Source organism: Melospiza georgiana, chromosome 6 (assembly GCF_028018845.1).
Source record: "Melospiza georgiana isolate bMelGeo1 chromosome 6, bMelGeo1.pri, whole genome shotgun sequence".
In the NCBI taxonomy this organism is placed as follows: domain Eukaryota; kingdom Metazoa; phylum Chordata; class Aves; order Passeriformes; family Passerellidae; genus Melospiza; species Melospiza georgiana.
The window spans coordinates 18,418,774-18,562,952 of NC_080435.1; the positions used below are offsets into that span (position 1 = coordinate 18,418,774).

Below are 144,179 nucleotides of genomic sequence, written 5' to 3' on the forward strand. Positions count from 1 at the left end.
GTAACAAGTGCATGAGTTAGTAGGACCTGCTCCTCTGTTACAGATGCCCAGAGGCTATGGTCAGACATCCAGGATATGAAAATGGATACACCATATAATCAAGACCATAATGCCCACAGCATTCACTTCCATTTAGCCTGCAGGCTTCTGAAAGTACAGGGAAAAGTCTGGTCCATTATGGGAACTGGCATTATGCATGTATTGCCAAAGAGAGCAAAATTCTCTAATATGATCACACCACTTTTCATTTTTCATGAGTTTCCTGATTTACAGTGCATAACACACTGGTTTGAGCAGATGGATTTAGGAATCAATTGGCTTGTGCACAAACTTGTCCATTATTAAAAAAAAAAACAAAACAGCATAATTTTCATGTGTGGATCTACACAAAGGCTCAAAATGGAATGTCACCAACTTTGCAGGCTGAACTTTAACAACCTTAATAAAGATTCTGTCCATGTACCTCTGCCACCAGAGGTGAGGACTGGGTCTCACATGAAAAGTTCTTAAAAAAACCTAATTAAATCTGCTTGACTACTACCACTTACTGTCTAGAGTTACTATGTGACTGCATATAAAATAGCAACTGCTAATGACAAAAACCCAGAAATCTTAGCAAAGGAGGTTTCCAATTTCTGAATGCAAGATGAGCTGTAGCCTCATAATGATTGCTATGACATTTATTATTAATCGCATATTTTTGGAAATAAATTACTATTTTGAGGGGGTTTTTGGGCAACATTCAGTCTAACCCTCACCTGTCTACAGTTCATACTCAAGTTTGCAGTTTAACATGGGAAAATAAGCAAAATATGGTCGTTTTCTGTTCAGTTCCAAGCTAGACACACGATAACCATATGCACAAACCTCCTGCAGAAACACAGAATGTGAGAGTGCTACCTGGACTATCAGCTCCTGCCCTCACAGGTGTACACTCCACAAAATCCTTCCAGAAGGGGCTAAATCTCCATCTTGGAAACTGCACCTTTGGTCCACAGGGCTCGTGGGAGGAGGTTCTAATTTCCCACTGCTCTGATGGTTTAGTTCCTGATTTTAAACCTGAATTCACTCATGGCCAACTCATCCCATTTGTTCCCAAGTGTTCAGTGTTCTTGTAGCTTCACTTCCTCTGCTGTTAAATTTTTCTCCCTCTTCTTTCCTTCCTGTTTCCCTGCTGTCCCTGAGAGTTTCTTGGGTAAATTACTGTTTGCAAGGACCTACTTGACAACAAATTATTCATTTCCATATTGCACAATTATGCAAGTAATTTATTTAAGGATCCTGTTGAATATGTGTACATATAACACACACAATTGTTACTAGTTACTGAATTATCAAACAGCTCAACATGACACAAGCCAAAATAGAGACTTTATTTTTGTGTCAGTAAGAACACTTACGCTCACTAAAATGAGAAATATTTTTTTTGGTCTTTGTTCTGTTTATGGCAAAGTCTGACTTCGGGGTGGTTTCCTACCACAGTGGAGTCACAGAAACAAAGACTCTTCTCTGAATTATCTCTGCTTCTGGCAATTGTCAAAGAAAATACTCTGAAATAACACACTATTCATTTGCCCCAGCAAGTGTCATGCAGGCAGCTCTTACTGCAGTGTCAGTCCTGGGCCAATGCTCAGATCTGTGCATAAGTTCCTGACACAAGTGTCAGTCCCACACCATCCTTCATTTTGAGAAATACCTTTAATAAAATTAGCAGAGACTGACTGCATATTCTTCTCTCTCTAAATACTGAAAAATCATTACAAGGAAACAAGAACATCCATAAAGTGGCAAAGGTTCAAAGAAGCATCTATAACAGGATGTAACCATTTCTCTATTATGGTCCCTGCTTGTAACCCTGGAAACTAACTGGTAGGACATGAAAGATGTACTAGAAAGTAAACTCAACTCTAAAACATCAGAAGCGAAGTTGAACTTCATTAGCCAATGTACAAGCCATCTTGAAAATATGGAAAAATTAAGCCCTGTGCATGGTTTGAGGCTTTATGAAATTTACACCCTTAATATTTAAAATTATGCAATTGCTGCAAGGCCTCCCTCTATCTGTTTTGGAAAGTCTAAAACAAAACTTTCATTAAAGGAGACTGCAAGCTTGCCTGTGGAGCCAATTTCCTCATATCCCATTTGAGAAAGCTCTTGTTTTACAGGTCAGCTCTGCTTACCACACAAGCCCATTTTGTAAGGGATACAACTCATGCCAGCTGGACTAGCAGATGGGATGCAACAGAATAAAGAGATTATCCTGGTAATTTGGGAGAAAGGAGTTAATCTGACAGCTCCATCTGATTAGAAAAATGTATATTTTACATTTTAGAAGGGCTTCAATTCTCCCATTACAGTTGCTTTTCCTTTTTTTGTTCTTTCTTCTGTTTCCCTTCCTCTCTTCTAATGCAATACTCTTTTCCTGACTCTGTGCACTCTGTATAGTCCCCCTTCCTCCCTGCCACGTGCTGTCTCACTGGAGACACTCATTTTCCTGCCCTTCTCTCTCTTTCAAGTGATTCCCACACAAGTGAGTCCTCCTTCCAGGAGCATTTCCTTCCCACCTTGCAGGGAAGGGCTTCGAGCCCAATAGCCACCTTTCATGACACACACAGCACAAAGAACCCTCTGGATTTCACTCTGACCTTGTCCATGCCAGGTCTCTGGATTCAACCAGCACTGGGGTGTCCCATGCAGTGTGAAAGTATCAGAAAGACATTTCTTCTACAGGCCAGGTCCTTCCCTGCCAGGATGGAGGGCAAGTAAGAGTACATGGTATTATATACATGATATTATGTCACTGCTGCTTTGATTCACCAGATTCCCCGGATATGGAGCCAGAAAAAAACCCCAATTGTGCTCTTCAACCAGAGGTCTTACAGCCCACAGAATGGGTCCCAAATCACCCTGCTCAGTAGGAGTTTTGGAGTGTATTTTCCAAATGTAGGAATTTTTCCACAGAGGGTCACCCAAGAAAGAGAAGGAAAACCCAACACCCTTCCATCAAACCTCAAATTCTGCTCCACTGAAGTGAGAACAGATTTCAGTCTCAGGCTATCATGTTTGATGCCCCTAGAGATATTGAGCAAACACAGACTAAACTGCTCATTCTCTCTTCTCATATCCCCACTTCTCAACAGGAGATGCTCTGTGCACTGGAGCTTACACAGAATAAAACCCCTCTATGCTCTCTCTGCATCTGCATCCAGATGGGGTGGCTTTCGTCCCTTTCTGCTGCTTGAAAACAAAGCAAAGAATCTTCCCCATTTATTGATTTCCAGAACCCTAAAGGTTTTGAAATAATGCCTTTGCCTTTCAAGCCAGAAGGGTTGGAAGCCACGGCATAGGAAACTGGCAACAAAGAAAACATTTTTTGAAAGCATTTGCTCAGCAATTCAGAATCGATCTGCAGAGTATGTTCCACTTGTGCTTGCTTTTCACAGCCATTAGAGCAAGAAAGCTCTTTTTGCACTCATGCCCTGCCCAAGGGCTGGGAGGCTGCAGGCTGTGGCCTCATGGACTGGACACACCCCAGCCCGTAGGGCAGAGTTGGTGCCTTTGCACAGAAAGGAGCCAAGGCCTGGGCCAGAAACCCACCCTGGTTAAAGTGGAAAAGCAAACAGAAAGGTCACATGTTAGGGAATTTCTGTAAATCAGGACCATGCTCTTTCAGATAAGAAAAAAAAGGAGTAAAAGGCAGATGAACCTTTTTTTTACATCACCTGTTGGTTTATACCTGGTACTTCAAACAAAAAATTGCAGCATGGAAACATACATCTGCCCCAAGGCAAGTAAGGGAATAACCAACTGTTTAACCTCTAATCAAGGCCAGCTCAAATTGCTCTATCACATCTACAACATGCAATCAACCACAAAAAATGAGTTGTTTATCTCAATGATCTCCTGCAAACTTCACATTTTCTGTTGAAATCTGAAAAGGCTGCCAAGATACTGTTTATTTATTTCCTAACACAGAGGCTGCTTCAATGGACCTTCCACAGGCAGAAGAAAAAACCAAGCAAGCAATCCTTTCCCTGGTCACAGAGCAGACAACTTCCTCACTTCTGGAATGCAGGACCCCAAACTTCCTTGACATATCTCCTGCACACTGAGACAAAACAGCACAGGAAGGAATAGCTGTTTGACCTCTCTCTCTACTGACAATAAGCACAACAAACATATGGGATGTATCTCCGTGGTGAGAAGAGCAGACAAATTCTTAATTTATTTAATGTTATCAGAGGCTGGAAGCATTCTGTGACTTAAAGGTCCCCAAAAAACTCAGGCTTTTGTTAAGAGATTATTTTATCACCATGGAAAGAAATGTATTCAGAGATCTGTTGCCCTGAGACTTAGGAGAAGTGTCAAGTTACAACCATCTTCAGGAAATTAGAATCAAATGGAACTCAAAAGTACAGTTTCTCAGAATCCATTTTCTTACTTGAAAATTTCTAGAGAAAAAGAAAAGAAGTGTGCAGGTTTCAATTTTTTAAAAAATAGATGTTTCTCTAACTAGCAGTCCAAGACTCCATGGCAGGAATATTGACAGCACTCTCTCATCTTTGCTCTGCAGTCTTTATACCATGCCCATTGCACATCAGAGACCTTAATCCTTCACAGCTGCCACTCTTTTTCAGTAACTATTACTGAAAATATAAGAATATTGTAATAAAAATAAAATAAAAGTATAGAATACAATATATGAATATTGTAATAAACAAAAATCAAACAATGCAATCACTGGAAAGACCCACTGAAGAGTTGGACATGTGAAATTCCATTGCAGCAATCAATTTGTAGGCACCTGGTCTTCAAGGTGGAATCCATAACCCTAAATTATACCTCTGGGCAGTGACTAAGGAAAGGCAATCTTATCAATAAGACAGCTTTCAAAACAACTGTCACTGTGCAGGGAGCTGCTAAAGCCATGGAAAGGGGTGTTTGCTCCCATTCTGCAGCTACTGCAGTGTAAGGTCCCAGGGGATGGGGAGAGGCTTCCATCCATGGGGATCCCCATTGTAGATGGGCTCATTACACATATATAAAATATTGAGTGTCACATCTATGTATTCTGCTGCATAATTTGTCACACAGAGTCAAGTCAAGTCTCTTATATCCTTTCTGACTATGCTGCAGAGGTTTTTGGCATCCCATTCACACTGTTACTTGGTATTTTTCTTTAAGTTTGTTCCCTCTGTTGGCCTAAGAAACATCAATGTGACAAGCAACAAACAAAAATTAATTTCAAGCAGGTAAATTTCTACATTTGCATCTACTCATAAAGCTTCCTATTTTTACAGAAAAAAAGGTCATCCATTAAAATTCCATTGAACAACCACTGTTGTCAACAACTGTAATGGAATTTCAGAAGATGTGCTGTTTCTCAGGAGAGTTGGTCTTAGGCCTAAACTTTGTTGTCAGCTCTAGGAGAACAAACCAAAAACCAGTTAAACCTGAATTTATGCTTTCTTCCTGACAAATTGTGACTGTGCAGAAAGATCTTTTTAATGCTTTGGTGCTACCACCATAATTAAACATCACAGATGTTCACTCAGATTTACAGCAACACAAATTTAATTTTCACCATATCAAAAATACAATATTTAACTTCCTACTCATCTTATGGCCACAGCATGACCACAAATGAAAAAGAAGAAAGGGAAAAAAGAAAAAAAAAAAGGAAAAAGAAGGAACAAAACCCCGTTGTGGGATCTGTCTCCTTGGGAAAAGGCTGGAATTTCAAGTCCTGGCACTATTTATGCATGCTGTGATTTCTTATGCACAGTATCTATAGCATGAAAAAGCCTACATCAAATATGACCATCTTCTGAAGATTCTGTGTGGGTTTCGAAAAATCACTTTGCACATTCCAGTGCTCGTAGGTACCCACACTGAGTTATGAATAACTCCCAACATGTCTCAAAGCCAGCAAGCCTCTGGCACTACTTCAGGATATTCCTGGCAAGAGAGAGTTTTCCTACAACCATCATATTAGACTCAGGTAACATTTTGTAAAAGGATATTCTACCTACTGAGCAATTTATGTTTTTTTTTAGGAAGGGGTCATCCAAAGCACTCTTCTTTGCATATAGAGATATGCAAATAGATTTTTAATCCTAGTTTCTCCAGAAAACAAGGCTGATGCAATCACATTTGTTTATCTGTTTTTCAGCAAAGCTTCCCACATCAGCACATTTGCAAGTAGAACTAGTATCAAAGATATGTTGAGTGAAAACAGGCTGTCAATAGAAGGAAAAGTTCCAGGCTGGGCTTGTGCACTGGTCCCTAGAAAAGTTTACACTCAGGAGACCAAAATAATTTTCTCCTGTTAAAAAAATATGGATGATAACCCTAGAGTAAAAACAGGGGATCCTTCCAAGCCATGGGAAAATGTCATATTTCACTGACAAGCACTTTTTGCAGTTCCACTGCAAACCATTTCACAATCATTCCTGTACTGAAATTATTTGATTTTAGCTTTCATGTTGCTCTTTTGTATCAGAGTAGCACAGCAATATTAGAGCTCAGGAACAGCCTGTTCTTGGTGTACTTGTGTATGTCTGTGCATTTGCAAAGCTACTTCATTGTTTTGATTTTTGGTTTTTTCCCCAATTTGGAAAGAGAATTTGCACCAGATCCACCAAGAAGCAATCTGGGCAGACAGGTCCTGTGCATCAACCTCATTTATTACACAGGCCTGAAGGAGACAGCCCACATCTAGTTCCTTTATGCATGAACATTTTCTGAAGATTTGTTTAGTGACACTACAGCTGGGCAACACTCCCAGGCATGGGATGAAATTTTTGGGGAGTCCTGTGCAGGGCCACAAGTTGGGTTCAAACACTGATAGATCCCTTCCAGCTCAGTATATTTTATGATTCTATGACCTTTTTTCTTTCTCAACGTGGTAAAATCAGTATGACTTGACTTCCAAAAAGCAAGGCCCAAAACCAGTGTTTTATAGCATAGAGGGGGAAAAATCAAGAGCCTTAATTCACTCTTAAATCCAGTTTAGAGCTCTGAAAATACATCTATATTTGCACTGAGTTCTGGTTTTGCAGATAAGTGATAAAAACTCAGTTTTCTTCATGCTTTCAGCTGATGGTAGGCAGATTTTACATGGTTTTCTTCATCTGATTCTTACTTTAACTATATATATATATCCAGAAATGAATGAGAGCATTAGCTTCCACACATTCTGTACTTTATGCTATTTACTACCGGATAGCCCTGGAATATTTGCAGCTGGCTGTACTGTGTTTTGTACAATGTAGCTCTTTATCATGTTTTTTATCAAAGAACTGTGGTTTAGCACAGAATGAGGCAGAGATGCATTGAAGCTGTAATGTGGTTCAGGTTACCAGATTGCATTTTTGATGATTTGGTTTTAAAGAGCTCAACATACACATACAAAAAAAAAATTAAAAAAAAAAATAAAAAAATAAAAAATCAACATTTAAGAAATGCAAGTGAGAAAAGCTCTAAAGGGAGACTGTATAAACTATACCATTATGGAGATTTTGCCTTACTTTCTATATTAAAACAAGTAGCTTTGAATCAATACAAGTGAATCTCCCTATTATTTTCTTTCTGAGGCAAATCTTACACTAAACTTTTGCTAGCAGAAAGTCAGGGGTGTGAGGACATGGGATTTGCAACCAGCACAGCTGTGCTGGCAAAAGGCCCTAACATAGATGTGGTTTTACTGGCAAAATTGAACTTTTGCCAGCACAGCTAATTTCTCTCTTGGGAGTTAGTTTTGCCAGTACAGCTGCGTCCAGACTCAGGATCACTGAGTTAGAGACATTTTCAGAGCTGCCTTCCAAGCATGGGCACGCTCTCAGTCTCAGCAGAACACTGGTTTGTCAACACCTTGGGCTGTCTAACAAGGAAACAACCAACCAAACAAAAGACTTACCTGGCTCCTCCAATGCTGCTTCCAGGGCCACGAAACTCACTCCTTTTGTCTCTCCTTTCTTTCTTGTCCTGACGTCTTGCTGTAGGGGCAACCCCAAATAACTAATTTAGAAGTTAAATTATCCTATTACCACCTCCCTCTCTGGCAACCTCAAGCACATCACCTTCTCCCCATTCCCTCAATCCTCCATGAACCCTTTGTGTTCCTCAGCTCAGCTCTGATTTCAGCTGATGCCTGTGATAAAAACTGCTATCAGCTGCAGTTCCATCACCTGTTATGGTCCTTGCACAGCTGCCCGTCTCTCATCCTAAAGGACTTCTGCAGCATGGCATTTCTTATGTGCTGCTGAAAGTGCTGATCTACTACCACCTACATGCCCTTATTCAGCTTTTCTGTCTTTCTCAAGCATTATTGCTACCAGCTTGTAGTCCTCTTTCAAACTGGGATCTCTCCTTTTTCTGTGGGAAACAATTGTGGCTCCTGCATCAGATATCAGGCAGGACTGCTCCCCCTGCACATTTAACACAGTTAAATTCTGGTCTAGTCAGAGGGCAACTTTTGTAGTTGGATGATACAGAATATAATTTCCCCTGGGCCTCTTCATCACTAAAATTCTGAAGAAGTTGCTCCACATCAGTGTCTGCAGAACAGTATTTTGATTTTTCAATTATTCCTCTGTCCTTAACCTTCAGTTAAAAAAAAAAAAAAAAAAACCACCATGGTACTATTCCTGCTGGTAAAGGAGAAAGAACAATTGTAAAGTAAGGGATTATTTTACACCAAAATAAGTCCAAAAAAGTGGGAATGTTCTGTTTTCTACCACTACTAAGGGCAGACTAGTGAAAACGGGAAGCTGTCTTAAAAAGAGATTTCAGCATCTTAAGCAGTTGGCAGCAGGAAAACAATTACACTGTTAAAATATTGAATGTTTTTCCTTGAAATACTGTTTTTAATGCTTCTATATTATTTATCTGATTTAAGCAACCACAAAATACACCACCTTTTAAAAACTGTTGTGCTCTTTCTTGTGATTTAAACTGACCGGTTTTAGATATGTCATTTAAGTTTTGATAATCAGAGAAGTGGGAAACTATAATTCCTAGCATCCTTTGAGGATGCCTGCTCTTGGGTTTGGTGTCATGCACAAACACACAGGCAACAATTAAATTCCAGCAGGGCACTTTGCTCTGTGTCAGCCACCACTGAGAGTGGCATAGCCAGCATCTCCAAAGAGCTCCCATATCAGCAGCTTTAGAGCTGCTCTGCAAACCTGCTCAAAGGTTGCTTTGTTGAAGTCCCTCAGCACAGCAAACAAATGCCTTGGTTGCTGATGTCCTCAAACAAACAAAATCAACAAGTTGCATCGATAAAGAATAAAAGTCTTGAGCAAGATTTGAAAATACATCAAGTAGTTAATAAAAGGCAATTCAGAAAAATATTTTTTCCCTCCTATCCCAGATACGTCATTGTAGGTAATTTACAAAATTGTTCCTTAAGAGACTAAACTAAACTTCAGAAATCTCATAAAGAATTTCATCAGAAATTATTTTCCTCAGAAATAAAGTATAAAAAACAACAAGAAGTTAAAGTATAAAACATAAAGAATTCAGCTCTGATGCCAAGCACCTTGCATCGGTTTTGGCACAGGGGTACAGAGATGACGGAATAGTGCTTGCCCTGACCTTTCAATTTTTATCACCATGACTGGGATAATCTCCCAGGAGATGAGCAATGTGTTTGCACATCATCTGGATGTGAACTGGCAAGGAGAGCCAGCCCCGATCCTGAAAGGCAGCTGGAGGCACCACTCTGCAATGGGGGTCCCCATGGATGGAAGATGGAAGCCTCTCCCCATCCCCTAGGACCTGGCACTGGAACAGCTGCAGAATGGGAGCAAACACCTTTCCCTGGCCTCAGCAGCTCCCTGCACAATGACAGTAATTTTGAAGACTGTATTTTTTTGAGAAAATTGACTTTCCTTAGTCATTACCCAGAGGTATAATTTAGGGTTACGGATTCCACCTTGAAGATCAGGTGCCTACAAATTGATTGCTGGAATGGAATTTCACATGTTCAACTCTTCAGTGGGTCTTTCCAGTGATTGCATTGTTTGATTTTTATTTATTACAATATTCATATATTACATCTGCCTCTTTCAAATTGCTGCCATATAATCTTGACCTTAGCTCTGCTGTTCTGCAGTGTTATTTTCAGAGAAGCCCCACAGTTATTTAACATCCAAACAAAAGCAGTAAACAAGCACAAGGAACAAGCTTGCAGTGCTTTCAGTTATTTGCTATTTAGTATTGGCACTGAAAAAATTTTATTAATTTTGGAGGTTATTAACTAATTTGCTAAACACACCAACAGCTAGTTGGTTATCGATAAGGCTTATAGCACTTTTAGATATTACAGCAAGCATATAAGACTACCACACTGCACAGGTAAATCTGGCCTTTAAAATGTAAATCTATTTTCTTCTTCCTTTTTTGCAAACAATGGAGTTTGTTCTAATGCCATTGTGCATGTGCTTTTCAGAGCACATGCACAATGGAGTTAGAACAAAGCCAGTTCCCCTATTTGATTTTTTTTTACCTTTTATTTTATTTTTTTTAATGCTACCAAGCAGTGATTATGTAGCCTTGAAGACTTAAAAACCGATGGAAACCATCCAAAAAAATCTACCAGGAAAAACACTGTGTGCTATGTGTATCTTGCCCTCCACACCCTGTAGCTCTCAGAGCACAATGTGGTGCTGTGTTTCCTTTAGCCCCAGGAAAAGGGCACTGGGAGAGTCACAGAGGCTCAGCTTGGGAATCCTCCACTCAGAGTTCTCCAGGCTACTGGCCTGGGCTGTGAACAGCTTGGCTTTATCACACTTTCTCTTCTCCAGATTTAGTGAAGATGCACAACTGCTACCAAGTAAGAGTTATTCAGTGTTTTAAATGCTTTCCATTACGCATTGTCAAAACCGTTTGAGGAAATTAAACATATTATAATGTTGTCTGATTTGGTTTGTTTTGTTGGTTTTTTTTTTCCTTAGGAAAGTTTTCATTTATATTAATTGCAAAGAAAAGAAGGCAATGTTTTATCAATTCTTAGATATTTATTTCTAGATTAAAGAAAAAAATACTGCATGTCCAGAGAGGATATTCTGCCTTTTTTGGGGGGTAAAATAAAAAGTTGAATTCTAGCCTAAAGTTCACCAATTCATCAATTTCTGTTTGTTTGGCCATGTGAAAATGCACACTTGATTACATATAGCTCATCACATGGGACAGGTAAGGACAGACCTGTAGTTCAGAGCAACAAATACCAAAAGATTTTTTTATAAATCTAGGACTTTTTACATGCATTTGTGAGAGAGTCTCACATGAGACACACTGGCAGTAGCAACCCTATATTCCCCAAGTATCTTAAAAGTACAGGCTGCAGATTCAATTTCTCCTGAGCTTTGCACTTCTCAGCTATTGTCAATTTGCATCACAAGCATAAAGTTATTTAATATACAAAAGCTTTAATGCTCTTTCCACATCATATAACAACACATGTTTATCTGAGTGCTAAATAAAAGCTTTCAGAACTTTAAAGTGACTTTATGAATTGTATGTACCATAAAATAAACATTAGAGTATAATAATATTCTGTAATTTGGAAAACAGCAACAAAAACCAGTAGAAAACAAAAGAACAAATGCTTGAATAATCTGCTGCATGTCAGAAACATTAAATTAATTTATGCAATAATGTAAGCACAGTGATGTTAAGGTAATATGGAGGACATAAATTATACATTATTATTGTCAGTTCTAGCACTTATCTTAGTGGTATGTCAAAATAAATCCTGATGTGTTAATATTTATAGAAATGAACAAGTGTTACAGCTCAGGGATTCATCTGTGATATTTTTATATATAATTTGCATTCGCATATATGGGTGTCATTGTCTTTTCTGTAATTTGAGAGGTAAGCATCATGCAATTCATTTCTAATGCATTTTACATTACCATGAAAGCACATTATGCTTCCTCCACTAACACTTTTCAAATAGATGGCCTGCAATGATTTAGAGATTGCACAAAACCACTCAGCAAATGGGTGACAATCTACCTGCGAAATCTGCAGTAACAATGGGTTACAGTGAGCAAAGTGCACAATTTGCTAACAACAGATTGTCTCTGTAGAATAAATACCTCCCAAACTTCTTGCAGCGGCACATTTGTTAGGGATTAATATCTCCAAAGGATGCATCTTTCCATTTTTCATACTTTCACACAAACTGGGGGAGTAATTCACCCTTCTCCACATAAAATATGAGAATCTGTATTTACCCCCTTTTATCGTGCCCATTTTCATCCAGCAGATCACTTTCTGGATGAAGATAACTGGACCCCACTTGGTATTTGAAGCTAACAGGAGAAGTTTCCATTAAAAAAAAATGAAGATTTCCCCCCTGGATTAAGTACAGTCACATTTGTTGCTACCTCAGAAGCAAGAGGCACACATTCTTCCCTCAGCACAAGACCTTGAGTAAGGGTGGTTGGGGGTTTTGGCCCTGGGCCACATCTTCTGGGTTCTGGGAACCATGCTTTGGACAGAAAGGTAGCTGTAGAGTTCATGCACTGCTGAGTCCACAAGTAAGGCTACTGTTTCTAATTACCCAAGATCGTTTTGGTGTTTTCCAGAAAAGAAGTGTGAAAATACTTATACTCCCTCGTTCAGCAGTAAAAGACTTATTCTGACCCTTGGGTTCATGTTCTGGTTATGCAAGGACTGCCATGTCAAAATGATTTGGCTAAGTCTGATGATCTTGCCTTTTCCCAATCGCCTCACACACAGCTGAAGTTTTTAGTTTTTTGCTCTGAAGTTTTCTGTCAAGATTTTCAGTACAGAAGAGTTTAAATTCAGTTTTTTGTATTTTTATTAGGGAGATGGCTATCTTTAAAAAACTCAAAAACTGTCCCCAGTACCAACCCTTATGCTTCATCCTATCATCCGAAAGAGCTTATCTGGAAAAACAGCTTAATGTCTTTCTTTTTGTTTCCCTCCAAAGGTATTTCTAGGGTCTATCTACAAACATCAGCCTAAAGAGTCATTTTGATGCCAGCATAGGCACAGAATCCAGAGGACTGGAGAAACTTAGAGAATAAGCCATAAAAAACCTGTAGGCTGCAGCACAATCAAGCTCCACTGTGTTGTCTTATATATTACAACAGTTCCATTATCATTACAGTGCAAGGATTCCATACCACCAGAATTTCATACCTCCTCAATGTTTCTCACAGGCAGCTCCTCTAAGCACTGACTATTCCTAGTCCTTGCAGGAACCATCTGATTCCAGATCCCATCATTCCACTTTTTTATACCACTTGCTCTTATTGGCTGCAGGTGTGACCTGTTAACATCAAGCCTGCTCCTAATCTCAGTAATTGGCCCAGCTGCAACTCATTGGGGAAAAAGATTACATTCTATACCACATTCATTGACCCATACTGTGTCCCCCTACACCACTGGGCACAGTATGAGCATACAAGATGCAAGAGAAAATATGGAGAAGTGTCAGAGGGCAGTTTCAGATCAACACACTCTAAAATCAGCCTGAGACTTGAATGAAGAGAAAGGGCAGCACAGCCATAAACCGAGAGCATGAATCGTCCCTGTAAGCCTTTTGTCAGACAGCATGGACAAAAAGTCCTGCTTGATTTCACATTTGAACAGGACACAAAAATAAAAGAATTCAATGACCACATTTTTGCAGAACCCATGTACAATTCAGGAGAGTGAAAAATGACACAAGTACAGTCTTTTCACATATGAAACCCATACCTGAATGAATGCCATGCCAGTACAGGCAGCAGACTGTATACACAGAAAATATATAAGTAAAGCATAGTGTGTGGGTCCAATTTATCACTTGCCTTTTGTTTATAACATTTTATGCTCCACAGAAGTATAGGATTCTCTTCCATCACTGAAATGGAACTTGTGTCAGCACTCCAGTGAAATGAAATACTATAAAAGGCTGCTTGAAGGTTCTGGGAACAGAGAGGAAATAGTCTTGGGGTAAATGTGGAAAAAGCTTCTAAGCATGCAACTTTACAATAGCATTCAGTCTCTATGGGATATGTCTTCAGCTAGAATAAATGTTATCACTTCACTGAAATCAGTGGAAGAGTAGCAATCGATATCCGCTGAGGATTTGTCCCACTGACTTCAAAGGACACACTTACAGTGCACACATTTAAAGGAAATGTATAAACCTTTCCAGCACTGGGGACTTCCATGTAAGCACACCAAATCCTGAAATCCTTACTTCATATTTTAAACTACTTTTATTCAGAAAACTCTCATTGGAGTCCATCAGGATAAGTAACAAACAGAGCACTTAAAGGTATTTTCAGACCAAGATAGTACATATAAGATTCTTGCATGTCAAAGATCTTTAGCAGAATAAGGTGCTTAGTCTCATGTAAATTTGTACTCTGGAAATAAAGTATTTTTTATTTCTTGGGCTTACAAAAGAAGGGGATTTTTTTATTATTATTTATTATCACTTTCTCAATGTAGATGAAGCAGAGAAGAGAGACTGAAAGCAGGAGAAAAGTTGGAAGTAAGCATGTGTAGATAGTATGGATTTTAATGGACTCAGTACAAAAAGGGAAAAATACGAGCAACAGGGAAAAAAATTTGATTTGTAAAACAGTGACTGTGTTTTGAAAACAGTATGCATTTTTCAACCTTATAAAACAGAAATTATGTCAAATATTTTTTAGTATTCCATAAACTGCTCTTCTACTTTCCAAACAGATCTTACACATATAACCATATAGATTTTATCTTTACTTTTAGTAAAACTTTAGGAAAACATAAGATAATGTTAAAGGTGTTTAGTGTGGGCCTTTCCTTCTTGAACACTCATAAATCCTGATAAGGAGAATGGGGGCTTTAAGTATAAGAGCATATTGTATATTCCCACTACTTTCTTTCTACCTTGGTTTCAGCCAGAGTTCTGCTTTATATGAATTGTGCACAGTTACTGGAAAATTCCAATAATGAGCCTACAGAAAAACAGAGTAACTGGCACTTGCCAGACAAAAGGGAGGGAAGGAAATGTGCAATTTATAGTGTGCCGTAGTGCTAGAACTGCTTCTCTGTCCTAAATCTAAAGGACCCTTTACAAAATGGTCACTACAGCATATTTCATCTTGCTCCCTAGTGGGGTTTAAGTGGCAGCCTGATGCTTGTTGTTTGTTTCTTAGCTTTCATTTGAGCTTGCTACCACTGCACTGCAATATATTTTTCACTCATTTTTTTTCCCCTCTGCAATGTCTCTAGTTTTTTTGTTTGTTTGTTTTCACTGCTGCTTAATATGGCTTCCTTGTTGCCTCTGGCTCTGTCCACCACACAGCTCCTCTATTTTGTCTTCCTTATAATCCTAAACTCCTTTTTTGTCACTTTCTCACATTAGACCTTTCTTCTTGCAAAGTGTGCATGCTAAAGTGTCCAGCAGCACTCTTACACAAAATCTAACAGGACACACTCTCAGCAGTGAAGAAACCATGAGGGCCTCCCAGGCAATGCTCCTGCATGGGGAAAAGCCTTAACTGGCATAAAGCTACTACATCAATACCTAAACACTGGGTTTCTTGACCATGGAATTCAGAATATGTTTAGTGTAAATGTCCTGACTGGATAATCCTGGTGCAGCATCACTCCTGGAAGAATCTGCAGGCAGCCAGCCAGCCATGAGTTAGAACAGTCTGATGTTATCCTAAATTATACTGGCCACCAGGAAAGGCCTGTGTGATTTGGGATGGGCAAACACACACAAACCCACTGCTGCTTCAGCACTGCCACCTTCTAAAAGCATTTACTTCTGCCTCCCCACATGCAGCCGCCACAAATCTGATTATTTAGTCTGATACACCACTCTCTCCCCAGAATTCTGTTCTTCTTTCTCTCCACAAAACAGATTGCCCTGGCTTTCTGTTCTCAAGCACAATTTTCACTAGATCATCTCTTAGATCTCTTCAGGGTCTCCTGACTGTTCTAGCTTGTCTAGACAAAAGCAGCTGAACACCACAGGACAGAGAAGCACGTGTGGCTAGAGAGGAGGATGAGAAGTCAGAAAAAAACAGAAAAGGTCTAATAACCCAGCTACAAAACAAGCTTTCCTCTAGACAGCACCTACTGTCATACCAAATCTCTATTTAGTGAGTTCTACAGTGACACATCCCTTTCTGAAGGAGAACAACATTTCTGAATTTCACATTTATTTATACTCTTCTACAATGCTCTCCACTCTCACCTTTGACTATGTTGAGACAAATCAGTTTGCTATACTGCTTCAGAATCTCACAATTATTTTTCTCCCCTTTTTTATTTTTTAATCTCTCATAAGCATGACATAAATATGGAGCAGTCCTAATACCACTGGAAAAAAAAAAAAAAAAAGAAAGAAATCAAAAATTAAAACAGAAATACAGGTTCACACTGAGATTATTTTATTCCAGCTAGAGAGCCAGCATGCTTAGTCATGCCATGTGCACCTGTAGCTCTCCCCTTTCCTGTCTTTCACAGGTATCAGGCTGTGGTTGTAAACCCACACTCCAGACTTTCCCAGGGTGGTAGGGATGGGGAGGGGGTGGTGACATAGCCTGTGGGTGCTGAGAGCAGCCAGGCAGGGTTGTGTGTGTCAGCACCAGCTGTTCTCTGCAAAGAATGCGTGTTATCATGCTAAACAGGATGCATCTTTTCTGCATTTGGCTGGTAAAGCTTTGCAACTTTGTCAACCTTTTTAGCATTCAACAAATTCTTTTAAACATATGACTTTTAGTAAGTTAATCCATTCATTGTCTGGAACTGTGCAAAGTGACATAAAAGCACAATGAAGCCTAATTAAACTTGTTCTGTGAAAGCTAATTTGTCAAACCCAGAAGCATAGTTCATAGATAAATGCTAATATTTGAAAGTCAAATTAAAGTTGAAAAGGTTTGTAATAACAGTTAATTAACTCTTGTTTTGTTTTCCTCTCACAAACTTGAACCAGCTGAAATATTGCTCAGTTCATCTTTAACATTTTGGACCACAAAGATAAAATTCAAAGCTTTGAGATAAGCCTTTGATGTTGGTATTCTCTACAGATTATATATTATTTTAAGATCTCTTTGTTTAAAAATTCATTTTTATTATCCCTGCATGAAATGCATGGCAATTCCCCAAATAACTAACCATCAGGGCAATTAACATCTTCGATCGACACCATATTCCTGATAATTAATACAGACTTTGTACCTCCCCTGTGATAGCTGCAAGGGTTTGATTTTTCAGAGCAACTGTTCATTTACAGAATCAGTTTCATCCTAATGAAAATGGATTGTGAAACTTTAATGAACAAGACTTTGCTGTCATAATAATAAAGACTTTGAAACAACACGAAGACCTACATAACAAGCATCTCTCTACCCTTGTGTTGCTATCCTATATCCAACCAATTAAGCCATACAATAAATATTAACACCAGTGTTTGTCTAAAGGATGTGACATCAGGTAAACTCACAAAAACATGCATTATTTTGCTCTGACAGCTTCTGGCATTGTGGCTTAATAATTTTAAAACATCTGTAGAGCAGGATGCTTTGGTCTGCTCTCCTCTCTTTGGTTTAACACAGGTTAGCCAAAGTCTGGAAAATCAATTTACACACAGTGCCATTGTGTGTTTGCTGTGACAGGCAGAGGATTGCCTCTCCTGCTTGCTTCCAGCACCCTAGGAAATACACACAAAAGCAAAACTGCTGTTTCTGGTACACATCTAAGCACCTTTACCAGCACCTTGCAGGATAAATAACTCAACTATTAACAGGTAGGCTCTTCTGAGGAAGGGGTTTGCTGTTCCAACACTAATCTTGGATGGCCTTGCCAAGGATTCCCTGTATGAACCTTGAAGGGTTTTCAGCTAGCTGCTGACCCCGCTGGAATGGGCCCATCAGCCTGTGGTTCATCTTGAAAACCAACCAACCAAGCAAGCACCTGCTGAAAAAATAAAACAACTGGGGGGCAGAGAGGATTAATATATTCATCTGCTGAACCAAGGCATCAGGGTTTCTCTCCAGCTCATCTGACCCCTATGCAGGGCTCCCTGGAAAGCTCAGAAAGCAGTTTTATGCAACCTCTATTATCTGGGCAAAAGGCCTTTCAAAGTTGTGATCTGAGCTATAATATGCTCATAGTTTTCCTTTGGCTAAATCCCCTCAAACATGGAAATGGCTGATAGTTCCCACTTTAAAAAAATGGTGCACAGGAGAGAAGGGATAGAGTCATTAGTAAATAAATGAATGGGATGATTTTAAAAAAGAATAATTTGCTCAATCAAGAATAATTTGAGGAGCATCTAAGTAGTCATGGAAAATCATAAACTATTACCCTATATAGTGCTCTGTTGACTATTAAATGCCTCCTTTTTCACACCACTGGCCTGAATGAATAACTTGGCAGCACAAAATTAGCCAGGTGGCAAAATGTGCTTGTGTCAGCTATTGGCCAAACAAAACAGCAAATAGCAAAGCTCATTTTGCAATGTCACATTAACTCCTTCAACACTGGGGGCACGTATTTTATATCTGCTGTTTGGAAGTACCTGGGAGCAGGCCAGCAGAGAGCTGCTCACTCCCTGCAGCACAGGTGGCCCTGCTCTTGCTCCGCTCGTTGCTGTTGCAGGTTGAGCTGATGTTCGTGGTTGTTTCCAGATGTGGCATCTGAGATTGCATGGAAAGGGCTCCTCTGTAACATCTGTGTCAGCTTAACATCCCAGCTTAGAAAAACTGTATTCTCAGATGCTCTCTAGTGGAGGGGATTTTATGCACAATTTCCTTTACCTTTATTAGAGCCATCTCTTCATGTTATCATAATATTTACCCATTTTTATGTTTTCATGTTTCCATTATCTCGTGTTTGTTTTCGGCTTCCAAGTGACCTTCAGGAAACTGATGTAAGCAGCATGAAGACAAGTGTTAGATGACCAAACTTAACTGTTATCAGGTTCCCAGTAGCTTCATTGGAATCACCTCAGGGATTAATCTGGAGTTTCACTTACACAGCATTACTAAAATATTATATATGACAAAAGCAGCTTATCTCATTGATGTCAGCAGGATTCTTTTGAGAGATTTCACAGAACTTATCAAGAGCAACAATGACCTTTTTCATTCTAGAGGTTAATACGGGGGAACAAAACATGTTATTTTATAATTAGCAGTCTTTCCCTGCTACAGAAACTCATCTTCCCATTGCACAGCTAATAGTAGATCCCTAAAGTTAAGACTGGGCCTGGTTTTTGTTAGCAGAGAATTTATTTAACCTTAGTATGTAATATTTCCCCGAAGTACCGTGGAATCCATTAAGAAAATAAAGGCAGTATTTCATAATTAAGTTGCTGGTTTAATATTTTTTTTACATGAGACATGCTTTATTGATAAAACTGCCCGTGTCATTCACTGTGAACCCAAAGCAGAGAAGGGTGGGATATTGGCAGCTGTACTTTTTACAAAGGATATTTATAGATTTTTCTTGGTCCACAACATATATATCTCATATTTCAGATCCACTTTATTTCCAAAAATTATAAACACATTGTACCTAGCCAAGGATGATGTCCTGTTCTTATCCAGGCAGTCTCTTTTCCACAGGGTCGTTTCACATGCCCTAGGAGAAAGACGTGTGAATATTTTCCATTAAAAACACCAGTGGTGGGAGGAGGGAATCACCAGTACTGTAAGTTAATGAGATGGGGGGCTTTAAATACACTTAATAAACAGTCACTTAGGCTGAGCATAATAAGTCATGGAAATTTATAAACTATTACCCACTATAGTACTTCATTGACTATTAAACATCTATTTTTCACACCACAAGCCTGAGTGAATAGCTTGGCAGGAAAAAAAATTGGCCAGGTGGCAAAACGTGCTCAGTACAACCCATGTCAGATATTGGCCAAACAAAATAGTCCAATAGAAGCTGATTTTCAAATGCTTTTTAACCCTTGATAGCCTACAATGAAAATTTCTAGTAGCAAGCACACTTATTTTCCTGGAAAGAGTAATCTGTATAAGAACTACACACTTCTTTTTCCAATATATTTTGGTTTTGCTTATCCTGGATACCTGTTGTCAGTACAGCCTCTCTGCGATCTCCAGTCCTGCTGATGGTCCCAGCCTGGGGACAGAGGCACTCTCTGTCACCCAAGGTGTGAGGGTGTACCTGACAAAGTTTTCATTGCAGGCCTTTAACGCTGGGGTTTGGACTGTGCTCTAATTTGGGTTTTCTCCTGTTTAATAACAAATTCCAAGGAGGACTGGGGAATTTCCAGGCTAGTTAAACACATGGCAATCCCTAATCACTCCCCCATGAGCAAATGGACTTTTTCTGGTGTAGAAGCAAGGGTCTACCTGTGGATTTAAGACTGTGATGTGCCTGGAGTCACACGGGACAAAGAATGTCTGAGGAAATCCCTGAGCTTGGTTGCATTACTGTATATTAGCTCTGCTGATCTCTGTGGAGAGACCATAACACCCATTTTTAGAAATTCATCAAACTTGAGCCACTCCCAGGCAGTTTAAGCATTCTGAGGTATCTCTTGCCTGGCTGAAGAGCCCCTTCATAAAGTAGGGTAGAAGGGCTAAAGCTGGTTCCATACAGCACACTGGAAACTATTCAGTGTAGATGAAAAATGAGAGGTTTACACAGTGTCTGACCTTTCTTCATCCTTTGTGACTTCAATTAGGCACAGCAGCAAAAAGGCAACAACCTTGTTTTCCGTTATGTCCTCATATCTGTCAGAGTATAAGATTTTGATTCAGCTTCTAATGCATTTCATGTGCCTTGTGTCTCTTCCTTTCTCCCACCTAACACTGTACCTTTTCATGTGCCTTGTGTCTCTTCCTTTCTCCCACCTAACACTGTACCTTTACCTTCAGTTTGCTTATCTCCTATCTCCTCTCTGATGAATTTTGGAAGTGTTTTACCAGATTACACAGAGAGACAGAATTATCTTTATTTCTTGCTGATACCACCCATCACTACAAGTCCAGCACACAGTGGGTTACACCTCCTGCCGAAGCTGACTTGAGAGTGTCTCTGTGTACAGGGCTAAAAATCAGTGTCAGAAGAATGGGTCCGCCACCCATGTCCAGTCCCTAATAGATAATCCATTCACCTTCTGAGTTCCTACTGAATATTGCCTTCTAGAAATGTCCCCCTATCAAATATTGCTGGAGAGGTGGTAGAGACACACTATTGAATGCACATCTGAAAAAACTTTTTTAAGCAGTAATTGGGCTCTTGTGACAAAGGGCTATATGGGAGAGGAAAGAGAGCTTAGAGTTGTCCTAGTGTCAGTTTGCATCAGTCTAGCTAAAAAAAAAAAAAGAGGGGGGCCAATGTGGCAGCACTGAACTGAGCCCAGCGCACAGAACTAAATGAAACTGCTGAAGGAATGTGTGTAAGTTAAAAAAAAAATTAAAAAAATCCAATTACTGGCACTGGAATTAGGCCAGAACACCTTCACTAACACCTCTATTCATGAAAAAGGAAAAAAAAAAGTTATCCTTAATGACCACAAATGATTACAGACTCTGTTTTACATCTCTTACAAAAGCCAGCATATTCAGCAGCATTACATTCCCCAGAGCTAGATGGATAAAGGTGGAAATATGTCATTGACTTTTTTCCCCCCCAAGAAACCCATGATACTGTTTGCAGTAATTTGAACAGTACAGAGATTTTCAAAAAGGGAATCAGTCTTGTTTAACCTGGAAGCTAACAGTATTGAAAACCTATGTTGTCTCACTGCTTTCATTTGCAGAGGCAATCAGGATCTGCTTCTTCTCAAGTTGTATTCATAAAAAGCCTCTCAACTCTTAGACTGTAACACTATTACCTGCAGCAGAAGAGAAACAGTCTCTCTGAAGGTTCCTTGTAGGCTCATTTCAACAGGGTGATGTCTGCACTGTCCCAAAGCCCACTGATGTAGATGGATGGGGTTCTGTGGGTCTCACTAGTAGATACATGTAGAAAAGAATTCATGTTTTTAATTTCTACTAATGAACTGTCAATTTATACCTATATCCTTCCTTTCTCCATATATCAATTCAGTTCCTTGCTGCCTGGATTTTGGGTACACAGGAGCAAGGACTAACTTCCTTTACTCACCCATCCTCTGCTCCACTGGCAAAGAGGAATGAAGAATTAGGGGATCACCTTTTCCCCTCACTCATTTGTCAGCCTTACTTGGATTCAATGTCTTGCAGGACATTTCTTGGCACAGTGTAATCTTTTTCCCAATAATTTGCTCATTCTATTGCCTACTAAAACCTCACCTTTGCTTTACATGAAAGTTACTGAATCGAAACTAAGAGAACAGCTCACAAGGTTCTACATAAATTCCTTGGACTACTTGTTCAAAGAGATTGATATAATTCTGCTGTCAAACTTACAATTGGCTTAACCCAACTTGGAGCCTATAGTGTTGTTCCAACATGTGCTACTGGGAAAGTTTTCTCTTTCTGAAATTTTATTTTCCACTGCCAAAGCACGCAATGATCCAGTGCTCAGCTATGGAAACTTAATGAATGAAAGGAGAACACTCCTGAAATCTGAAGAATTTATTTTATTTCATATGCCTTTTCAAATTGGCTACTCTGAAACACTTCTTCCAATTTAACGGGCAATAAAAAATGGCCAAAATCCTGCTGTCCATAGACCTGTGTTGGTTAAATAAAGCAAAGCAGTATTTCAGTCTACATGTTGAAAGGACACACAAGCCTTACTTCCAAAGCAGAGAAGTAATTTTGCTTACGTGCTTGCAAGGGAAGAGTGTTATGGTACCATCATCAGAAGGTTTGGTTTAAAGTTTGTTCAGCCTGTTCTCATTTTTAGGCTCATCATTCTTGGGAACAAAATCCTGGCAGGCAGGAGAAGTAAGCATGAGGACTTCTTGCTTAATTGTTGAGAGGAGTCATCTTGCTGCTGCTCTACCAGGGCTCCTGTGATGGATCTGACCAAAATACTGGTGAATTTTTAGAGTGAAGCCCCACTGAGCCCCTTCTAGGAAATGGTGCTCTAAAATGAAGTGTTTACTTTGTATTTAGCTTTTTTATTAGCTTTTTCATTTCATCCTTTGTCAAAGGAAAAATTAGTAGCACTGACCAGATATCATGGAATAATAACTGACCACGCTTTCCCGGTTCTGGAAATATTAATTTTTTCCTTCCCCTTTATTTACTGTTATCCTGGAACCCACTGCATTCTGGGTTTCATGTAACCAAAATTCAGAAGATTTATGCTCATCTATGATGCTTGTGGTATTCCTTTTTTCCCCCTTATTGTATGCCATTCGTGGCATCTACACAAACTTGCTGTTTCAGCCATGGAACAAATCCATAAGACACCACTGTAGATACAAACCATGTACCCAAATGAGTTGATTTTGGCACCCAACTTGCTGATGAAATTTATGCTTCATTAACAAATGCCTAATGTATATAATGCACATATTTTAGAATTGACCTCAGCCTGGCCAGGGAGGCTGGCTGACCCCATGAAAATACAATTACCTAATGAGAGATTAGAGTTTTGCTTATTGTATTTACTATTTATAGGAAATTACTTTTTGTCTCTGTAGCTGCGTCAGCCTCCTTGCTCAAAGTATGTCTTAATGTTATTAGAGCTTGCAAGCTAAACTAGTGGAAAGACAGGGAAAGGCAGCACAATTTCCTTTCAGATCAGAGCCAATGTTTCTCCAAAACCTTAGCAGGCTGGTTTTGCCACAAGATCAATGCAGCTGAACACTCCACCTGCAGAATGAGCTCACTGTCTGTGCATTACACCAGCCCTCTGCCAGTCCAAGTACTGAGACTCCTGGGGTTGGTCCTGAACCTGCTACTCCCCACACTGGAGTGCTAAGCTTTGCTGCCAAGACACCAGGCCAGGTATTAAATGCATTCTTGTTCCTATTACTTTCCAGCACTCCAGAGGACCACATTAGAAACACCAGGAAACTTAATTGGAAAGCAAGGAGAATGCAGAATGCTTAAGGACCTTTTACAGACAGAAATATGTTCTTAGAAAAAAACAAAACAAAAAACAAAAAAAAAAAAAAAAAAAAAAACAAAACAAAACAAAAAACAAAAACAAAAAAAAAAAAAAACAACCCAACCTATTTGAAGCAAACAAAAAAAAATTATCAGGACTAAGTTCATCTTCGAAACTGTATTAAATTTTATGTGGGCTGCTCATTTCAGCATTGTAAAGCCTCCATCTTTTGGAGAAGGGGACTTTGTGGACACTGTAGCTCAAATCCCCAGGTGCAGGAGCCCTGGGCTATGAACTCACCAAGGACCTCCAGTTTGGTCTCACTCAGGACTTTGGATGGAGCATGTGCACCTTGTGAATTCCTTGGAAACCACAGTGAAGGGCAGAAGTGCTGCTTTTAATTATTTGGAGTAAAACTAGTGAACAGGAAAGTGAGGTCCCTATAAAAGTGATTTGGCAGGATGGTTTACCTTGGTTTTTATAGTTCTTGCAAGGGAGAAATGAAAAGCCCATTTGTGGTTTTCTAGTTGTGAATATTGGAGGCAAAAACTCAAGCACCTCAGGTTTATCATTGTATTGACTGCAGGCATGGGAAATAATGCACAGTAGAGATTGAGCACTATGCTAAGTAAAGCTTCTTACAGGCTTTCCTAGGATCAAGCTACCAAAAAGAAGCAATTCAAAAATTGTGAGATGCCATGAGGCACATAGGCATGAGGATACATTCTTTCAATACAGCAGATTGTTTAAAAAACCATTAGTAATTTAGTGTTTCTGAATCAGAGCTAAATTTTAGTCTTCCATTTTTTCACAACAGAGTTGAAAGTAGCAGTTTGTTTGTTCCACTACAAGGAGTTTCTCTACTATCTGTGCTCCTCTCTCTCTACATTTCTCTAGCCAAAGAGGACAAAGAAGTAAAAAAACACAAAGAAAGAAAAAAAAAAAGAAAAAGACAAGGAAGAAAGTCCTTCCATTTCTAGTAAAAAGTCTTAAGAGAAATATTTTCATGCTACTTTAAGCTCTCCTAAACATGACAGTCCCTTCAAACAAGCCATACAAGTCAGGGGGAATGAAGAGGAAGCAATTATATAAATTTATATAGCTCCCCTCTTAATATGGGAACTGCATTGGTATATCCCTTTAACTGTGTTGTTGGGTATGGCAGGGAGACACTACACTAAAAATTATTTAGCATGTAAATAACAAACATTTGTGAAATCTATAAACCTTCTTCAAAATCCATGTCTACTGTTCTAAACAGCGATTTCAAGTTCTCTATGCCTTAGTTTGGAAAGGTTTTCCACCTTGAACAAGAAATGATGAATGAACAATAATTAATCTGATGGCTTTGACAGCTGCTGCTTATGTTGAAGTTTGATATACAGCCCAGGTCTCTTACTGGTGGGCTCCACAATAAGGTAATTGATGTGGATCCAGACTGAAAGGCAACGGTATCTCATCCCAGCCCTGCCGTGTCAGTCCTCAGTGCAGAGGGCAGCAGTAGCTCAGAGAGACTGTCAATATTTTTGAATAACTTACTTGAAGAGTAGGCTGATAAAGTTTTGCTATTAACCCTAATACATCAATCCATTTTCATCTGGAGGAGAATAATGACTCTGCTTTCTTCCTGAGTCAGCAAGGAACAATGCCAAAGCTTGGGGTGTTTCCACATTAGTGCAGGGAGAGGGGAGAGCATTGCAGCACAGCTGCTCTACACACTTGGAAGGACCATGGAGAGGAACATCTCTCAACAGGATTGATGCTCCTGTCTCCTTGGGTAAGTAGGAAATACCAAGAAAGAAGACCACTGGTGCTTTGTTCTCAGACCTGAAATTAGTGAGGTATTTAGATCTAAAAACAGCAAACAAAAAAACCCCACCAAAAAAAAAAAAATCCCCAAAAAATGCAGAGTGAAAATATTGAAATGGTTAGAAAGTTACAAAAAGGTGAAATCAAAAGCAAAAGACACACAATGAGAAACACCAGAAGCTTTATCTGTGTCATTCAAAGATTTCGATTACAGCCCAGTCACCCTTAGGGAAAGTTCTCCACTAATACAAGGTTCTCTGATGCAGCATGACAAGACCTCAAAGATGATTAACTCCAGCTTTTCGCTGAAAGAAAGTCACATTAGAAATACACAGGGTTTCTTTTTTTTTTTTTCTTTTTTTTTTTTTTTTTTTTTTGAGCATCGATCACCATCAATCAATGAACCAATTTAGGAAAGTAATCAATTTACTGTTAACCCTACTAGTTCAGACTATCTAGGAGGATCCCTCTCTAAACAGTTCAGGACATGATGTAGAATAGATGAAATTTATTGTCCTCAAGTGGCAAGACAGATCAAAACATTCTAAAATATTCCTCCAAAATCCCCGAAACCAAGAAAAACAAAATCAGTTTAAATCAGTGGAGTTATGTACATGAAGCCCCTTAAAACATGAGAATCATTAAAGAAAAAAAAAGAGAGCAACACAAAAACCTACATAGTCACTGTTTTTGTGTACTTGTGAAAAGAGACACTGAAAAATATTCATAGGGTTATGTGCTAGGCAAGGGACCTCCCATCCTATTCTGAGTATTGCAGTGTTTGGATGTTGACAAATAAATTACATTAATTGCATTCATTCTAGCAACCACTTAAACACCATTAGGGCTTATGCATACAATAACTGTGCCATTAGTCAAATCTGGATACCTCACTGCTGGTAATCAACATTCTGTCTTCTTCTAGTACAACTATCTTAATTTCTTTTTGCAAGCCTCCTTCAGAACCATTCAGCTTTTGAACATGAAATTAAGGACATTATCATTTTGCCTAATAACATTACATGGTGTTCTCTCAGAGTTACAGTCTAGTGAGCTACTTGTAATTACTTGCAGTGAAAAGCTGAGGTTTTCTGACTATTCTACTTTTTTTTTTTTTTTCCATGCTGCAAACACCTGCTGCAATACCATCCTCATATTACTGTTATAATTGTTGCTTTGCTTCTTTCTTAATCCGGGGGGAAGTAAGAATCTTTGTTTTCCTATCCCTCTCCCAGAGGACTGACAGCCTATGCCAGGAGGAACATGAGATACAGAGGACCAAATATTGGGATAATATTTGTCCCTTGTATACACTTTGAAATAAAAAAAGTGGACAGTGGAGTGGGTGATTTCTTAAAATCTGTTTTCCTTCTTTACCCTTCAGCTGGCTATAGGAACTGCCAACACAGTCCTGGGATTAGGAAGCTGATTCCTTGCCAAAGCTGCTGTGCATCCTCTCCCAAGGGCTGATCCAGGGACACGTGGTCCCAGCAGTCCCAGGGTACCATCTCCAGGAGTTCCCAACTTTGCCATCAGTACAGCTGCTTCTGCACACAATGACCAGGGAACTATGAGCCTTCTTTAAAGAGCAGGCTGAAACCACGTGGAAGTTCACCAGTCCTTTATCAGTCCATAATCACAAGACTAAGCTGATTTATTTTTAATACTGACACCAAAAATTCATCAATGCACCAGGGAGGAATTCCTTGATTACTTGAATTAGAGAGCTCCTTTGTATAAATGTGGGAAAAAATTAAAAGGCAGGGTAGGAAGTTATAAAAGTGATTATTCAGGTCACAGAGATCTCTATTTTTATCATTTCATTAGCATTTGTTTGTGTTTGATCAAGGCAATAAGAAAAGGGACAAGCACACTCAGCATAGCAAGAAACATTTCAGAGTGTGGTTTGCCCACAGCTTTCAGAGAAGCTCAGCATTAAATCAGCAGACCAGAAAAGATGAATCTTAGGGAGAACATCTCACTACTAGTTCAAACTCTTCATTCCACAGCCAACACCTGGCTGAGATTCCTAAATTAAGCATTGATACAGCATTGACATAAATGTAACAGTTGTTCACTAAAATCAAGTTCTTTCATTTATGTTCATTCTCCCCCCTCTTGTGGTTCATTATAAAATCACAATTGTTGCTTTCAGAAACCTTCCATAGTTGGGCTTTTGTGCAGGAAGCACAGAAAAGGATCCACAAAATCTAAACAGGCAGTACAACAAATAAACTCAATAAAGTACAAATATAGTAAATAATGAATATAGTAAATAACGAGCTTGTTATTCAGGGTACTTTTCACAGCTATTTTAAATGTTTTCTGTAATCTCCTATTGAAAGCAATTCTTGCCAGAAATTATATGGAGTACATTTCAGACAGATTTACCACAACTATTAATTGGATATTATGTGCTATTGTCTGGGGAAGATTTTAGTACTTGCATCCTCAATCACTTATTGTCTTACTAGCTTAACATATAAGTATTTTTACTTTAATGCCTTCAGCTTGTGTAAGTGCATGTATTACTAAAGTGTACTCTGAAAATGTGCCAGAAGTTTTGCCAGCACCATTGTGCAGGCAGCTTCTGGCATTTCTAACATACAGGTACATTTCCCTAGCAATGTCCTGATCCACTAAAGTGTAATTATGAAAAGTACTAATTGAAAATATACAAGAACTTTGTCCACAGATCCTGCATATTGGAGGGTCTGCAATAGGAGTTGGTTTAAGCCTCAAAAAGGTTAGAAATAGATGTGGATATGCATACAGACTCAGGGAATCTCTTTTCAATTAAAAACGTGTTATTTGGGATAAATTTAGAAAAACTTGGGAGCAGCAGGCCAACCAAATGAGACTGATATATTGAAAGAAATGTGTCAGTTTAGTAAATCAGAGGCACAGTGCAGGAAAGTTAGCACTTACTAACAAATCTGGAGGATTAAACTTATTATTAAAGTCAGAAAACAGTCATGTGAGCCTTTCTCACCATAATGCTGACACCCAAACTGTCCCCAATGAGCAGCAGGTGAGATTGTCACTTGTGATCTCCTTAAACAGACAGTCTCATAACCAGAGCACACTGCAAATAGTGTGCAAAACAAACTCCACTACTGAGAAAGCTGTGGTGACTGAGATCTCCTTTGATTCCCAGGACCCAACTGAAGGCTGAAAGAATAGAATATCAAGGGTAAGACTGGTGGTAAATGTATGTTTTGATGGGTAGCAAATGGTTCTCTTTTATCATTCCAGCAGAAAATCCTTAAGGACAGATTGGTGGAAAGCCTTACAGAAAGTTTCTCACAGATCTGACAATTTTTAACAAAAGATATAATGAGTAAAAAAACACAGCACAATAATGTGAAGCAGCTATGTTTAATATTTAAAGCAATTCTTAGTAAGAAAGAAAAATGGTGGTGGGACTTAGAGGAACAACATCCTCCATTTTGCACATGGCATTTCTTGTGCCCGTTACTCTAAATATTGCTGAGCAATCATTTCACATTACCCACCACAAATCACACAATTTATTTAGTCCATCATATGCAAAGGTTGAAAACACAGAGCCCAGTAAAATAGAGAGTTTGTGAAACTCTATGGACGAGTCTGTGAAGTACCAGTGTAGTTCAAACATTGGTAATTTGGCTTTTAGTTTAAGGTGAGTGGGGAAACTCCTGCTTCTCATTTTCAACAACTTTTAATTTCATGACACAATCACATCATACAATCAGGTCCTAAACTTTGTAAAGACATAAAAGGTCTTTGAACTTTAAAGGTTAAAATAAGGCATAGACTGAAGGGCATGGGACAGGCAAATTGCAGTGGCACACAGATAACACTGGAAAATATCCCTTCAGGCCAATTTCAGCTACACCTTCCTTGTCCAAGCAGGAATTATTTATTCTCTGGTCATAGCAATAAAATTTTGGGAAACCCTGACCTCCATCCAAACCAAGCAATCAGAATTTCTGTATCAAGAGGAACAGCTTCCCCTTCTGCAACCTTATTCCCCTTTCCCTCCCTTCCCCAGGCTTTCTCTGGTGAGAGGAAGGGAGCACATCCATAACACTGCTGCTCCTGCAGGCCCTGTCCCAAGGTCCAAGCAACTTACATCAGGATGCAGGAAGAGCCTTCACACTCTTATTGGGCATGCAGGACACATCTCAATCTAGGCCGAAGAAATTAGGAGATTAAAGTTAGAACATGCTTTAAATGGATCTGAGTGAATAATTTTTAATGAATGCATTTAATGATGGATGAGTTTCCTTTCTTCTTACCATGAAATGTGGGGAGTGGGTTGCAATTTCCTTCACATTATTCCTTCCTCATTGAATTCTTTTTTAATTCTTTTAAAGTAAGGAGTTGCTACTCCAAGCACAAACTCACTGTTCAATTGCAGTTAGTCCCATAAATCACTTAATATTGTTTCCATCCTCCAGTCTAATGAACATAACTCATGGAATCAGCTTTTTGGTACACAGGCTTACAGAAAGCACATTAGAAATTCACTTTTCATAGTATTCCTGTGTGAGCTTAACATTAATTTTCTGCGAACAGTTATGCGATTAAAGTTTAATAACTCTGAGTGTGTGCAGGAAATGACACCAAAAGCAACCCCAAGATGGCTGAAGATTTGCTTGCAAATTTGCACAAATATAAGTAGAAATTGTTTCTGCATTATTCATCCAACTTTAGACCTAAACCAAATATGTCTCACTAGCAGCCTTGGAAACATATGATGAAGTGTTTTAAAATTCCAGTAGATGTCCCCACTTCTCCCCCAGCAAGTCCTTAAGTACATCTAAAAGGAGCTTTTGAAAACTCAGTTTGCACTTCATCATGAGTTGTGAAAGCACAGAGACTCCTTTTGCTTTGGGTTACATTGTGTTTTGACAGAAAAAGAATATATCCATTTTTCTAATCTGTGCCAATGAATTAATGAGCTTCTAGAACTCCTGCCACTATTGCAAACCAAGGCACGTGCAGATCAGCTGCCAATGGTGATGTTGTTACTAATACAAAACTGCACCTAGTGCTGTATTAATTTTTTTCATTTTTCACTTGATACTTCATAAATACCAAAGTTTTAAATGATACTTTGATTGTAACGATACCTCTGATGGTGACTACAGTTAGTTTTCCAGCGCTCATAACCATTCCCTGCAACATTTCATTTGCTTTTGTTTCCCAAGTTTCAGCAAGCCCCAGTAGTGTCTCCTTCCTAAACATTTGGGTTCAATTCTTTTCAGCTTTTCCTTGCTGTTATCCTCTCCTCTCATGAAAAATGAGGCCTCATGCTTCAGTTCACCTGGTTTTTGCGGCTACATTTTTCTCCACTCCCACTGGGAACAAGACACCCATGAGGCCTGGAGTTCTGACATCATGGAAGAAGGCTCATGCTTCTGGTCAGTCACATCCAGACAGACATTCCCAGTAATTTTCCTTTTTCTTTGCACACTAAGTCTCTAGGGAAGAAAATATTTTTAAATTAATATCAGATGAAACTCAATTCCAGATAAAATCTGCATCTTTGAAAAACAACATCAATGGATATTCATTTGCTTACACTGACCTTGACTCCTCACATGTGAAAATTAATACATTTTCTTAATTAATTATTAAATAATAATTATTCAAAATTTAATTAATAAATTAACTAATAAATTAATAAATCCCTTTATGTTTCTCTGCATCATTAAATAAAACAAAACAAATTTACTCTGTTCTTTTTTAAAAGCAACTCAGACCCACAGGACATTGTAATGTGAAAAACCAAATTAAGAAAACCTTACTCTGCTACAGAAAAAAAAAATCTTTAGTCTACACTTCATTTTCTGAAGAGATTTTAATAATCTTTTTCTTTAGAGACAAATTTTACATTTTCTTAAGAATATTAGAGGACAAAATTAATTCTCCGCAGTTCCCAGGGCAAGGAAATGTTTTGTGTGACTTTGTTTTGTAACTTTAGCAGGTGGCCCCAAGGGAAGCTGACTTTCTGGCTACATTCGCCCCTTAAGACTTGGAAGAGAGTTTGGATGCATAACAGTGTATAATGATCATGTATTTCTGATGACTTCAGCAGTGGTTTAAAGATTTCAGAAAGGTTCATTTGCAGGTCTCTAGATTACTTGCTCTCATTCAGATTTCACCCAGATTAAAACAGGCAAACTGACTAAAGACATTCCAGATGTAAGGAAAATTGGTTCTTAAGTATTTTAGGAAGTGAGATAAGATTCAAATGCATCCCTTAGACTTTTTAAAATGTCTTTATTCATGGGATCAGGTCACCAGAACAAGTTAAAAAACTATCAAGTATTTTTAAGAACATTTAAAACGTTATTGTTGCAATTCCTTTCCCACCCAGCTGCAAAGGGGCCTCTAAATTACCCTATTGTCCCTGGGATTTGTAGAATAGCAGCCAGAACTAACATGAATCTGAACAATAGCAACACTGTACTCCTTCTCAAGAAAAAAGAAAAATGCAGTCTATGGCAAAACATTGGGCTGCTACATGACAATTGACTCTTTTAGAAGATTCTCTAATTGCTTTCTAATTTTAAAAGAAACAAGTTTTCATGTTAAGCATTTGAAATTTTTTTCCTTGTTTGAAAATAAGTTAAATTTGAAGAGAGATTTTTTTCTTGAACTGTTAAAAGCAGTTTATTGACAAGATTATGGAAATAGAGGAGAATAATAAGACCAACTGTTCCTGATAAAGTTGGTTAAGTTTTCCAGAAAATGCTTTAGTATTAACAAAATAATGCTGTCTTACACGGAGGAAAGGGTATTTTACTAATTATGTGGTTTATTTGATTGCAGTTTTGTTAGATTTCAGAAAAGCCTGTCATGAGTAAACAAATAGTAAGGAAGACGATTCTTCAGCAGGCAAGTGTTACAAATAAAGCAGAAAGAAAGAGGTATGCAGACAAAATCAGAATTATCCACAGGGTTGCAGCTCTCAGCTGTCATGATGGGAACAGAGAGAAGTTACCACTCAAGGTTTTTTGAAAAACTAAACAAGCCCAGAGGGTACTGAGTGAAGGCAGGGGACACCTGAACTCCACAGGGGCCATGGGGTAGTCTCCAAAGGACAAGGACCTTCTGAATCTTCAGCAGGAGGAGGCACTTTCAGCAAGATCTTTGCTTTTGCTTGTATTTCATACATTTCCTGTCCCTTCGCCTCTCACACATGGTGTTTGGTCATTTGCTTGGAAAGGTAGTCCCTGGGTGAAATTAGATTTTTTTTTTTTTTTTATGATAACACTGTCATTTCTGGATTCAAGGTAAAAAGGGACATTAAAACTTTGTGAAATGTCACAAAAGAAAACAAAATATAAGAACCTCTTTGGTAAAATCTTTTGCAGAAGTTTTTTATGGTGTTTTTAATAGAAACATTTCTAATTTTTAAAAAAATCCAACTGTTTAAGAAAAATTTTTTTCAATAAAAATATATCCATACTTCATAGTGAAAGACACTCTACTTTAAAAGTACCTTCAAAATACTTAAAGCCTGAGATCCCGGTGTCAATAAAACCTCTCTTCCAAAACCATATTTTAGTGATTTAATTTTCAGCAGCCTTTTTGATTATTGCTCACTACAACTGATTGCATTTAAATCTGAATTAAAACAGCTGCAATATTTTATTGATACAGATAACGAGAAAAGTGAACAAATTAAAAAGGTGATCAAAGGATAAATGAAGGCAGAACTTCCACTGAAGATGAGAAGCAACAAAAGTATTGCCCCATGAAATGGGCTCTCAGATGAGCTTGCAAGCAACAGAAGTGCTGAAACAATTTTCTATAAATTAAACAAAAAAGTTTGAAATCAGCTGTTTTTAGTGAATGAAAGCTGCAGCTGAACAGGTGCTGGACACAAAAGGCATTTCTATTACAGCCATGTCAGATCATTAACTGCAAAAAAGCTCCAAAGACATTTGCACACAAGGAATAACCAAGGGTCACAAACAAAAAGACCATACTGATACTGTCAAATTAATTGGTCTTTGTTTTCAATATTTTTTAATATTTTAATTTTTTTTTTCAAAATAAATTCTCTTTAAGTGGCCTCAATTGAAAGGAACAATTTTACAGACCTCAGTATCATACAAAAGGATGGAAAGGAACACTTCACTCCTGTAGTTTTCAGCTTATATAGGCAAGAGAAACAAAAAATGAGAATGGCAACAATTAATGAATATTCATCTGGTCTTTGCAGCAGAATCCCAAAATTCCATCTGAGTGCACTACCCAGCATGTTGGTAACTGTAAGTATGATGCTTTCAAAAAATAAAAATAGATAAAATTTGAGGACGAATAGTTGTGAGATGGTGATAATAGTGCAAGTTAGGAAACAGACAAAATTTTAGCCAAGATGTCAGACCCAGAGATTGCCTTGATGCAGATATAACAGAGCACTGGGACAGCACCTGCAAATACCCTGAAAAAAGGTCACAGTCCAGTTTCACAGGTGTTGGGTTTGAGCTCTCAGTAGCTTTCCCTTTTACTGAGCTAATCCTTCAGCTGCCATTCACTCTCAAGGGGAGCATTAATGTGTTGACATCAGGGGGAAAGACCTAAAGAAAACTAGAGAGGAATGAAGTTTTGAACTACCACGTATCTGTCATCTGCAACATTGACGGAAAGCATATTCTTGACTCAAGAAAGAGTTCCCAACCTTTGCTAGCTCAAAGATTAAGCTACAGTAAGAACAGCAACAGAGACTTCTATGGGTTTAGCAATGGTCCTGATGATAAGCAACTTCCAAGACAGCATGGGATGCTATAGGATAGGCTGGAGCACCTGGAAATAGTCCTCATTTATCTGTGTCTTACCTGTGATGTTTTGTTCCAGGCTCTGCCTCGTAATGAAGTATCCTTTCGTCTTCTTCCAGCTCAGCTGATTACTTTTGGGAAAGAAGGTGCTCTGGGTTTGAGGGAATTTGTGTTTGTTCTCTTGTTTTCTGGGGAGTAGTAGCTTTCCTGGCATGTGCAGTAGCTTTCCTGGCAGTAGTTTTCCTGGCATGTGCAATACCATTGATGAGCACAGTGGTATTTCACATATTGTCCAGGATAGCTCACTTTGGAGTTCTTACTTAGTGTCTGTTTTTCTTCTCCCTTTTTTTCAAATACAATATATTTTTCTGTAATAATAAACCTATAATATACTCTGGTACATTATCATGAGCTTTATCAATGAGTTGGTGCAGTTATTTCTTGTTTTAAAACACAGTGGCAAACAGAATTCATCACTTAGCACATACCACACAAGCAAATGATGTCTTTGTCATTTTAAAAGAAGAGTCTGATCTTGCAAAATTTTCTGGTTTGTGCTTGATATATAAACAGCATGTAAAACCCCAGCTGGAAAAGTGCCTCCCATTTGTCTCCAGACTGAGCCTGGAATTCATCTCTCATGATCTGAAGAAAGAGTTAGATGTCAAGGTGTTTAGACAGCTCCCTCAAAGGAATCATCAGGACTATTTTTCCATACTTCTCTCTGTGGTCTACAGAATGGAACTAAATTACTTGTCTGTCTATGCTTGCAGAACTGAACTTCTAACAGTTCACAATTCCCCCCTAGATAAGGCACACGATCATTTCTTCTACTGATAGGATAAACTTTTAAAATCATTGATTTGTGTTAATTGCTGCTCTGAAAAACAAAAAAAGTTTTTATTCTTAGTTTCATATTGTAAGATGTATTTATACTTATTTCATGTGTTAGACCTTTACTCATCTAACTCTAGCAAGAACCTGGAAACCTTGGGTTGCCTCTGGCTCTTCTTTACTTCAGTGTGAGCAAACTGATTTATAGAAGTCAGAAAAAGCAGCATCAAATAAGATTCCCCTAGATCATTTGGACCCATAATTATTCTTTTGATGCAAGTGAAAACATACTTGTCTGTTTCTGGATCCTTTTAGTTATACCTTCTTGATTTATCAAAATCTTTGTCTCACCTGAGGAGCATACATAAGAGACATAAATTGCTAGGTTTATCCTTTCAGAACTATTTTAAAAAAGACCTTTTTACAATATGGGGTATTAAAAATAAATCAGACTAAGTAGATCACTTAGAAGACATATGCATTATTAGAGTTTTTTATTATTTAGGCATTCTAAATGTTGTGAGAAATATGGACAAAAGCTGGTTAAAACCCAGAGGTAATCCAGAAAGCTTGAAGAAGAGGATATGATCAATGATTTGTAGCACAGGTGATGAAAGAGTGATAGGTGAGGCACTGCATTATACACACCTACTTCTTCACATCATTTAGGCCTTTAGATCTTTTTTAATTTCTTTTCATAGCAAATTAGCAGCATTACTTGCTACCTTTTTTCTTTGCCCCACTGGTTTCCCATATGTTTGTTTGGGTTCTAGGCCCACTTCAATTATTAAAATGAAAAAGTCAGCAACTGGCTGTTGAAAATGAGAGAGAAGAATCTTTGATTTTACAGTGTTTGGTCTGCAGGTCTAGTGGGTTACTTTTATTTCCCTGATTCAGTGATTATTTGGCTGAAAACTGATTAAACCATAAACTCTTAGCAGGTCTGCTTGTAAAGGTACAAAAAACATTAAAGTATAAGCTGATATCCCATGCTTTCTCTCAGGCTTTTTGGAGGATATGTTGTTCCTTCCCCTTGTAATAACAATAAATAATTCTTTCTGTTCTAGGTGATCCTAATTATATCTATTTAACAAGGTCTTTTTGTTCCTTAGTTTCTCAGCAAAAACCTTATCAATATAACAATTAGCAGGACTAGACCTTGGAATGCAACTCTGTTAGATAACTAGCAATTATACAAATACACTCCCAAGAGGAAGAAATTTGTCACAGCTGGAAAAAGAAACTCAGATCCCAGAGCAAGCCAGAAAATAGAGATAAGGGTCTCCACAAAGAACATAAGTATCTAGAATAGATGATCCTGTGTTTTTCTTGTTCCCAGTTAGCTTGTCAAAGGCCAAAAGTATTCACTCACCTTCCCACCAGTTCTGCACTTCCAACTCCAATTAACAAATTCACTCTGGACCTTTCTTTCAATGCTTAATGCCATCTTCCCTCCCCTCCCCTTGAAAATGAGAACATTGGTGAATAATTTACATTGTCTAGAGTGCTTCTTTAAATGCATTAAATTTAATATAAATTAAAAGTGAATATCAAAGAAGATTCCTCAAAATGCAAAAGCCAAGGTTATTTTGACTGTTCATTGCTGTTATCTAAAAGGAGATGGTCAACACAAAAATTTGGAACAAGCCATATAAGAGAACAAAGTCAGTCTTGTACAAAGGCAAAATCCTACAAATGAAGTAATCTTTTGGATACTAACAGGCAAACCCAAAAAATAGTTAAGATATGCAATTTACAAAGACATTATTTTATTCTTTGTAAATACAATTTTAAATTGAAAAGGTCAGACAAGTAAAATTCCACATAAGTGATTCATGTACCAAGTACACAATAAACAGAGAATAACCAAACTATTCTATGAATGAAACATCTGGGCCCTGAATATCTGTAAACAGTTTGAAACCAAAGCTGAAATTTGAAGACATTGTCCAAAGTTGCTGGAGTGTAAATCAAAATTACAAAGAATCCTGCAGCTCACTGCATGTTTGTTAAGTATTTCTAATCTCGTACAAAACTGAAAATGTTCAGAAGAATTTAAGTGAAACAACATTTCTAACAAGTTTGACATTCATTTTCCAGGAAGATGAAACCCATACCTAACTACATTCAGGCTCTACAGGGCAATGAGTCCACATAAATGAGCTGATTTGGGAATGTATTACACATACTCTCCACTCTTACTCCTACCTGTATATGGATATACACAGGGAGTCCAAGGATTAAGCCATCACAATACTTTAGTGAAAATTTCTTGATATTAAATACTGTATTTCATACTACATTTGAAAGCAAAAATGTTTATTCTGGCTTAAACTGTTGTTTTTTGTCCATTTTGTTTAAAAGCTGAAGAGCCACTTTCAAAGCAAACATTTAGAATCAAGAATTCATTCGGAATCCAGAATTCTCATTCAGAAGTAATGAGAAAAAAAAATTAATATTTTTAATGACTTATTATTTCCAAGTGAATCAAGAAGTAAAATTAGAGGTATGTTTATTTTCCCATAAACTTTAGCATATACCAAAATAAAGTGCACAGCTCTTGGTGAAAAAATCAAAGCCTAAAATGCTTTTGAGGACACTTAGGTGACAAGAGATCTGCTGAAATGGCTCTTTCAAGATATATTTTCTGCTGCAAATAGGAGTTTCACCTAAAAGTACTCTTCTTCTGTAATATAAACAGCCACATCTGTAATATGAACACATTTAAATGGAAAATATGGGCCTAGAATTATGGACCCATATTGCAGATTGAGAGTATCTGTAGTAAATTCAATCAATGTGGGTTCACATTCCTGTATTTAAGAGAAAATTAGTTGTTACCAACCTGCTAACTGAATATTTGATTGATCTGTTAGAAATTACATTAAAACATTATGAGCCATGATGGCATCTTCTTAATAGCTCTTTCAGTTCACTATGCATGTGTGGAAAATTTCTTTAAATGAGATTTTAAATTTACCTATTATGGGATAAACTCTACTCCATCTAGAAACTCCGATCTCTGCTGTTAGCTGAAGCTGACAGAATGAAGTTCTGTACAGAAATTTAGTACAGAATTTGATGTGTTTTATCAGGGACTGCCATGCTGTCAGAATGATAACAAGATTTTTTTTATTAGGTCTTTTTATGAAATTTATTAATTTATTGTTTCTACCAAGACAACCATGGCTCACACATGTATTTCCGCTTAGGAAGAAAAATGTTGAAGTCCATCAATAATACAATATTTTTAAAGCTTTACAGTACCATGCATTTTAACAATCTTGGAAACTTAAGAAGTTGTCTCAAAATAAGCAAAAAATCAGAATTCATCTCTGCGCTTACTAGAACATCTGATCCAACACTTTCCTTTGAATAGCTGCTCATGACAGAGGTTATTGTAAGTTTTGTAAGGTTTTAAAATTCAGTCAAGATAGAGCTGATTATACGGAGAGGTCACAAGAAAGACATTAAGGCAGAGACTTCTTAACTCATAAAATCAAGGGAGAAAAAAGTAACCACCTTTGTCTCACTGCTTGAAGGTTTCTTATATACAGAAGATGTGGAAGGCAATCACAGCTTCACAATTTCCTGGTGCTTTTCGTCCAAACACCACATAACACTAAAGAAACATTAATTAATTAAGCTGCTTAATATATCTACAAAATACAGCAAGAAAAGAATGTGGGGGGGTTTTGGCAGATATCCTAGAACCTTGATGTTGCTGCTCATAAAATGATCCAAAGCAATGTTTGGAAGCCATGAAAAAAAATTAAAACTTTTTTCATAATCTACAGAGTGCTTTGAGAAAAATCAAGGGAAAAAAAAAACACCACCAGATATTGTTGGTTGAGTAATTTTCAATAGATGTAGTTTTTCAATGAAAGAAAAAAGAAAGAATTAAGAAGAATGCTCATGGAAAAAAAAGTTGATTTCAAAATAACATCTGTTATTTAGGTTATCATCCGTTTCTCAACTCCCACAGCTCCTAAGAGTCCCATTTAAGTTTTAAAAATACAGAACTAGTTAGCAAGCCAGAAAAATGAAAATTCAAGTCACAATTAATTAAACTCCTCAGGTTATTTAGTATAGGTGTGAACAACTTTTCACAAAAACAGTAGCTTGAATGGTAAAAACATGTCTGGACATTAGCACTTCCAGTTCTTGTAAGGCTTGGAAAGGAGAGAAAATTGTCACTGTGTAATGGTTTTAAATCATAGGAGAAAAATTTTACATTATGAGATAAAACATACACCATCCAAGATTTTTCTAGAATTCTATGGATTTCTTTAGGAAATTTCAGTCAATGTAAATAAAGAGCTTTCTGTTATTGTGTATCCTCTGATGGAACAGATCTTTATACAGCATAAGAATGTATTCAAGCATCATTTGAAGCCAGTGTTTGAACATTTTTTGGTAATTTTTCCCTCAGTTACAAAATTCTATTAAAATATAACAGTTAAGAACTGGACTCAGACTGTAACATCCCTTTCATTTCAAAGTATATACTTGCAGCTTTTAGGATTATTTTTCTCCTAATACAGATGAGGCTAAAACATTTATTAAAAAACCTACAAAATGTCCTAACTATAGAAAAATATCAGTGAAAAAACATCATCAGAAGCATTTAACATCAGAGCAAAAAGTTCTTGGCTTCATTACCTTAATTCAACTATATTAAACAAAACATTTTGCTAGATGGCAATGATAAGGTATTGTGTGTCTTGGCAGGAAAATGAAATAAAAAATTACCTTTGCAAACCACAGTAACAAGTTTTCTGCCTTTGCTCTGACAAACCACATGTTCATGGGTTTAGAATAAATAAGTCATAAATAACAATAGGACTAAACCAAAATAAAATTGTACACGTGCTATCTTACTGTGTACCTATCACCTTCATCATTGTTCAAAGGTTTTTGGCTCCCATTTATACAAAGCTCTCTTCCATATTTGTGCACAGCAGAAAAGAATCCACGAGTCTGGGCTTTACCAGCTGCTGAAAATCTGAATCCTCCAGCCCATCAGGACTCATCACTGCCAGTCTCCTCAGGGCTGCCTAGAAAAACAAAACAGCATCATTGCAATGCAGTTTGGGAAAGGTTTCATTTCAGGTTTGGCAAAGCCTTCATTGCAGAAATTCATTATAACCATACCTAAATACCAGCCAGAACCCACAACTGAACTGTGCAGGTCTATGAGTTCTGCTACCTGGGTAATCTCTCCTCCCTGTCTTCATCTGTCAGATGAATCGGCTCTCATGCAAAGTTATTCAATATCAATTATTTTGGGGCACTTTGCTTTTAGACCTGAGTAACGTCTAAGTACAGTTCAAGCCCTCAGACACCAGTGGCAATACCTATCAGAGCTTGAAGCAGCTTACGTCTCAAGAATAATATTTTTGCCACATTTTTATCAGAAAACATCTTCAGGCAATTACTAAAATATCAGGAGAAGCAGAATTTCTGAGACAGGGAGGTAGGTAACGTCTCAAGCAATAGGCATGGATTCAAGGAATGTGCACCAACAACTTCAGTGAGACAGAAAAATCATAGTCTGGTTTGTTGCCATTGCTCTGTGGTCTCTGCTCTGACCACACAAGATTAACAAGTCTTCTTGGCATGTAGGAAGAATAATCACAGCATTTTCTATGCTCACATTTATACTTTCTTCATCCTGAGTGAGACCTGCTTAAATGAACAAGCTGCAATAACCAAGCATTACTATTATATTTAAAATAACATTAATATCATAAGGCACTGTCAGATGATATTCTTCAGTCTTCATTCACCAGAGTTTGCACTCCAGCCCTAGATCACCCATGTCCCCAGAGGCCTCTCACAGAAAGCTCAGTGAAATCATTCAGCTCTGGCATTTGGCTCACAGTGCATGCAGTGCAGGGCCAGCAGATGGGATCTTTCTCCTGAGCAGAGACAGTCTTAAGCTTCTGGTGCCCACTCCTTGCTGGGCACTGTATTGTCTTGGTGACACAAATAGAAAAAAATGGATTGGAGTGGAAGCAAGAAATATCTTTTCCTCTTTTTGGATGTTTTACATAAATATTTTCGTATATAGGCGTGAGTGCAGATAAAGGGCTGCTACCCCCATGACTCAAGGCTAATTTCAACAAACACAGAACCATCACAGGATGGAATTTAGGAATTAATGAATCCTTAAATTCCAAAGTGTTCCAAGGAAATTTTTGGTGCTCAATAATGTGAAGATGGAGCCATTTTTCCGTATGTGCTTAAATCTTCAATCTGAGGATGAATAATTGACAGCATATAGGATTACGCTTAAGGGGAAAAGCAGGAGACCCTGACATGAATTTAAAACATTTCTGCAATACTTATGCATTTTGAAATCTAAAGGGATGTTTTTTCCTTAATTTTCCAGAATGAGCATGAAAGGAAGACTAAAATGTACATACCAGACATGCCACTAAGACAGAATCACTGTTATTTCTTTCTGTTGGTGATCTGCAAAGTTTAATCAGGCGAGGAATACCTGAGAGCAACAAAAGAGTGTCAGGAGAAATAATTTAGAAAAACAACTTCTTATTTTGTGATATTTTTTAGATGCATCACATTTATCCTTTTTTAGTAGATATGATCTCTAATGCAAAGATGATATGCAAATACTTAAGAGACCTTCCATGGAGATATGCAGTTCAGAGCAGTCATAATTAATAGTTGTAAAGCATAAACAAGTAAATTGGGTTTACTTGCTGCTGCAGTTTCACAGTGGAAATTGTGACCTCCATTTCTTCCCTACCAATCTTCCCACACACCCTTAAAAAACTCCTACCCAAAGAACACATTCCCTCCCATTGGATTCATCACATCTGGGCCTGCTGGGGTCCCAGCCTTCTGTGCCCTGACAGATCCTGCATAAAGGAATGAGGATGCAGCAGCGTCATTTGGCACAGCAAGGCACAGCTCTGTGCTGAGTGGTGCTGCACCTCAGGCTCCTCTGGGAAACAAGCCAGAGGTTCATTTGGTTCCATCTCCTCCGTCATCCTCTGGACATACTCTATAGGGAATATCTCTCACAAAGTTCACCAAGTGAGGCTAAACATTAAAAAGAGCTTCTCCATGACTGGCAGCTGCTCCCGCTTTCAGTGCCATTAAGCAGGAGACACCTCCTTACAGCTGAGTTTTACAGCTGCCTCTGCCACCTCGGGATCCCGGCTGAGCCGTGCCAGGGTCACCGCAGATTTCTGCTGCACTCGCTCACAAGCTGCAGCTTCTGCTGGGTTTCCAGAGGAGGATTTCTCAAACAGCATCTCCATTAAAAGCTGAACACCTGAAAGAATACAAGAGCCATCGTTATCCACTCTCCAACAAAAATCTCAGTGCAAAAAAGTAAAGGGGAAAGGAAAGCTGGGCTAATACAGACCAGCCACTGCCCAAAAAGGGAGAATGCAGAATACATAAATGAAGGCTGCAATTTTGACTTCAGTGCCCAGGCACATCTGATCTCTGCATAGGTTTGTCTTCACTAGGAAGCTACAGAACTTCTGGAATTAGAAAATGCACTAACTTTTCCCTCCTCTAAAAGTTGGTATCTTAAATTTCACTAATTTATTTCAGTCAACCAAATGTAATTCCTTATTTGCTTCTAAATTAACCTGAAGGCAATCACTAACTGCAAAACCTGTAGTGACATATTTCAGGTCACCAAACAAAGTTTCACTCTCAATTCAAGTAATTATTTTTTGTTTATTTATATATTTTTAAGCAAGACTTTAAAAGTTTCCTTCTCAAACTGTTTAAGGGTATTTTAGAATGAGTAATCCTTTAATAAAGGAAATTATGAAATTCTGTTTCTTGAATTTACTGTATAACTCTTGACTCTAGAAGAGATAATGTTATCCCTGTCAAAGTGGCTTCATTAACTTATTGTTGCCTGTAGGAGTTGATATTCTTCTTGTAGCATCGCAAAAAAAGAAGATGATTTCTCCTTTCTAGATAATTTTAAATGTAAAGACAATTATGTGCTATTAGACTCCATATGCTATTAGGCATTCAGATTACATCAGGTAGCATCAGAGGATTTTAACTGTTAGAACATTTGCATAAATAATTCAGAGAATTATCATCAGAACCATGCAGCTAGATAATAATCAATCAACATACAAAAAATTCAGAGTTGAGAAGAAAGTACCTAAATTCTCCAGCATTCAAAGACCATTCTCAGAATGTGGCCTCTGACTAGCACCTGTTTATTATAACATGAGGCAGACACAAAAAACATTTCCACACAGGATGAGTGCCAACCCCTCTCAAAAGCCAGGGGGCAAATGTTTCTTGTGAAATTCCATGGCAGAGTATGTACACAAATCTTATTTACTGTCATTGTCCCTGACAATCCACTGCAGTGTCTAGCATGAGTTAGGCCTACTTGACCTAGCCAAGCAATATATGTGAATTTTCACTGTAATTTAATGTTTCCCAAAAAAAAAGGAAAAAAAAAAAAAAGGCACTCATCTTACTCTATTGCTTGGCCTTGAATTTGCTGGTAGATGTATTAATAAGGCATTTACATCTTACCACAATATTAACTGTATTACCACAATACAGCTTGCTGAAACACTTTTTACTTTTTTACTACTATTCTTTGCATCTAGGATTAAGGCACACACACAGAACACAAACAATGTGGTCACAAATGCAAAGTTTCCTAAAACAGTGGCATTTTATTTCATTTGTGTGGAACCATCCCCAGGACTCATTTTGCATCCTGCAGCAATGTGCGATATGCAGCAGAGACAGGATGCAAAATGAAGCTTTATTAGTGAAGCCTTTCTCCTCTACCTTGTAAGTACTACATTCCCATCTACTCTGACTCTACAGAAAGAAATAAAAAATATAATTCAGTTAAAATACATACCATTTCCTTGAATGATTTCTGAAGCACACTGGTCCAACACAGACATGTTTGCCAATATTGTTACCACCTGTTGTTAAAAAGAGAAGGAAATATGAAGTCCAGTCCTACAATTCAGTAATATTAAATACAATTGTGGTTCATAAAATAAATATGGCAGAAACATGGCAAATATTTGGGAGAGCTGTTATTGCGCTGAATCTGTTCGGGAAAAACGCTAAGAAATCCTTGCAAGAGATTTGGAGTTTTGAGCTTTGATTCAAGGGAATATTTAAGGAATATTTTCCAGTTTTGTTGAAGTCAAGAATTTTCTGCATGTCAAGGCACTGTCTCAAAAGTAACTGGACTTAAAATTCTGTTTATACCTTTCTAGAGGTAAAAAACCATGGTTAAGTTTTGTACCAACATATTCTGTGTTGTTATGTGCACAAGCTCATTCTAAGATCTTGATTTACAGAATTTCTTTTCCCAAATAGCTTTAACTGTTTTAGAGATTAGGTGTAACTCAACTTGCTTAAAGTGATGCAGCAAGCCACTGACAGAGCCTGAACCCTGTGGTGCTGTTGGCATTCAGTCAGCCATTCCCTCATTGATATCACATACTTTCTCACACATCCTGCAAGACATGCTTCTCAGTCCTTCAAATACTTTGCTTTTTGCATGCAGACACATCCCAATATTAACAGCATATGTGAGAGACCAAATAATAAGTGCTAGAGATCTTCATAATGCAAAACAGAAATAATATTCTTTCTTAAGAGGTATTAAACTTTCTCTAATGTAATTCAGGAAAACTGATCAGACTCAAAAATAAGGGTCAGTTTTGGAACTGGTTTATCAGCTTTTAACAGTACAGTGTCACTTCAGAAACCAGCAAACTTCTTAGATGTAAGGAGGCATAAGATCAAATCACCATTCTGATCTCACTTTGCCATTTTAAAAACAAGGATGACTCATTTCCGATGCTGTGACATAAAGGTCTTCCACTTTTGAAGGTGGTGTTACAGTGTCATCTCCCTGAATAAATATACTTACTTAGCATGCAAATGAGTTGCTGAAACTCTACAGAGTGACAGGTAGAAATATGGTAACTCAGTGTATGTCTATGTATTTATTCCATATTAATTATTAACTGTGTTGCAGGCAGAGTGTATATGTTTTCTCATTCTAAATTATATCCCGTTAATGAAAATTGCTTCCTCCGTGCAGAATCTGTACCCCATGTGGCTCTCTAAGCCACAGATGAAGAATTCAATTAACCACAATTTGAATACATGCCAATTATTCCACTGCTTCAAGTTATTTTGTCTAATAAGTATTTTCATACATAAAAATAGTTTGTGTGCATCTTTTGACACCAAAAAATTATTTGAGGTTATAGCTATACTTCCTTTGTATTGATTATGTGGCCCCCATATTTTGCAATATTTATGGACTAGCTTAGAGGGTTTATTTGTAACATTCTCCAGAGGGGGGTAAAAAAGACCCTTATGATCAATGACCATCAAGTTCTACCTATATTATCTTCTAAAATCTTAGTAGGACTCAAAAGGTAGCTAAGCCATAGAATAGCTCACTCCATATGGATAAACCTTTTTTTTCCCAAGAAAGTCCATTTTCCTGTGATGTAAACAACATAACAAAATAGGATAATGTAAAAATATAATAGGCAAGCAGAATAAAGAGTTGATTTCAAAAGCTCTATTTCCCCTACATTTTCCTCTTTTAAAGTTCATGCAACTTACATGAAAATTTCCTCTCTAACACAAACCAAAGTTCAAGGAAGTTTCCTATTAAGGATGAACTCTCTAGAGGAAAACACAAACAAATGTAGACTCAATTTGCTTCAGAAAGTAACACTTCTGTAAGCACTAGTATTAATGAAGTCTCATCTCTTTTGGATTTAGAGTTGATCAAAAAACATAAATAGATGTTTGCCAGTAGATCCTCTCCCGCTGTAGATTTTTCTTTTTGTATACAGGAAGCTTATACTGCAGTCTTTATCTTTGCTCCTCTTCCCATTATCTGGCTCCCAATTTCATAAAGCCTTAGGCAGTCTCAAAAATATCTATGAAGTCCTGTTGAATCAGCAAACCAGTTCAGATGTTATGGTGAGACATGGAGCACACAAACAGATAGAGATAAAAGTAACTGCCTCATTTCATACTTGAAAATTATTGGAAACGAATGCATACCAAAACCTCTTTCAGAAATGAAATTACTTTCAAATAATTGAAAGTCTTGAAGATGTTTAACATGGAATCTCTACTGTTCAACTGCAATTTGTAGTATCAATTTCATTAATTGCTGAAGTAACTGATGCTGCAAAAGAGCACATTCCGTGATTACAAAGCATTGGCACCTGACAGAATTTACAGTTCTTGCAATTATTTTGGATTCCTAACCCATGCAATGAACTTGTGGTCAACTCAAAGTGTAAGAAAGAAGACATCCTGAAGACAAGCTGCATGAGCTCTGGTCATCTGTCATTGCCTCCCTACCATGGAGAAGGAATGTGCTGAAGCCACATGCCAATTATTGACCTGTGGGATTTGTAGATGCGCTATGAAGGAAATTTTATCAGGGAATCCAGCATAATTCCCTACCCCAGCATCTATATCTCTGCTAAGCAGATCTGCTTTGGAGGTGGATCTTGACCCATGCATTTCCAATACCTGCATTTTATCAGTGCTCTCCGATAGACTGACACAGGCTGGCCCACACTCCTTTCTCAGATCTCCAAATCCATCAAGAATTGCAGGTGCCTCTCTCTGCTAAACCTGGTGGCTGCAGCTTGTGAACTGGGAGCCCTAAATCCACTGTACTAATGAAGACCATAGAAAAATAGATTTGGTCAACAAAAAAATCAGCATAGAAACATAGAAAAGCGTGGGTTGGAAGGGACCTCAGAGATCATCAAATTCCAATCTTTCTCATAGATGGAGACACTTCCCACTTGACCAGGTTGCTCAGAGCTCCATCCAGTCTGGCATTGGACATTTCCAAGGATGGGACATCCTCAGCTTCTCTTGGCAACCTGTTCCTGTGCCTCACCACCCTCACAGTAAAGAATTTCTCCCCAATATCTAATCCAAACTTACTCTTGTTCCATTTGAAGCCATTCCCCTTGTCCTGTCACCACATGCCCTTGCAAAAAGTCCTTCTCCACCTTCCCTGTTGGCTCCCTCAGGTCCTGGAAGCCCTGTGACATTTGTTTGCCATCAGAAGGGAGCTGGATGGATGATTCAGGTCAGTGCCACGAGTAGCACTGCTAAAAACAACCAGAGGAACAGACCTGCAGGGCTCCTCCTGTGCTCAACACCTGCCTGCTTGCCTGGGCTCTGCACACCTGACCCAGGGGGCACTGAGACACAGGGCAAGGCAGAACGTAAGCAAAGGAATTCTCAGCTAAAGCTCATGCTTTAGCACCTTCTGAAGGCACGCCAACTTAGCAAAACAGCAACATGCAGAGATTTCATTGGCAGTAGTAAGATTTTTCACAAGAGTAAGAGATTAAGCAGTTAAAACTGAACTTAAAAACTTTAAATTTTTAAGTTAATTTTGAATGTTTAAGTTAAAATTGAACTTTAAAACTTCAAATTTTAAAAAAGCACACCCAAAATCAAGAAGCTTTGAATGTTCATCTTTAAAGGGTTTGTTGGTGAACCTAGTAGACAGGGATATTTGAGAGGCCCCTTAAGACCCATGGAAAATTTTCCTGTATAATAAATAAAACTAAAAATAACAGTGTTATTTCATATTTTTCAAATGTCAGTACAGCATTATCTTCTTAAGTGTTGCAGTTACCATGGAAATTAATCTGAAATCTAATCAAAAATCTCTATTTTTATAAGCCAAATAAGTAAACAGATATTAAACACAGATACATCTCTAGTGATAATATCAGATATTATTATAAAATTGGCAGTGTTGATCTTTTTTGGTTGTCCTATATATATTTCATAACTTAAAATTTGTTTCTATTCCCACGTAGTTTCCTTCCACTCCCTCAGACTTCCACACATATTGAATTCATGAGTGGTGAATCCTCCTTTTAAGTTCTGTAGTCTGCTTTGCCCTGAACTGTAGGAATTTCAGTTGTCAAGAGGAATTTAAATTTGAGAAACCATGGTTGATTAAGAACCTTTAAAATAGTTTTCTTCAAACAATAGTCACCTTGGAATATTTTTTCGCTAAAATACATAATTACTAACTTATTTAGTTATATTAGTTGTTTAGAAAAGTTTTATTTACTATAATAAAACTTTTCTAAACAACTAATGGTGACTAATGCTCATCAACCAGTGTACAAGGTACTAAATCTTTGCTGCAAAAATAAAAACTAGATATAAATGCTTTGCTATAAAATAAGATACACTGAGAGTGTAAACCTGTAGTTATCAAAGAGATTTAAACTTAAAGAACACTTAAGAACAGAAGGCCTCTCTGAAAACTTTCCCTTAGTGAGAGATTTGAGAAAGTCTTTCTCTTTATTGTGAAACAAACTCCTAGGAAGAAAGATGCCAAAGGATTTAGAGGATGAAAGCACATATTTTAGCCTGCTAAAGGGCCAATATTTTCCACAACTGAGGGTCCCTTACCTCATTTGTGGGAAGGGGAAGGGTCTACAGATGTGGAAGGTGTGGTGCTAATATATCTTTATTGATAATAAAGGCACACTGCTCAGTAGGCTTTTATCAACAGTCCCAACATAAAAAGAAAGACACAACCTCAAAATAAGAATTAGCGAGTAATTTAATAGAGTGGCAAAGTAGATCAATATAGAACTGCTAATTCTCTCAGTTAGTTACTCCTTTAAGGCTGATTCATTGCTAAGTAATATTAATTTTTGTACACATTATAAGAGCATTTTGTAATTCATTCAATTAAATAAGCATAAATCATAGTGTCTGCAAAGTTCCAGCTAGCCATCTTCAGAAACAAAGTGGCACCTGAATATAACTCAGAAGCAACATAGTCTCTGTTTCTGAAGGTAAATTAAAATCATCTGAACATCACAATTCAAGATCCATCCACAGGGAGACAGCAAAAGAGTGCATCTAGCAGGCATCAAGAACAGGCATTACAGCAAGTTGAGGTAGAAAAAGCCTTTCAAGATATTATCTATCAGGAGGAAAAACTTCAGTGAGAAATCTCTGGGTATTCTCTCTGGGACATTATAATGCTTGAAAATAGGAAATAACTCCAATGGCTTCTGATAGCCATTTTTGTGATTGGGAACTTAGTTTTTCTTCCTGAAAACAGACAGCCAGATGAGCAGAAGAAGCTAATAACCCCTCAAAATCAAAACAGTGGTTGGAGACAGGATCTGCTTGCAAAGTCTAGGTTTATTCTGAGACTGTGCCAGAGAAATGTATTTTTGGCATGCTGAGGCAGAGCAACAGAGACTAAAGCTGTAGGAAATTTACATTTTGGAATGAAGTCTTTACTACATTTTTATTTATGTTACTTCCTCTTGCTGACTAATGTAGATAAGGAGCAGGCAGAATAGTCAGGTTCTCACATTATTTGTTTTAAAGAAGCACATAGGACATGCACCCTGGGTGGGTCACATTGTGAAAATACACATCCCATGTGCCCCACCAGGGCACATAACTAACAGTGACTGAGCTAGTGGCCACAGTTTTCTGTCTTTCAGGTTAAAACCTGGAGGAGAAAGAATCTCTCAGACTTCCTTCAAGGCATTGAAAAGCTTCTTTGTGTTTTTCAAACAGGCTCAAGCAGCCAAAGGCACCTAAGAGATCTGATCTCCCCAGAGCAGAGCACAAATGAGCCTTTCAAGACAAATTAGTTTTTCAACTGAGCTGAGATTTTATTCTTTCAACTGAACCCCTTGCTTTGCAAGTGGGAGCACACTGTCCTATCCTGCATAGAATCTAAAATATGAGAGGCAGAATTCTAACTAAGCAGGAATTTTGTCCCAAAAATCTTTTAGCTTTTAACATAGTCAGTTTTAGAGCCCTGAAATATAACAATCCATAACATTGACCATATAATGCCAGTCAGTGCTCTTATCTATTTATGCTGGTCACATGTGCATGAAAAGATAGAGATAAGCGGTTAAAAAGAAAAATAAAAGACATCAGCAAAATTGTTACAATCTTACATAGGAAACTAACTGTAATATCATTAATATAATGGTATGGTTAAAATTCAGATAGTTGGGTGAGTTTGGTCTAATTTTCATTTTTGCATCTGTTACTAGCAGTCATGTTTCTTTCTTGATTTCTTGAGCTTTTCAAAGCAACTTAATTTTTTCATTTACCAGTTCTCTTTCTTGCTATATTAGTTGAAATCATGTTTTCTCAGTGTGATCTAGTCAATACTGGAAAAGATCCTACAATTTTAATGTACAATTTACCATCCACAGAGCACAGTCAGGCCTCTCAGAGGGAAGGGAATTCCAACCACCTTTCTAGTGATCATGGTATTAATGCCAGAGCTGGATATTAACAGAGATCTGTGCAAGAAAACAGTGCAGATACCCTTTTATGAACTTGTCCACATGTAAAGGCTTTGTTAATAAACTCTCCAGTATTCAAGAAATTTAGATTGAGAAGTAGTACTGCAAGTTTCTCTCATACAGACAGGGTTTTTCAAAGAAAATCTAAAAAAACTGTTCTTCTCATTAAAAACATTATTCTCAAAGTTTTTCACTGAGGGTTCAGAAATATTTAGAAATCAAAACTTCTTTATATTATAGTAACATCTGTCTCTAATCTCCTTTTGACACTACAATCTTCTTTCAGGGAGGGGAAAAAGGTGAGGAAGGACAGGAAAAATAAACACAAATGCCTAATAAGGAACAAAAGGTGAAGAACAGAGAAAAGAATGTGGAACCTAGAGGAAGGACTTAAAATATTAAATGAAACAGAAGATCTCAGTGTCTAAACCAGCAGCATCTCCCAAATACCAAGAAGGCAGGAAAGAATTTATTAGGAAAAAAATAAGCAACAATCATTTCCAATTTTTCCTTCCAGCTTAAGAGCCTTTCTCCACCTCAAACTGTTTTGAAACTTAACTCACTGATTTTAGACCTAGGAATAACCACTTTAAAATGGATGTGTTCACTGCACATTAATTCTTTGTCTGCCTGAGTAAGAGAAGCTAAGAAGGTGTTAGGCTATACCTCCACAGCTTCACAGGTAAGGTGAGAATACTAACAACACTGAAGAGACAAGTGGGAATGCAGAGAGAAAAATTGTATTATACATAAACATACTGTGCCCAAACATACATATTTCATATTTTTCTATGTTGAATCTGAGACGATGGTTAAACTCAAAAAGATCCTGGATGATAAAGAGGCTAAGCACCTCTTCTGACAGATCTCAAACTCCACTAAGACTGCATACACTACACTGCTGAATTTAGGCATAAACCCTTCTGAAAGAACATTTTGATGGTTTTTTGAAGTAAAAAATCTGCTCTTCAGAGAATAAGTATCTGCAGAAAGAAACAGAACGTGGGACATTCATATCCATTTTGACCCAAAACTGGGGACAAAGGAATCTGGGAAATAGTGCTTTATGACTGTTCTTATATAATGTATTTTGTTACAAAACTAAGGAATCTCAGTAGAATGTTGCTGGCTACAGAAACAGTCACATGCCTCTGTAAAATGGGCAATGATAATCTTGTTTATCAGTAAGTCCAGTTATCAGTTCTAGATTTCTCTCCTGACCTAATCTAACACTGCCCAGGAAATGAAAGAAGAAGGAGGTTGGTGTTTGGGTAGCAAAGACAGAAAAGGTTGGGGTTTTTTTTAGTTTAAGTTTTTTTAAATGTTTTTTGTCATCTGGACAAAAAAACTTTACAGAAGTCATAAGACAGAACAATTTTAAAGGTGCTTGAGCAGTAAAATATTTTTTGCAGTCAGTGCACAATCTATATCCAAATCCTGGGCAGAATGTTATTTATTATGTTATTTATTTGTACCATCACAGAGGGTGATAACTAATAATAATTTTATGTCCTGTATAGAAGGACATAGTGTGAATTTAAGATGAGGTAAAATGGCACAAAAGAAAACAAATTTCCATGTTCCTTTGCAGCATTTCAGCTTCCTCCCAGGTTTGGTTAACAGTAAAGCACACTCCAGTCTAGCAGAATAGAATTTTCTTAAATCAGCATTAACACTAAAGTAGTAATATAGTTAGAAATATTAGGTAGCTTTCTATAAGTAGTTGTGCTACTTAAATTAAATATTTGTATGAAAAACAGAGCATTTAAGTTTGAGGGGTCTTTTATACAATTTTCTATTTTGTATCAGCTATGTAAGTTTTTACTTTGTTTAATCACTTAAATATTTAGTATAACTTATTCCAAATCATCTTTTTTACTGACCAGGATGACTTGGTCATTCAGAATGGACATCAGTGCATGAAAATATATTCCATATTGTTTCCATTATCCAAAATAGAATCTTGAATCAAAAATTTTCAAATCTACTCATCTTTAATGTACATCTCCCTAGGCAAATGGCTACTGTCTGGGACATAATATTATATATACTGGGAAAAGATTCTGAGTACATTACTTACCTAAAAGGATTTCCTGTCAAAAGCCAAAATCAAAATTTATGAAACCAGTATAAAATATAGTATTGCAGTGCTGTTTTTTTAGCTGAGTGTATTTTCCTCATTGCAATGATAGACACAGAGCAAATTAAAAGTCAAAGTATTCCATGAGACGGCTGTAAATTGGCATCCAATATACCATCCCCACCCCCAAATACAAGACTGAAGCAAGGGGAGCTATTCACTCAAACACACTTGTTCAGGAATTTGAAGGAAGACTTCTCTCAAGGCTTTGGCATTACCAAAACTGTTTAACTGGCAGCTCTTAAAGACAAGATGAGCAGCACTCAGATTCCACCTGGACATTCAATGCTCAGTAAAAACCCCAAGGAAGGATTTTATAGTTCCCATAGCTGCAGGAGCCAAGGAGGCAGCTCAGAATGTCCCTGCAGCACTCCACAGAGAACACCACCCTTGCTGTTCTACGTTCTTGTTCTGAGCAGGAAGGTGAGGTGTTCTGGGGGATAAGATCTCAGTTCTTGGAAGGAAGCCATTCAGTTTGCTGTTCATCTAGCTAGTGAGATGAACTTACAGCTTGCAAGCTGCAAAAGGCCTGGAATTAGCCTGTCACCTAAAAAAAGTCATACGTATTTCTTTCAAGATCTACCTTCCTCAAAAAAAGAAGGGGCTTGCTCTGCTACCCACAGAGCAAACTGCAAACTCACAGCTGACAGCAGAATTCAGATGAGGACATAAAAAATAAGGAAATCAAAACTATGAGAGCATACAGGAAGAATTTTTAAAAAAGACTGTGAAGGATTGTACATATGTAATAGTACACAGCCATGACAACACCACAACTGATATCTCTGACTTTGCCCAAAGAGCACTACAGCAATTATGGCTTAATTCCATCTTTTTATACACAGACCTGAGCTGAAAAACTACTAGGTGCTATTAGAAGCTAAAGCAGCCCTAGTAATCCCTCTAGAATACCAATAATCAGTTTCTAGGTTCCACTGTGCCTTAATCTCCAAGGCCTGGCTGATGGCTAAGGATGAGCAATGCCTTCTCTGGCAGTGCAGATCCTAAATCTGCCATAAGTCATCTTTTCTTATCTAAATCTACCATAAATCATCTTTTGGATCCTTCAGAGCTGTGAAAGGGAAGGTTGTGAGGCCTGAATGGTGGAAGTTTAATTACACTCACAAGGTCTCATGGACAGAAGTAGGTTAAGTTTGCTGAGTACCAGCCTCCATCCCTCAGTAGCCACTACTGAACCCTCAGGCCTCATGCACATCACTGCTGAGGCAAAATTAATCACTGAGACACCAAATAAGCAGTGCCTCTGCACCATCCCAACGCATTGGAGTGTCTGAGAGGAGCAAAAGAATTCCCCCTGATTTCATCTGTGCATTAACATAGACCTTTAGTATTATCTAGTGTCCCTTTACTAAAAAAAAAAAAAAAATTAAATATTGGTGAGAAGGAAAGAGAAAGGCAAAAGCACATTAGCAGTATTTGCCAATAAAAATTTGCAAGCCATCTACCAGGCAGACAGGACTTGGTCCAAAGCCCACCGACGTCAATGGGCTGGGGATCAGGTCCTTATTCAGCTTTTGGAGCTAATTCCTCTTTGAACTGACAACTCTATATTTAGGCTCCATATTTATCTTTGCCTCAAAGCTCTGTCCAGTCAAGTTTTGAATCCCTACAAAGACAGAGATCCCATAACCTCTTTGGGTCTCTGTGTCACTATTTGGCCTAATTCATGATGAAAAAAAAATAAATTCTGCTATCTTAGATATATGGAATTCAACTTTTTTTTTTCTTTTACTTTTTGAAAATCACATTAAATCTGTCATATTTTTAATGCTCACTGAAAAAAATAACAAAAAAACAACCAAAACCAAAGAAGGAACTGAAGCAGATAAACAGAGGCAATACAATGAAAAGAACCAAGAAAGGATTGGTTATGTCAAAAGAGACACAGTGCTGAAATCTTTTGGCTTTTACATAAACATGACAGAGAAATTCCTCACCTGATCCCGGGAATATGGAGTATCCACTATGTGTTTGTCTGAGCATGCTGCCAGGAGAATCTTCATTGCATTTAACTGGAGCAATATTTCACAAGCCATGGTATCAAAGAAAGTGATGTTGGCAAGAGCTGCTGAAGCCAGCAGGAAAACTTCACCTGATGAGGCTTCTTGGCACAGTTCTAGGAATGCAGAAAATAAGCTGGATAAAAGTCACTCCTTCAATGCAGCTGTTAAAGGCAATATTTAAGCATCTGCAGCTTGCAATAGTGATCTTATTAGCTGATATCAAGTTTACAAACATGGACATAAAAAAAGGAAACAAAAAATATAAACTTAATTTTGTCAGTTATGTAATATCATAGAAGGGTTTAGGGTGGAAAAGACTTCTAAGATCATCAGCTCCAACCAAACCCATCTCTGCCAAGTCCATCACTAAACCATGGGCCCAAGTGCCACATGCACACAGCTTTTAAATACCTCCAGGGATGGTGACTCAACCACTTCCCTGGGCAGTGTTTTCCAGCATTTAATAATTCCCTCCATGAAGTAATTTTTTCCTAATATCCAATCTAAAACTCCCCTGGCACAACTTGGGGCCATTTACTCTTGTTCTATCACCTGTTACTTGGAAGAGACCAACACCCACCTCACTAGAGCCCCTGATGAACGATATGCTCTACCTAGTATACCGTTCTACTGGGAATATTGCACTGCATGTTGTTCAAAATAAAGCTTAATATAACTAAATAAAATCAAATACAGGAGGCAGAAAGCTAAAAGTAAATGATCCATATGAGAATAATTCCATCCTCTTCTTTAGAACAAGGTACATGTTGCTTATCTCTAAATCTATTTCTCTGAAGTCGAAAATCATCCTGCATATTTTTCAACTTCGGTAAGTGCTGAAGAGACAGCTACCTTTCAATCCCTTGTACATGTGTACTTTAACTAAGATGTGAATCACCTGGTAATGGGATTTCTACATGGTTTAAAACTTAAACATCTTACAGTAATTCAATTACTGAGTTATAAATATTACAAGGAAAGTGGTTTGTGATTACTGAAATGGGTCTTGCAAAGTTATACGTGTTCTATTTTTAACACTTACATTTCTTGGGCAGAATATGTACAGCTAAAATTCCTGCTCAACTTAAAGAGCAACAATTGAGGAATGATCCACTACCTAATACATTCTGGATAAACTGTTCAGATTGGCCTTTGACTGCAGTTCACTAAAATAACCCAGAAAATCATCTGAAACAAACCAGGTCAGATGCTGCTAGCTACAACAGAACCAAGCTCAGCGCAGGTTAATTCCACCCACTAGATTCCGGGCAGTGTTAGGGCACAAGCTTCTCCGTTTGCTGCTGGACGTCAGGAATAAATTGTTCCCTTGATTTCTCCATCATTAGTTCTTTTTTGGCCTACTGAAGAATGCCTAAATACAGCTCAGATAATTCCCAGCCACAGCAGAATCCTCAAGCACTCATACTATTCTTTATTTCTTCTTTAAAAAGCAAACAAGCAAACAAACAAAAAAAAAAAACCCCAACTGTATCCAAATTAAAGTTCTACAGTTTAACCAATAGGTTCACTAGAAAAAATTCTGAATTTACTGATCTATTATACATGAGAAATCAAACCAGAAAACCCAAACAGTACATTTTGACTTTGAGCTCTGGGAGACTAAATTTCTAGACTAGACAGAAGAGAATGCTTGAATGAAAGCTCCTGGTATTTGAGAGGGAGGGAGCACACTGCCAGAAATAAGGTATTCCTCTCTTTAGAAAGCAATAAGAAATGTCATCTTGTTTTTCCTAAAGTATCCTCACTGACTCAGGTTAAGGAAAGTCTTTTTGTCTCACTTTACCATGGATCAGGGGCCTAGACAAGAAAGAAGAGCTTTCATTTTTTTGTAACAATACCCCTAGATTATATGACACTCTACTTTTCCTCTGAATTATCATACAAATGCAGATGTAGTGGTGAGCTTGAGTCCTAGAAAGTTTGGAAAATACAACAGGCATAAAGGTTATCAGCTCTCAATATTCCTCTTTTCAGACAAAAACCAGACAAAAGGATGCTTTGTTGAGTCCTCCCTGGAGGACCGAGATAGACTTTCACACAGATACTATTTTTACAAATATTTATAAATTCTATTCACATGAGGCCTGGAGTAAAAAAATATTATGTAATTGCAGAATTCTCTGATTCAGAATTTAAATTTGTTATTTCATCTGTTAAGGGAAGAATGGTAAACATTATTTAGGGAATATTTCTAATGAAAGACTCATACCCTAACGTGTTACTTTAACTGGACTCAGAAATCCTGTGGAAAACTTACTGACAAGTGCTGTCACAATTTCTTCCATATTTTCCAGGAAGCTGCTGAGATGCTGAGTGAATGTGAGATGTGGAGATGTGATCTGGGCAATTACTGCTGCTGCTTCTGCATGGGTGGCTTCAGAATGGCTGGTATCAGTGAGGATGTCAGCCAGGCACAGTATCCCATCCACCTATGGACAAACAAGAGGTAGAAGTTAGAAATACTATAGGAAGCACTTTTGCAACGAAAGATGGTTTTCTATTTGTCTTTTCTTGGCAGTGACTAAACTACTGCATTTATTTTCAAAAATAACTTTTACTTGGTGGCCTTTGTGTCACAGGAAGTTTCAGTTTAGCAACTACAAATGAGTTCAGCATATGAGTCTGTTGTCCTGCCAAAAGTCTTGCAGTTCCTTCTTCCTTAATGTTTTTGTGAAATCAATTTTGGTCCAACAAAGTCTTCTCTGACAGACATCTAAAGTTAAATATAAATCCAAAAATAAGCTCTGATAAGCAAATGTTCATTGCTACTGTGCCTCATTTGAGCTCTACTACAAGACTCAAACCTCAAGGTCTAAACAGACAAAATTTTTTTGCCACTTTTCCCTGAAATTGTCACAAAGCCAACACAGGATCAAGAAGAATACTATCAAGATGACCCTGGCCAAGCATTTATATTAAAGCCAGGTCCACACATCCCTTGCATACTTCAAAGGGAAACAGTATAATGAGAACTGGCTTAAGTTTCTGCTTTTAGAGTGTTTGAAGTGCTCTTACACAGTTCAGGCAGATAGACCATATGCACACATATTGGTTTAAATTATTGGAGACCCACTGGCACAACAAAAGACAGCAAAGGGCACATCCATTGGACTCGTGAGCAACAAAACATAGCAAGGGAGTGTTCTCTGTGCACAGGGGCATAATGTGTGAACTTTCAAATTAATAGCAATGTGTTTCTCCCCATTTAACATAGCCCTGAATAACTTATCACATTGACAAGCAAGTTGTTAGACCATAGGATCATTTAGGATGTAAAAGAACCCCAAGATCACTGAGTCCAGCCTATGACTGACCACCTTGTCAAGCAGACATGGCACTCAGTGCCCTTCAGTCCTGGTGCCTCTCTTGGGCAGTACATTCCAAAGCTTGAAAACCCTTTTCATGTAGGAATTTCCCTGATGTCCAGCCTGACCCTTCCCAGGTGCAGTATGAGGCCATTTCCCCTTGTCCTGTCACTGGCTGCCTGGGAGAAGACGTCAAGTCCCACCTTGCTCCACCTTCCTTTCACTGAGTTGAAGAGTGATAAAGTCTCTCCCCTGAGCCTCCTTTTCTCCAGGCTAAACACCCCCAGCTCTGCACACTTTAGAGATACAAGGAGGAGTTAAGAAGGCTTAGTACTGAAATATGCTTCAACACTCAAACAAAAAACAAACCCACATTTGTGTTGCACATCCACTCTTAGCTCTGTTGCTCAGACTGCATTCTCTGTCAACTCAAAGCTTCCTCTTAACATCCATGTTAAGTCGTACCCATTATCCTCAAAAAGGGTATTCAGCAAATCTCTTATTCTCATTTTTGTTATTTATTAATACAGAATGTTGAGGTATCTTAATTAATTATCTTGCAATGGCCATGAATGAAATTATTTGAGAAGTACTGACAGTTACTGTATTTTATGAGAAAAGCTCTGAGGTAGATAGGAGTAAAAATTACCCTCTATAAGAATATTCACTGGGATGGAATTTTTAATGAGAAACAGACTATATCATTGAAACTCTAATAACACAGACAAATAGAAAAGAAATTATATCTCTATTTTTCCCCAGATCACAAATGGTATTTATTGTAGAAGCTCTAGCACTGGCAAAAAGAGAAAGAATAAATTTTCAATGTTGAACTTTTTCTTGACAAGCTTTCAACATTAATCTACCTACAGCAAAATATTTCCTCCTAGTTATGGCAGAATTCTACAGCTTGAAACACCAGAGTCACATAATTCACTGGGCTTCAAGGTATATTAATAGATCTCAGTGTCAAGAATTAATCTATGTCCTCACAAGATGATTTAGTACCCAAAGTGTGCTAGACAATATCATATGCAAAACCCTACAATTTTGTCACCTTGAAATCTCCCCAGATCACACCTTGTCTGGGGTCCAAAGGATGTTAATAACAACAGGCAGTATAAAAAGTTAAACATATTCCAAGACATTCAAAAAATACTTCACAAGAAAGTTCTTCTAAGATCCACTTCAGTCTTCAGCTCTAAATTTACTGGTTAAAATTCACTTGGCCTACTTATATTCAATGCCCTTGACAAATGACTTAAGAGTACTTTTATGCTGTTTGAGAACAGGTAATGGCTTATGAAAGACAGGTACAAGTACATGGTTAGATTTTTCTATCACCAGTAATTGTGTAAATCTACATTAATGATACAAGCTTCTACTGCTGTACTCAAATTTTAAATCACATCTTTGATTTCATTATTTGCTAAGTGATAGGCTTCGGAAATTGGGAGTTGCTGAATTGTGAATAAAAAAGCAGATACGATTTTATTCAACACAGCGATAAATTACATTTTGGGTCTGCGAAACCTAGCACTAGTTATTCTCCTTCCTTTTCAGAAACACGTAAAATACTAACAAATTCAGCCGAAAATTTTCTCCATACACTTTTTCCTCCCATCTTAAATATAGAAAATAAAATAATTCTACTTCAGCAGGCAACCCCATTTATAAGTGTCTAGCAATAAATTTTAAAATGACAGGGGAACAATCTAATAAAAGCACTTTAACATCCAAAAAGAAATTGCTGCTCAAAGCATTTTTATAATTAGGTTTCACACTGAAAGGAACTTTGGATGGCTGCCCTGTTTTCTGTTTAATTTTGGTGAAGTAATCAGCTAAATGTCAAATCTGTTCATCACCTTGGCAATACAAAAGAACCAGTTATCCAGATAATGCAAACAAATGAATTCCATGAATGCAACAAGATGCTGTGAAGCCCCTGCATTTGAGGAATGGCGTTCAGTAAATGCTTGATCACTAATATTTCAGTATTGATAACAGGAAACGTGCCAGGAACTTACATCCTTATGGACATAGCCCTGTTGTAGAAACTTAATCCAAGTGACAAAATAAATGTGCGACCATGTTACTGCATAGATCAAGTCTTCTGAAAGGAAATAATTTCTTCTTTTCTACAATAGGAATGAATGAGTTCTGGGGCAAAAGTCTTGTTTCTTCAGTATACCTGTCCTTCCTCCTAAAAATATTAAATAAAACTAGGCATCTGTTAAAGATACCAATACAGAACTTGGGATGAATTGCATTAATGACTTCATGATTTGAAATATTACACACAACAGCAATCTTAACTCTTTGTTTCCCACATGAGGGTTTAAGGCAGTTTTTCCATGCCACTCTGGGAACTAAGACCCATTGCCTTCCTTTTAAAAATGTCTATGTTAATTTGTATAAAATGCTGCTGAAGGCTTTTTCTCATACTTTCCCTACCATTCCTGTTTGCTCACTTCACATTCAGATGATCCCTACGTATTGGTAAAACTTTGGTCAAAACACTTTTTTGTCTTCTCTAAATTGATCTCCAGCATCATTTAGTGAGACTGGAAAGTCTTAAAGGCTTCTGTCAGCTCATTTTCCACTGTGAAATCCGTGGATAATGCTATCAGCCTAAATCTGAGTGGTTCTAGTAAGAACAACCAGCAGATTTCAAAGCAGTTTTACAGAAGAATATAATGGAGATGTCGAGATCCAGAGGTAGGGCAGCAAATGTGGAAAAAATATCACAAAGGGTATTTTCCATTAAATAATCTCAATTTTCCCAGAAGAGAATTTTAAAAGCAGAGGCTGCACCCAACAGTCAAGAACTGATAGATGAGAGCTGTGTGTTTTCTCTTGTTTCACCCATGCTGTGTAAAAGCACCTACACAGTTAACCTGTCCTAACCTGAAGCTAGGACAGGTTAACTGTGTAGGTGAAGACATGAACATATAGAAATTTATAAATGTGGTTACAAACCCAAACACATCAAAACTTATAGGATGAGGAAGAGGGTAACTGAGAAAGAAAGCAGGGAGGGAGGATCATCCTATTCATCCAGCAAAACTCATGTATTGTTATTCTGATGACTTGTTACTGAGTAATGGAATTGAATGAGATGATATAGTAACAAAGTGATGTCATTAAAACATCCCCAAATATAATCCTTAATAATCCAAATTACTGCAACAATTCCATGGCAGCAGCAGTGACCAGTGAACAAAACTGCAATGATTTTATAACTAATGCTGTACAACAGTGGCACCTAATTTAAAAGCCCTGTTGTGTACACCATGGAATAGTGTGTGGCTGAACAGAAGTTGACCAGTTCCAAACTCAGTAGCTTTGAAACTTCTGTCAATAACTTTAGCTTTGTATCTAAACTGGCAGTGAGTTGTGTTTTGGTTTGCAGCAACTTTGACTACAACTTCCCTTTAAAACTCCCTTCCTTCAGATGGAGCCAAGCTGATGAAGAGCTTTTTTTTCTTTCTGATGTTTATCCACCAAGGAGAAGTGTAAATTTGATCTAGGAATATTGTTATGTGCATAAGAGAAAATACATTTGGCTGTATCATCTTGAAGGATGCATTAAATGTGGCAATGCCTGAGTAGCAACCTTACATCAATGCTGCAGGGAGAAGCAAAGTGCAGAGCAAGATCAAATAAAAAGATCCTTACTCTGGACTGTCCAGGAGTCAAAAGATAAATCCTGTGCAAACCCTTTCTCCCTATGAAACCAAGAGGAAGCAGCCCTGCACCTCAAAATTCATGTTCCTCAGCACTCAGAGATGCTCTAAGTTTGTTGCAGATAGGAAGTACAAGTGGTTGTCAAAGAGATAATAGAGAATAAGTCATTTTATAGAACGGATGGAAAAAATCAGAAAAGTCAATATCCAAGACAAGACTTCTCTCTTGTCTTTGCTTCAAGGATAAGAGAATAGCTGGCTTTCAACTCCCTCAATATTGAGAACTGATGTGAAGCGTAAAATAGTCTTTTAAAGCATTTTTGTGGTTTATAAAAGAAACCAGGCACTGCACTGTTAGCCTAGCAATATTCACATATCCCCAGTCCCATAAATCACAGCTTACATTGCTTCAAACTACTCCCCACAAATATAAGTGAAATACCCAGGGATAAACTCACCTTTCCTGAACTACTCCTCCAATGTGATATCCCTCCATTTCTACAGGATAAACCCTGAGTGGCTGCAAAGGGCATGAGCAGAGACTGCAAAGGAATTCACTTGCAGCTATGCAGAAGTCACTGTAGTGCAGGTAGGTGTTCACAAAATTGATAAAACAGAAGGAAAACCACTGGTCACAAATGAGCACAGTGGCTTAGGAGGGAAAGAAAAGGCATTTGCAATTACCCTTTGCAAATACTCAACATTTGTTACATTTTCTTTCTCCTATTCTGTCAAACAATCCCAATAATGACTATGTTACCTGTAGATTCAGAACCCTGTAAGAATAAGAAAGAACAATTTATGATAAATATTATTATATATATTTAAGGAAGAACTATTCTTTATATATATGATAAAGATTACATATTATAAAGATTAAATTCATGAAGTTATGTGACACATGACACCAAATGTTTCTCAGGTTCTTGTGCCCTACATTTCTGAGGGCTGGATACAACAGCTTGTTTTTAAGCTGCAAGAATCTATTCCTATTTGTAGGGTTTTCTTGGTATCTGCATCTGCATTACAAATTCCAGAAAGTACATGCTTGTTTCTTTTAAATAATGGATAAGGCTTTATACGTTATGTTTTGGGGACTGAAATCCATTAAAATGAAGCCACACAGACCCAAAAAAGGACTTGTCAACAAGATGAGAGGAACTGTCAAGTGGTGTACAAGAATGCTGAACAAGATACTGGGACCCGAAGTTTGAATTAAGGAGAGACCATACATTAGTCATTTTCACATAGCCCTCATTTTTATTTACCCTGGGGGGTCATAGTCTGAGAAAAAGAAAAACACCCACCTCAACTACTCCTATAAACAAACAGGGGCTCTGGGTTATGTGTAGCAGGGCACTCCAGAAAATGAGATGTGCTCCCTGAAAAAAATATGCACCAGTCATCTACTTCTAAATAAATAATGTCACAGACACTTCATGGTGTGAGGGTAAATTCTCCAACACCTAGAGCCTGGCATTTAAAATCAAGAACACTCTTTCAACATGTTTGATTACTTTGTATCATTTAGGTTTTGGAGTGACACCATGGTTTTTATTTTCTAGTATCTCTTAGTGTAGTTCTTCATGACAAAAAAAACCCCAAAACTCACGCACATTGCATTTTTGGAGGGCCGTCATTTTATTACAATAATGAGAAATGGTCTCTAGCCAAAACAGCAGCATGGAGGTCACAGCCACTCATTATCACCTAATCTAACTCTCCATAGTGTCTTTCCTCTCTCAGGAAAAGTATCTGATAATCTTCCTGCCATAATTCTTGATTTGTTCATGTCAAAATTTTGAAACCTTAATTATGCTGCAGATTTATTTTATAATGTTGATAATCCCTGGTTTTATTATTACTATAATTGCACATACAATTTCTCTCATTGAATTAAAATTCTTGACCAGGTGTATAACATTATACCCTTTCACACAAATACAACCCTACTCTATTCTCAAATTACAACAATGGAAACACCACAGTAGAAAGCAGAGTTACATTAGAGAGGTAGAGAAAGTGAGCAATAGACATGCATAATAGTCAAAAAAAAGCACAACAGCACAACGTCCTATTTTAAATATGAGATTTTTGCACACTCTTTTAAGAAAAATATCCTTCTGCAAACAATTTTCCTGCATTTCTCATTTCAATGGTGTCAGTCAATTTAGCCTAAAAATATTCACCCTCTAAAATGCATGGCTTCTGCAGTATTTCAATCATATGTACACTAATCAAATGCACTATTACAGTAGAAAATTTGTATAATGTAATGTATTAAATATGCACAGTAAATTGCTCAGAAAAATGGTTTTATATCTAAATTCACATAGTTACCAAAACTGACTCAGTGCTTTACTGATAGTTTTCCTCCCAAAATTTCTGTTGCTGTTAAGAACAGTGTTATGTGGCACCAGGCATTAATAGAATTGTTTGCTACATTCATTACTTCACAATGGCTGTTCAATTATGTTAATAAATTATTTTAAATAAATTAGCTCCAGAACCAACCTTGGATGTGCCAGATTTTTATTGGCAGAGACTTTTTACAAGCAAGTTATAGAGTTTTATGATACCCATTTATAATGAAAACACTCACAGTACTTTTGCTATAAAACTTTTAGTGAGCAACTCAATAAGAGTTCATTCATGTTGTAATAACAACAGAGGAAATTGCTACCCTTATTTAAATAAAAAATTCACAAAAAGTGAAAGAGGGGTAGTTTTTATCAGGTGAGAAATGATAGAACTTCATTGGCTACAGCCGACCCAAGTTATTTGATCCTATGATTCCTCTCCTGACAGTTTGGTAAATCTCCTTGGGTCTCCTGCATTGATTTATGTCTATGACTGCAGTGGCAATAAAATAATTTCAGAATTGCTTTAAGCCAAAGAAATTCAAGTTTAAGATCAGCTGTTCCCATACAGTCTTTATGAGAAGTCAGAGGTCTACTAGGAGTCATCAGGTAAAGTGATCTCAGATGTTTTTCTCTCCATTAGCACCTTCCAGTGCTGCTCTTTGGTCAAATACAGTTGCTACATTGATTCTATACTAGAAGAAATAAGAACAATCCTTAGACTCTGAGAAAATGGAATATTTTTACAAGCTGAATTTTGATTTTTCTTCTATGCAATATTCTTTGCTGTCTTAACAGATCTCAACATAAAGAACCCCTCTTATGAAGAATAATAAACATATATTTTAAGTTAAGCTAGTGTTTGAACTAGGAGGAACAAAGGCACAAATTCTGTTACACTTTCAGTAAAGATTGTTCTTCCAATATGTGAAAATCCAAGGATAAGTACCATACAGCACTTTGATATAGGGGCAGTTACATTCTGCATTCAAAATCCTATTTCCAAGTCAGCCTTTTTTCATAAGCTGATCTAACATCAGAAAAATGGATCAGAACTGTCTGAAATTGAATTTATCTAGTGAACAGATTCCAGCTTCAACAGTCCAGGATCTTCTCAGGGTATTTTGGATAGATAAATGTGGAAGTGTTATGTTATGGCAAAGATAAAACCCCAATTTGCCTTATTTTAGCTGCTTATTTTAGATCTGGGAAAACAAATATGTTACTTAGGAAAGTCCCAAACAGTGTTCTGATTCTGTCATCCAGTCACTGCCTGTTTTTCTAATATTGCCCCTAATCCAAAAATCAGTTTACTCATTCTTAGAAAAATGCAAAGGATGTTATGGCAGAAGGAATGTAACAGCTCCAAAATACTAGTGTTCCCCAATAACACACAAGGCTCAGTTCTCGCAAGCAGGAAAAGCTTTCATTCCATACTCCAAACCAGATCTGTAAAGCTCAAGTCTGGACTAGAAATTTCACATGACCAAGCTGCATTTTGCCATCTGCCAGTCCATAAAGAACAGAAGAGCCACTGGAGCTCTCCACAGAATGCTGTTGGCTTTCTCCTGGACCCAGGAGAGCTCCCAGGATTAGGATCTGTTCTAGTTCACAAGGAATCAAAGACATAACTGGACATCTAGAAGTGATACTAGGAAAGGGTGACAGCTAGGTTTCTGAGGTATATACACATCACTCTGAAACCACAGACACTGAATCCTTTAGGTCAAAGAATGTAACCTTAAATTAAAATCTACCAGACTTTTAGAAAGAACTCAAATTTGAGGCATCCAAAAGAAGGAAAATGCTGTTTTGAAGGACAGTGCCTTGCCCAGAATGAAACTGTGGTTTACTGGACTTTCTCCTGAAACTTGCCTTCTGTGCACTCTCCATTCCCAAAAGCATTAACAAACAAAATCAATATAATTTTCTAGGCAATCTAATCTAGAATAATTCAGACTGTAAATAAAATATTTCAATGGAAGTATTTTTCCAGTATTTAATCTCTACAGCTGACAAAGAACAAAAAGAGAAAGAACTGTGGACATTCTATTTATATTTTCATCACGTCTCAGAGTACAAATATGTCCAATTTCACTGGGCAACAGGCAGAGTCCTGGTCACATCCTTCTCACCCTTGGGAAAGTGTAACAAGCCAGAACTACCACTGGAAGAAATGACAACAACTGCTGGGAAAAGCCACTGCAAAGTCTGAGCTACGTCTTTCCCACTATTTTTTACCAAAGATGAATTTAGCATATGAATTTAACTTTTTTTTTTTTTTAATTTACTTTGACTGATGTCAAATGAGGAAAGTAAACCATATAAAACAGGATTCAACATAAACAAATTCTACCAAATTCAAAGCCAACAAGGATCCTGGTGGGAAAAAAAGAATGATCAGTGTAACTGACTTTTTAAAAATCTCCCATGTTGCTTATAATTACATTAGTAGCCTCCAAATAAAAAAATCAAGCCAATCTCCCATACATGTTTTCTTTCCCTCTATACATAAGAGGAAGAGATGTTGTAGTAAAGGTCATCCAAAACTGTCTTGAAGGGAGTCTCTTGTGTGCTAAGAACTGACGGCTCTCTCCACAAATAAAGAGCATCTTCAGGCTTTATTTCACCCAAAATATGTGAAAAGTACCTTGCAATTGAGGCATATTAATGTTATGACAAACTGAAGGTTTAACATTCTTCAGTGAAATTAGGAGCCATCAATAAAAGTCCTTGCACCTAGACCTAGTTAGGCTAAGAACTGTTCGACCTCCCATGTTGTCCCAAAAGTAACTCTAGGTCTTTACAGGTTTCAGTGCTCTCAGACTGCCTAGGCACTTAGGTGTTCTGACCACATCTGCTCTAAAGTTCTGTATAAAAACCTAAATAGCAGCTGTTGCACTGATTACGTGGGCTTTTGTTTTCAAAATATTTATAGAATTGCCAGTTTTTCAAGCAACTTTACATGTGTACATACAGCAGTTAAGATACATACAAGGGAATAGAGGGTGGTGGGCTTGCATAGGCTTGGATTTGGTTTTTTTTTTAATCTTAATTTGCCTAATCTGAATTGCCTGGGAGCCAAATTTGGGGTTTTTTAATTAAGTTTCTGTCATTAAAAACCCAGTTCAAATTGCACTGATATTTTAATGCACTAGGTGGCATAATGTTATTCATATCAGAGAAATTAAATGATTCACCAGCATCCAGATATTTTGTTGGATAAAATTAGTTACTCTTTCTGCCACATAAGAAGTGGCCACCCTTCACTGGGGTTTTGTCTGTGATTATGATTTTCACTAACACCCATATCAAACACCAATAACATTTATTTCCATATTGCTTCCCTTCAAAATAACTTCCATATGGCCAACAGCAAAGATTCACCATGAACTCTGGAGATTCATTAGTCCCACCACTGAGCCAAGACATTTCTAAAGCAAAGTAGATCCAAACCACCTTTGCATGATCCTTACCATGACAGAAAACTTACGTTTCCCACTCCTAATGCACAAAACCTGCAGGATAACTCTGTCATCTCCATTGCCAACCACCTGCTGGACAGGTTGCCCAGCAGCAACAGAGATGCTGGCTGGCTTTTTACTGACACTCATGGTTTAGATCCTTAATTGTTCTAGGGAAGAGCAATTTTAACCAGAAGTAAAATAGAGGAGTCACTACAAAGATGAATGGCCAAAGTAAATGGAAATACTTCTTCCAAAACCCTACGGATTTTTAAGAAAAGGGCAAATGTTTTTGTTCAAAATAACTGGCCACAAACCATTCTTTTGGAAAAAAAAATAAAAACACCAGCAGTCTAATCAGATGGCTTTTAATGAGTTTTAACTGATCTCTGTTAATTCAATTGTAAATCTTAGAATCTATGTTACTGAAAAGGTCTTTGACTGTTATATCCTTGCCTATCTCTCTCTCTCTCTGTGTTATTTTCTCTTTATTTAAAAGAAAAAATACTAATTATTGGTATAGGCTTACTCTTCTTTTTAGGACTAGAAGGATTAGAAACCAGCACTCATATCTTCTTCAAAAAACAAGAGAGAAAAAGAAGGAAAAAAAAAAAAGCCAGTGTCATCTTGACTTAAAATCACTTCCTTGCCATTACCACTTTCAGCAATTGTCATTCTTTGTCTTTTGGGTTTTTTTTTTCTGTAAGAAAAATCAATTGTAATTACATGAGTATGTCTCAATTACCTGTCCTTTTTTTGGGGGGCTGAATGTCCTGGTCTGATTAATGGGACTTCTCTGTCCTAATGTCTTCTCCGATGCCACAGGTCCTAAGTGCCTTACCTTCTTTGTACATTTTGTGGCTTCATTTTTACTGGTTAATACAAGACATAAATTCTTCTAGCAGAGAAATGTGCCAAAAATTAAATGCAAGTGAGTTATTTCATGTTTAAAGGAGCTTGAAGGGAAGATGAACCAAAGGAGAGCAGCAAACAGAATTTTTACTCAGAGTAACATCAATATCATTAATAAACTGGCAAAGTTGGTAAAATAAAAGTGCAGGGTGTGTTTCTCAGCCTCATCTGATACAGCCACACAGAAATTCATGGGCTGGAAAATTCACACACCACCAGTTCCCTGGGGCAAAAATCATCAAAAATCCTTTTCTGAGTGAGGAGAAAAGCAATTTGTCATGGCCTTTAAATACGTAAATAAATTTAGCTAACTGGAGCAGGAAGTCAGTCATGTGTCTTCATCCATGAATATTTCCTAGGTGAGATCCTGTGACGTGTAACCCAGTTATTCCAGGATACAGGATGAGACATGAGCAATCTTTAGTAACTAAAAGGTGACTTATGCCTTCTAACTACTTTTCTCAGAACAAATCAGGTGTCTTGCTCAAAAAAAAATTGCAAGCCTATTCTAACAGCTCTTTTGACTTCCCTTTAGTTACAATTGCCCTAGGCAGTAGTAAAACACCATGTTTGGATCAGCCATGAGGTTCACATTACACATTTGGGGGAGATTCTTACTCCTGAGTGACTTCATTTCCCTTTCATACCCTGTGGTCTGATAAAAAAATAAAGATAAAAACTTACTTACCTACAGCCACATGGTATGTGGCTATAGGCCATTCAATAATGCTATTTATTATCCTTCAAATGAACTTTCATTTCTCCACAAATTGAGTGTTTCTCAGACTGAATAATAACCAGATCAACATAAGTCCTGGAATGTGTTTTCCTGCATCCAGCCACTCTTTGCAGATCTAGAAGAATTCCAGCAGGGACAAAATGCCAAAGTCTGTGGTGCTTATAATGAAATGCTAAAATAAATGCAAAAGGAAGAAAGTGTTAAAACAGTTAAGGCTGGACAATTTCTAGGAACTCAGATCACCATTCTAATTCATCACATTTTTGTGATCTTATAAGGCCTATACACAACAGGAACTGAAATCTGAGCTCAACAACACCTTGCGTCCAAGAACATCATTCTAATTCACTCCATTCTTTTTAGCACAGCATGTCAGTTATTCCCAAATCCCTGCTCATCAGAGCTACTTGCAATACATGATTCCTGGGAAAGCAATAACCAGAAGATGACAAGTGCAGAAAGCCCCCTTCCCCATGGAGCAGCATGTTGACCACCCCATAGCAAATAATATTCTTTACAGAAATCTGATAGACAATTTATTTTGTAGCATGTTTTTTTGAGGCTGTTCTGCTTACAGCTTATTCTTAGTGCCCATATATTTTAGTGGTGCTGTGTTAGCATTACCTGAATTTAAAGCTTAAAGACATTTTTCCCTTGATAATTCCTTCCTTACCTGACACTCCCGGCATTCCTCCTGTTCTCAACTCCTCTCTCATGCACCCTACAGCCTTTCCAGACTGAAACTGAGCAAGGAGCTATGCTTTCCTTCTGATCCCTCTTTCCCCCCATGCACAAATCCTGCTCCTCACATTCTCTCCGAGTTTTTCAGGCAGATACTCTCAATATCCAGGCATTACTCTCAGGGCAGTGGGAATAGAAGGCATTTTTCTCCACTTCCCCAAGGATGCTCTTGCATTAGATGTTGCTTAAAGATTTTTTTTTAATGAATGCAGGTAAGGCAGAGGGTCTATCCTGTAGGAAAACAGGCCATCCAGGTTGTTGTGAATAGATAAGAGAACCTTAACTTTTCAGATTAAAACCCTGTTTGCCATGGCTTACCTTGATTTAGGAGGATGCTTCAGTGGTGCACAGCTTTAGTCCCCATAAACCTGCCTTCCCAAATCCTCTGCTGCCTTCCTAAACTCAGGATAGGTTTGGGCAGACCATGCCGAGGAGCAGCACAAGCTTTGCTGTAATTCCAATCTCCACTGGGTGCCACTATTGCATAGTATAATGTGCATTTACTGCGGGGCGTCAACAGCCTGGCAAAACTGACTTTTAACTTGGGCTTCCCTGTCGTGAAGTTTTCAGACCAGATGTGGAGAATTATCACTTGCTTTTTATGACCCTAAAACGCCACGTGATAATCATTTCAGCACAGAAATACGAGGATGATTTAATTCTTCCTAGATCACTACAGCTGAAAAGCTCTAATGCAAAAGTGCTCAGATTCTTTCCTGATTTTGTGCTGGAATAAGCCTTTCTGCCCCATGTGTGGATCTCTTCCTCCATGTTGACTGATAATCAATTTAGCCCTCTATTTTGCCCTATTTTTTTTAATCTCACTGCAGCGGGCCTGGATTAGATGACCTTTAAAAGTTCCTTCCAGCCCAAATTATCCTATTGCCTTGTCTCCAGCTAAAATGCTTTGAACACAGCTTAACCAGCACAAGGGGAAAATCCTACCACAGACACCTTAAAAACACTCAGTGCTCTTAAACTGTGTGCACATCCCAAGGATGGCAGTAACATTGAAATACATTATCAGCCCAGTTTTAAATTAATAGCAATTAAGTATTAGTTTTATGGAGTGGATTTAATTGCCATTTGATGGTGCATGGATATCCACAACTGGATAGATACCATTCTGGTGATTTGAGCTGTAATCTAAAAAGACTGAAATTTAATCCTATTAATCACTTTTTTAAATCATGGGCAGAAAAATTCAATCACCTTTGGTCTATTCCACATTATCCTTGCTTTCGTATTTTGCTTCATTTCCTTTTCCCAGGCCTCAAATAAGTAACTAACTAAATAACTAAGCAATATCAACTAATATTATATTAATAAATAAAAATATTTAAATGTATACATTCTATTAATATATGCAATAACCTATGGAATCAGATAAATAAATATTACCTAATGGATACTTTGAAAGCTTACAGAAAACATGCAAAATTCTTCCAGGCAAAACACTGATACCAGGAGATTTTCATGCCAGCCTCCCATCCTGGAATGATTTGTTATCCTACTCATTTGGCAGAGCTGACATAAACTGTTGCAAGTTGTTGAAGATGAGGGAAGTAGTGTCTCAGGGTTTATGAAGTTTACTTTTGTAACTTGGTCTTTCCTCTCACTCCTCTCAATACTCATAGACAGTGACACCAAGAAGTACAGAAATGTCTACAGTCACTGGCCTTTGCAAAGATCTCAGCCTTTTCTAGCAGAGATCCAAAATACTTCTTTGAAAATCTGATATATTCTGGCACAGGCTTTATTGCAAACAGAAGCTTGAGCAACTCTGCCCAATATTGGTTATATTAAAACAGAGATGGGCAAAAAAAGAGCATGTAAGGATTAATCTGGCAGTCTAGACTTTTCTAAGGCCAGAAGATAGAGCAGTAAGAGAGAACAAGACTATCCAATAAAGCAAAGGAAATCAACAAAAACAAACAGCAAGTCGAGTGAATCCTTATCTGACCCACAGTTGTTCAAAGCCAGCTAAATCATTGGCACCAGCAGCTCTACACGGATCTGTAGTGCAGGCCTGGAGGCAACAGGTAAGAGCTGTGCTCTGCACCTGGACATTCCTGCACTGCTGGAGACTCAGAAGTGGCTGTGGCTAAGGAGAAACAGATATTCATATGGCAAGGTAAATTAATAAGGTCAAGAAATTCACCCAGGGCAGGAAATAGAACCTGCAAAAGAAAATGGAAACAGAGGCAGAATTTCATACTGTTAGAGCAGTTCTGCTCTAGGGCTCCCTCAGCATTCCAGCTGCTGTTCATCAGACTTGGCAAACTCTGCAGGAGTGACCATCACCCATGTGGTTGCCTCCATTATGCCTATGTAGTAAATCATGTCAGGAGCAGCAACAGGACAAAAGGACTATCTACCTGCTCTTTAAATGGATCTGTGTCTATCAGGCATACCCATAAAGATGTGAAGGAAAGGTCACAGATGGAAAGAAGTTCAGGTATATAAACCAATTTGTGCTTATCAAAATCTGGGAAATCACTGTTTTTCTATTAACAGCTGAACTAAAAATTTCTGGGTAGCAGAGCCCAGTCCCACTTTAAGCAATTTAGGACACTTTCAAGAATCTAGGATGTATGTGGTCTTTCCTACCTCACCAACAGATCAGGAAACTGTCTGTGCACAGCCACCAGGAATGGGACTTGTGCTGCCTTCAGAATTCTTCTGGGCAATTGTCAGGGTATCAGAAGGCTTTAAGATCAGCATAGCTTTCCAATTTTATTTATTTTTTTAGGGTTCAATATGTTTCTTTGTTTTAACTTTCATTTCTTCCCTTTATTTTATAAATTGTAGTTAATCAGAGACTCTGACCAGTAAACCTGAGGATTAATAGCCAATAGGGTGACCAGGAAATTATGTCATCACAGATAGATCTTTCATGGCTCTTGCTGTACATCTTTATGTGACTCAGTACATCTTTATGTGGCACAGGGCTCAGCTTTGTGAGTGTCCACCTCTGCACTGCCTTCAGTCAGACTGAGGCTGTCACAAACTCTTTTCAGAAGGGACTCCTTTGAAAATTCAAGATATACATAGAAAATGCTTGTCTCCATATAAAATATAGCTGTACATATAGGTGAGAGGAAAGAATATAAAGTCCTGAGGGACAGAGGGAGCATCTGTAGTTGGTATATTGACCTCTCTGTTGTAACCAAGAACAGCAGTGTAGGGACTAGTAAACATAATTAGATAGTTCTGCTCTACTGTCAAATACCACTGGAGTAATGACATCACAGAATTTCATGGCATACTGAATAGAAAAAAAATCAACTCCTTCAGTGACAGATGTTATAGGTCCCCTATTGAGTGTCAACAAGTCTTCATGAGATGTATGTAAGAGAAAATTTGGCCTCCCTTCAAAATCCAATTTTCTGAAGTGTTCGTGCCAGAAATGCCCATTTTTAGCAACCCAGCTAAGCTCATTTTTAAACGAAGACAGACAAGAAGACATTTGGACTCTGGCAGAGACACACAAGTGTGTCTTATGGAGACACAACAGAAGCTAGGAACAAACATTGGTTATACCAGCTGGCTTGGGATTAGACATGGACTGTCTGTTGGATGATGCATTGGCTGGATTGTCACAACCAGAAAGTAGCAGTCAACTCCTTGGGGTCCAGATGGAGAGCAGTGATGAGTGGGGTCCCTCCTCAGGAGCCCATATTTGGACCAATACTGTTTGATATTTTCCTTCTATACTGTTTTCTTGTGCTTGAAACTAACAAAGTTTCAAAAGAAGTGGTGACAGTAAAATAATGTTTTCTGTCAGTTATATATGAACTATGAAGGAAGGGCACACATGTCCAGTGTGACAGAATTCTCAGTATGAGAACATCAGGTCAAAAGCCTTACAGAAGTCCAGATAAATGGTGTCTTCCCTTGTCCATGAGTTTAGTCACTCCATCACAGAAGCCATTCAGCTGGTCAGGCAGGACTGGTCCTTGGCTAATTTAAGTCACTGTGAAAACTTCTCCACACCTTCTTTGTGAGAACAAAGTGACAAAGATGAGTTCCTACAAAAGGAAAGGCTTCTGTCTTCTTGATTCTACTTGCTGGTCCCATGAGGATTCCTTCTTCATCTCAGTTGAAGATCCTTGTCAGACAAGCATATGCGTATGCCCTGACCCATACAAAACTTTCTGATCCATTCCCAGGGACTGCAAAGGAACAAACTGAAAGTCCTCATAAAGGAAAAGCTTGAGACAGGACTGCAAGGGAAGGAACAGTCAGTGAAAGAGCTTCTGTCTGGGAACTTAATGATAGGCAAGAGAAGAAAGGTACAGGTCAGGTAAATATACAAGCAATGCTGTTAGATGTTTAGCTAACAGGGTTATTATCTTTACCAGAAGAGGCTGTTTTTCCAACAGTTCTTTAAGTGTTTTCAAAGATGCTTTATGAAACATGAAAGTTTTAGTGTAAATCAGGCAGTGTGCCAGACCTAAGTGGTTTCCTGCAAACAAGCCTAAGCAAAAAAGTCCAGTGACACACTAACACATCTCTACATCATCTGCCATTAATTAGTGTTTACCCTTCCCTTATTTTAAGAAATACATGGAGACTCCTACTTATCATGGGTGAGCTTCAGGTAAGTCACATGGTAGCTCTGAGCTCATTACAAACCTGGAGGAAGAAAAATCTCACACAATTAACTTCCTTTGCTTTGTTAGGAGCACAGGCAAGACACTTCACCTGAGTAATGCCAGCCCTGACCTCAAACATACATCACAAGGAAAGGATACCAGGTTTCATCTAATTAGCCAGCTGGATTACACTGGGTTTGATTTCCTTTGTTTCTTTTTTACACCTCCCTCTGGGAAACAGTCAACTCCACTAAGGGCTAGTTTTTGGCCCATGTAGCAGAGTCACGATATTACCACTAGGAAAATCCTGAGTGAGATTTTTGTTTTTATAACAAATAACCCCTTTTGTCTGAGGGTAAAGTTAAACTGCTGAGCACTCATTTAAATCAATCAAGCCTACTGGTAGAATGTTTAATAGCAGTCAGGGCTAGAACTGGCCAACACTGGTGTTGTAAAGTTTCCTGCATATATTTTTAACTTGCTTTCTAAAGAGCTTTCTGACTTTTTTGCAGTGATAGGTACTGAGGACAAGGAAGGAGAAAAGAGGGTTTTACCAAATATTTTGACTGTAAATTTGGCAAATATTGTGTGAAACCAAACAATAACCACAAGCAACTGTATAAAATTAAAATTTTCAAAATACAAACTTGTGGATTTCCCTCTCGATAACAATATCCAGATTTTTCGCATTTTGGGAGCCCTCCTTGGACCTGATTTGCAAAGGTTCCTTAGTATCTGCAGCTAGAAAAGATTCCCAGCTTGTAGCTGGACTGAATTGTGTCACAGCAGGACTCTTGAAGCCTCCCTGCCTAAGTGTGAGCTCTGGGAAGTGCTGTGGTGCAAGGGCTTGTCAGTACCACTGCGACTGGAGGAAGGGCAGTAGCACTCGTGGGAATGCAAGAGTGGCAGAAGTGGTTTTGGAAAAGAGCCAAGTTGTAAGCTGAACATAAGCTGAGGTTTATGTGTTTTGCTAGTTTGAGCTACTACCAAAAAGCAAGCACAAGGAAGTGGTCAGTTGATTCAGAATATGGATGCTTTTGTGATGAAAACCAGTTTTCTGTAGTGTTCCCACGTCCTGTAACCCCAATATGTGACCAGTATCTATTTCCAGGCCAAGCCAGTGACTTTGTCTGACAGCCTCCATCATGTTACCCTCATGTATGACTGAGATCAGCTCATTTATGAACATACAGGGCTATTTGTTTCCTACTGGAATGACCTAAAGAAAATAAATATGGAAATTTTTTCTCTGGATTCCAGGAGAAAAAATTTCCTATTTTTGAGAGCTTTGGTCATGCAGTACTTCTGTAAATATAGTTTTATATTAGTAAGGAATCCCATAGCTGCATTTAGATGAATGAAGAAAGGATTTTCTCCTTTTGCTTTTTGGTAATGTGAATCTGAGAATAAGGTCCTTCAAAATTAAAAGTGTATTAACATTTTTGAAAATCAATGTTATGCAAGCAGGAATAGATACACAAAAAGCCATATAGAGCACTAGAAAACTCTCAGAGTTAATAAAGGTGGGAAAATAAACATGAGAGAAGGATTAGAAGGACAAAGTAATGTTGGTAGTGAATCCTCAGGCTCCAGAGGCATTTAAATCCCTGATGTGCTACCAGATCTCTGCAGGAAGGTACCTGCTCTCCTTCCTGCAGAGGTCTCAGAAACCAGTGAGGGTTTAGGTAAGCTCAAGGATCAGCCAAACAAGAAAGGGAAGCCCTGAGCAGTAAACTCTTCAGACTTTTCTATGATCCAGAAAATTCATCCACAATACTGAGTCACAAAATCTACAGCAGGATGGATTGGTTAGATCAACTATTATTATTAGCTATAAATTAGATCAACTAACTATATCTAACTATAAGTTAGATCAACTTATTATTAGCAGAGATTTTATAGAGGGCAACTATCTACTTGTGTTCCTTTTACAAGCATTTTCACTCCTATCTCTCCTTTATCATGGCTACAGATAAGCTATTTAGAAAGCACAACCTAAACACATTCAGTACATGTGTTTACACCTGGCTACAGATTCAGATATGAGATGCAACAGTTTCCTGGTGAGTGAGGAGAAAAGGTTTATCCAAGTTATTAATCTGTTAGGTCCTTCTGTAAGATCATCTCTTTCCAGATTTCTGCCTCTGTCAGGGACAAGGGGAATATTTGAGGTCCAAAATAGCTCTCTGCTTGCACTCTTTTTAAATGCTTCAATTGATTGTCATTAATCTCTGCCTTCAGTTTAGGAGCTGAGTAAGCTGTTTCTTTCATCTTAAAATTAAATTTTCTTGATAGATGATGATGATTATTATTATTAGGTAGGGAAAACCCACCTGTTATTTGATGTGCTGGCTTCTGTTCCTTCGGACATCATTCGTGGATAATTCTCTGCCCTGATCACTGTCATCACTTTAGGTAATACTTTAAATTGTTACAGAAAAATCATCATCTGGTAATTTCCAAATTATTTTTCATTTATAAAATTCTCTTAACATCCTGACTTTTGAAACATAAATCTGGAGCTATTTGGAGAGCTTGAAATAAAATACTTAGAGAAATATAAAATCAATAAATAGCATAAAATACTAACAGAACTGACTGCAAAAACCATGTGTAAATTATATGGGAGCCAAACAAGTGCAGAGCAGTAACCTGGCACCAGTCCAAAGTTTCAAAATGAAGTTGGAGGGAATGGCTATCCACAGGCACTGCTCCAAGTTGATCTTGCTCTTTGAAGCGTACACCTCAGTAACCTGGCATAACCTGGGGTCTTTCCTTTTCAGCTTTTAAAATCTATTTCAAGGAAATTTATCTTTTTAAAAAAAGAAGGAAAAAGAGATTTGTAGGGTCTATCCTGCATCTCAATTAATGAAACTGAGGTGTATAAAAAGGCAGAGTTGAGGGATAGAGTAGAAGAGTGGTTGCTCCTCCTTCAGTAACTGCATCCTGTATGGAAACCAAATGCCAAAGTACACCTCATTCTATCAGCTGTCACTTGCTGACGGAGCTCTCACTGCTCTGCAGCCATGAAAAAGGTATAACAGTGGCAAGATTTACTCCCAGAACAGCAGTGATAATACCTGAATGCTGCTGCAATGCCTTCTTCTGATCAGGTCTTGCTGAAACATGGAAAAAACCCAATAAAACAGGGCTGCTTTGACTGCTGTGAAATTTTTGCACGTGGACACATTATCACAGATCTCTGCTTAAGCAATATACCCCTTTCAGTACAGGACAAACTTCACAAAGCCTAAATCTGTGGGTGATGTGGAAAGACTCACACAATAGGGAATGGACTTCAAGTATTCATTGTTGGGTTAGAAGACAGCTCATCTTAAATTGACATACAAATCTATTCATAAATTGTTAATATTAACAATTTACAGATAGATTTTTATGTCAACTCATAGATTCCCTGTTCAACTCCATTGAAAAGGCAGATAAAGTTTATCAAAAAGATCTTTTACCTATTTAACTCTAAAAACTTTTCCTTTGTGCCACAGCACTGTGTTCACTAGTCAACAAATTAATATTTACTTAATGAAATTTATTGCCATCAGAAATCTCAGTCACGAACAGACCAACAGATGTGCATGTCTGCTGATATTTTTAGCAGGTATTGGCTCTCTTGTTTTTTCAATTTATTTACTCAGATGTTTAAGACTGAGTGCACATTTGTATGTTTGCAGAACCTGGGCAAGGCCAGATATCTAAATGAGGATCTGCTAATAAACAATAGAATCTGTGTCCTCCAAAGCCCAAGGCAGGTATTCACCAACTCCTTAGCCAAGTCTCACATTGTCCTCCTTCACCAGTATTATCAAAATTCTTATCTTATTGCTACAATTGCTGCTCCTTTCTTCCTCTTTTAAAAACCTATAATATGATTGAAGTGAAGCAAGGTTTGTAAGGAGAGATAATCTTTTATCAGAGCAACAGAAAGATATCTCTTTAAAGCATCAGGACTACAACAACACATCCACCATAATTTCATTAGTCATTTTAACAGAATTGAAATCATGTCCATGACCTCAGCCAAAGCAGTTTGTGGATACTCTTTTCCTATGGAGATCTGGCAGCTTACCATAATCTTGCACCAAGTTGTCTGTCTTTATTCAATTCTATGTCCCTTAAATGAGGAATAAAAAAAACCTCCTTGCTTTCCTTTTTGCATGATGAAATGGGCACTACCATAAAGTGAACAAATTTTAATCTGCTGTGTAACTGGCAGAAGGTTTTCAACATATCAAATGCTACTTCAGAGATTAGCTCCCAGTTGGTTTTGGGGTTTTTTTCTTTTGATGTTGTTGTTGTGAGGTTTTTGGGGAGAGGGATGGGGCATTTTTTAAACCTCTTTTCACAGTGTTTCTCAGTATTCACAAATATCACTTCCATTACTTATTTCACCTTAGAACTGCAGCCTGTTCCACCAAAGATGGTCAGATTCTGCAGTGGCCTAGGAAGTCTTGCTGCTCTTGCCTGGGAAGGTGCTGAAAGAGGCTACACTTACTGATTTAATGTACACAGCTGTGTAGTCAGAGGTAAAACGTGAACCACCTAATACACACAAAGGCAGCACTTGAGGGAGAGCAGCTCCTGCACTCTCAGTTATGATTTAGTGAATCTTGCAGGGGCTTTGACAGAAATGTAATTTGCCAAACACTGCACATTTTTCACTGCCAATTAATTAAACAGCCTTACTCAGAAGAAGTGTCCAGTAAATTAAAGAGCTGCAAGCGTAGAACTTTGCATTATCTAATTGTACCACAAACTCAGCTACTGAAACAGATATGCCTGGTTATCTAAAAGGCTGTGTGAAAAGCAGCTTCATTATGTTGTCCGTCCTGCTATTCCTTAAGTTTGACTTATTTCTTATGTCTTTCTCATTGCTCTTCATTCTCATGTGACCTTCACACTTATCCACTGAGAGCAGTGAGAAAATCCCCAGGTCCAGCTACCAATGCCACCAACTTTCAGTGTGCTGTGCTCTGTCAAAAGTTGCCAGAATTAGTCTTTAAAATGTTATCCCCTTCTCTCTCAAAATCCAGAAACCCCTTTATCCATCTCTGCTCACTGTTTGTAACTTCACAAGTATGATTTCAAAGCCTGGCTACAAACGGCCATGGAAGATGAGCCAAAAGAGTGTTCCAGGATAAAAAGAAGTGAATTATGCAGACCAGAAGAGTTGATTCTCCAGCCAAAGGGCTGTAAAAGCAATGCATCACTTGAACCCTATCCACCTAAATCATTTCACATGTTTTCAGCACACAAGCCAGTGCTCTGTGGTTTTGAGCATGCAGAAAGTAAGTTTCCAGGCTCTTCCCAACCAGGCAGCTTCACAAATTTCTTCAGTAAGCAAACACTGCATTAGGAAACATAAAAGAAAGGTATTCCTCTTTATAAAACAGCATTAATAATGTGTTTGCTAACATGAGCTGTGAAAAATTCAGAAAGGGTTGTAACACTGCACGTTACCTGTTTTTGTGGAAAGACAAAAGAAGGTCTCCTTGACAACTTGATACCTTCCAATGGCTTCTAAAACTCCTGTATTTTTGTTGTTATTACCCAGCTTTCTGTTTCCCTCAGGAAACAGAATAATATGAACTTTGACTCTCCATGTGTTAAAACTAATTTTTGAAAACTATGGCCATTTTGAATTATTTTAAATCTTAATCATTTGAGTTCTTGAACTCAACTAATTTTAGAATAAAATAACCATTTTTATCATCTTTGAGACTATCAAATCCTTGTTCTGAAATGACTAAAATAGGCCATGAAAATTTTTTGTTTAAGAAACAAAGAAACACTAACACAAAGCTCTTCTCTGAGGAGTAATAAGGGCTAACAGGCTGAGGCAGAGATATGCACTTTCTGAAACTTTCTCATTGTTGGAAGTCCTGTAAATAAGCCACCATTTGCCACAATAAAAATCAATATTTCCCTGTTTCTCAGAGAACTTGCACTTCTTAAAAGAAGCAAACAACTTGCAGACATGCTTTTAAATGTAGCAAACTAAGAGTTTTCCCTACCTAAACTGGAAATCTCACATACCTTTTCTAGAAGAGAAATAATATTTCTCCTAATTAAGAGAATTAATGTTAATATTAAAATATTAATATCCCTGGCCATTCTGAAATTGGAATAATGAAATATGAAGGCAGCTAAATAGTTCATTCAGATCAGGAAAATTTTCCATGTCTTGCACTGTACAAAGTTACTCCCACTGTATATGAGGTACTATGAAAATTAAAACATTCACAATTGTGGAGCATTCCCATGCTGTAGCAATGAAACTCATGGGCCACCAGCTAACTTTTACACTCAGCCTTTGAATTAGTGACTTTACCTTCACACCATCCAAGCTCTCATAATCAAAGCCTTCTCCATAATTCACAGAATAGTTTGGGTTGGAAGTGATCTTAAGGACCATCTACTTCCACCCCCCCTGCCATAGGCAGGGACATCTTCCATCAGAGCAGGCTGCTCAAAGCCTCATCCAACCTGGCCTTGAACACTCCCAGGGATGAGACATCCACAGCTTCTCTGGGAAACCTCTTCTGGTGCTCTACCACTCTCACAGTGAGAGATTTTTCCTAACACAGAGTTCTCATTTCTGTCTCACCCTACACTCACATGGACTTCAGTGGCTTTAGTAGCTGAGACTTCACCTGAGACAAAGTTGCACCATGATTTTAACTGAAGTTAATGTCTGAAACTGAAAGTTCAAAGTGGTTAGATCTGAATTAAGCACTCAACACTCAAAAACTATGAATAAGTTGTAGTAGGAGGTTCTCTAATATACTTTTTACTTCATTCCCCAGAAAAACTTGTTTTTTCAGCAGTATTATGGACAGACTGCATTACCACCATGCAGAAATTATTACTGCATATAAGAATATGGTTATTCTGAGGCTCAGACTGGGTTCACAGTGACTAATAGATTTTTAGGTCACTCATGTTTTAGAAGTCTTCATAAAATTCATATATTTTCCCAGCCACAAATAATGTACACTTCATACTTTCTTTACCCTTCCTCTACCGGAGGCAATTTGATTTAGTGTGCTTTAAATGAAGAATTCAAAGTAATTTTTAATCTATTCTTTGGCAATTTTGGTTAAAGCACAATGATAAAAGCTGTGTCATTTGTTAAAAAGGTTTTACTAATGAAAGTAACAGATGTTGTCACCCGTGTCTCTGGATTATCTCCTCTTAATGAGCTGATTCCAGGTGTCTTGCTTTCTGGAATAGTTTAAATAATCTAAGTAACCATACTCAGCACACTCTTAAAATTTAGGCAGCTGGCTGTTTGTAAAATCATCCTGGTTTTGTGGCAGTTAACCCTTGATCCAGGTCCCAGCTAAGCAGCATTTTTTTAATGTGATAACATTTCACATGCACAGTAAAAAAATGCAGTACATTGCACTGTTTGCTATTTATTTCTGAACCAGCTCTGCAGTTCTTTTATTGCAGTAGGAAGTTTATTGCCACAGAAGCCTCAGTGAAAGACCACAAAACTGGGCTTCAGGAGGGCAAAAATTGGAAGGCCATGCCTTTTAGTACCACCAACACCAACTTTTGTACAGACAGCCCTGAAACAAAGAAACTGCCACAGATCTTAGACTTTAATGAGACTGCAAGTCACCAAATGTGTGGGAGAACCTTTGCTCAGACAGCTCTGCAAAACAAGGACCTAATGTATGCTCACAGGGGTAAGGCCTGAAGAATTGCTTTAGAAAAAAAATCTATTTAAACACAAATCCCATTTCCAGGCAAGGTTGCTCCATGTTGAAAACCAGATCTGTTAGATTTTCTGTGTGTCTTCATAACAAAAGCATTACTTGAAATGCAGTTACTCCTAATACAATTTGCAGGATATACATCACCAAGATCACAATTTTTACTTTTTCTGAACCTTAAGTGTCACTAAATACACACAATAATCAATCCTAACTCTGTGCCTCCAACTCTCCTTGCTATATGGAGGTGAATTATGTTTGCAAAACATATTCGTGAAGGCTCAGATATTCTTTCTCCAGAACCCCTAACAAATCTAGAGAACCAATCTCCTGCTACATCACTGCATTTCTGTCCCAAACCTCAGAACAGGACACAGCACCAGGTCTGTCTGCATGTGCAGCATTAACATTGTTCTTCAGTTTCAGTTATGCTCAGCTCTCCCAAAACTCCTTTCAGTTCAGGGTTTAGGGATTTTATCTATTTTCTCTATTCCCAACTACCTGTAGTACTTATTGTGTCTGTATAAACCCTGGAATGCACGGATCAAGAAAAAACAACTTTTCTGGTGCAGTGAGCTTTCTCCTAAAAATGCTTGAGTGCCACAAGACACAGATGACAAAGTTCTCTTGGGTACAGGGACAAACAGCTACAGGAATAATATGTTCTGGTTGCTTTGCCAGGGTCTCACCACTCCACTCTAAAGTAGGAAGCTCTGACCAAATAATGATCTCAATCCTGCTGGCATCACACTGGATTACAAAATTAAAGTGTATCAAACAACCAGACACTCACAAGCAGGTTGAAGCACCTTGAAGCACAAAAATTACCGCTTGTTGAGCACAGCTTACAGAGAACATTTATTTATGCAGTCCTCAGGCACACAATGAGACTATTTCTTCACCATTTTTCTACTTTAATTGCCTAATTTGTCACTCTTGAGTTCCTGGAGCTCTGCACTTCAATGTATAGCAAAGAGTACTAGTATATTATCAAAATTCAGTAGAGTATTTGCAAGTGAAATAATTGCTCCAAAATCCCATTTTGACCAAGAGATTTTACATCACTGTACACAGACCCAACTAGATTCACTGAAAAGAGGAAAAGCTAATCATTGCAACAACTATCTTATCACTGCAATTATAGCAAAGGCCAGCTTGTTTACCAAGCTGATAAAAAGGTGATAATGGCTTTTTCCAGTCTGATATATTTATAGATGTGTCACTGGGAAGAACAAGAATGTGGGGTTTTTTTAATTGAAAAAAATGCTTTTTTATTAAAATAGGCAATTTTCTACATCTTTAGAAATGAGCACAGTATTGGCAAGTTCAATGAGCATTGGATAAATAAATAATATTCCTGATGTCTTTAGTAATTAAGCACTGCAATTACTGCAGAAAGAGTACCGCCCCCTTTCAGTTCACCTTTCAGATAAGTGTTTCATAAGAAATTACAGTACTTGCTGCTTTCTTTTAAATGGTCTTTTAAACACTAAAATGGCTGTGCAATCTAATTTAAAAAATACAGGGGGGAAGGCTTGCAAGGGTTTTTTTTGTTTCTTTTAATCTTGATTTGCCTAATCTGAATTGCTCAGCATCCAAGTTTGGGTTTTTTAAAGTGAGGTTTCTGTCATTAAAAGCCCAGTTCAAATTGCACTGATATTTTAATGCACTAGGTGGCATAATGATATTCATACTAGAGAAATTAAATCATTCACCAGCACCCAGATACTTTGTTGGATAAAAGAAGCCACCTTTTCTGGCACATAAGAAGTCCTGTGATAACTTCTTTAATTATAGGATTGCTAATACTTTTAAATCTCTTTTTTGTTCTTCAGAAGAGTACTTCAAATTTTGAAAGAAAAAACTATTCATATTTAAAGATGATTTAAGAATCGAATGCTCTTGAAGGGGTTAAACCTTTTAAACCCTGCTCCAATCCTGATTGCGATCAAGTTTACTCTGAACAATTTTTTTTGTGGCCAACTTTAAGCAGATCAAAGAAACATGAGCTTGAGAGTGTTCACTTTTTCTGGCACTCCTGTTCCATCAGCTTTGATATGGGCACATTAAACACATGTTGATGCTGCCAGGAATTGGACCTGGTGACTTGAATCAATCTTTTTCATTTCTACCTCTATTAACTCCACCATTATAATGGACATAATGAAAGACACTTTCAGACTGAGTCTGGTGTTAGTCTGAACCAGCATGATGTCAAAAAAAAATTAAGCCATCCTCATTTACTGTAAACTCAGAGACTTGTTTTTTGCTGCAGGTGTTCTGTCACAGTTTACTTGAATTCAGGGAAGTAAATTACAAGATATGTCAGTGTAAAGGGGCAGTGAAATCATTTATCATTAACTTCAAGAGGCCATTATTCAGCTGAGGAAGATGACTCTTTTATGAAATACAAAAGATGAGATCATGATTTAGTGACCAGAAGTGTTCATTTTCCAAAACATAGCAGTACATAGAGAATGTGAGAAAGGAAAGGAGCCTAAGAAGTTGATATAATTTTCTCTGGATAATGCTTTGATGTTGGCCACTGCAGTTAAAAGTGGCTTTTATGAAAGCTGCTGCTGATTAGCAGACACATTTTTGATTGACTAATGACTGTATCTGTCCCACTTCTTTCTTTGCAAGTACAACTCTCACAAGCTGCAGCACTGCCACAAGCGGGAGCCCTATCAGACCACCAGGAAAGGATTTAAAGAGGTATAAAGCCTTCTGTATTTTAAGGATGATTTGAAACAGTAGAGTTTCTAAACACTTTAGAAACTCCAGAAAACATAATTTCCCTAGTTTTTCTTCTCCTTTTTTGATGCAGTTGCTAACATGTTTACCTGTTTTACAAAATTATCCCCACTTATAAAGCAAATTTGTGCGAAGATTATAGGATAATGCTATTGCTGAGATTAATTTTTTGAAGACTGAAGATGTGTTCAGCACAGAAAAGGTGTGTACAGTATGGAACACCAGTATTAAACACCACCAAATCATCAATTTCTGCAAGAGATTAAAGACAGGGCTTCTCTATTTTATGACAGAGTCAGTAAGGAACCCTGAAGCTCCTACCTTTTCCAGCTGGTGCATCCCTTCCTCTACACAGCAAATTGATGCCAGCGTTCTCAGGGTCTGGGGATAAAGGCACCTGAAACAATCCTGGCGACAGATCTTGAAGAGAACAACAACACCTCCTTCCTGCAGGGGAAAAACAGCCATCAGGTTCCCCTGGTATTTAATCAAGATTGGGATGGGGAGCAGATTCCTTTAGTAGTTCATTCAAAACAGCCATCAGAATAACACCAACAAAGAGGGTGTTAAGCTCACACAGAGAACTCAAGTGGATTAATGCTTGTACACTAAGTGATGAAAAAGTAATACAACCTCAGCAGGAGGTGTGCTTAAGTGATTGACTCCTACCAGTTACAAGCTCCATTTAAATTAAACCTGACATTTCTGCAAAAATTACAAAGAACCATCAATAGGTGGCAATTAGAGTAACGTTTAACTGACCCTTCAGCCATGTTATTAGTATAAAACAGGTTTTTGTTACCATATATTTCCTGTTCCTCTACATTTCTGAGCTCCACACAAAATTTGCTTAATGCTAGAATTATGAACAGGAAGGTCATATGTTTGAAGAGGTACTGAAAAGCAGGTGGAAAGAGCTGTCAAGTTCTAAACAGATACAATCCAAATCTTCATCCTCTAACAAATAAAATCTGCATCCCTAAAAGTTTTTCTTTAAGTACTATAGTGGCAAGGCTTGAGTACATATTGGAGTAGCTATCCCTAATTAATTTCCAACACAACTTGTAAATACAAGTTTTAGCAAATGTCATGTAACAAATATAAATATTGAAATAAATGCCAACAATGTTGCACTTCGTGTGGTGGGGTTTTTAAAATTATTTTTCATTTCAAAATGTTGTGCTATCAGGTAGACTACATATGTCTTTTATGATGTAGGATCAGACATTTGGTGAAGACAAAAGCATTTAAATTATCGATGACAGATGAAAGAGCTCAGTCTAAAGTGTTCAGATTACAGCAGTAAATTAAAAATAGTTGAAATCATGGACCAAGTGAAAAGTACACCCTTTTTTTAAGCCTGTTTCATTAGACTCTGTTTAAAAATATTTTTAGATTCACAGAAATAACCTATTTTTTCCTCAGCCATTTTCTCCTCACCATTATTTGAAAGCTCAACAGGTTATACTGACTTAAAACCCTGGGCTACAATTCAGCCTTCATCCATTTTCAGAATTCTATATTTTTGTACCAGTTTTGCTTGAATACAGTAGAGAATAATAGAGGAAGCAAAGCCCTCTGTTCAGTTTAACAAAAAATTTATACCAAGTCATATAGAATTAGACAAAATTAACTCTTCAACATATTTTCCAGAAAGAAATTTCATATCATATCTTTGCACAAATATATGGAATTTCTGTGGCATCAGTGAAAACAATAGCCTCACTGAAATTTTTTAGGAGTAAAACTTATTTCTGGAATTGTAAGAAGCATTCATGTGTCTGTTATTTTATATCTTATACTGCTATATAAAGACTAATACAGAAAGATATTTATGAGCCTTTAAATTAAAAAAGAGACAGTACACTAACAAAAAAGTTTCAGTCATACTTTTCCTTCCACAAAAGGTTACTGATATTTCACACAAGCAGTAATTAAATTATCTATTAAAAATATAAGGAAAAATATTTGAAAAATATGTCAGTCCTAAGCCAAAGGTAACAGTTTTGTTGGGATCTTTGCTTAAATTTCATTATCAGTTTGAATTTTCCCACAGTTCAATTGAATCAGGGATGATCTGACTCTCTGCTTCGGCCATAATAAGCAGAAGTTTGTGGATAAATCTAGTAATGATCAAGTGATGTTGGCACATTGCTTTAAGCCTTTTCTATGACAAATGGGTGCCCTGATTTTGCCTTTGATGGACAGGAAGTGATTTATCACTGCATTTGTCAGGAGGAGATCTGTACTCTTTATTTTGTGCCCCATGTGCCATCACTAAGCTGTAAAATATTGACCATGAGTAATGAACTGAGAGATGTGTAAGTGAAATATTGGATGGGTGGCAAATACTGAGCCTGATTCCATGGCTTGTCAAAACCAGTCCCTTCACTGGGATCAGAGCATTTCTCAGAATTTATTCACCTTTTTCAAGATTCATCCCCTGTATCTTTTGCAATGATGCCAAACCATTCCATCTGACAGAGACATAGACAAACTGGTCCAGTAGGTAAACATTCAGAGGAAGAGAGGGACATTTGCTTTAACATGTGATGAACTACTTCTCTCCTATATTGTATTAACAGGAATTCAACTTTGTGGGAGGCTTTTCAGAAGGGCTAGTTTTAGGTAATGAAATCACCTGAAATACAATCACCAAAACTATGTGGATTGAGTGAATAAAGAGGGGAAGCAAAAAGACAGCTAATTCTAAGGTGGAATATTTTGTGGTTTCAGCCTGAAATGATAACAGGTGCAGTAAATACCCATCAAGGCTTTGACATTTATAATTATCTGACAGATGACCTCCAAAGAGATCTTCATAGTAAACAGTTGCTAGAAAAGGAACTGGCATATAAAGAAGGTAAGGAAAGATGCATTAGAAGCTTCTCAGAGCAAATGATCAGCTGTACAGACATAAGGAATTCCAATAGTCAACTATTCTCCAGGAAGGCTGTTATGAGGTATGAATATCTTAATTTTTGTTTCTTTCTCTTTTACAAGCCTATTATCACAGCCCTCCGTTCAGTACAGTTGGAATTGGACTCTATCATCAGTAAAATGTTTCTGGTTTTTTTTTAATATTTTCTTTATCACTCCATGACCTATTTATTGTAACTTGTAAACAGATTTTTACAAATCCTTCTGCTTGTTACAAATCCAAATCTATTTATACCCATTTGCTCCAAGTAATGCTAATTTTCTTATCTTGTCCATGCTACTACTCATTTTTGTTAGAGACCTTAGGTTTGATGTCTCTGACAGCTAGTGAGAACTACTACTGGCTGCCAGGGTGAGTCAGCAACATGAGTTTTTCACAGCAGATTGCAAAGTTACATGCTAAAAAAGAAAGTGTCAAAGAATGCCTGTAGGTGGAATAAAAATTATGGGTGATGCTTCATCATAGAGCATTTTATTTTTTTTAATTTCTGTAAAATATTAGCAGGGGATGGGGGAGAAGGAGAGAAATTACTTAAACCTTTACCAAACTGTAAAATGAGAGACCAGCTCCCATAATATTGTAGCTTTACAACACTATCTTGGTTCTTTTTTTTTTGCATCTCCAGGATTGGTGTGCTTTAGGGTTGTACATTATAGCTTGGGACTGGAAAAAACCTAACAGCAGTGTTCCACAAGATCACACTTTGTCATGGAGAGTAAGACTTCAAGGTTACATGGAAACATTTTTGAATTTCGCTTTCACGGTAAACAAATAATCACTGGCTAGTTTTTATCAAGGATACTATGGCAGCTCTTGAGGGAAATATGGATTCAATAGAAGCTTTTGAGATCTTTGCATAATTTCAATCCTTTTTCACCCTCATAATGATTGAGAACTATTTCAAATTTTGTTGCGGTTGTTTATTTTTTGTTTGGAAATCACCCTGAATTTTTACTGTCACAGCTAACCATTCATGTCATAGCTAACTTGAGCCAGTACCCCTCTCTCCCTTTCTGCTTCAGAGATTGTGAAACCTGCCACAAGTGAAACTTGAATGACAGCACAAGCAACATTTATGTGCTATTTGGTCAAAAACTGGAAACTCCAAAAAGCCTGCACACAATAAATAAAAGCATATTTTATTCACATTGGGAGCTTTTGGAAAGGTGCAAGTTAACCTCCAAAGCAAGCAAAGCTCAGTGCTGTTAAGTTTCTTTGTCTGAACAGAGCTCTTTTACCCATTTGAAATTGTGGTCTGTTAGAGTTCCTCTGCCCCCTTGGTCACTGATGCAGGGAACTGAGGCAGTGCAGAGGGGGAAGGATAATGGTCAGCCTGGACAAATGCATTTCCCAGTGCACAGGGCAGGCAGAGGCACAGCACAGGGGATGCAATCACCACTGTAATTTGTAGCCAAACTCCACTTAGGGTTCTTTGCATAGGTGGATGCATTTCCTCAGTTGTAAACCTGTGGCACACCCAAATTTTAGCAATATATTAGCTTAGTGATTTATGAAAGGTCAGACTTCACTTCTGCTAAGTTAAACTCTTATGGAAGCCATGAAATTACAAAAAGCCCAAGACCAATTTCCTTTACTTTGTTAATTCTGCACTACCTCAATATTCAGCATTTTAACATTGTTTTTGGGTACCACTGAGTGGAGCTCAAATACCAATTTAGAAAAAACTAAACTTCTCAGGCTGTTGACAGAATCCACTACAGGTTTCCAAGTCTGACTTGTTCTCAGCCTTCAGAACAGAGTACCTTTTATGGTGTAAATATCCATCTAAGGGTACATCAGAAGCAATTAAATGCTGCTGTCTAACCCTGCCTCTGAGTGAGACAAGGAACTGGCACAGCAGTAGCTGGGGGAGGGAGGTTTTCCTCTTTTTGCATGCCCTGTGGTTGTGATTATCCTATCCTCCACAGGACACCATGTCCCACCATTCTCACTTCTTCAAGATCCAAGTGTCCTCAAAGGTGCAAACTCTGCAGGGATTTCCAGTATCATGGATCTTGACAGAATGACTCATTTATACCAAAAGTTAGCACCAGCTACTCAGCAAATGAGAACACACACTGACAGAAGGAACTGCCATGATGGGTCTTTTACAAAAGAATAATAATTAATGCAAAGTATTAAAAAATTTACATCTTTAGTAATATCTTCAACCTCCCCTACACACAGCTGAGGAGGTCTTGCTGATTCTCTGCACAGTCTGCCACAGTCCATTGTAAAGTTTCTCTCCATTTCCATGGCTGGTAGTTAAAAAGTACTGTCAAGAGAGACACTACAAAAGTTCCCAAAACTATGGAGTGATAATACCTCAGATGGCATAACAAAAACTGCAACTGAAGCAATACTGAGAAGCCTGTTGGAGCTGACCATCCTAGTGAAGCTGCTTGAACAGGTATTGGGCATTACTAAATTAAAAATTGGGGGGGATGTGGCCCTCTTGAGAAAAAACCCTCTAATGCAATAGTTGGGGTGGTAAACTCTGTAGAGTATGACTTGCAAAAGCACCACAAGAAGAGAAAAATGCAGTTTTTCTGAATAAATTTTGCTTCTCTTTAGTGGAATGAGTTTCTTGTTTTGCCAGTCTGCTTTGGTTACTCCATGGATCCCTTACCTTGGCTATGATGCGGCAGAGGTGAGCCCCTTCCTGGGCAAGGCTGAACAAACTGCTGATGGCCGACTCTGTCACGTACAGGCTGCCAGAGAGCTCTATCTGCCTCAGCAGGTTCTGGGGGGTACAGGACAAAAAAGCGGGGCAGTCAGACTGACAACACACATTCCTCATTGCATTTGAGTAGATGGAAACAAGGACAAGGATATTTAAAAATAAATATTAACAGAGCAAGAAAATGGGTATGTGCGTAAGAACAAGCCGTATGGAACTCTCCAGCTATTTGGTACATATTAATAATATTTAGTTATTGTATTTGATTCTGGGATTGAATCGGAATTTTCAGAAGGCAACTAATTTAGTTTGTGTAGAAGCTGAATCATATGGTGATACAAGATTTCGACTTTATTTATAAGAAATATTGCTACACCCTGTCTTACACTACTTTCTAAGGGTCTGCTTTCATTACTACTCTCAGTCAAAACATCACTGACAAATAGACATTCTTATAAAGAAATATAGCCTATTTCTCCAATGTTAAAAAAAAATTAAATATTTTTTAATCTTTGGAAAAAATTGTCTTGCTTTTGCATTTGTGTCAATGCAGCTTTAGAGAAGCACAGCTGTGAAAAGAACATGAAGTCTATTTCATTTTATGTTTCTGAAAAAAGACAGAATCGCTAGAGTAATTTAATTCTATTTCCTAGGAGGAGGAAGGTAAGCATTTTTGTATTTAATCCAACTTTGAAAGAAATGCAAGGAAGTATCCCATGTTTTCCAGTGTTATTTATACAAAATTCAATTACCTTGCCTTTAAGAGGCTCTGTTCTTCCTCCTTTAGCATTAGAAAAATGCTCCATAATAATGCATTAGAAAAATGCTCCATAAAAGACATAGCTTAAGAGTTCAAAATTTGATATGAACCTATCCTGAATTAAATCCTGATACACTGATTAGAAAAAAGGCTCTTTACACAATTTAAGCTGAAATCTCTCACACAGACACTGAGTCTGCTTCAGAGCAGCAAACAATCCCCAGACATTGAGGTTTTATAACAGAAGTGGGCACACAGCCTGACTGAATGGCTCAGAAAACTGTTCATAAAAAAATTTTATTAATGAGTTGTATATCCTTCAGTCACACAAATACACATAAGATGAGGTGGCATCAATAATTCCACTCCCTTTAAAGAAGAAGGGAGAAGGATTTCAGGTGTGTCAGTAGGTGCCAAGATGCCCAAAGGCAGAAATATCAGCAGGGAATAACTTCTCTTCAGACTGAAATAATAAACATCTTAACAATGCTTACCTACTCACTGAATTTGAAATATGCAAAGTTATTTATACACTTAAACTCATACATTTCAGGGAGTTCTCATAAATCCCAACCGAAGAGCATTTGGAGGTAGCTGGTTAGTTTGACTGTAATTCTGCAAATATATTTTGGATAGTCTCACCTCCGAGTAATAACCCTTTAAAACTTGAAGGGATTTTTCTGAAACCACCACAACTTCTTTTTTGCCATCTTAGCACATCAGAGTATGCTAGAGTTTAACCAATAGCATGCATTAATTTAGTTTTGTAATAAATGCTTTTTAACTATTTGTGTTCACTAAACTTCTCCTTTCTTCTTTTTCTGCTGCAACAACACAAAATTTCAGCATAAAATCACCTCTAAAACATGGACAAGTTATTTCCGTAGAGTTATATTGGAAGGGGAAGGGGAAGGGTCAAAATAGGTTGGCTAGACTTGCAAATTGCAATTATTTCAATAATGATCTAATGGAAAAAAATAATGCATTTGCAGCCTCAGAGTAATTACTCAGTGTATTTCACAGATTGAGAATCACAAAATGGGTAAGGCTGGAAGGGACAATCAGAAGTCATCATTTAGATGCTTTGAAAGAAAGAGACATCAGGAAAAACAAATAACATGGTGAGCCAAGAGATCATTTTGTTTGGGATTTGAGGTTATTGGAGAATTTGAGAATGTGAACACCTAAATCTCATTGCAACATATTTGAGTTCTTGATCATAAATTTGTTGAAAATTGAGAGCTGTAATTCTAATCCTCCTCTTAATCACAGAATTATAGAATGGCTTGAGTGAGAAGGGGCCCCTAAAATAATTTTGTTGCCATGTCTGCTATGAGCAGGGACCCCTTCCAACAGATCAGGTTTCTCAGATGCCCCATCCAACCTAGCCTTGGCTCCTTAATGGATTGTTGCCCTCAAGATCCAACAATTTTGGAAGATCATTTTGGTTTGGAACTTTTTAAACTAAAAACTAACCTGTGCCTCTTGTGTTAAAACCAGCTCTATCAACTGGCCAAAATATTGGGCCACAGTCGTGAGTGTTTCGTTAACACAAGATTTCATGGACTTCAGTATCTCTTCATCTTCAGTCTGTAAGCACCTGAAAAGAAAGATATGAGAAAGGGATGAAGGAAAAAAAGACACAAAAGATGATTATCAGAGGTGAGGCCCTTGTTAATCACAGTATATAAGTGGAATTCAGCTGTTCACAAGGATGTTTACTTTAATCAAAGCTTTGTCTACAGAGTAAATACACCATGAAAGGATGGACACTACTGAGTAATTTTGAGATCCCAATTTACCTCACAGACTGCAGACAAATTTTGCTGCAGATGCTGTGTATTTATACAGTGCAGCACTGCTCTTTGCCTCTTATGCTGATAGTTTCACTCTTGGATGCCTCCATTTCAACTGCTGCTGTGCATACCCACCCATTTTTCATAATCAATATATCAGTTATTTTTGTTTCTTTACCTTCTTTGTCATAGTTTAATGATAGCAGGATAAGGATAAAGCAAGAAATGTGTGCCCTGATGAGTTAAACAGTATAATCAAAAATAAAATTTGGGCCTGTCTACAGAAAGATACATAAAGCACCTTTACAGAATTAGAAGAGTTATCCTGTGGCCAGTGATGTTTGGCTGTAATTGAAGAAATTCGATAAAGATGGGAAACTTTAAACAATTCAAATGAAATAAATACTTCCTTACAGAAACACATTCATTTATATTGTCAAAACATCTTCCACTCAGGCAGGCCACTGTGATGGAAGATATAGTTTGGGTGATCAGCCTCTACCTGCACACGGGTCACATTTTCAGCTCTACCTGTCTGTCAGACACCTATATCTTTTTTTGTCAAAAAAAGACAAGAAGGGAGAGGTCTGATTTAGGGCACACACTTAGATTCATTATTAAATCCATGTGTCTTATAGTAAAATATAAAACACAAATGTGAGCGCTGTGGGTTTGGCACAAAGCAATACTGCTACAAAAAATGTAATTTCCTGATAATTAGATGGTGCTTTTTCCCTGATGATATCCCCAAAACAGAATGACTTGCACAATGTTTAAAGTAAACAAAAAAAGAGTGATTGAACTGTGCTGGAGGAAATGGGTAACTTATGTTAGAAAGCGGAAATAGCATGAGAAGAATTACAGAGAATTTATTTTTCCGCCTCAGCATCCCAGAGTGCAGGGAGATGAGTAAACCTACAACTACAATTTGAAGGAATGTGTATTTTTTTTTGTTTGATTTACAATACATGTATATGTTCATACAGGAACACAAAACTCAAGCACAAGTCTCAAAGGGAACTTTGTCACCAATACCTGTCACAGCCAGACTTTCTCCCGTGATGTCTAAAAGTCCTGAAAATTCCACTTGTGTGTAACTTTGTGTCTATATCAGACTCCTTGTGCAACAGCAGATACCATCTTTCATTAGAATGCAGTTTGGGTAAAAGCAACTCCCTTCATCCACCAGAGATTAACATTTAGAAAGCCTTGCAGAGTTGCAGCAGCCTAGGTCAAACAATTGAGGGGGTGCCTACGGCTTTGTGCTGCTCATTAGAAGTTCTACAACATAATAAACCAGCAAAATTAATATTTCAACAACAAAATTTAAGTTACCTTTCTGTGAATGCTGTAAATTCTGAACACTTGTCTATTAAGAGTTTTTCAAGCTGCAGAGAGAGCAAGAGAAAATGGTTTTAAAGTTAAATTCATACACACAATTGCTTTACAGAAATAAATAATCCTTGTTTGTTAATTGAAAACGCTCTCAAAAGATATTTCATATGAGCACCCTTCATCTACTTTTCTGAATAAAACTGGCAGAGATAAAACTGAGGTTTACAAAAAAAAATAGCATTTTCCACATTTTAAATGCAAAGGAACTCACAGATGGGGTGTCAAAATACTGTAGTTCTGTAGTCCTCAAAAGCAAAACATTTTTTCCATGTGATTTGTCAACATTATTAACATTCAGAATAGCCTTTGATAAAATAGGACCCAAAGTAAGTCAAGAAGACTTCCATTGCTGAAAAGGGATTGGAAAGTCTTAAACAAGGGACCAGTACCAGTATGTAAGAATTTCTTACAGATTGTTTAAAGCAAGTTCTAATTATTACAATAGAATAAAAATTCAAAAAGTGAGATAAACACATCAGGTAAGGCATCCTCTCACCTGGTGCATTTCCTCTGAAGAGCTCCTGGAGGAGGTGTTGTACTCGTTTATCATGGAGTGCACGTGGCAGTTGACTCTCACTGTCATGCTGTGGACCCTCTGCCACCTGTTCTTCTCCAGCTTCTGAGCAATCCTGGTCAGCTCAGTGCTGATGATCCAAGCTCTCTTCAGCAGGAGCTGCAAGTTATCACAAGTGCTGTACTGTGAGGAGAGGATGAGTTCATTTTGTTCATCCTTCTCAATGCTGATGGGCTTGGACTGGAGAATGCACATACATTCACAGTCTGTCATCAGCTTCAGGTCCTCCATCCATCGCTGAACAGAGTCCACCTGGATTAGGTGCATGCTGGAAGGCAGAGAAAGAGAGGGAAGAATAAGATAAAGCAAAACAACCTTAGAACAACCACCAGCAGCACCATACAGCTGCACCGGCTCCTAGGCTGCAACTGATTGACCAAAGGCAAATAACTGAACAAGCAATTTGCTTGCAGTAAGTAACACAGTGACACATTTAGCTCTTTATCCCAAAAGCAAGTTCTGGATTTCTAATCACTTTTATGCCACATACACCACTATAAAATTATGTTTGAGAAATCAGTGGATATTAGAGATAAATAAAAAGAAATTTTGATAATTTTTTAAAGAAATTGTTTCTTGTACTTTCAGAGTTTTATATGGGAGAAGGAGCAGAGTTATGGGTGTGTTTGCTTGTTGTTTATGGGACTGTCAGGTTTTCTAGACACTTGGCCTATCAAGTGCTTAAAATAAAATTCTACCTTGCAGCACCTCTCCAAAGCCCTTCCAAACTTATGCAGCCAAAGCAAGACAGTGAACAATACTGCAATATCTGTTCCATGTCATAATCCCTGCAACTAGAGCTGGATTCTACTCCCTGATCAGACTTTTCCCTTCCCCCTTATTTCTCACTGTTCCCTATACATTTTGCACACTGACTTCCAAAGCACATTTTTACAACAAATATGATGTGAACCAGCAAGGCTGAAAAGCTCCTTGACGAGTGTCCCCTGACACAAGGGCAGTGAGCCTGCATTTTGTGCCCTTGCACCCTCCAGCCAGTAAAATGTGGTACCTGAGGCAGAAGTTGCACTGATTCAGAGCCCATTTTTTGAGGGATCAAAAATTTCATAGTGTCTTGAGATGAAGATGCCTATTTTTTTTCTTATAAGGCACCCTAATAAAAATATCTTAATCCTCACCCCAACCATACTAAAATTTTCCAAAGAATTGAAAATAAAAGCTAAAGAAGAGATTAGATTAAGTAAAGGAAGAGAAAATGGATTTAACTATTTTTTCAAACTTCTCTTGGTATCTTACAGTTAATATGATAGATTAGTCATAGTAGATTGTTGTCTACTTTCTGAATATATGTGCAGATTTTATGATACTATGCCAGAAAGGACAAAAAGAAAGTCCCTATTCTTTTAATTCAGATACTGATTTATTGCAACTCAGCAGTAACATTCTGTGCTGTTATATAAAGCCTTACTGCTAGAATAAAATCTGCAATCACATTAGCTAAGCTAAGGAAGACCAGGTGGAAGACTTTTTCAGATCTTGTGCTTCCATTTATACCATGAGCATCAGCTGAACTCCAGAAATTTCCTGCCAGATCTCTCCAGTAATATTCCATAAATAAACAAAATGTATTTACATATACAGGAAAAGGAGGCTCACCTCAAGTATCATTTCATGTAAATTGACAGCAAACAAGATACAAGAGATCAGTTTCATTGATTCAATCTCCCTTTTCACAATATATGATGAAACTACTTTTAATTTTGAACTTTACAGGCTACTGCTATTTAAGGTCTTTATTTCACTCAGCTCTGAATATTGTGTAATTGCATTTCATGATCGATTGAGGCCCACTTTCTCTTTGCTATGTGTAGTCTCCTTATTGCCTTTTTGGATCTGAAGCAAGGTTTCCTAATAAACAAAAACAACAACTTTAGAAGTTTGAGACCGTGATTTATAACAATGTGCATAGTTTGCATGCAGAACAGGATAAACTCATTTGACACAGAGTAATGTATCTTTCATTTCCAAAGTGCACTGTGATGATTAATTAAATTTCTGTTTAGTAAGTAGAAATAAACTTCTACATTATAAATTCACATGGACAAAAAATTAGAATAGAAAGTTAGTGAGGAAAAAAAAAAAACCAAAAAAAAAAACCAAGAAAAAAAAAGTAATTCATATTTCCTTTAGTCCCAAAAAGCAGCCATTCTTCACTCTAAGGAGAAGAAAAAGAGGAAATAAGATTTGCAGAATGAAAAAGAAAAAAAAAGCATGGATGTTAAAGAAACTCTCCTTGTTTGCTTCTCTTCCTACTAATTGCCACAAGTATAACTGTAGAATGTAGAGTATTTTTTAAATTGAAACTTAATATTCCTTAACTGACAAGGGCAGAAAATTATACCATTCATCTCCTTCTAAAGGACCATAGAAAACTCTCCCTGCTTACTGTTAGCTTTTCTGACACATTGTCCTTTAAATTAGACACACATCATTATCACTCAAATGAAATACATAAATTATTCACCTTCATCCAAATCTCACTGTATGTAGAGAAAATCATCTTAGGCATTCTGCAGATGAATTTGTATATTCATTTTTACATATTAAAATGAAGAAAACAAAAAAGTGTGATCATCCCTAATTAGCTGTTAAGAATCATATTCCAGATGGCATTTACAGAGCTCAAAAAACAAGCTGGAAATTTCCATTTTGTCTCCCCATTACTGAAAAGAAAAACCTACGCCTACAAAATAAAAACAACCATAATGGTTCAGACAAAAAAAACAAATAAACCCTGTTTAGCCCATTATCCTGGTCCCAACACGCCCATTAGGAGATGCATAAGGAAAGATTATAAGAAGTGTGGCAAGAGCTGAGCAACCCCTCCTTCCCATCTTCTGGCAATTAGTGGTTTAGGAACTTCCTCAGCCAGAAGTTGTGTCTGAGTAGGATGTTTTTACAATTCATGAAACAAAAGTCGCCATTAATCCCTTTTTGAGCTCAGTTAAACTTTTGGCCTTTGCAACATCTAGTGGCAGTGTCTCACATTGTTTATTTTTTTGTATGAAAAAGTGTTTCTTATTGTTTATTTTAAACTTGCTACCAGGAGATATGAACCCAAACACTTGAGTTGCTATATTCTAAGAGATAGTGTAAATGAAATGCTGGTTCTGTATTCACCCTCTTCATGCAATTCATTATTTTCTTTGCTCTACCCCATCTTCTCTAGGTTATTTAATTTCCATGGTATATAAAATCAGTCTATCTAGTCTGTCCCCCTATAAGACAGTATTCCAGCCCTCTGATCATTCCTTACTCTTCCCACTTTTTCCCAGTTTCCCTATGTCCAAAGATGTAATGGGGAAAACAGGACACAATATACAAGATTCAGGTAAATTTATGCATTTGAAACACATTTTCTTTAAAATCCCCATTTTCCAACAATTCTTAAAATTTTTTTTACTAAAGTGTTTTTCAAAGAGCTGTTTCATCTTTACATTTCTGAAAATACACTTATTTTGACTTCAGAATCTTTTTCACATGTGATAATAATGTATTCACTATACATGTGAAGAAAAAAATTGTGCTTCAGTTCCCTTTACCTCCTCACATGTACTACTTTATGTTCATTAGCTGATTTCTTCTATTTTACAGTTTCATATTGTCCTAATTTTATAGCTATTTTTGCAGATATTAAATACATTGAACAAGATTTCCTCAACCATAAGAGACCTTACTTGTGTGATTTCTCTAATTTAGCAAAAGTATCTCGTTAACTGGCTAAGACCCTGATTTTTATAGAATCATAGAATTATTTAGGTTGGAAAAGACTTCTAACACCATCAGGCCCAACCATTAACCCAGCACTGCCAGGTCCATCACTAAATCCTGTCTTTAAGTACCATTTCTACACAGCCTTTAAACACCTCCAAGGATAGTGACACAAGCACTTCCATGGGGAGTCCACTCCAGTGCTTGACAACACTTCCTGTGAAGAAATTTTCCCTAATTTTCAATCTAAACCTCTCCTGGGTTACTTTGGGGGCATTTCTTCTTGTCCTATCACAGGTTGTTTGGGAGAAGAGATCAGCCCCCACCTTGCTCCATCCTTCTTTCAGGCAATAATAAAAAGAGATCTGTTAATCCTGAGCCTCCTTCTCTCCAGGCTGAACACCCCGAGCTCCCTCAGCTGCTCCTCACAGGACTTGTGCTCCAGACCCTTCCCCAGCTCCGTGGCCCTTCTCTGGACTCTCTCCAGCCCCTCAATGTCTGTCTTGCAGTGAGGAGCACTGCACTCAAGCACTGCAGAGCTGGACACAGCACTCGAGGTGTGGCATCACCAGTGCCCAGCACAGGGTGCTGCCACACACAATGTTCACCCAAGCTATGAACAGCCAGTTTCTCCAGCTTAATGCTGTGGGAAACAACCTCAAGGTCTTTCCTGCAGTCCAGGCAGACAGACAACAGCTACAGCCTTTCCCTCATCCTCTAAGTGAGTCACCTTGTCAGAGGAGGTCAGGTTGGTCAAGCAGGACCTGCCTTTTCTGAAGCCTTGTCGGATCCCCTGGTTTTCCAGATGTGCTTCACAATGGCGCCCAGGATGACCTCTCCATGGCCTTCCCTGGCTCTGAGGCGAGGCTGACAGGCCTGTAGCTCCCTGGATGCACCTTGTGGCTCTTCTGGAATACAGGTGTCACACTGGCTAAAAGCAGTCACCCGGCACCTCTCTATACAGAGAGGTATGCTGGTAAATGATGGAAAGTTGCCCACTGAGCACTTCTACCAGGACCCTCAGCATCCTTTGGTAGAGCCCATCCATCCTGTAGACTTTTGTCATCATTTCCCCTTGGAATATGGAGGCTTCATTCTGTTTCCTGCCCATCTTCCATCTCAGGGGGCTGAGAAGCTGCAGAACAGCTGCTCTTACTATGAAAGACTGAAGCAAGAAGGCATTGGATGCCCTGAGCCTTTTCTCATCCTCTGTCACCATATTTTCCCTCCACATCCAATAAAGGAGGAGGTCCTCCTCCCTTTTGTTGCCTACATATTTATGGAAACATTCTCTTATTGTTTTTTACAGAAATAGCCAGATTAATTCTGTTTTTCTAATTTTCTGCCTGCATAACCCCATGGCATCCTTGTAGCTCACACAAGTGGCCCTCCCTTTTCTCCAAAGGTGATAAACTTGCCTTTTTTTTCCTGAATTCCAGCCAAGGCTCTCTGTTCAGCCAGGCCAGACTTCTTCCCTGCCGGCTCATCTTTTGGCAGCACATGGGTCCAGCCTGCTCCTGTGCCTTTAGGATTTCCTTCTTGAAAGGGAGATGTATAGATGCATTGATGGATAGTAGCTACCCACTAGTTAAAATTACTGAATTTTGTATGCTGTGGCATATTGACAAAAAAAGCAATTTATCTAGACTCTACATTGTAAAGGCAGCATTTAATATAAAAACAGTTGTAAAATAATTCAGTGCAAAAAGAAAATTCAAGAGAAAGTCTCCAACATTCCTTAAAAGTCGTTGTGTTTTAATTGAGGTTGTAAAGTATTTGACACAGTTTTCAAGAGCACTCAACTGAACTTGACTAAGAAGCAATTTGAATACTCTGAATTCTAGTGTGCTTTCCAAAAAACAGTCTTTAAAAAATTGTGTCATTTGGAAAAAATCCTCTGGTGTCACTGGCTGAGGCCATCTTAGAGCAACAGCCCATTAGAAGTGTGTTAGTTCAAAAGATGTTTGGACCTTGTTTAATATAGATGTTTCTGCACTACATAACACATTGAAGATAAATTTCTTCCTGGGTAAAGACATTAAAAAAATACTCCTATTTTATATATCTAAGAAGAGACATATGATATTCAAAGTTCTCTTACCAGCATTTCTCTTCTCCCTCCTCCCTTTTTTTTTTTGTTTTTGTTATTTTCTATCATCTCTTAAGTAGTTTGTTAACTAACAAATCAGAATTTTTAGGACAGACAAGGTGGATTAATATCAAAATGATTGATCTCTCTCATGTTGGTGTTACATGAATACAAAAGTCAAGAGTTAATGACTAGATCATTTGTTTAAAATTTCCATCTTGAAGCTCTTTACCACCATTTTACTGGCAGCACACACACTTCTGTTTTAAATTGCAAATGTTATCATGAAAAAGAGTTATACCTCCAATTTAGCACTGAGTTTCACTAAGTGCAAAAGTTTCATGTTTTATAACATTGTGTCGAAGTCGGAGCTGATCAATTCATGTGAATAATTCCAGTGGTCGTATTTATAAGGTGTAGAGACTTCTGCTCAGTCAAATTATGTTTCCAAGCCTTTTTATCCATTTTCACCTAATATGACAGATTTATTACCAATCCTAATGATAGCATTTAGTACTGCTTCCAGATAAGCCTATGGTGAAAGTCAATTCCAAATCTTACAACTGTGTGTAAATTTATTGTTCTAATTAGTGGTAGGTAATTAATTGGCAACAAACAACTTACTGAATGAATTTCACCCTCTCTTTGAACATAAATAATCTCTAATTTTTTTCTAATTCATCTTTTCAGAATTATTCATGGGTATGCAATATAGTCAGGGCCAATTTCCACATCAATACAATGGCCAGCAAAACTCAACTCTCAGTGGAGGGAGAGAGTGAAGAGCCATAGAGACAGTGCTCATTTTTCTTCAATTGCTTTACATGATATTAATCACATAAAAGAGCCCTGTAGATACACAATATTGTATTTGCACTGATTTGGGCAAAATTTTGTAGAACTAGCTGGAGAGATAGCTTAAAACACACAGAGTAGCTTTAAGGTAGATAAGAATCAGATTCCTGGTTTTTAAGTGAGTGCACTTACTGTGTAGATCATTCCTAAGGTAATAGAATCCTACAAATATTTAGGTTTTGTACTCGATGCAGCAAGATAAAAGTACAGCCAGATGGTTTGCAGGGTATTTTTTTTTCCCCTTCTTAATTTCACCTACTTCTTTTCCGATAGGACACTGGGAATCCAACTTCACTGTGACAAAAGGTGACCTTAGTATGAATTATTTAAACCTTTAGAACACAAGAATAAAAGCTAGTTTCTAGGTTTTAAAAAAGTAACAGCCTGTATGAAAAGGATTATTTTAATTAGCCTCAATGATTACTCAAAATTGTTACAGTTACCAAAATCTGACAACTTCCCCAATTTAGTCAGTATAATGAATAATGCAAAATTACTCAAAGATCACCACTGTAGAAAAGTCTATAAGGAAAGTAAAAACACAGTTATCCCTCGTAATAAGTAAGGTATGATGTGTGAACTTACAGTTGTTCCATCAGCCTCTTGAAAAGGCCATATAAATAATTTAGTGTTAAATGCTGCACCAGTGTTCTCCTCAGATCTTTACATTTTTCTGAGAAAGCCTCGCTGTAAGTTGTACCTCTAAAGATGTCTGGAAAATATTATACCAGTACAGAATTGCTGGCACACTGCAGAACTTAAGGAAGTCACTCTGTAAAACCACAGCCTAGCGAAGCTTGCTGATTAGTTCATGTAAAGTCTGGGGTAAACTTATGTACTAATTTTCTGTCCATGGGAATAGTTAAGTAGGTCCAGTCCTATCCAACTTCCATCAGCTGAAGGGATAGTAAGGCAAGGTTCAAGCAGGTTTTGAGGAGTTTTACTTCCTGCCTGGCACATTAAGTTGCTAAAACAGTAGTTATCTTGACAAACACACAAGCCACTGAGCTCACAGAAGTTAAAGACCACAGTAAAAGACTACAATTTCCTGAGAGGAAGGAGGAAAATTCAAAAAAGCCCCACTATCAACAAGTTAATGGCACTATAAGGTTGTTAATTAGCCTCTTTTCAGGCAAAGCTGAACAAAGAACATTATATTATTGTCACAATGCTTACCATCCAAAATGTCTGTTGAATTTGTATAATATCATTAATTCATACTAAAAATGAATATTATTGCTTTTCCAGTGTTGTTACAAGATAGTAACCAAGGAAAACCACTAAGTTTGTTGGACCCTGTGATTTTGGCATATTCAGATTTAACAAACTGTTAAGGACTCAAATCAGACTTAATGAGCTTTTATCCAACTTAAGGAATCTACCAGACTTAAAAAAGGGCAATTTTAACCAGTGTAAAATTTGAACATGAAGGATGGGTCAAAAAAAAAAATCTGCTGACGATATTGGTTGAATGACATAGATTTGTGAAGGATATTTGTTCTTTTTGGTTCTTTTATTCTTGTTACCTGATGATTTGGAGCTGTTCTTCTGTGCACAAACAAAAGTAGTACTGAAGATGAAGGATTCCATGACTCAATCTCTTTGCAAATGACAGCCTGGGTCTTGCAAAAAAGTGCAGCAATTATAGTTTTCCTGAGAGATGAGACAGCAGAGCTGAGTGAGCTTAGCTTTGTGTACAATGGCAGAATCCGTGACTTTTGACTCATTTAGCCCAAAGTAAGAGGAATGTGCCTCATGGAACATTGCATGACAAATCTTCTCAGAACTTCCTTGCAGATTCATCCAGGAGTTTAAAATCTGACATGGTGACTGAAGCATGATGATAATCCTGAAGGGATGTTGCCATCAGCACACATTTAAATTGCAGACTCCTGAGTACACACACAGTTCTCACTCCCATAATTACCAGGGCATGTTTCCTGTGTTGTGAAGGAGAAAAGTGAACAAGGCCAGCAACAGGAGAGAATGTGCTCAAGAGAGCTCACCCTGGCTCACTGCTTCCCAATGCTCAGGCTACACTTGTAATTGAAGGGGACAATATTCCTCATGGCCTTATAAGATTATGCTACAAGAGAGAGACACCTGGCAGGGAGGGAGAGCTAGAAATGAAAGTGAAAAGGAGAAAAACAACACAGGACATAATTTGGGGCCACAGGCAGTGGAAGTGCTCAGACACAATCACGAGCAATGACTAATTTGGAGACTAACACAAGAGTCCATGAAAACAGCACTACTGCCTCGTTGAACATTGTTTTTTTCTTCCTCCAAATCTGCCTTAATTTGTAGTTTAATAACAAACACTACAGCTCTCTGTGCCTTATTCAAAGGAGTTATGACATGCATTATGAGCAGCAGCATTAGCCTTTCACCTTCTACTATTTACTCATTTAAGGTCCTAACCCTTCTGATTAAGTAAAGCCTGGATTACTTAATGAAGGGAGCAACAAGCATTTTACAGGGAGCTATGAGATCAGTATCACTCAGGAGACTAGAGAAATTTGGAGACCCTTGTTCACATCTATTACACAGTAACTCCAGCTAAAATTGTCAAAAAAAAAAAGGTGAGAAAAGGACAGTCTGATGTTAGCTTTTCTAAGATTCCCATCAGACTATTCAACAGACAAATTTAAAAGATTAAAAGTAGCAACACAGCGTCACAAATACTGGAATGAGAAGGCAAAAATACTTTAGGTGGTCTCATTCAAATAAGAAAGCAGTTTCCAATCAAACAAATTCAATATTTGTGTACAGGTTTATATGTTTCTGTAGAAGTCAGAAGATGGAAAAGGAAATCTGTGCCATCAAACCAACACATTTGATATTAGAAGCAACCAGATCAGATGACTTGTTCATAAATGGCTTAAAAATCACTCTAAAATTAATTTAGAGGGCTCAAATACATTCTATTAAATGGTTGTTCTAAAATCACAGTGGAAGTCTGGTTGGAAGTTTCTTGTTTTTAATCTGAATTTCGTAAAAGCTAATTCATTTCCATTTGGTTTCATCTTTCCTTTTAAACAAGATTTTATCTTTGAATGCATTTCTAGAAAGCAAACACATGTTCCCAGCTTCTAATTTGCAACACTTGACAAGCAAAATTCTTCAGATTCCTTTTATGAAACTATGTCCTTTCCAGACCCCTGCTTTGAATAAATTTGTAGTTCCTGTAAAATTATTTTTTTACTGAAAGACTTGATATCTGCTTGACAGAAAACAAAGTCTAACAGTAATTTTGAGTGATATTAGTATGACCTTATCTCCACTAGCAATCTCATTTCACACAGCCTAGGAGTGAGCCTCCTGCTTTCACCACCACACCTTACTGGCAAAGCCAGTCACTGTCATCTCAATCAGCCAGCATACATAGGTTCTCCTCCTATTTTTTTTTCCATAGAATAAACTACAGGTTGTTGCAAACTTTCTTGTCCCCAACCCCCAAACGCATAATATTGATATTTCAATTACTGCCCCATTTTCTTCAATTCTTCAAGCTCACTTCTAATTGTGTACTTTCAAAAGTCCCCTTTGTCATTACCCCTTTGTCTAATCACTAGTTTTATGTACTTTATAGTAAAAATCATGCATGGAATCACTGAACTTCCTTTGTTCAGAGGGCAGGGGACAAATTAATTTTGTTTGTCCTAGAGAATGATAGATTATTCATTATTGTGCATCTTTGGCAGGTCCATGCATTGGCAACTCATTTCCTGTTTTATTCCAAACCTTCAACTACTCCTTAGTAGAAGATCTTCATTTTGCTTTCCAATTAAATCTTATTCCACCCTTTCTCACTTCTTAGACAGAAACATTTTATGTTGCTATTTTACACTTGGAGTCACTACCAAATTTTTTCATTAAGTTCAGCAGCTTAAATAGAGTAATTTTCCTGCCTCTTGTATATTCTGTTTTGCTTCTATCTCAGATGCATTCCCTTCTCTTTCCATTCACATTGCAGAGTCAAAACTAGGTGGTTAGTGTTCCTGGATGCTTTCATTTTCCCTTGTGCAGGTGTTGAATCTTCCGAAAGCCAGGCTAACTGAAGATTTAAATGCAATCAAAGCAGGTTCAATAATTACAACCAACAGCAAAAGCCAAACTCACACAGTATCTCCATTACAAGCCACCTCTTGAAGCAGCAAAGACTCCAGCTATACTATCACTTTTTCCACCATGGTTTGCCTGTGATGGCATTGTACTTTATCATAAAATATTTCAGGCAAAAATGTTTTCACAATATAGTCCAGTATTTTTCAATTGAAAATTCTGAGCCACCTTGCTATAAAGCATATTTCTGTGGAACAGCTGAAATGTAATAGGGTATTTGCTTCTGGGTGATAATCATGGACACCTGAGGATTGCAACATAAGCAGCAAGTGTGAAAATTAAGAAATGTAGTACCAACATTCCTTAAAACTGAAATTAAATTCCTCCTCTGTCTTCAGTGGACTTTGGATGAGGCTTGGGGGTGTAGCACTCATGATTCTTTTGACAATGCTTATAGTAAATTCCCCAAGGGCAAAGAATTTTAAGAACAACATAATCCCACATTGGAATTGACTAGAGACAAGCAACTGACTGAAAATGAAATTAATGGAGAATGCTCTGGAGAACCTGGCAGCTTAGCATCATCTCAAAGGAGGTGCTGGAGTCACCATCCCTCGATGTGTTAAAAAAAGCCTGGATGTGGTACTCAGTGCCATGGTTTATTTAAAGGGTTAGGGCATGGGTTGGACTCGATGATCTTTAAGGTCTCGTCCAACCTAGTCATTCTGGGAATTCTGTGAAAGTAAAAAAATCAACCCCAGAATCTGTGGTTCTCTAGGATTCCAGTATTGAGCAACCCCAGGATTCCATGACCCTGGAACTCAAGCACTTCAGGAATGTCTCCAAGGCAACAAGAGCAGGTTGGTGTCAGAGGGAGGTGCTGCAGCAGAGCTGCACCCACTGCTCAGAGGAACCTGCACCCACTGCTCAGAGGAACCTGCTGGTAAGTGAGCTGCACCCACTGCTCAGAGGTACCTGCTGGTAAGTGAGCTCCCACCAGCCCTGCATGTTCAGACAAGGTCATGCCAACATCTCTAGGCCTTCAGTGACAGAGGCAGAACCTGACAAACTCTCTCTCTTGAGATTTAAAACTCATGTGAACAAGTGACAGTATGTCAGACAGAGCTCTGTAGCAGCAGCTCCTTCACCTTCATCGCTCCTTGCCTCCCAGCTTAGGGCTCTGCTGTACCCAGCCTGTCCTGAGTCCCCCTGGCAGAGCAGCTGGGGAATGTCTCCCTCAGCAGCCTGCACCAGCTTGTCAAGCCCCACTTCTCCTCCTCCTGCCACTTGGGGGACTTTGTTTCCTCTTTCATTTCAACACTCTGGACTTCTCTCTCCTCAAACATGGCCATTTCTGTTTTGCCTCCCTGTGTGCCACACCTTCCTCACCTTGCCCCTCATCTTGTGCTGATGGAGCCTTTTTGGGAGCTGAGTTTGGAACCTGGAGCAAGAGACACGCACTGAGGAGCTCCTCTGGCCTGCAGCCTTTTTCAGGGCTAGAAAGAACACAAAAGCTTTTATTCCAGTGTGAAGCTTCTTTTTCTTCTTGAGAATCGGAATCTTGGCTTATTCCACCTTTCTTTCTCTTCCAAGGAAGGATCTTCCATGGCAATCTTCTGGGCACTCCTTTTGCTGATGTTAGCTGTTGACATCAACCAGCTGCTCTTCTCCTCTGAAGGGAAGGGAACTGTTTGTGAGAAGGAAGGAATGGAAGAAATCCTTCAGGAGTTGAAGGAGCAGGAGGAGAGCCTTCAGCTGCTGTCCTCACATTTGAAGAAAGAAAGTGCAAATCTGGAAGGCGGGCAGGAGGCTGTGGCAAAACCTGCATTGGCACTGGATACAAAGATCCAACAGTGGATATGCAAAGTCCTTTTCTTGGCTGCCATCATGTCGTTCAAGCTTTGGGCTAACACTTGCAGGAAGTCACTTCTCAGCACAGTGGAAAAGGAGAGACTGACACAGTATTCCTGGGGAAAGCATGGAAAGGAGTGGCCTTCCCTGACAACACTCTTTGTGCTAAATAGGGGAATTCACAACCACATGGACAGAATTCTAGCAAATCTGTAGTTACAAGGAGACTGGTTCCATTACCTTTCAAATTACTTCAGTCCACTAACAAAAACTTGGTGCTTTAATGTATTTAAAATTTCCTCTTTTTTGTATCAGTTGGTACAAATCCTAGGGTTTCGTTAATAAAACAAAACAATTAAAGCAAACGAATAAACTTATCAGAATTGTTTGCTTGCAACCAAACAACTTCATTTCAACTTTCGACTCTGGCATTTTCCTTGCATTGTGCATTGCTATTACAAGCCAAACCAAACACCATAGAAATAGAAACCACGTTTGCTAAACAATACTATGCATGTGCAACACAACTTTACTATGCTAAATGCGTGAGAACTTAGAGGAAGATGGTTCAGAAAGAGGCTATAGATATTTTGACTGGAAAGCAGGAAAAAGTAGTTTAGCACTATTTCCTCCAGCAATAATGCAGACAGTTTTTTGTTTAGAATGAAGTTTTCTATTGGCATCCAATGCTGGCAAGAAAGATAAGAGTAAATAATAAAAAAGCTTACTTATGTTTAAAGCTGATGACTTAAACAATGATGACAAACATTCCTAATCCAAACATTAAATCTCAAGACCATACAATTTTAGGAAGGGATTTTAGGAAATAATTTCTTTACTGGTATCGAGAGATTTTCCTACCCTTAGCAGTTAAAAAAGGATTTCACTCCTTGAATATGTTAATGGACATTTGAATGCATAGTGAATTGCTGTGAAATTCCCGGGCTTGGAGGGTGCACTGTGGGATCCAAGGAAACACTGCCCAGGCATGGTGTAGATTGTACATCTGTTTAAACAAAAGATGTTTAATGGGATTATTTCCAACTTTCATTTCCATAAGCACTTCCATTCCATAAGCAGTGCTCCTCACAGAATTCACTTTTCCAGAACAAATTGTCAAATTGTACCATCATTGTACCAAGGTGGCCAGAATGGTGCAAGAACCACCACCCAACAGACAGAGGTACCCAGGCAAATCCCTTTTTTCCATGGGTCTAGACTGATCACAAGGTTTGGTAGCATAATAAGCCCTTCTCAACATTTTCTGAGTTGTAAGCTTTGTGCTTAATTTCATATCAGAAAGTGCAATGCAATATTCTTATCTATACAGACTTGATGGGCTGCTGTGCACAGCCAGACTTTTATTTGCTGAATTTTTTAAAACTTGTGTGGTTTTCCAGGCACGATAATGTTACTCAGAGCAAAAGACCAATCTAATGGATACATTCAAGCAGAAATTTCAAAAGCTGAGCTCCACTCTTGGCTTTCCTACTAATATTCTGAGAAATTTTATTACTTCCTGCCATCTTTCTCTCCTGCTAAACTCTCTTCTTTGCTCAGCCTAAGTGACACTTCCTTGGTTTTGCACTGAACATTGCACACAGTGTTCTCATCTTGATTGAAGCTTTCAGACGCTACTGTAACACAATAGTGGAGAAAGGCAAAAAAATAAAATTTTTCCAAGCAATCCTGAGAAGAGTTCTGAGGGCCAAATATGTAAAGCAAAAAGGAAATGAATGGTTATTTTTACTACTGTAGAGCTGCTTTTCAAGGATGGACGACAGCTGAAGTGTGAAGAATGCCTGAACCGGAACACTCTCATTAAAATATAAAATCCAAAGCAATTGGATTCCAAGACCTGAAATAGACAAGAGTTCAGGAGGGTCCTTCACAAGACTGAATGAGGTGAAGAAACAAACACAGCCTGGTTTCCTGGCAGAAGTAAAGATGAGTGGGTTAGGAATCCCATGGATTGCTCCTTCCGGGGAAATAATTCATTAGTGAGGACTTTTCACCTCACTGCTGTTCACAGCAACTCAGAACATCAGGTGTAAAAGAGGAGCAAGGGAGGGAGCAGATCTGGCTGACATTGCCCAGGTGTCAATCTCCACCTTCACAAGGGAGCAAGTGAAAAGAATTACAAACCCCTGAGGATAGAACCGAGTGGCTTTTACACAGACCCAGCAAAAAGATAGAATAAGGATTCCTTCTTTTTTCCCCCTTCTTAATGAGTAGAATGAAACAGAATATCTATTTATTCCTCTTCATTTAGCAAGAGGAGGGTTTGGATCGCTGTCAGCGAATGAGCTAACTAGCACAAATGAGCTAACTAGCCATGATTCATAAGGGCATGCAGACTCCAGATTCTGCAGTGCATTAAAAAGAGAAAATTATGTTTTCCCAAAAAAAAAAAGGCACATCATTCTGGTATCATTGCACAAAAATAAGCCAATTATCCCTCCTTAATTATTTATTTAGCAGTAATAAATGCTTAGTGGCCATCAAAGAACCTGGAAGACAGCTAACAGAGCACAGAAGTGTAGTGAACACCATTGTTTTGCAATATTACATCCCAGGTTCAATGAATTGGCCTCTGGCACCAAATATAAATAAATGGATGTTTTATAGCAGTACAGTCTTTTGCATTAAAAAAAAAAGCAAACAATTAAAGGATGAGTGGAACTAGGTTTTTGTCCTTTTATAGTCCATTATGGCACCTCACAGCACATCAAGAAAATCAGATTTGAAAATATATCAGAAATGGAAGCAAGGAAATATTGCATCATATTAAGTCTGTAATTGTCATCAGCTTTAGCTAAAGGAATTTATTTCATACAAATTACTGTGAGATAACAGAATTTCCACACAAACAGAAAATACATATGTGAAACACACTCAAAATAGTAACTTATTCACTGAATATTCTTTTAGTTTCCCTTTTGCAGCCTGTATTATGAGAGTAAGGTTTTCATGGGAAAGAAAAAGTTCTGTGTCTGTCTGACTAAAAATCTTCTTCTGCTGCCATCATGTAAAAAGAAAATAAGATAACTGACTTCCCTGTACAGGGAAGCAAATAAAAGAGATGCAGTTTTCTATGTGATTTCTATGTTCTACTGTTATCCAGAGTACTAGGATAAATCAATTTCGCTTTATTAAAGGCTTTTCATCACTTCATAAAATTTTCAAAGCACCTGCTCAGCAGCTTTTCAAGCTTCAATTCCCAAGCAAGATGTACTTTCCTGTAGCTGCCACTAATACAAAAAATTCAGGCAGCAATCTCAGCACTAACTTGGCACATTGTTTGCAAGCAAAGAGATGTGTAATTTAGATTCCACTTCTCACCTGACACCTGCTCCTGGAAGGACTCAAACAATGCCCTGAAAGCCAAATACTAAATTTAAAACATCTTAAAGGCTTAACACTGTGTATTTTGGGCCATCTCTAACTTGGAGGAAAATGCAGTTTCCTTCCCTAGTGTCCCTTTCCCCCAAAATTTTTATTTCACTGAATTCATTCTTAGACTGAACTAAAAGAAAAGCAGCTAAACCTTCCTTCTGAATTCAGGAGACAAGATCCAATAATTTAATTCCTACCTGGGGAAAGATTAATCATTACTCTTCAACATACTGCAGAAATTAATAATTTGAATAGACACACTTCTTCAAAAGACTCTGATTGGTACCTCTGTTCCTCAAACCAAACAAGATAATGTCTCTGATTTCCTGCCTCTCACTACTGCTGTGTACTGAAGGCAAGCACCACCCATTTCCAGTGGAGAGCAGAAAAGAAATACCAATGAACTTAATTTAAGGCTGATCAAAAAACATGCATTGAAAGAGATAAAGAAAGCATGAACAAAACAAGAGCAGTTCAGCACAATTTCACACTTTAAAGTTACATTGAATTCTCTGTGTAGGATGCAGGGGTGGAGGGGAATCAATGCTACATGCTGCAAAGTTACTTCAACTGGATCAGTAAAAACATCATTAAATAACTTCTGCCTGTGTTTTGTCAGATGTGCACTGACAACCAAAGTTGTGTGCTTAGGTTTTTCCCTTCCCACCTTTTTTCACAGCCCTGCAACCCCACAGACATCTGACCTGAACTTGGAAGTTTTGAGGGCTTGAGATATTCCAGACTGCACTACTCAGGTCAAAGTCTCATAGTGAGGTTTTGAAGAGCAATACTGATAAAAGTGTGATCGGTTCCATGAAAATGGAGAGGAATGAGACTATCCTCTTTCTCTATTCATGAAATATCACCTTGGTACTGCAGCACCCTTGAACTGTTAAATATATGGTTGGATTTTGCACCAAGCATAACCTTATTGAAACTAGATTTTCCTGCACTTCACAGCTGCCTGGAATGATAGCTAGTGAGAGCAGGAGTGAACCCATGACAGGGCACATGCAAATGAAGCCATTATGTTATTTGTCTCCATACACATATAGTTGAAATCAAATGTCACAATACTTCACAGAAAAAAGTAACTGCCAGGTCCATGAGACTACAAATGACATACCAAAATGCTGTTTAATACATCAGATCTATAAGTGGCTGGCTGTTTTCTGAGCTGTTTTATTCCTTCACTCTTTCCCTATCCCATTCTCCCCATTTGTTTGGGTTTCTTTAAATCAGATCAGTTTTTATTTATCAGACATAATTTGCAGTTCCAATTAAGGGAGCACATATATGCACATGTGTATACCTGGAGGTTAATATCTGTCCATATATCTCCTCATTCAGATCATTAAGTTGTGTTTTTAACATATCTTAACTTCATATTTCATTTGAAATATCCTAGATATTTGCTGTTCAAACATTTGTCTCATGCCATAAATTCAGCTGGAACAATTTGCCTATCAATCCACATATACATATTTATCCAGGAAAATAGTAAGGCATTTATAATGAACTGGTGCTCAAGTCCCCACTTTGAGGGATATTTGACAGATAGAAGCTTTCAGCAGAAGATCTTCCTCCGCTGTTTTCAAATTATTAAGTGGAACAAGAAACAATTTTATGCAGAGGTAAAACAAATACATTCACAACTACTTGAACAGAAGAACAATTTCTCAGCCAACTGTACACAGAACTCCATTTAATTTGTTCTGCAGCTTCAGCTTTGGGAAAAATAAATGCAATACCTTGAAAACCAATCCTAGAAACCCTATTTCCATTTTACTTAATTTGGAGACCTAAGCTGATGAGAAATAATCTCCTTGCAGAGGCATACAAAATTCATTCAACTTTCTGACTTTGTGTCTCCTGAAAACTAAAGAAGAGTTTCCCAAAAGAAAGCTCTAGGTCATGCTGAATAATCTCTGTGTCACTCTACCATTGGCCAGGATGTCCTTTCATAACTTTTTTGCACGTGGGTCAGTGAACCACTTGGTCACCCCTTGCACAGGCGCCTAACAGTGACAGCATTCTGAGCTTTCAACTTCCAAACAACCAAAGAAAAAAGCTTGGATATAAGGCAAATACCAGCAGCATTTTGCTGCCTATTAGCAAAAAGTTTTACTATTTCTGACATAAAAGAATGCCTGAAATCCTAACATATCTTCTCTTATACAACTGTAGTAAATAAGCTCATCTGCACCAAATTTATCTGGAGTAGAAAACTCTGTCCTAACGAGCTGCAGGGATGTACACAGAGCTGTTAATGGGCTGTTTTCACCACTGACGCTCTTTGACATATAAAACTAAACTCACTTCTAGTTATAGATTACTTAAGGACCTAAGTTGAGAAGTAGCACTGTTTTACTCTGGGGGCAAGAGTGATTGGAGGCTCTTTATGGGTTCAAATAAAACAAAGGTTAATATACCTGCAGGAAGCAGGTACAGTTCCTGTATCACATTTGTGAAATATTATGCATGTTCCATCATATCCATTTCCTCTTTCCTGATTCATTTTATGCTGAGGTGATCATATTTGCCAAAGGCATTTCTTCAGAGTATGAAACAGGTAGAGACATGTGAAAAGTGCAAAAGGTGGCTTTGCCTGGCCTTCATACAGGGCCTCCACGTAAGCATTATTTTACAACACCAGCACAGGTCCAAGTGCAAGTACACATAAAGGGGGATCCAAATGAAATACTGAAGAGGGGTCCAAAAAGTGATGCAACACTCAAAGCTGTGTGACCTATTTGTGGACTTCCAATGCCTAAAGGGAACCGACAAGAAAGATGGAGAGACTATTTACAAGAGCATGACAGGATAAGGGGAATGGCTTCAAACTGAAAGAGAGTTTTAGATTAGATATTAGGAAAGACAATTCTTTACTGTTCGGGTGGTGAGGCACTGGCACAGGTTGCCCAAAGGAAGGTCTGGATGCCCCATTCCTGGCAATGTTCAGAGCCAGGCTGGATGAATCCTTGAGCAATCTGGCCTAGTGGAACATGTCCCTGTTCAGGGGATTGGAACTTGATCATCTTTAAGGTCCCATTGAATTCAAGCCATTCTATGATTCCAACAAGGGCACAACCTTCCCCATAGCTTTGGTTTTCTTGGCAACCTGTCCTTGTAGGCAATTCTAAGAAAATCTAATCTCAAGTATCATTGTCAAAAGCATGGTGTATACAAAGTGGAAAGAGCAATAATGCTGAAACATTTCATGAGACACAATGGGGAGAGAAAGACAGTTATATGTAAAAAGTAAGTTACACTCTTCATAGAGAATGGATCATTGGACAAATGTCAACAAAAGACAGAGGTAAACAGAACACAGAGAAAGGCCATAAGTTTCTGAAATGTATGGAGCCCATTTTACTTCTTCCAAATGTAGTTTTAGGCTTCTTTCTGGAAACACAAAAATCCTGCACAGGTTTGCTAGAAGAGTAAGCTGAAATCAAGTTCTCTGTGCTTTTGCACTTTAACCAGTATATTAATGTATGTCATATACATCCCTATTCTGTGTAAATTAAAAAGGATAGACAAATGCTGACCTAAATTTTAATTGAAAAGACATCAGAACTGTCCAAAAAGCTTCCCTGTTTTTTCCACAAATACATACATACACACACTGAAATTTAATTGGCAAGCAAAGAGCGGTATCACTTATTAGACGCTGGAAAATCCATCAAGATTGTTGTGCAATGTGTTGAGGTATTTAAATTGATATCAAGCTGTTAACTTAAGTAGTAAAAAATCTTCAATTTAAGCATTGACTGACCACCTTGCATTTGCAGCAAGCAGAAATGCAGTAGAACAATGCTGGGACCAATGTGTACTTTAAAATACCTTTTAAAATACCTCCTCTTTCACAGCAGAGCAGTTGTGCAGCAGTTCGGTCAGTTGGACTGTTTGCAGATTTTACCAAGGGAAAAAAATACATTTTCAAAGTTACTGAGATCAACCCCTCATCCAGCAGTTAGAGAACGTCCAGTACAATTCCAGCCCTTTACAGCAGGACAAAATATCGTTTTTTCCTCTGGCAGTAACAGCTGATTGCTTTCCAGGTTGCTCCTGACACTTTAGCCAAGAGCAATAGGGGGTTAGACTAAGCCAGGAGTGTTCCCTTCTGGATTCACTCTCACAACATAAACACAGCCCTCATGCCTCCACATGGGGACTGTGCCACAGGAAGACACAAGAGAAAAGTTGTTTGCTTCTAAATGAGATGGAAAAAGATTAGCTTTGTGCCTGAACCACTATTGAGAGAAGTGTCTGCCAAAACAACATCAAATTAAAATTATGCAGACATATGGCTCTTCCATAATTCTCCCTCCTGGCTTCCCACTGGGTGCTCTGGACTATAAGGAAGTGTTAAACAATAGTAGTTGTAAAGGATTGTTACTTGAAATCTAGAAGTCTGAGGACCTTAGTAATAGTCTCAAGATTGAGAAACCAACTCAAACACCTTTGAATAAAGGACTCTTCACTGCTGCAGACTGGACACTTGTAATATTCAGAAGGCCACTTCCTTTAAGCCTCAAAGACAGGCCAGCATAGCAGATTTTATGCTTGAAATATTAGCTTAAAATACTGCAGTGAATTCAATTTGAAACTTGGAATTTAAACTTTAAAAGTTTCAAAAATAAAGTAAAAAGAGAAATTTTGCATCAATGGCACAAAGCATAGGAATCTCTGGCCCAGAATTCAAGTCAGCCTGCAAACAAATTAAGGCTCCCTCACTCTAGGATCCTGGCAAGCAAGGTTAACAACCTGAATACACATCATTAGTAGATTGCACTGCTTTCAAATTAGAGTATTTGCCTGCCCTTTACTTTCATCTGTTCCCACTACCACAGTTATCCCAGAGTTAAGTTGTGTAACACATAATACATTAAACCACTGATTTGTGCACAGCTGATACTGAACAAGATATTTTTTGCTCTATAGCACTTCCCAAAAGTTTGCTTTCACTGATCATGTCATCCATTGAACAGCCTCAGTTACTTGGATACCATTGCCTAGTTCTTCCATTTTTCCTCTGATAATTTTCTCAGCTTTTCCCTGGTTTGCTCTTGTTTAATCTTTATCCTGACACCAGTACTGCTGACATTTAAGATATTGAAAAAATATTTCCATAACCTTAGCTGAAGAGAATATTATATTCTTGATGTAGACTTTTTCTAAACTTCCAAATTGGACCAAATTTTCTATATTGGACCAAAAGTTTTCTATAGTTCCAGGACCAAATTCAACAATAAAGTATCAACAATTAGCAAAATGCAATACTCAAATACCTGAAGCATAGTTTACATACGCAAGACAATTAAAAGTGGTTTCTTTAGAAATAAGAAAAATATTACATAGAGTCCTTTATGTATATTTCCCTAAATAAAACAATATGTATGTTTATGTGTGTATATATATATTTTCACATTACCACATTCTCTGAAATACTGTGAGAAGCAAAACAAAACAACTGGAATTGTTAACAGCCACACTTCAGCTTAATATTAAATTCCTGTTTGCACTCCAAATCCCTCAGGGTTAATATGAGCTCATAAACCCAACCACTAACAGACATGAGCCAATTTAATGAGACCAGAAACAACCAGCACATTTTTTAAGATCATTATATTATTTGTCAAAAAGGGAAAATAACAAAGAAAAATATTTACAAAGTTGAAACATTGTCCTCATGGCTTTTTTTAATTTGCTCTTTACAGGCTACTGAACAACTGATTACAAGATCCTCCCAACCATCCCCAGGCAACAGTGAAGCAGATTAAGAGAGACCAGGCAATTAAATAAGGAAGAAATTCCCAGGAAACATAAACTGGAGAGAAAAATACTGTATTTAACACAGTATGGTACTAGTATTTATCCTAAACAGCTGAAAAGACAAGTCATAGTTAAACCATTGAAATATCTTTAATGAGGGAATTAATTTTTAAAAAATTAATTGTGGAAAAACACCTCAGAGATACTAAGGTACAGGTACTTATTCATCAGTCTCTGTTATGGCCATGGTTGTAAAGAGATTTTAATGAACTCACCACTGTGAAAATGATGACAAAATGTAACATATGGAAAGAACAAGCTGGGTTTTGTGAACAGAAACATATTCTTTGCATTTACTGGAAGCAGTTTCTAGGTAATATTCAACATTTCCCACCTGCCACAATTCAGAAGGATGCTGCACCCACAGCAGGCAGAACAAGGCACACAAGCCCATAACATAGTGCTGTGTAAGAACCACTGAAATAAAAATATATGGAGATAGGCTAGTAAGGACTTCCTGGTGTTTCCCTAGCTGAGGTGGAACACAAAGACAAGGGAAGGTAAAGTGGTTTGCCTGAGGCAAGAAGATATGTCAGCATTACAACCAGGAGAGAAACAGGAGGAATGGTATCTAGTGCTAAATCAAAGTTTAAACAAACCATACTGCCCTTTTGAAGACATACACAATATTACCGCATCCTGAGTGGGTCACTGGTGGTGAGAGAGAGACGGTGAATCTTGTTTCTAGATCAGAAGGCTGGATTTATTGATATATAATGTATAGTACATTATGACTATACTAAATAGAATAAAGAGAGAGGTTGCAGAGAGCTTGCTATGCTATGTTAAGAATAGAAAGAATGAATCTATAACAAAGTTGTGTCCAAGGACTCTGTCCCTAGCTTGTTCCTTGTGATTGGCCCTTAATTATAAACATGGGAGCATGAACCAATCACCAAAATAGGTGCCCCTGTTGCATTCCACAGCAGCTGATAATAATTGTTTACGTTCTCTTCTGAGGCCTCTGCCTTCCAGAAGACAGAAATCTGAAAGAAAGGATTTCTGTGAAAAAATGTTTGCGACAACACAACACCATCTTTTCTCAGAATAAGTCAAGAACTAACTCAGTGAACCTGAGTCCTTGAGCTTTAGGATCCCTTCATTAGTCTGACCGTTGTTTCCAAGTTTCATGAAGAGTTGTATTTCTGTTAAAGAGGGCAACTTGGTTTTTTTCCCTGTCTTAGCCCAGTAAAGGGGAAGGTCCCTAAAATGCTTCAAGCCAGCTTGAATGTTGTATGGGAAAGATATATTGCAAAAAGACAGGATTTCATCCTTAATTTTCTTCCAGGGTTAACTAGAATAATTCCAGCTACGTTACCAATGTGATAACAACAGCAATATGGCCTAACTGCTAAAAGGAGAGAAAATTATGGAACTTTCGGTACCATGACATGCCATTTGATTTCAGCATAGTCTACCTATTATGATAATAATTTACACTTTTTAACTCCCTTAGCATTAACAATTCTCTCTTTTAGTTCACAGGGGGTGTCCTATATGCTTCCCTTCCAAAAAAAAAGCCAAACCAAACTATCCCATATTTTCCAATATTATGCCAGCAAGAATACTAAATTCAGATTACCTGACATATATATAGTTGCATAGAAAATCAAAGTGTCTCAGCAAAACAAGCAACGAATAATTTCATATTGTAAAAGGAGAAGCACAAACTCAGTCTTTACTATAATTTGCAAAGTTCACAAAGACTTGGAAGGTAAAGATTAGACACTGCAAGCTCTGTGTTTTTCTTGTAAAATGCACTGTTTACAGATAATACTACTTAACTTTGCCATCCTGAAAACAGCAACTTGGAAGTTCTTCCCTGTATGACCAAATTCTCAGAGCAGGACAAGAGCAGACCACCAGGGTAATTTGATATGGTTTTTTTGCTAGGAGAGGTTCCTTTTGCACATCCCTTCCCCACAGCAAATACATTGGGCTCAGAAAGTGTACGCTTGGTTTTCAGGGTTATTTAACACCAGGAAGCTCACAAAAACAATGCAGAAATCAAGACTGTGATTTCTAGAAGCTACCCATGGCTGAAATATTATGATGTAAAAGCATAACAGGACTGCATAGCAACTCAATCAAAAGAGGGCTTATAGTAGGGTTTTAGGAGGGTTTTTTCAAAAGATGTATGGCAAATAAGGAAGATACCTATGTACTTCACTTAGCATTGCACCAAAATTAAACAGATTCAGGTTTTGACTTTCCCCCCCCCTTTTTTTCTCTCTTTTTTTTTTTTAGAGAGAGAATTTATGAGACACCATCTGTGAACTAAAAAGGAATACTGTTAATGGTAAGTGAAATATTAGTAAAGTACATTATCGTAATAGAAAATGGCAAAATAAAATTCTGACTAAAACTACTAACATGTCAGTATGAATACAATTACTTTACAATTTTAAAAATTCCATGAGATTTTCATACTACATTTAAAATATCCTAAACTTCTAAAAATCCCTCTACTTCCTACATAAAGCAGAAAAGTATCAAATTGCAATAAAAATATTTTGTAGACTAAAGGAAATCAGAGAATTTTTGTCAATGCATCATTCACATTTTTAGACTAAGACATCAGAAAAAAGGCTCCCTGTTCAAGGTAAAGTCTTTAATTTAACACAGAAATAACCTGCAAGTCTGTCTTCTGAAAACAGAAAACTCCAACAGGAGTGGTGGCAGATGTTTAACCTGCTCAGCATCTCTTCGGAAATGTGCTACAGAAAAATAACTGTGATAAAGATTAGAATTCATGTAAACAAAGACCACAAACAACATCTGAATTGTTTGAAAATTTTTTGTTTCACTAACATCAGTGAAAGCAGAGAAACACAAACCATGGAGCCAATGCCATAAACCAATGGGAGTCAGGGTGTAAAGCTGGCAGGATCTCTAACTCGATGTCACAATGAAAATTTCATGCAACACTCGTGAAGATGCAATCAGAACCTATGAGTCATGCAAGGCAGATAAGGTAGCCTGGCATTCAGGCACAGCTCTGTCACTGTGATTTCAAAGACATTAAAATTTGAGGGTTCATTAAAATTAACTTCTGAAAAGGACACCACATCCCGAACACAAGATGTCTACTGTGCAGACAGCAACTGCTTTCTCTCTAAGACACAAAAAGGGAGGAGCCTCCTCTATAAAATCCCACTTTTCCAAAGTATGCATTCTCAAAATAATAGGCAGGGTTTCTTCCATAATAAAGGCTACAGCAGCACTACCTTGAGCTCTTTACAGTGCTTGTGTGCCACATGCTATGAAACCATGCTATGTACCGTTACTGACCCTTACGAGGGATTCAGAATAAAATCTTAATTGTCTTTAACGATGAAAGATGGTCCTTGATCTTTTAAAAGTATTTTCCAACTTACAGCAAGCCACAAATATGAAATATCAAGTTAATGAAGGAAAGGTCTAGTGAGGCCAGTCAGACAGATTGTTTAAATTCATCAATTTGTTCACATTTTATAGTCACCATAACTTGACAATTATTATAGTGGACAAACTCAAATCTCTTTCAGGTTAAAAGCCAAAATTCTCTTGTGAATTCTACAGTTAAACATACAATATTTTACAGCACAGCTCTGGGAAGTAGTATAACATATTTCTACAAAACATTATATAACTAAATATAAAGATGTAATGATAAAACTATCGGAAGGAAAAGGTTAGGAAATATCTGGAATTCTGGCAGACTTACAGACCCCAAAAATGCCCAAAGTACAAGTGAAATGCAATTATTTTTTGCTGCTTGCTAGCTAAACTGCTGACCTACATTTTAACATCCTGAATAGAGGAACAGAGATATTTTACCCATAGATTCAAAGGAAAAGAAAAAATCTGTTGAGTTCATATTCCTCATGAATGCCTCCAAATGATGGCAAATCAATAGCTGCCGCTTTACTAACATCACCCTTTGGACTTAGTCAGCTAACATGCCTGAAAATTCTTCCCAGAAGAACCATACAGATTCACAAATCTGTTTTACAACCACCATCAAAACTCCATACAAACAACTCAGCTTTCAGTTTGGTTACAGGTACAATATAAATCACTAAAGTCAAAAATACTTCATAGAAAGGTGAACTCCACTTCTGAAGCTATAAAATTATTTGCTGAATTCTTGTAGGCTAAACTGATTAAAAGAAAGGAATACAAGGCCATTAAATGAGGCATCATTAGTGCCTTGAGCTATGCAATAACTGATTTTATTTCTTGTCACCAAAAGGTAATTTTATTGCATTATTGGCAAGGCACCCTCCTTTCTTCTGTTATAATCTTTTCCTACAGCCCGTTGCAAAAGGAAATATTTCAAAACACATTTTCAATTCCCCAGCAAGCATTCAATTCTCAAATGGTTTTTAGAAACTCAAAGCAGCGATTCATCGAGCCAAGTAAGAACGCTGAACTTGGAACTCTGAAAATTTTCTGCTCTAGCTCTTATATTACAAATAACTTGAGTTTTTTTCTTCTAGAGTTTCTTCCAGTCTTTATCCGACAACTTTCAAGGAGCCACAACAACAAAGTTCCTGATGGAATCCAAATAAAACTGATCACAGGGAATGTGGGATTCTAATTAACAGGGCAAGACCTATGCACAGCAAGTAGCTTGTAAATACAAAACCCAGAAATATAAATGTTGTTTTCTGCTTTTCATGGAGTCCTTGTTAGACAGAAGGTCAGTCTGCAGACACAGGTGGGAAAAGCCAGAAATACAGAACAAACCCTTAGTTATCAGCATCGAACACTGTAGTGAAATAGGACAAATTCAGCACTTACAGAAGACATCCCTGATCAGACAAAACAACAAAACACTTTTACTTAAACATGATTTTATGACTAATTATAACTAGAGGACAGTCTTACAATTGAAGATGAAAAGAAGTGCTATTAAAAAAAAAAAAGAAGAAAAACAAGCACTCAGATGTGGCTACAAACTACAGAAGCCATGCACACTGGACATAAAAAGGTAAGAAGAAATGAGGTGGTTTAAAGAAAAATAGACCAAAATGAGAAAAAAACAGAACAACTTTTATTTGTGTTTATTCACAGAATTCCCATCCCTAGAAATCCTTCAGTTGGGGATTCATATCTAAGAAAATAGGGAGATAATGAAACAGCAAACATTTCAATGAGCTGCCGTGCGACCAAACAACTCACTGCCCAGAATTCAGAGCCAGGAGAACAATGGCATCAAAACCTACAGATTCCAATCACCTACAGAACACAAGGGGTAAGACATTACTGGCAAGCTCAAGGGAAAAAACAAAAAAACAACACGTTATTTAAGTCAGAATTCACTTTCTATGACAGGATAACAAAACATGACTGCCTGTGATTCAGAGAACTAAATCATATATTGTGAAATTTTAGACACTCTGCAGAGAGAGACCAATGGATGGATCCATTCTTTTCCTAACAGCCCCATAAGAACACAATCTTAAACACACTGAAGGGTTCTGCACGTCTTACCCCTCAAAATACCTCTTTTCAGCTATATAGAGATCACATAAACTCTAAAGGTAGAAGCAAAATGCAATGTGATGGTCCCTGAAATTATTCAGCTCCTGATCAGGTAGAAATTCTCTTACTTTATAAAGGGGTTTTTTTCCCCATTTTTCTTTTCTTTTCTTTTTTTTTTTTTTTAACAATATTCACTTCTGGGACTATAGACCAATCTGTTCTGCATCTCATATGTCCATATGTTCCATGAAGTTCTACAAATTTGTCATCCTGATGAGGCAGAAAAACAAGCAGATTCAATGCAGTTTCTGCAGTATAAAATCCTGAATTTTTCTTGCTTCTGTTTCAAGACACAGTTTTCAACAAACATTATCTAAATGCCAACTAATGCCAAATATAGACAATTATTTGTCCTTCTATTTCCATAAAGGTTTCTGCATCACTTTGAGTAGTTCTTCTATCTCCACCGGGCACACATTAATGTACTGAACAGAGTTGTGAAAAAAAAAACATTGTGCCAAGCCCTTCATGGATGCTCCTGGAGTTCTGGAAGTAGCCTTAGTTTGCTACCTGAAAACCAGCAAGCTATTTTAATCAATTCATGGAATCATGGAATGGTTTGGGTTGGAAGGGTCTTAAAAGATGATGTGGATCCATCCCGCGGGCCATGGGCAGGGATATCTTCCACCAAACCGTGTTGCTCAAAGCCCCATCCCTTCTTTTGATGTAGCCCAAGACACAACTGGCTTAATAAACTGCTAGTGCACATTTCTGACTCAGGATTAGGTTTTTCTTCAGTTTGTTTTGTTAATTTAATTTTGATTTTCCTTTGCTGCTGTTATGGGGTTCGGAGGTTTTTATGGGGAAAAGGGGAAGTTGGTGATAACAATTGTGGTTTGGTTTTTTAACCTAATTTTGATAAAAGATGATCATTTATTCTTTTTTTTTACAAATTCTAATTGTACCATATTTCTCCAGTTGAAGCCCTGAACTGAACACAATCCCAGAAGCCAAAAGAGCATCTTATTTCACTTTTGGTGTTGAGTACCCTCTCTTTAGTTGAAAGACTTCAGATTCAGCACTGTCTTAAGTTTAGTTTGCCATGCTATATGGAAAGTATAAAAAAAAACATGTATACAATCAAAAAAGCCTGTGTAAACTACAATTTAAACTCACAGAAAACAAACAGGGTAATGAACTTTCATTACACAGGATGAAAAGCAGGGCATAAGTGAAAGGTAGGTTTTATTGTAGATGGAAAAGCCAATGTTAAAGCTCATTACCTCTTATAAGCAGCAAAATACCTTATAATATCTTGTAAAGATAAGGAAAAGGGTACTGACATTTGCCATAGCCACACTAAAAATAGCTATTTCAAAATGGAGTTATCTTCATCTCTAAGGAACACACACACAATTCACATGCTATAGTGAGCTGGCCCTCACTGATAAAAACAGATAATTTTTATGGTCCTGTAAAGTGCTTTACATGGGAATACAGCTTTTGGAGAGTAAGTAAATTACTCCTTTATAAAAGTGATCTATTTCCAATTGCTTTCTCCCCTAAGAGACAAAATCATAGACAAAATCATAACTTAAGTTCCTAACTCACTGAAATAGAAAATAAAACTTTCTGTAACAATAATTTGTTTTTCCCTGGAATACTGCATAGCTTTAATTACTGTATCCATAGCAGTCTAGATGTCAATTAGAGACAGCAGCTCTGACAGTGTGTTGGAAAACCATTAACACCATGACTCAGTACTCTAGACACTCCAGCACAAGTTGTGATTTCCCATAAAATGTAAAGAAAGTGTGTAAACAACAATTCGTGAAGCACAGAGACTTGGTTTAACCCCCCAGTTTTAAATTCCTTATATACAGTCAAAATAACTGTTGACTCCAGTGACCACTGTGGAGACACTTGGAATCTGTTTGCATATTTATGGTACACTTTTCCTATGGAGATAGATATTCTTGCTAAAGGTCCTGCCCATTTTTATTTATGAAAGATTATGACCTCAACATGAAGCAAGACATGGTTGTGGTCCTACACAGGATTTACCTCAGCTGGATTTGAGCTACCTTTCCCATGTGACAGGACCCAAGAAGTTAATTCAACCACCTCTTACAAAGAGTAGGAACATGAACTGGAATCCTGAGATAGTCATAAATCCTAGTCTTGGATACAGAAAAAATAAAGAATTAAAAATATTTGAATCTTTTTATTTTGAAAATTCCCTTAATCCTTTTAAATGCCCTGTAGGAGCCTTATCACTCCTTTCTCTAACCCAGAAGAATTACTTAATCTCATAAAAATTCCATTTTGTTTGAAAAGCTATTATGTTGGGTGGGGTTTTTTTTCTTTTAACAATTAAAAAGAGCATTTTGTACAGTTCCTGAACTTTATCTAGTCCATTCTGTGTTCTTTCTGCTGAATTCTTAGCATAAAAATACTTTTTCTTATTTTCAGTTCCAACGTTCCTGAGCCTTCACCTTTTTGACCACTGACAACTTCAGTCTGCCCATTATTTACAGGGATTTTATCTGAAATAACCCTAATCTGTAGGGGAAAAAAATTTTCTTTCTCAAAATAGAAACAAAAAAAAATTAGGAGCTTTATATTTTATTGCAGGTGAGGGAGAGTACTTATTTATTTATTTTTAAATTTCTCTATAGAGAATTGCCCTGCTGAGTCCTGTCAAAACAATGTTTGCTATGTGGGACTTTTCCAAATTCCTTCTTGTGCTTAGATACAGTTCAGAGTATTTGTAGGGTGGTTGTGTTCACACGACATGGCAGAGCTTTGCTTCTCTCAACACTGCACACCTGACTCACAGGCACTTTCCTTTTCTAGAAGTCACCAGTCTATAAAATTCCGTGCTTTTCTGTGCTGTTGTTACCTCTAAAGTGCATTTTTCATACTCCACATGCTGCTAGCATGGAGTGACTCCAGCTAATTTCCTCATTTATGTATCATAAAAAAAGTCTTGGCACCATCAGCCTGGATCAGACTTTGGCCGCCCCCAGGACTTATTCCCTCAGCTCTGTTTGCAGCTAGTTTTCTATAACTGTAAGTCATAACTACCCCATTGTTCTTGGCTTACCTCTATACAGTGCTTCTTACAGAAGAGAATATGTTTAGATGTGTTACAGTGTCTCTGAGTTTAATGGCAATATCAAAGTGTCCTCTGGAAGACTGAGGTAAGCAAAGGCGGAGAAATTATCAAACTACCCATGAAGAAAAGCATTGTATTTTGAGATAGTATGCCAATTACAATTATAACTTATTTACAATAAATAATTGCAGTCTGACCTGAAGGAAGAAGATTAGGGAAAAGACTGAATCTCAATTCCTTTTTATTTCTGATTTTACTCCTGGGTTCAGCAGACCTCACCTTCCTTCCTCCCATAAACAAAAACAAAACAAAGCGAGATGTGATACATAATGACTGTAGGTTATTGTATTTTTCTTCTTTTTGTGGAACTCTATTAGGCTAGAAGCAAAACTACACTACACAGAGACAACTACAAGATGGCAACCAAAAGATAGATTTTTTTTTTTAAATCTGTTGGTCAGCAGAGTCATCAATGTCTCCACTCCCAACAGGGTACCACACATCAGAAACATTATACCACAGCCTTCATATCATTACCTTACCTACAGCAGAACAAAGTCAACCATGCTAAACAAATTCAAATTTACAGCTTTCAGCAGTCTTCACAAAGTGCAGAGGATTCCAGAGGATTCCAGTCATTTCCATCATGACTAAGAAGCAGTCCAGTAAATATAGTCACATTGCTACTGCAAACGTGGCCATCCATCTAAAATGATAGTTGCAGAAACTCTGCCATGATTTACCACACTCTAGGTACACAAATTTGCAAATGCCTCAAGAAATAGAGCTCAAATTTCCACATTCATTCTACAAATTCCATAGGAATACTACCTGGGTTTAAAAATGAGCCTTTAAGCATCTTCAGAGCCTCAAAGGAAAGTGCAGCTTCTGCCTCAGAACCATTTAACCACTCAAATGTGGATGATGGAGTGCACCACTTACCGCTGAACTGGGAAGGAAAGGGAATCTAAGTGGTCCTCGCCCTTAAAAGCCATATTTATCCTGTTCTCATGTGCACTTCTCCATGGGCTGGAATCTAGAAAGAAAACAGTCATTTAGTAAACCTAGGAAAACTCAGACACCTTCAGCCCAGGCCGGCATGGCATTTTCCTGCTCTCCTGTGGAGAGAGCTCATTAAAACAAACAAAAAGTCTCCTTTTCCACAACTCCAGCAGTTAACTGAGGCCATTAAGTACATTTCACAGCATAAACAATGTAGGCTTTGCATATTCCTGAAGATCCTGGACTGCTGCACAGGTCAGAGCCATCTGGGTTGAACATTTGTGAGTTAGTATTGAGGTATTATTTAGCCTCATTTATTTTATATTAACTTGAATGCTAGAGAAAATCTAATGAGTGTTTTAGTAATTCTTCATGTTATTGTGTGAAAGATTGCAAGTGAGAACTATTCTGCAATATGATTTCAGGATTGTTAAGTACTACATTTACAGAAAGATCCTTGATGACTAAGTTACTGAAGTATTTGACCCCTCCATGTAAGAAAATTTCATTTTTTAATACATTTTAAATGCTGCACACATCTTTCTCCTCCATGATTTCCCTTCATACCTAGTGACCAAGAGATGGATCCAAGCTTTATTGCACTAGAAAAAAACAAGAGAGGATAAGAAGGACTCCTCATTTTCACAAGAGGAAGGATTCTGCCTCTTTCCCTCTTCCTTTAATTAGCCTCTCTTATATTACATCACTACCTACTATAGGTCAAAGCACATTCACAACAAAAATCACAGAGGATTTATTCTACAAAAAAAGGTGAAGTCATTCTCACTCACACACATAGCTAAAAGAAAACTAAGGCAAAATATTTGAAGGAAAAGACTAATCCATGACTCAGGAAGAAGAGGAAATGGATTCATTTGGACAAGGAGACAGGAACAGTGGGAAAATTATGCTTTCTTAGATGTGAAAAAAAAACTTGGGATCAATGGATCTCACTCCTAGAGAAAATACTTTACACAGGAAATTACTGTTTGTGTCACCAGCTGAGGCAGAGTGGTTTTGATGTAGTTGCTTGTGAAATTCTGCTATTTGGTTATTTGGCTGCATTGTGCAAGCTGAGTCAGCCAGCATTCAAGATATTTGCCACCCCAAATTGCTCTTAATTGACAGAGAGTGGTCCTCACTCCCTTTCCTAGCAAACTGACCTCATTACTAATGCATGGCCTTGTTTTTTCCCCAAGATCTCACAAACACATCCTGAGCACATAAAAGTATTACAACCAACATTTACATGCTCTGTCCACTGTCAGCTGCAGATTGCTCTGGTGATGGTGCCATCCTGTGTTCCTCCCTATCCCCAAGGTTTTCCTGGAAATAACAAATTTAATTTAGTCCTTCTTTAGATGTATAGACTGTAGAAGATTGAAATACAGGAGAAGAATCTATTAAAAAAGCCAAAACCAACACCAAAAAATCCCCACATTAAAAATAGTTGAATCGGTACTGAAGGCTCTGGTTTAAAAAGATTGCAGGTATTTCATAGGTTTTGACTGGAGGTTCATATGCCCAAGCATGAAAAGATTAGTATGTATTCTTCTGCTCCTGTGACACACTAAGATTTTAAAAACAAACTTATTTGGGGGGACAGGAGGAGGGAAATTTAAAGCATTTAGTATATGATATACAGATTTCACTAACAAAGTGAATAAATGAGCTATCTTCATTTCCAGTAGTATAATATTTTCCCTTTTTTAAAGACATTTAAGATTACAAGATACAAACAAGTGTACAATCACATTTACTGGAAACTGACAAATATCACAATAATCACTGTCTTCATTTGGAGGAGATAGCCTTAACGCTGAACACATCCACAAAAAACCCTAATCTCCAAAATTAATTTTCCCTCCTAAATCTTGTCATTTAAAGAACAAAAACCTCCAATATTTTAGCCTGCAGAATTACAGATTTCATGGACACTAAACATCTCTTTCTGTTCAGCATTAGACCTGGATTTACCTTCTCATGCTACCAACACTAAATCAAATGTAAAGCTTCAGCTTCCTCTGGCAAGCTAAATCTACTTCACCATTAGCTCAGCCTACTACCAATTTCCACACATACAAATCATAGCACCAGCTTGTACTCCATTACTTGTGATCAGTGACATAATGTACACAGACATAAATTAGATTATTGCATGTCCTTGTTCCCCATAAATTAGAAACCTGACAAAAATGCAAGTTTTTATATGCTGCCTTCCCACAAAGCACACTTTTATATTATGTCTGAAAGCCTGTAAAAACATTATCAACTCCTACTTAGAGGTTACTTATGCTCCAGGAACAATAACAAAATGCTACAACAATCTTAACCAAACTGTCTGGCTAGAGACTATGATTAGATATTAGCTGGCATCTTTAATCCTAAATTAATGTTGGCAATATGAGGAAATTCTCTGCCCTGGAACTTTGCCAGGGGATCCACTGTACCCCCAGGATCACAGGAGAGGTTGGAACACCAGCGATTTGTGGCACAGGCTTCTGGTCCTGCTTAGAATGCCTCCTCCACCTGCTGGGCAATTACAGATGGCAGATATTGCTCAGATTCCAGTGCTCTCATTCCTCTTTCCAGGTAAGAACAAAACAACTGTACTTCCTTGTATAGACTAGGAGAGGGCTGATGAGTCCTTCTCTTTAGCTGATTCTGCTTTTTATTTGAGTCCACAACACATGATGAGCTCTAATCAGCACTCCTAAAAGCTAAGTCCTCTACTCAAGCTGACTATGGAGATGTTATACATGCACTCACTTTTATTAAGTATATATATAATAACAGATAACATTATTAGACTTCTGTTGGAGAGTCTAATTTTTTTTTCCACTGAAAGTATTTATTTCCATGACTAATGATTAGACCCACAGCTCGTCAGAGTTGCTGTCCAGATAAATTTGAACAAAAAAGACAAACAAACAAACCAAAAACGCACTGCTTGTACTTTGCAACATTGGTCGTTTTGGTAGAAGCCTGAGTGACACACTGAAATAATAAAATTGTGTTCTTGGACTATTATGAAGCCTTTTATTTAACACCTACATAGGGCTTGACATCTGCACACAGCCTTGTATCAGTGTAAATGCTGACTTACAATTTGTTTGACTCCTCTGGTAGGTAGCTGCACATGCATGTGGAATTACATGTACTCAAGGCAGCAGGCTCTGTGTCCTGCATTTTTCTCTTCGTGATTCCAACACTGAATTAGGTTTTCAGATGTTATTTCCTCCAGGAATAGATGCAGATAGGCAGAGCACAAACTACATTTCAATCCCATCCAATACAGCCAGCCAAAAGCTTTTTTCAGAGGACAGGAGTTCAGAAGAGAATAAAGCATCACACCTGAAAGAGCATGAAAGCATTGCTCTCAGAAACCAGCAAAGTATCAGTCAAGGGCGTGACCTTCGTGGCCAAAATTCCCAAAACCACACAAGCAGGAAGAGGGATCTTGCTCACAGACAGGCACCAGGCCTTGACAAAAACTGACAGAGAACTAAAAACACCTTTAAAAACTGTCAAACAGCCCACCTGTAAAAGAGAGGAGGAGAAGCCTCATCCCAGTTTGAGGGTAACCCTGTGCAGCCCCTCATTAGCAGAGTGGTGCAGCTGGCAGCTCTCATCCCACTGCTCCAGGACAAACCCCTCCTGCCCTACAAGAACTCCCTGCTGGGAGCCTCCTGTTGCTCCAGCCTGTTTAGCAATCGAGAGCAGCTTCTACAGAGCCACAGTGCTTTTTAGCACCCTGCAAAATATGTCATTTCTGTTACGAAAGCAAATTGCAACTCATAGAATCTCCCGGTTTAAATTTCTTCTCCACGATTCAACATGTTAGCTCACATTTAACAAACTAGATATTAGGAGGGTTTTAGCATAAGGATTCTTTTAGGAACAACAGCATGCCCAAAAGTCGCATGGTAACAGCATGTTTTCCAGGTGAACTCAGCTTTCTTCTACTACTGATGGCCCTAAAGTTCTCTATCACAAAATTATGTCCTTAGTAATTAAGCCCTGAAACTTCAGACAATTAAATTCACATTTTCGAGCTCATTCATGTCACACATGTTCACCCTTGCAAAGGCTCGAATCAAAAGGCAAATCCATGAACTTTCACCACGTCCTTTCTAACCCCTAACATCATAATTTCAATACTAAAAATACCTTAAAATAAGGTCAATCAAGAGCATAATTTCTCTTTCAGAAAGAGAGAAATCCACACATCTAGCCTTTGACTATTAATAATCATCTGAATTAGGAGAGCATGTTATCTATAAGCAATATGGTTAACCTGAGAATAAGAAGTTATTAGCTAAAAGTCATTTCAGACCAGATATTCCTTGATTAATATGAACAGTTCCTGTCTGCACTAAAGTACAATCTCTTTTCTGCCAAACAGCACTTGCCCTTATTTTACAATTCTGGGAGTCTGGGAATCATTAGTTATTATTCTCCTATACACAGAATAACTGTTAATGGAATGCCACAAATCAAACTAAGAGCAAAATTCTGACAGCATTTATGTGAGAGGTCAGAAAGTAAATACATACATTCTGTCCTTCAGCAACACATCCAGCCCATCAGAAGTTTTTCTACACTGACCATTTAAGGACTCAAGATCCTATGTCATTCTGCATTATAAGAGGCTTACATGGGCATGAATTAATTGCAATTGTAAGAGCCAACTCAAAATTAGGCTGGGTGTCACAAATCTAAGAAACCATAAAATCAGGAGCAAAAATAATGAAGAGCTCTTTGAGCAGTGCATTGAAATGGGTTGTATTAGCATGGGATCACATACACAGATCTATGGACCACACTCCTAGAATGCAAAATTAAAACTAGGAGGGAAAGGTGGGAAAAGGCACTACCTATGGCATTCATTCATGGCAGTGGCTCAATAATCAGAGAGGAAGCTCTGCTGAAACTTTATGCCTTGCACTTCAAGTATAATCTGAAGCATAAATTTATTTTCAGTCACAGAGGGGTTTTATTTTATGGCATATTTCTTCACCTCTTTTCTCTCTGCTTTCCGCAGAGAGAGGCTCTCGTTTTAAATTACTCTCTGTATTTGAAAATATTCCTTCTAATATATCATAAAACAATTTGTCTTGGAAGGGATCTTAAAGATCATCTAGTTCCAAACCCTCATGGGGTTTTGGTAGGGTTACCTTCCACTAGATCAGGTTTCCCACAACTTCATCCAACCTGTCCTTGATTATATACACATACAAAAAATATATATAGCCATCTGTTTATTTAAATATTTTCTTAATACTTCACTTATATTTTCATAATTCTAAAAATTATGCCTTATTTTATTATATATTCATCATAAATTTATATTATATTAGATGTTTTTGAAGTATAAATTACAATATATGTGGAGGTTTGGAGATTGTGTGTATATATACACATACATCTGATGTAGTTATTAATGCAAACTCAAGTTTGTGCTGTTTTTTCTTCTGGATACTTCCCATTTCAGTCTTGTTTTACACATCTATACCTTGGAAATATCCAGGGAGATGGAGAGGGAGAAACAAAAAAAGATCTACCTCAGTCAAATAGGCCATTCTGAAAACTTCAGACAAGGAATATGATTGTGTAGATCTTGAGGGTGAAAGAAAAAAAGAAATCTGAAGCCAGTATCATTTCTCTGCATCCAGAGGAATTCCTTAATTAACTTTCTGGTTTGTGTGTTTGTTTTTTTTTTTAAACTTCCTTGAACATAAAAAAAAATCGTTTATGATCTCCACTAGGCAAAATCCTGCTTTGAAAGCAAGATGTATGGGACTGCTTCTTCCATTTCTCTATTTTAGATAGTGGATCATATGAAAAACACTAAGTAGAACATATTTATCCAGGTAATTCAGCTTTCTCCAAGATTAAAAGTGGAAGAGATCAATCATCACATGTGCCACAGCAAGTCCTTTTTCCAAGGCATGAGTTTTCTTACAATGCATCTTTAACAGGTGTTCCCATTCAAATACAAAATATCTGGGAAAAATGGAGCTTCCATCAGCATAGATTACATTATGAAATGTTTAAAATAAGGAGATAAAGAATGGCATAACAGATTTGATGACTTCTTTTCACCCACTCCCCCTCAAAACCATTTTAGGTAACAGGCCACTGGAACAAACACTTGGCATCTTTTGGGTTTTTTAAATCTTATCAAAGTCTCTAAGATTTCCCCTTCTGCAAGGGACACACCAATTTCCATAGCTGGCAGTATTACGGGAACAAACTGATTGGTGGTCACATTTCTGGTAATTAGCATTTTAGAGGCAGTTTCACTGGAAAATAATTTACTTTTGAGGTTCAGCAACCAAATAAGAAGTGTCAGGTTGGGGCACTCCAGAGCTATATTTTACCTTTTATGTGGTGGAGAATAATCAACATATAAAGATGTTTCTTGGTTCTCAGAGCAGCAGTAATGCAAGCTGCTACCATGTAATTTTGGGGTGTCAATGGACCAGGCTGCTTAGAGCCCCATCCAACCTGGCCTTGAACACTTCCAGGGATGAGGCATCCACAGCTTCTCTGGGCAACATCTCCCAACCTCACAGTAAAGATTTTTATCCCAATATTTAATATAAACTTCTAGAGCCATCATCCCTTCTCCTGGTACCATGCACCTTTGTAGAAACTCCCTCTCCAGCTCTCTTTTAGGCCCCCTTCCAGTATTGGAAGGCTGCTCTAAAGTCTCCCCAGAGCCTGCTCTCCCCTCCAGGCTGAAGAATCCCAATTCCCTCAGCCTCTCCTTACAGGAGAGGTGTTCCATTCCTGTGACAGCCTTTGTGGACCTCCTCTGGATTCACTCCAGCAGGTCTGTATCCTTCCTGTGCTGGGGAACCCAGTGTGGTATTAGAAGTCAGAGGTTTGTTTTGCTGACAATAAATGACCTCAAGTGAAGTTGCCCTGCTTTGGTCTCATTTATCCCTGAACCCTAGCCAGGATTTCATCTTCTCTGCATGTAGAGAGATCAGAAATAAAAGAGCTGTTCTTTCAACCAGCCACTGTGCAGGGCACAAGAGAAAACGGGAGATTTTTGCAACTTAGAGTGTACAAATGTAAAAGTGTAGAAGAAATGCCCACAAAACATCAGACTTTTCAGTTATTAGATAATGTGACTCTCTCAAGTGTAATGAAATTGAAGTTAAGATTCATTATTTCCCTTACAAACAGGCAAAAAATTCCAAAAGGATCTTAACTTGAAAAGAAATTTTAAAATAGGTCATTTCTCTACTGAGGCATAAAATAAAGAAAAAATAATTTACTAACCCAAAGTTAAACATAACACAAGTAAAAATTGAAACAGAATATTTGAGAGTTTAATACTGCAAACAAGTACATAGAGAAGATATCACTGTGTTTAACCACTTCAAAGGGAAAGGAATAGAGACCTACACAAATAACTCACTGCAAGGAAACATGACAATATTTGCACATCCCTGTGCACAAACCATTACCTGTAATGAAAGGATTTCATCTTAATAGCCATTCCTGTTAGTCAGACAGGAAGTCTAAAAGACATCTTTATTTGCATTGATATTCCTCAAAAAGAAAAACAAATCTGACATTTTAACAGAGAACAAAACAATATTATTAATTCAGGTCATAGTCAAGGCTATATTGGACTAGAATCACAAGGCATTGCATGGTAAACAGTGGTCATATTTTCACAATATTTGCTAGTGATAATGAAGTTTATCATTTTACAGAGTTAATATCAAATTTGCTCTTTTGTGGTCATAACTCCGAAAAGCTTAAGACCAGCTTTAGACCAGTACAGATGAAAAAGACATTTATCTAAAAATAAGACAATCACAGAAGGCCACAAACAGCTAACCTCTAGCCCTTAAATCACTTCTCTGTTTGAATTACTAGTAAACTTCCTACTTCTTTCAATCAACTTCAGCATAATTTTTTCACCTTTCTACAGCATATTGGGGAAATGAAAAACAAGGACATCAGAGAACTACAGAAAAGTTAAAAGGGAAGTAGGTGAGAGAGATCAAAGTTCTTGCCTGCTACTATGGTAACTCAACAGAAAGCAAGAGCAGGAGGTCCAGTTGGGAAACAAGCACACGAGATGAACCAACACACCAAAGAAAATGTAATACACATGTGGTTATGCTACATATTTTCAAGGATCCCAGCTCTCCTCATGCTTATTGCAAGTTCTACTTTCAAGTCTACCTTTTCTAGATAAACACAGCAAAGCCAGTAGAAAAACTTCCTGAAAGCTGAAAAAAAAGTCCAAGTATGTTGTGAAATTACCTATACGCTAAAAAACAAGAACATGGAGTCTACAGCAAAATTTGAGCATAGTTTCTATTTCTTGCTTCTTTCATTGAATTAACTCCAATTAGCACTTCCAAACAGCCTGTCAGCAAACTATGCTACCTAGTCATTATAATTCTACACAAAGAAGAAGTCATAAAGCAGCAGGGAGCTTTTTCTGTTTGTAAGGAGAAAATACTTCATTTATAATTTTGAACCACTGCCAAAAAGGATCCAATCACCAGATATTTTCTTCTTCCTCTGCCCTTCACACAAAAAAAAAAAAAAAAAAAAAAAAAAAAAAAAAAAAAAAAAAAAGTGGAGAAGCCAAAAAGCTGTAACACTATCAAAGAGAGGGAATCCTCAGCAGAGCTAGAGGCAAAACTGCTCTGCAGGATTGTTCCCATATCCAGTATCTCAGGGGTGAGTGTAACATGAGCAGGGCACATCCAGAAACTCCCAGCAAACCCAAAGGCTCAGGGGGCCTTTCCTGCCTGCTCACATTGGTTTTGCACCAGGGATCAAGTTGGGTGTAGGAGCAGAAAGTGCAAATCCTACTCAAGTCAGTGAGCTGCACTCAGACTGTGTGCCCCAAGTTCTCCTGAGCCTCTGGAAGGGCAAGCAAAAAAAGTTCAGGTGGTATTCCCTGATGGAATGGCAGGTTTTGTAAGGATCACAGGATATCCTGGATTGGAAGGGACACCAAGGATTATCAAAGTCCAACTTTTGGTCCTCCACAGGACAATCCCCCAGAACCACATTGTGTGCTAAGAGCACTGTCCAAATTTTTCATGAACTCTGACAGGTTTGATTTTGCAAGCATTTCCCTGGGGAGCCTGTTCAGTGCCCAACCACGCTCTGGTGAAGAACCTTTTCCTGATATCCGACCTGAACCTCCCCTGACAACTTCAGGCCACTCCCTCAGGTCCTGTTAGAGGTCACCAGAGAGATCAGTGCCTGCCCCTCCTCTTCCCCTCATAAGGAAGCTGTAGATTGTAATGAGGTTCATAGAACACAGACTATGATGAGTTGGAAGGGACCATCAGGATCATCAAGTCCAACTTTTGGCCCTGCACAGAACAGCCTTCTTTGGAGCTTTTTGAATCTGGGTTTTGTTGGTTTTTTGTTGACCTTTTTGCTGGTTTTGTTTTTTTAATCTTTCCCCTCTTCCCAATTCACAGGCTGAGGTCTTAGTATGGAAGAGCCAAGGAGGAGACCAGAGGAAAAATAATAACAAGAAACATAAGGAGAAGAGTAGTGTTGCTTAGGAAGTTTGGACGTTGATGAGTGTGTGAACAATCATGCCACACCCAAAAATATTGTAGCTCAGTAGGGAGCTGTGCAGTTTCAATTAAAAAGTGATAATATGTCACAGTACTTTTAATTACCAAGCCCCCAAATTTGGCAGGTATAAAAGTCACAGCCTGTATCTTCACTTGCACTTGTAACTCTCAGATAGGCAGCAAATCACCAAAGTCCAACAACTTCACATCTATCAGCTGATGTTCGGTAACCCATTATGCAAGGATCTGGCACACAAGTTCTGAGTACACCATGAATTGCTATACAGTCTGTTCCAGGATGGCTGCATTGTTTGTTCTCATGATTTTCTAAAAATGGATATTGAAAGAAAAGAAAAATTATTTTTTAAACTGTACAAATCTCCTTGCAGAACAGGCCTAGTGTTTTGATAAATATTTCCCATTATTATCATGAGGTTGTAACAGTCTGTGATGGCACAAGTAGAGACACATACTAGAATTAGTTGGAAGGAAAAGTCCCAGAGTCAATTTTGCTATTAGCAGCCAAATCCAATGAATTTGTAATCGTTAGGTTTAGGAGTGCTCAGATTCCAGACTTTAATTTTTCTCCCCACAGAAAAACATAGCAGTAACTGTAGAGGGTTTTATCCATAATATTAGCTTGAGCTTTGCAGTTATTTATGAGTATGCCACAGAACTTTGTTGCCCTGCAAGTCAAAGAGAGGCACATTGGACTCACATTTGGAAAGCAGTCTATTCACTCATTTCCAATGCAGGTCTCTGCACTGTTAACCCTCCAGACACATGAGACTGGTAAGGACAAAGAAGTGTAAAAGTTCTCCATGAACTTCCATTTCCAGAAATTAGCATTGACCATTTCAGCTGCAAATGCACCAAAACTTAGAAGTCACATTGCTGATCTACTGCCCTGAAAATTTCAGTCTTCTGACCTGTTTCTTTCTGTTGCTGCCTGTGATATGTGGGCAGTGGATCAGCTCATCACCCATTTGCAAGAGTAGTTAAGAGAACTCCAAATCCCTCCAGAGAGCTGATTTCACTATTAAAACGTCAGCACTTTTCCATAGATAGTTCCATGATCAAGAGTTTCCTTCATCTCCATTTTCCATTATCAGCCTCAGAAAACTCTGCCAATCTTCAAACACCCATCATCTCCAATATTTCTGGTGCAACCTAAGGCAATAATTGGCCTCAGCAAGAACAGACACGTTCCTAACCCTGCAGGGTGACAGAGTGTACATTCCACCTGCAACTGTGGCTTTCATTATTTTCAGTGTGCCTACGTTTAGAGATGCTATCAACAACCCAGTTTTTACATCAGCTGGATCCAAGGTACTGCTTGTGCCAATTACACTTACATTATTTACCATTAAATATCTGAGGGTCAGGCACATCAAATATCTTGCTAGGTACTGCCAATGTCCACCCACTGAGGTGTTTGGGCATACCACAGGAAGGATCTGCCATCTGTGCAGTCAGGCACTGTCTGCCCCAAGAGCAGGAAAGGATGCCCACAGAAGTTTTTCTTCAGATTCTCATTATCCGGACAAGACACAGAGCAAAGGTTTCAGGGAAATAGCCCATGACCTCTCTCAATCAGTGCCCAGGTGAAAGAACATGATCCTGAAGCCACATATCACCTGTACTCATTGCCATGGCTTGAATGTCACGTAGGCAATTTGAAGCTGATGTGCACGGCCCAGCTTTCCCAGCTTCTGTCAGGACAGACCTCAGTGAGAAAACTGTCCCCAAAGTACAACCAGCACTTGCACAGCAGACCCAACACCTGAACTATCTTAATTTATTTAAAGATAGAGTGCTGTGACCAGCAACATGTACATGCAAGGGAAAAAGTGACATCCCTAAATTGTAGGAAAAAAATTTAAATTACTGCAGTGGTAAATGTAAATCGGTTCTGAGACCCAGCCACCTAATTGTCCATTAAGATATCAAAAAACAGATTCTTCTTTTAATTTAATAGTCTTCTAAAAGAGAACCCAAGAAAATGTTAGGCATTACTCATGGTAGAACTACGGGACGGAGCTTTCGACTCATGACTCATCCAATAAAAGGGAAAGCAGTTCATAAGCAAATTCTGAAAAGTTTCAAAGCACAAGATGAATTTACCTTTTAAAAAGAAGCATTTCAGTAAGATGGGGTGGAAAAAGAAATCACTTACAGGAAACATAGGGCAGTGGTTACATCCAGGGAATGAAAATACAGAAATCATCTTGCTTTACACAACAAGGTGCATCACCATCCTCTCACAGCTATGCAGAAACTTATTTAGCCTCTCTCCCTACTCTGATAATGAAGTGATAATGGTCCAAATTCCTCTCCTCTCTTTAGTGCCATGACAGATTATGCCTGCAAAGGTGGAGGCTGCTGGTGCCTTTTTACAGCCCTTGAACCTCAACCTGATTCTGAAGCAGCAGCTCAAATCTAATTCCAGGAACCGAAGACCTCATACATGTGAGTGAAATGCGTAAGGCACAAAAATAGATTTTAGTAAAAATGTGAAATGGTTGAATCCTGACAGAAGGTGACTAAGAGGGGAATCCAGTAGGAAGCAAACATGGAAAAATAAGTCAGGAAGTTTAACATCATAGACCCCCCTAAAAAATTAGAAGAATAAAACCACAAAGTCAGAACTCAGGCAATGCTCTTCTTGTAGCACGTGTGCCACTTGCTCCCTCAAAGTCACTGTGGCCCAGAACTTGGCATCCCACAGCCACAGCACCATTTAGGTTGAAGAGACTCAGCTTCAAAAGGGAAATTCTTATGGATAATACAGACTATCAAAGTTAAAATTATTTATAATAATTTTAAAGTTAATTTTTGCACCTCAAGAAAATTGCTACATGTATTACATCCTCCTCTTAGGATGCCACTGAAAGTTTGGCTTCTGGTTTAACTTTTGAAGACCAGCATTTTCCAGGATAAGAGAAAACTGAATGGAAGAACTAGATGGGGTCAGGAGAAGTCAATGAGAGGAAAAAATGCATTAAAGTTCCCAACAGCCCTGCCACTGACTTCAGTGGTGAAAGAAGCCAAAAACTTATTGTACATTTAGGAGTTAAGATTGACTGGGACCTTTCTAAAATTACATATACAAAACACCAGCTTCTGCAAATAATTATCAGGTCATATACCCATAAAAGTCAAGAAAATATATTTTATTACCTGCTCATCTTACTTATTCATAGAGCAGAGCCAATATTAGTCAGCACAAGTAGTGCTTGCAAGCAGGAAGGCTTCAATCATTAAGGAAGGGATGTAATTAAAAGGGGGGAAATCCAAAACACAGTTATATCCACCAATCACGTCATCTAAATTGTACTATTTTATTCATCAAAAATAAAGCTTTGAAACAAAGATGCCATATTTTATGCAAGTTCTTGATTATCTTTCTTCTGAGGGAGCATGTAATTTACAAGAAAGAGGACTTAAAGCTTTAAGTGCCTCTGACTTAATTCAGCATTGCTGTATTGATGGTCCCATTTAGATGATTCCATTTCAGGCCCCTCTAACGCATTAAAGGCATGACTTACTCACATCCATTTGGCTAATGATCCCCTACTGCTCCAAAGTAAATGACAGCTATTTACAGTAAATTATTCAATTAGATAGAGGGAAGTGCGGTATTCATTTTATATTGTTTGACATGGCAAAACAGAAGTGTGCAAGAAGGCAGGTAGGGCATTTTAATCTTCCAGAATCAATTGTTTAATCCACAGCAGGAGGATAAATACACTCCACAATACTTGTCAGCATCAGGTTTTTATTGTAAACATTCTAAGAGAGACTGGAGTGTTGCAGCTCCAGTTAATATAATTCTGTCCATTTCAAATGTAAGTCATCATACCACACAAGGAATACCAGCATCTGACAGGACTGCTTTATTTTAGGCACAATTTCAAGGATCACACAAAGTGACCATATGCTAGCAGCAGACCAAATTTCCATTTAAATAAAAGAATAGGCATGAGCAAGCCTGAATCCCATTTATCTGTAATGGGATTTACACTACTAAGTGACTACCTCACTCTCCCAAACAAGGACTCAATGTCCCAGGACATTTGGATAGTGGGATATTTTTAATTTATGAAATCCCAGGACAGGACAGGACAGCTCAGCTCCTCTCTCAAATTAAGAGGGGGATCAAAGGATAATCAAATAAAGAACCAGTTGGGGCTAAAACAGAGCCCAGAAAAAGAGGGAATGATCACACTGCAATAACTCGAATCTTTTCACACATTCATCTGTTCTTTTCCAGGAGGTGAAAGGGATGTGTGAGTACATACACATTACAATTCCCACTGTATACACACTTGCTTGACCACAGCACCTGGAGAAAAAAAAGAAGTCATGATTTTGGTGTCCCCTGTCAAACCTTTGCCTTATAAAAGAGAAAATGAACAAGTAGTTCTCATTATTTTAGACGGGAACATGAAGTCCAAGGTGCAGGACAGGCCACCATGTGTGCTGAGCCTGCCAGTGACCGTGCTTGTGTGTCTCTCAGGCCTCCCAGAATTTATCTGAGGGAAAAGAGGAATAGGTAATTTCTCCAAGCCCTCCTGGCTAGCCCTAATTTTGGAGAATTCTCTCTTCCGCAAGCCCAGAATGCCTCAGGACGAGTGCCGAGCAACCCAAATAGAGGAACATTTTCCTCTGGCTAACCTGCCAACACATTTAATTTTCTACAGGCAGAGGGCCAAGCTCAGCAAGCACAGCTCCTGCTAAGCTTAATGGGAGCTGCACTTGCCTGTGCCAGGCACTGAAGGTTTTGCTGGGGGACTGCAAGGAACACACCACAGAAAATACAACTGCTGCCAGTATCTCTATTCAGAGGCTGCATTTGAATGGGCTACTCTTTTTTTCTCTCCCTGATTTTATTCAATTCTTCTAAAGCTGCTGGCACAATGAAACCCTTCCTACTCTTAGCATGTGTTCACTCATTTCTATGTGCAAGGAATCCAGACTGGCTTCTTGCAGGGATGAATTTTGTCCAAAGACCAGCTTACCACAACTAGGCTGTATAAATTGAACAGTCATTTGGTGCCTTATAGCCAGCAATGCTGGCCAGATTATTCAAAAGGCCTCCTACACACAAATCCTGAATTCCTAGGGAAGGTCTGCATTTCAATGGCTCCAGATCCTATTTTCTGCAAATCAATTCTTATTGCTGATTTTCCTAGCTACCTTCACCCTCTCGTGAATTATTATGTTTTAATTTCTAGCTCTACCCATTAAGAAAATTTTAATCAAGGTTCTCAGCGGCTCTAAGCTACACCAATTTTTACTAGGCAAAGATTTCCTCATTGTTATTTGCAGAAAATCCCCTCCCCTTAAAAGATTTTCAGATGCTATAGTAATACAAGTAATAGGAATAACAGTTCTAGACCTTAATGAGCAACACTCTGGTCCTCCAGTCCCTGGTGGCTGCCTCTGCTCCATCTACACCTCTTCATACAATGTCTTCCGTGTTCACCCTCCTGCTCTCGAATAAACATATCTGCTGACATTCCCTCTGGTGCAAAAGGAGGTGGCTTGGACTTAAAACCTTTAAACCTGTGATGAACCTCTGAAACATTCCACAGTTCATTTCCACTAAAATTCACCTGCCTGAAAGGCCCTGAGTTGAAATAGACTTCAAGCCAGTCCTCTATCTAGTAGATAAGAGGAGTGAAAACACTTTGTGTGGCGCTTGAAATCACACAGGAAGGCTAAATTATTAAAAAGAAATGTAAAAAAACCCACAATGACAAAAAGCAAGGACGATGTGAACTTTGATCCACATTTTTACAAATTTACTTCACCAAAATAGAATTCTCTACACCAAATAGTGAATGTTTGTATTTTTCTAAATTCAAAATTCCCCCAGACAGCCAAATGGGAAAGTTCAGATCAACTGAGACATTCAAGGTACGTTGCCAGTAAAATTGCTACACATCAAAACTACACCAAGCAGTACTGAGAACTGAACAGTGAGTGTAGAAAATTTCTGCTTAGATTCTGAATAGTTGCTCAGAATAGGCTGCTTGGAGTAGCAAAAATGAGAAGACCCTGAAGAGAAGGAGGCAGGGGGAGCCAATGCTGCAGCTTAGCTCTTCATGGAGAGACCTTCCCTTCCCCTGGGCCAGACTATAGTGGGAGCCACTGCCACCAGCAGGGACAGCACAGCCAAGTTGGCCTGATAACGAGGTCCTGCTGCTGCCAAGAAAATACAAGAGCAAGGATTGGAAGGAATGATCTGGCCCAGGATGAGTCACTGGACATCATCTCCTGTTGGATGGTGCAGGCAGGAATGCTGATGCTCACAGCTCGTGTCCTCATCCCCACTCACTGCTCATCCCTGCTGCCCCAACAGGGGCCCTGTCCGTGCTGTGCACAGCCCTCTCCAGCACAGGGACATGAACTGCTACAAATGGACCTGACTTTGTTTACAAAGCACCTGAACATCCTTCACATTTAAGTGAGATGACAGCAAAATGCAGTGTACAAGTTCACTCCACCTTAGGCAGGTGTGCTGCATTTGCATCAATATCACAATTCACAGGCATTAAGGGTCAGGCACACACATCAGCTGGAAAACAGCACCAGGATAAGAGAACAGCCCAGCTCTGCCCACATAACATCAAGCTTTGCCTGGTTTTGTTTTGAGCTTTTTTTCCCCCTCTCAAAACCCACGACATGATTTTCTAGCTATAGTAACACTTAGATAAATAGAAACATGCAACATTTCCACATGTGGTATTGAGTATGTCACCCTATAACAGCCCCTAATTTTCTACATGTTTAGATTTAAACAATTAAACAATTGTTTAATTTAAACAATTAGATTTAAACAATTATATGCAGAGAATTTTTAATATAACCAAACACAGGGTACAACAACTCCCTGAGGGTTTCCAGGTCTCAGGATCTGTTTAATATAACTCCATAGAAGTACAAGTCCAGAAACTTTTTCTTACATTGTCACAGCAACCAAAGGTCACCTTCATTTCACAAGTCCTACAAATGCTCTCCAAAGAAAAGGAGTTAGAAATGGGAGAGACAAGAGCATTCAAATGCAAAAAGAATGCAAGAAAATAGATTTAAAGGAAAAAGCTGCTCTGGGGAAGCACTTTCATTGAAAAATTACCATGAAAATAAAGATGCACCATGAAAAATGCCATTGCATCTCATGCTCAGGACATCAGTCTGTGCTGGAGACAGTAAGTCCCTGGCATGGGACAATGTTTCAGCAATGATGAGAGCACATTTCAGACACAGCACAGTGTTATATTTTGCAACTCATGTTGGCTGCATTTTTCTTTTGTAAATCAACATAATTTGGCTCTTTTAACATTCTTCTTACTTTTCCTTCATTTAATGATTTTTCCAGAAGTGCTTAAAATCAGGGTGTTCTGAACACTCAATTATAAAACCTGGCATATAAAGACTCAAATTCCTATAAATAGATGAATATCCCATTTTCTGGAATTCTAATCAGCTTCCACTTTTTATTTCACCTCTATTAGATGGCAATCTCAAGAGCATTTTTACAACTACTGAATATTCATTGCTGCTTTTTTCCTTTAAAAAAAATCTATTGATTAACTGATTTTGTGGCTTACATAAAAGCAAAGGTCCCAGGTAAAAAAACAATACAGTTTCCAGAGTTTTGGGTCCCACACACCACTGTAGCCCTGACAGGGAGTGAGCAGCACCAGCTCAGGGCTGAAGGCAGCACTGGCAGCCCTGTCCCATGCTCAGCTGTCAAAGCA

At 38.0% G+C, this 144,179-nt stretch overlaps 1 protein-coding gene across 1 annotated transcript; it reads right to left on the reverse strand.

The window, feature by feature from the left end:
- Positions 1 to 40,351: 40,351 nt before the first annotated feature.
- INSC (INSC spindle orientation adaptor protein) lies at positions 40,352 to 103,679 on the reverse strand. The gene is made up of 12 exons (XM_058026751.1): positions 103,623 to 103,679; positions 95,343 to 95,688; positions 94,787 to 94,839; positions 93,132 to 93,255; positions 90,845 to 90,958; positions 85,596 to 85,721; positions 57,237 to 57,408; positions 54,893 to 55,071; positions 44,314 to 44,380; positions 42,571 to 42,726; positions 41,852 to 41,928; positions 40,352 to 40,480 (listed from the first exon to the last, which is right to left on the reverse strand). Exons 2-12 carry the CDS (start codon positions 95,685 to 95,687, stop codon positions 40,352 to 40,354), a joined length of 1,542 nt encoding a protein of 513 aa, XP_057882734.1. The 5' UTR covers position 95,688; positions 103,623 to 103,679.
- Between the last annotated feature and the right edge of the window lie 40,500 nt (positions 103,680 to 144,179).

Excerpts from the sequence above, each read along its gene's own strand:
- INSC (XM_058026751.1), bottom strand. The coding sequence starts at position 95,687 with ATGCACCTAATCCAGGTGGACTCTGTTCAGCGATGGATGGAGGACCTG. Across the intron at positions 85,722-90,844 it reads TCTGCCGCATCATAGCCAAG|GAAGGAGGTGTTGTTGTTCT; the intron begins GTAAGGGATCCA and ends TTTCCCCTGCAG. Across the intron at positions 55,072-57,236 it reads AATTGTGACAGCACTTGTCA|AACTGTGCCAAGAAGCCTCA; the intron begins GTAAGTTTTCCA and ends CTGCATTCCTAG.